The sequence below is a fragment of the Peromyscus eremicus genome, chromosome 2 (genome assembly GCF_949786415.1).
Source record: "Peromyscus eremicus chromosome 2, PerEre_H2_v1, whole genome shotgun sequence".
NCBI classification, from domain to species: domain Eukaryota; kingdom Metazoa; phylum Chordata; class Mammalia; order Rodentia; family Cricetidae; genus Peromyscus; species Peromyscus eremicus.
Genome location: NC_081417.1, coordinates 111,063,588 through 111,171,831, shown reverse-complemented (window position 1 = coordinate 111,171,831; position 108,244 = coordinate 111,063,588). Strand labels below are relative to the sequence as shown.

The 108,244-nt window shown below is 39.7% G+C and overlaps 1 protein-coding gene and 2 pseudogenes across 1 annotated transcript; 2 read left to right on the top strand and 1 right to left on the bottom strand.

Moving 5' to 3' along the window:
* Nucleotides 1-47,544: 47,544 nt before the first annotated feature.
* LOC131903787 (cytochrome P450 2J4-like) lies at nt 47,545-76,676 on the bottom strand. Its single transcript, XM_059254550.1, is given in 9 exon segments — nt 47,545-49,385; nt 54,054-54,192; nt 54,286-54,473; nt 59,195-59,336; nt 61,205-61,381; nt 67,494-67,654; nt 68,020-68,169; nt 70,948-71,110; nt 76,305-76,676. Coding segments are annotated over 9 exon segments (1,509 nt in total). The 5' UTR covers nt 76,515-76,676; the 3' UTR covers nt 47,545-49,206.
* A 10,455-nt stretch (nt 76,677-87,131) lies between these two features.
* On the top strand, nt 87,132-87,875 carry LOC131905039 (small ribosomal subunit protein eS6-like; annotated as a pseudogene).
* Nucleotides 87,876-94,931: 7,056 nt separating this feature from the next.
* On the top strand, nt 94,932-107,731 carry LOC131904828 (cytochrome P450 2J6-like; annotated as a pseudogene).
* Nucleotides 107,732-108,244: the final 513 nt, after the last annotated feature.

The window sequence follows — 108,244 nt, the reverse complement described above, 5'->3', positions numbered from 1 at the left end:
AGTTGAAACACTAGAACAGATTGTTCCCATCTACAAATTATTTCCATTTTGTAATGTGTAATGTAGCTGTTTTTAAGGTGAAAGGCTTGGTCTTGGAGAGTCAAGAGGGAGAAGGAAAGGAAAGGAAGAGGAAAGGAGGAATAGGAGGGGACACAGAGAGTGGAAGGGAAGGAGAAGGACTTCATTTGTGTCCATGACTCTGGGAAACTCTTCTCAGATTCAGAGGTAGACAATCAGCCTTTCTACCTAGGTGGGCCTCATAGACTGAGTAAAATGGCTTCATTTCCCAAGAAAAGAAGTAGAGTTCGTTGAAAACCTATGAAGCCAGAGTACAGGGGTGTGGTGGGGTAGGCAGAATAAGCTGTCAGGTTCCTCAGCAACTGTGACTGAGCTGTACATACACTGTACATTGAAGGCAGAGAGTAGAGAGAACTTTGAAGGTGCCCTCACAAAGACATAATAAATGTTCAAGGTGACAGATATACTGTTTTCTGATTCAGTCACTATACAATTGTGTAGGCAAATTTTTAAAAATAGATAGATAGGTAAATATATAGATGATAGACAGAATTATAGATAGGTAGGTAAGTGGGTGGGTAGGTAGGTAGGTAGATAGATAGGTAGATGATAGATGAATAGATAGAGAGATAGATGATAGATAGATAGATAGATAGATAGATAGATAGATAGATAGATAGATGATAGATAAATAGATAGGTAGATATATAGATGATAGAATTATAGATAGGTAGGTAGGTGGGTAGGTAGGTAGGTAGGTAGGTAGGTAGATAGATAGGTAAATGATAGATAAATAGATAGATGATAGATAGGTAGATAGATAGATAGATAGATAGATAGATAGATAGATAGATAGATAGATATACAATTATTGAGTCTACCAAAAAATTCTAAAATTACTTCTTACTATGTTGTTAGATATCTTGGAAGTAACCTCTCATTCCATCCTTGTACCACAGTGAGATAAAGTTCCTATGCCTAGATACAGAAGTAACTAGTGAGACTTTAGAGTTTCAAGACTGATGGCTAAAACCCAAGCCTCCTACCATACTCTCTCCAAAGACAGACTCCATTTGGAGAAACAGGAAAATGGTGGCCTGAAATTGTAAGGAGAACATCAGGAGTGATCAGATAAATGGTGCCTCAAGAGAATAGGACCCTCTGAGCTGCACTGTTGCCATGGCGGTTCTCAAGGACCAGGGGTGGGTCATCCTTCCCTCCCTTCTCAGGAGGAAACTTTAGTCATCCCAAAAAGACTCTCTGTCATCTGGGGTTCCCTGGAACATGAAAAACTTTCAAAATGATGCAGTCTACTGGAAAGGTCTAACAAACATTCAAGAAAAAAAAATCAATTCTATACAGGTTTTTCTAGTATACAGAACAGGGAGTAGCATAGACAACACATATTTTTCATGAATACCAAAGCCAAAAAATTACAATGAAATTTGCATTCTCTTACCTCTTATGACTAAGCACTCAAAATCCTTAGCAAAATATCAAATCCAATCCAACCATGTATAATACTAAGTGAGACTGTGCTAGGGATGCAAGGCTGGTTCAACCTCAAAAGTTAACAAATGAAAATTACAATGCTAATAAAGTAATGAAAAGAAGCCACCACTTAAACATAAATGGTTGAGTCTAACACTAGAGTTCTTCAAATGATAAGATGAAGGACCAGATGTCCTCAGTAAAGTAGAAATAATCTAGAATCCACCTCTTTGAACCACAGAACTGTGTGGACTTCCATTCTTGTGGAAAGCCACAGAAGTTCTTAAGTATAGAAAGGCAATAGTACAGGTACTCTACTCACAGGTCTCTATACTTCTGTTCTTATTCCATTCTAGTCATGTAGTACCAAAGTGATAATTTATTAATAGTCTTAATTGTGACTGTTGAAAAATATCACCAAAACCTAAGTGTCTCTCTTTTTTGTCTTCAGGTAAATTTCATTGGTTCCATCTCTGGAAAATCCCACAGCTTCATATCTTCCAGTAAACACACACACACACACACACACACACACACACACACACACACTGGGGTGGAGAGAGAGACTATCTTCCTTTACTGAATTCAGAATTCTTTCTCTTGTGTCTTTATGACAATCATCAACTGCAAACTATTCTTAGCCTCAGCAATTTCAAAGTGAAGTAGAAATTGGTGAAGAAACTTCTCTGTGTATGTCTTCTTATATTGTGCCTTTTAAGTGGGCTTTGTTGTAAGATTTATTGTTTTAAAAGTACTCAAAAATTTAATGCTCCATCTCATATATCTAATTTACAGGCAAGGTAGTAGATATAAATGGATGGTGAAAGATTCTGCCACTCACTCAGTTATACATGACTGGAGATTTGGATTTATACCATGCTATAGGGTATGCAGGGGCATTATAGCATCCAACCCAAAGAGAATGTTGTCACTGGTGGCATTAAGCAGCTATGTAAACAATCACTTATTAATGGCAACCATTCAATCAGATCTTACAATGCTCACCCTCATCATCTATATTAGTCATATTGTTGTTGCTGCTGCTGTGACAAATTTTGAAGGAAACAATTTAATTGAGAAAATATTGTTTTTTGTCTGGCAGTCTCTGATGTTTCAATTCCTTATGGTGCAAGAGAATATGACAGAGCAAAGCAGTTGACATCGTGGCAGCCAGGAAGCAGCGAGGAATAACGGCTGTGCCATTGGATTCCACCATCTTTTCTTTGTGTTCTGGTGGATACTCCAGCTTAGGAAATTGTGCCACCCATACTCAGACTGACATTTTTCCTCATCCTCTCAGGAAACATGCTCATTTATAAAGAGTGTTCTAGCATTTCTTTGATCTAATCAACTGGGCAATCAAGTTTAACTATCACAATCTCACTTAATCCACCCAGTCATCTCTTGGAGTATAATCTTCCCCACTTCATTAAAATATGAAGGGCTAGAACAGCTGTTAAAAGCATTCTTGCAGAGGACCTAAGTTCAGTTCTCAGTACCCATAACAGATAGCACACAACCAACTATAACTCCAGCTCCAAGGGATCCAACACTCTCCTCTTGTCTCCTCTTACACATACATTATATATATACAGGATTAAAATTTTTTTAAACAAGCAAATAAAAACTGAAACTGAGATAGGTCATTTAACAAAACAAAAGTAATAAATAAGCAGTCACTGGCAGAGAAAGGACATGTAGCCAAACTCTGGGCTCATAATAGAAGACTTTCCTGCATCTTGGAAATTAAAGGTCCTGAAAGAAATATATTCCTAATGTCACGGAAGTGGTGTGTAGTGTGAGTGTGTATTAGGAATCTCTAAGTGAAGAAGACTCATATATATTTAAAATGCAATGTATTAGACTGGATAATACAACAATGGCTTTCTTCACACTATGGATGTTGAGAACCCAATAGTTGCTCGTTCTGGTAGGCTGGATGCCTCGGTAGCCTCAGTCTGGTACTGAAGGCCTCAGGGATTCACAGGGAGCCTCTGGTCTCCCATCCACATTGGAAGCCTGAAGAAGTTGGGTTCTGATATCAGAAAACGAATGTCACAGCAGTGGCAGCAGCAACAGTGGTGGCAGCAAGAGAGTACATGAACTTGCAAACAGACATATGAACTCTCCAGCAAGACACGAAGGCAAGGGAGCAAAATGGCAGCAAAGTCCTTCCTGTAAAGAATGCTTAGTCTTTCAGTGTCCCTTAACTCAAATATGATAATATACACCTATACTACTGACATTATCTGACTACCAATGCTATATTACTTGATAAAGAAACAAAGGAAAGAATACACAAATATCTGCTTAATATATGTATAGATATGCACAAACATGTTCATAACAAAATAGGATGGAAATACTCATGGCAATTGCAGCCCTCATTTCTGTAGCTAACCAAGTGGTCTTGGCTAGTATTGACAGCTGTGTTCCTCTACTCTCTACTTCTACTGCGTGTTTCCTCCACTCTCAGCAAGCCTCTCAGCACATGTTGGTTCTTTACTCAGAGAGACCTAAACTTTCATTGATGAAGTATTTGGACCATTTATCATCCCATCTGCATTAGGCTGTTGTAGTTTCCCATTGAACTTAATCATAGGACATGATAACACCAAGATGTGCCCTAAAGGGTCTACTGCACACTTGAAGCACTCCTCTTCTTCCCTTCCATTACAAAGAAGCATGTGAAATTTCCACCCAAATAGCGTGGATCAATTATCCCACCTAGCACTATTATTCCCCTCTTAGCCTGTTGAATTAAGTGGTCAAGGGAAGTCTGAGCTACCAGTTCAATGGAACGTCTGTTGTGACCTTCTAGCAGAAGCATTTCCCCTTCTGGAAATAAAACTTCTGGCCAACAGAGCATAAGGTTGTGGGTATAGGAAACAAATTTTTTCTAATGGGTCTAGGAATAATGGAGAGCGATACTATTCCCATTTTTACTTCCTAATTGCTAGACCTGTGAATCCTGTCCACAGAAGAAACAGTGGATACTGATTTGGAGCTCATAAAGCCTTTTAGACAAACCCCAACTGAGTCCTTCAAGGTATTAATACCTAATTGCCATGTAACTGCATCTTCAAAGGGCCATTCCACTGTTCTATCAAGCCAGATACTTCAGGGTGGTGGGGGACATAGAAATCATGAACTCACTGTCAAACTTCTTTGGCTATGAAATGAGTTCCTCAGTCAGAAGTGATACTCTCTGGAATATCATTATGGTGGGTAAGACAGTCTGTAAGTCCATGAATGGTTTTGGAAAAGGTATTATGTGAAAGAAAGGCAAATAAATAAGCAGAATAAGTTTTTATTCTATTAAGGACAAGTGCTGCCTTTTAACTGATAGAACTGGTACAATGTAGCTTACATACCATCAAATTCCTGGCTTGATCATCCCTAGGAAATCATACCACATCAGGGACTCTGATGCTGGCATATTTGACACTCAGAAGCAGCTGTATCTAGGTCACCTTTGGTGTGTGGAAGTCCATGGTGTTGAACCAAGCAAAACCTCCATTTCTAACACCACAGCTATGCTTCTCTATGTCTGGCTGGCTGGTATCTGCCTGGCTTCTGGCCCCAGGCATCTCCCTCATTCTCTCCTCTATCTTCTCTCTTCTTCTTCTCCTCTTCCTTCTCTCAAACTTAAATTTCTCCTCCTGTTTATTGTCTCTGTCTGCCATTCCCACCTATTTTTTTCTCCTGCCTAGTTATTGGCCATTCAGTTCTTCATTAGACCAATCAGGTGCCTTAGGCAGGCAAGGTGAAACAGATGCAACATATCTTTACGTCATTAAACAAATGCAGCATAAACAAAAGTAACACACCTTTACACAGTTAAAGTAATATTCTGCAGCATAAACAAATATAACACATCTTTGCCTAGTTGAAATAATATTCTACAACACAGGTGCAACAATTTATCTTTCATCTTAGAAGAGATATCTCTGCAGGCCACTAAGGTGATTCCAAATGCTGGATATAGAACTGTAACATTTAATGTTTTCCCTGCTGGGTTTTGGTCTTGCTTTGGTTGCTATACATAACTTTCCTTGCTATATCTCATTTCTTCCTTTTGGAGTGGGAACATATACTCTGCTATTGTATGTTGGAAGCATGTAATTTTTATAACTTGTACAGGGTTCAATTAGTTAAGAGACTGCCTTGAGTTTTGGAAGAAATTTTGAACTTCCAAACAGTGCTGGGATTGTTAGAGTATAGCGACCTTTGAAGTTGGACAGGAGTCAGGGTGGAACTTATGATTCGATTGTGAAATGTCTCCTATAGGCCCATGTTTTGAATATTTGGTCCTCAGCTGGTGGTGCTGTTAGAAAAGGTTGTAGAGCATTGCTGCAGGGAGTGGGTCACTGGAGTGGGACTTACGACTGGCCCCACTTTCCTGTTTTCTCTGTTTCCTAAGCCTGAATGCAGTGTGACCAGCCATCCTCTGCTCCTGCCACCATGCCTTCTCTGTCTACTACCATGTCTTCTTGTAGCTGGAGTTCCCTCTAGTCCTGCCTGGCCCATGGTCAGGACAAATCTCTCTCACCCGCCAGTCCCATAGCCGCTCAGACTCAACCGAGTAAACACACAGAGACTTATATTGCTTACAAACTGTATGGCCGTGGCAGGCTTCTCGCTATCTAATTCTTCTATCTTAAAGTAACCCATGTCTATTAGTCTATAAGTTGCCACATGGCTCGTGGCCTTCCGGTACCTTACTTCTTGCTTGTCATGGCGACGGCTGGCAGCATCTCTCTTACTCAGCCTTCCACTTCCTCTCCGCTTGTCCCACCTATACTTCCTGCCTGGCTACTGGCCAATCAGTTTTTTATTTATTAACCAATAAGAGCAACACATTTAACATACAGAACATCCCACAGCATCTCCTCCTGCACTGTATCCTGCTTGGACTTCGAGCAAAAATAAGCCCTTTCTCCTTTAAGTTGCTTTTGTCACGGTATTTCGTCACACCAAGGAGAAAATAATTAGCACGGAGTGCTAGGGAAGCAATAGCAAGAAATGATCGCATATGTTTGGGACAGTAGGCCAGAGAAACTGCATAGCAATTGAGAAGCATCTTGATTGGCACACAGGATTTGAAAAAGTAGAGAAAAATGAGAGGACTGCAGATTTCTAGAGGAAGGCTGAGGTATAGGAAAGGGTTCTGCATATACAGACAGCCATCCTGTGTGGAGGGAGGGTGTGGCCACTTGGTGTTGCTACTGGTTATCTAGTGTTTTGCAAGAAATGTGTTCCTGATTGTAAGGAATGAAAGTTTGATTTATTTAGTGTAATTTCCCCTATCAATTAAGTCGGTTTTTCTTATAGATAGCAGGGTTCCTGCACTCAGGACACTATCGTTCTGTAGAGAGAAGTCAAGCAAGCTACAGCACAAGAGTAAGTTTTATCAAGAGAGTAAGCAGAGCTTCAGTAATTCAGACACAATCAAGGAACACGGAGGATCGAGTTGAGAACTGGAGGCTGCATGGGTGTTGCTCACCAGACAAAGGAACCTAGTCTTGAGTTGTAGGAACAGCTTGTGCCAAGCCCAGACGGGAGACAGACCAGACGCAGCTTGTTTGGGAGGCTGCAGGTGTTAAGTACTGCAGAAGACAAGCGAGCAGGTGGGAATTGATAGTATGGAAAGCCAGAGGCCTACCAGAGGTCAGCTGCTGATGAGACTGTGTGGTGTTAAAGTGAGGATGTGGTAGGGTGCCCTGGCCCTGAGCAAGCGTGGGCTGGCTTCCCAGGGCAGTCAGCAAATCAATTACGCCCTCCACCGACTTTCGCCTTGTGTATTTAGAATGCATGGTGTTCCCCTGCCAAACATCTGCTCTCGCTATTAAGCATGCCATGGTAACCATTGCACTCAGTGCGTCAGCGCCACCAGGATTGGTAATAATCACAAGTGTCAAAACCGAGAAAGAATGGGGAAGGAAAGCTGTGCAAAAATCCAGCGGCAAGATGATTGGACTGGAGCACCAGTCTGCAGCTTGCCAGCTGCGCCTTCTGCTGCCCTGCTGGGGGCAGGGGAGCTGATATGGCTCTGGTCTCCTTTTGCCCCTTCTGTTGATCCCTCTCCCTGTATTATTCATTCATCCACTGCTTCCCCCGACATTGGAAAATATGCCCGGCCTTGCCAGCGCAACATATGTGCCCCTGCGCCATTGTGTATGATGAATACACCCGCCAAAAGCTCACCAGACCTAAGGGCCTCTGGGTGCAGACCCAGCATTGACACAGGCAGGCAGTGGCGTGTCCTGGCGGGAGGCCACAGGAAGACACAAACCAGGCTTGGGCTTTCAGCATGACTACCTCAGAGCCTGGAGACCTTGGCAAATCTCTTAGACTCTCTGAGCCCAGCTTTTGCCCCTTTTGAAAAAAAAAAAAATACAGGAGTTAGGAGCGCTTATCAACAACAGCCGCTTGGATGCTTAAAGGGAACCAGCTGCCTTTCAGAGAGCCCAATGTAGGCCTTCAGGGTCAGCTATATGATTTTCTTTTTAATTGTGCTCTCAAAAATAGAAATAAATAAAATTGCTAGGCACTATGCCCAACTCTTTATTCAAATTCTTGGATCTCCACAGTCATACCCAGGAAATGCAGTTGAAGACTGAGTTTAGCAGACAGTTAAAGGTTAAGTGGCTTGTCAAGCCCTAAGGTAGTGACATTAGCAGGCCATAGGGTGAGCTGGGAACTCAGTCTCAGCCCGGCTTGCTGCTTCAGCCACGCCGCGCTGCTGGCTCTCTTGCCTTGCTCTTCACTACTGAGAAGGAAATACTATTTATAGGCCCCAGTTTGGCTACAGGAGCCATAAAATGAAGTTATTTCCTCTTCCAAACAAAAGCCCTTCGGAAAGGCAGAGCCAGCTCCCACTGCCTCAAATTTGTGTTCGTTCTGACCAACCAGTGCCAAGTCCCTGGACAGATACCCCCTTCTCCAATTATTTCCTACTGCCACCTCCCCCCCTCCACCGCGGTGAATGCCTCTCTCAAAATGGGCTCAAGCCTGTGCTGTGGGATTCCTGTATGGGAGTTAGGGCTTCCCTTTCCTCGAGTCAGCACATTTAGGGGTTCACAGATAGTCAGGCTGGCAAAGTTGGTGCCACCATCTGGAGCATGCCCCTTTGGATGGCTTCTGAGCTTCCCTGGATACTATTTCCAGCAAGGCTCGGAAACGTGGGTTCCAGCGCCCTCAAGTGGACAGGGAGAGAAATCCATGAAAAGTCCTTTTCATTGTTTCTATTAACAAAGCAAGATGACCATAAAAAGCACTCCCCCACGGCACAGCTAGCCTTTGAATTTCTTTCCTGCTTGGGATGAAATGGGCGACCACCCTGCAAAGGTCCCGAAGCAAGCAGGAACCTCCTGACCACCGCTGCTATTTCTTGTGCCAATCAATGAAAATACATGTCACTCAACCTCCTGCCCTGCCCTGCTGCTGGTGAGTCCTCACTGACAGCCCACTCCAGACCCAGGGTCCTTCCAACTGGGTTAAGGATGTAAGGAGAAGGCAAGTGTGAACACCCGGGTCCAAGATTCTAACCAAAGAGATGCTTCCTTCCATCTCTGCCCCGTAGAATCTGCAGACTGAATCGGTGAGCAACCACATGAGAGAAAGGAAAGACATACGTGAGGCGCTACACATAGCCCAAGTCCAGAAAGCAACTTGAGTCACCTCATGGTTGGATATATTTATAAGTGCATACAGTGACCCCGCACTCCTATCTAGGCAAATGTTGTCTGGGAGTGGTTTTTTTTTTTTTTTTTTTTTTTTTTTTTTTTTTTTTTTTTTTTTTTTGGTTTTTGTTTTGTTTTGTTTTTTTCTTGAAAAACTCACTGGGAATCCCTGGGCAAGATACTATAAGAGTGTCCCTCTTCAGTGAGTGCTAACATAAAATTGTCACCAGGTGCATTCCAGCTGGATCCAAATCCTGTGAGACTCGAGACTGCTAAACTTTTATAGCAGAGTTGGAAAGCATCCAATGCTTGTTCAACACCTACCATCCCCCATACACTTGGTATTGACACCATGGCTTTCTTCCTTCGTGGTAACAGGCCAGTCTTCAGTGTACCAAGATTGGGTAAACCATGGAGCTGGTTCTGTTGCCATCACTTCGTCAGAAGAACCAAGGGATCCTATGGGTAGGAATCACACTCCGAAGTGACAGCTGATTTACCCCTCATATACAGGGTTATAAGACAACAGCTTTCCCTGATGAAACCTCTTCAGCAGTTTAAAACCTTTCTAAGCATGCTGTTGAGCCGCTGAGATGCAGCCATGATTGGAGCATCTGCAGCCACATGCTCATCACGAAGAAAGGTAGAATGGTTGTCTCAGTAATCCTCCGTCTCCCTAGTCAGGCCTTTCACACCCACTTGATGTCACTGTTGGAGGAGCCATGTGAATCACATGACACCACACCGAAATGACAGTGAGCTAGGATGCCAGTGCCTCTGCTAAGACTCCCCATGGAGGAAAGCCTTGGAATCAAAGCTAACAAGCTTCTCTTCTATTCAGGCTGTGGCCCTTCCCTGTCTCTCCTCCCTGGAACCCTATCTCTTACAAGTACTCTAGTAGCCTGCCTCTCCTAGGAGGATCCAGTTACTTGTAGTGAGGGAAAATAGACCAAGAAGGGATAAAATAGGTAAAGTGGGGGTCAACAAACAGATAAGAGACGAGAAATGAAGACCAATATCAGGGAAGAGGAGGAAAGAGGGGGGATGAAGAAAACACAATAGTAATTCTAAATAGTTTCATTTGTTTTAATTAAGATAATTTCATCTTACATTTGGTAACTTGGAAATCTTCATTGACCAAACACGTTTTTGAGGAATAAAATGTTCAGGCAGTACAAACTTTCTATTGAGAGGTGAAATATCATTTCAGGTAAGCGACTTCTATTTCATCTCTGGCACCTTTAACACTATTATCAGTACATGGAGATCCAGTATGGAATGGCCTGCATGCCTTTCATATCCCATTTGTTCAGGAAAAAAAATGAATAACTATCTTGTACAAGAAACTAAGAAAACACAACCCAGGGACTTACTAGGAGCTCAAAACAGACTTGACTAGACCGGTGGAGTGCCTAGTACCTTGGCATTTCATATATTGAGTATGTTGTATATTTTTGTATACTGACTTTTTGTATATAGACTATTTTGTTCATATTTACCTCAAGACAAAATGACTAAATCATGGATGTATAGAAATACTTTCCAGTTTTAGTTAAAAGATCACCATTTGTTGCTTAAAATCCCCTCATCACCCTCTTCTCACGTGATGGAAATGTGAAAGGAACTTTTCCAAGACTCAGACACGGGAGGCAGGTACTTTAGTGAGTATGCTGTCCATCCCATTCAAATTCAGATCCCAGATGGCCCAGAATTGCCCACAGATACATACTCAGAGACATCAAACACAAAGCAAGAGTCATCTGCAGGGGCTGTGTCCCCAGCCCATCTGAATGCCCTGGGTCACAGAATCCCTTTCCCTGCTGCTCGAGGGCAGGCCATTTTAATTCATCTTATGGGTTATTTTCTTTTTTTTTAAGGAAGAGGCTGGTTGTTAAAACCCCATCTTCTTTCAGCCTTCAGCTTATATTCAACTAAACTCTGCTAAACACTGACTCATTGGATAGAAACAGCTCCTTTCCGAAGAGGAAATTTTATGTGTGTCTGTGTAAACCTCCTTTGAGAGGTTTGCATAAACTGCTTGTGATTACATGGCTCATGCCTGGCTTTGTGGTACCTCCAGCCAGAGCTTTCTTTCATGGTTAGCTCAGCTTAAAACTCCTGTAGGCTTTTGAATCTGGATTTCTCACCCTGAACCATAAACTGTAGCTTCTCAAAGGCTAGCTGGTTCAGAGAAACCAGCCAAGGTCATGTTTCAAGGGACTAATAAAAGGGGGAAGATTTTTGACTGGTGTGTGGAACAATTTCACCCAAAGACCTAAGAGTTCCAAAATCTACATAGTTTGAGACATAAAGGCTATGACATGATAAATAGACAACCACCCACAGGATAAAAATAAAGCAATCAAAGGTGCTTGGTTTGGTGATATGGATGGAAATGTATGTTTTGTACCTTCTTCCATCTAATCTGAATTTATACAAACTCATTGATAGGTGAAGACGGTGAGAGAGGGCCTTCATCTTCTCTTACCAGTCACCTTCTTGTAAAGATGTTTCTACTAAAGATGTTCAGCCCATCTGGAATCTCGGTCAGCCCCATCTGCATTGTTTCTAGTGGAACCTATTAGAACACACCTAGCAGTTTTGTTACTTTTCCAGCTAATGCGTTAAATTCCATATGACATTTGACCAAAGCAGTGTACTAAAACAGAAGGAAAAAAAAAATCAGCTTTGGAGTTAAATTGATCTGTTCCTAGTTCTGCCACTAACAACTACACATCTCCTTGATCTTCAGTTTCTACATCTGCAAACCAGGAATAGTAAAGTAAGAAATATCTACAGCACAGGGCTGTGATGATAATTCAGTTAAATGGGGCAATAAACAAGTTTAGACTGCCTGGAATAGATCAAGTTTTTCTTATGTGTTTCCAGAAAAGTATATAAGTAAGGAATTCTCAGGCCTGAGGAATGAGGTAAGCTGAGGCTTCCCTCTCCCTCCCTCCCTCTGTGTCTGTCTTTCTCTCTGTCTCTGTCTCTGTCTGTCTTTGTCTCTCTGTCTCTGTCTCTCTCTCTGTCTCTTTCTCTCTCTCTCTCTCTCTCTCTCTCTCTCTCTCTCTCTCTCTCTCTCTCTCTCTGTGTGTGTGTGTGTGTGTGTGTGTGTGTGTTCTGACAGTGTTTCCTGTATTGTAAGCTGGCCTTGGATTTGGTAGGCAGTTAAGGGTGACCTTGAATTTCACCATCTTAGCTATATTGCCCCAAATAGAATGATTTTTAAAACTATGAAATGTAGACTAAGACATAAATTTTACCAGTTCTCACTCACTGGAGTTATTTACCTGTTGTGGAGAAAACCAGTTATGCTAAGAAACAGAATGGCTGCAAAGGATTGGAACACACTGGTCTCAGAGAACTGAGCTAAGCGGTTTATCTAACACAGTGCAGCCAAATGGCATGGAGTTTTAAACTCAAAAGATTTGGTAACCAACTTGGGTGCCTTTGTGTTTGGGATTGAAATGTTTAGAATTGAAATGTCATCTTGATGACTTCTTCCTTTAATGAGTATGTAGTGTCCTTCCCTTTCTCTTTTGATTAGTTTTGGATCAAAGTCTATTTTCTTAGATATTAAAGTGGCTATTCCAGCTTGTTTTTTATGACCATTAACTTGGAATATCTTTTTTCAATCCTTTACCCTCACTACAGCAATGTTTAGAGAGGAAAATATTTCCTTGGGGCTGGCTTACGGTTGCAGAGGTTTGGTCCATTTTCATCACGGTGGGAAGCGTGGTGGCATGTAGAAAGACATGGGGCTAGGGAGGAGATGAGAGTTCTACATTTGGATCCACAGGCAGCAGGAATAGATTGTGAGCCACTATGCCTGGCTTGAGTGTTTGAGACCTCAAAGCCTGTCCCCAGTGACACACCTCCTCCAGCAAAGCCACACCTACTCCAATAAGGGCATGTCCTCTAATAGTGCCACTCTGTTTGTGCCTGTGGGGACCAATTTATTCAAACCACCAGATCTTAGTTTTTTTCATCTATGGTGATTGAAAGTTTTGCTGGGTATAGTAGTCTGGACTGGCTTCTGTGCGCTTTAAGATTCTGTAGCACAATACTCCCGGCCTTCCTGGCTTTTAGAGTCTCAATTGAGAAGTTGGGTACAATTTAATGGGTCTGCTTTTATATGTTATTTGGTCTTTTTCTCTTGCTGCTTTTAATATTTTTTGTTCTATATGTTTAGTGTTTTCATTGTTATAAGATAAGTGGACTTTGTTTTCTTGTCCAGTCTATTTGGTGTTCTGTATGCTTCTTATACCTTGATAGGCATCTCCTTCTTTAGGTTAGGAAATTTTTCTTCTACAATTTTGTTGAAAATATTTTCCAGGCCTTTGAGCTGGGATTCTTCTCCTCCTTCTATTCCTATTATTCTTAGGTTTGGTGTTTTGATGGTGTCTCAGATTTCCTGGGTGTTTTGTGTCAGGAGATTTTAAGATTTAACATTTTCTTTGACCAATGTATCCATTTCCTCTATTGCATTTTAAATGCCTGAGATTTCTCTCTTCATCTCTTGTATTCTATTGGTGAAGCTTTGCTTTGTAGTTCCTGTTCATATTACCAAATTTTCTATTTCCAGAATTCCCTCAGTTTGTATTTTTCTTTATTTATTCTATTTTTATGTCTTAAATAGTTTTATTCATTTTCTTCAATTGTTTGTGTTTGATTTCTTTAAGGGATTTATTCATTTTCTCCAATTTTTTGTTTGTTTTTTACTGGATTTTGTTAAGAGACTTCTTTATTTCCTCTTTGAAGACCTCTATCATCTTCATATAGTTGGTTTTAAGGTCTTTTTATTGTGCTATATCTATGCTGGAATATACAGGGCCCACTGTGGTAGGATAGCTGGGTTTTAGTGGGCATATATTGTCCTGGCTTTTATTGATTTTATTTTTATGCTGGTGTCTAGGCATCTGGGTTTGGGATGATTATAGATCTAGGTACTGATTTTGGGATTTGTCTTTGTTGGGTGGGTAATTTTTTCCTTGGTTTCCTGTTTCCTTTCTGGATGTTTGGGCAGCTTGATAACTGTGGGTTGCCTGTTTTCCTGTCCTGTTCAGCTGATATGTTCACAGGGAATGCCTGCTGGTGTTGGAGATTGAGATACTGGGATGAGTTGGGGGAGCAAAGGTTGGAGGAGAGGATACTTGTGATCTCTTGAGGATAGGGTCAGAGAGGAAAGGGAGACCACAGCAGCTTTCCTGCTATAGAGCTGGGAATGAGATTTGTCATCTTAATGAGACTCCTAGTGATAGCGGATATGGAGTCTCAAGAGGCCATTATTTGTTACCAACTGAGGCTTGCTGTAGCAGGGCTGGGTTACACTTAATTGAGTTTTTGTCCAAGGAGGCCCCATAGAAGTCCCCAAACAACCCAGAATGTTGCTAAGACAAAGGGTTGCTCTCCATAAACTGACAGTGAGTCGCCATTGCTGAGGACAAAATCCACACAACTCACTGAACATGGAAAAGTTGATTTGGTGCCTACATGGAGCTTTCATCCCTACATTCTAGTCTATTTGGCGAGGAGAGGTACTCTTCAGGCTACCAAAATAGAAATGTGGAAACCAACCCAGCCACAAAACTTTTGACCTACAGTGTGCCCTGCCTGCAAGATATTCTAGGGAGATGGTAGCACAAACTTGTGGGAGTAACCAAACAATGTCAATATATTTGACTTAAAGCCCACTCCACATGAAGGAACCCATACCTGATACTGCTTGGGTAACCAAGAACCAGAGACTAGATAACCCAGAGACATAGGGCAAAACCAAACACTACTGGTCTAAGAAAAAAATTCAATAAAATGACTCCTAATGATATTCTGCTGTACTTGTAGAGCCATGCCTTATCCAGTCATCATCAGAGAGGCTTCCTCTGGTAGCATATGGAAACAGATGCAGAGACCCACCATCATTTGCTTTGCCTGACTGTGACTAGGAAATTATTCCTTCATGCCGACTTTCAAGAGGACCATTCAGGCAGAGAAGATGAGGCAGCTACAGACCTTCCAGTTGGGAAAGCCTTTATGGTGAACCATTGTGGCTTTCCCAGGGGCTAGTTCTAACACTTCTTGACTCTTTTTGCCTTATTCAAATGAACTACTTGACCAGCCCAGAAGCAAATACATACCTATGACAGGATGAGAAAAAGATGGAAATTGCAGGTATAACTACTATGATGTTATTTATGATTTAGGTAATTTTTTATTCCACCATTTCCCCTGATTCTGACTCTTTTTTATTTTTTAAATTTTATATCACTATTGCAGCCACCCCTCTCTACTCTCCTCCCACTTCCCTCTCCCACCTCTCCCCCTCCCCCTCATCCACCTCTCCTCCATATTTGCAGGCCTCTCTTCAAGGGGCATGCCTCTCATGGGCATCAGCAAAGCATAGATTATCAAGCTGCCTTAAGACCAAGTCCCTCCCCCTGTTTTCTGGCTGGGCAAGGCAATCCAGCATGAGGATAGGTTCCCAAGAGCCAATCAAAGTGCCAGGGACATCCCCTGCTCCCATTTCCAGGAGTCCCACAAACACTCTGACTCTTATAAGTAGTTTGTTTATTAAAAGAATCATCAATCTCTGCCACTTTTAGATGAAAAGATGTGTCACTGAGCACAAAAATGATTTGCCCAGAGATAGCATGGCGATAATAGTTTTCTGGGAACTGTATTCAATTTCATTTGTCTACAACTTTCCATCTTTCCTCTGTTGCCCCACCCCTCCACATGAGCAGGCCCTAGTAGCTTAAGAGCACATGTCAGTTCTTCTTGAACTCCTTTCTCTTTCTTTCTTGGACATCACAGTCTAGAGTAGCACAGATGCAGTAGCAGACTGGTGTAGATGAATTTCTAAACAGTCTTATTAAATAAGAAACACAGAGCCAAATTCAGAGGTAATAGCCAAAGAGATCAGAGCAATAGCCATGACTAACTTTAGCTTACCATCAGCAGTAGCTTCCCCACATAGAGCTTCTTCCTGCCTGACTTGTGTTTTTATTGCCTTTCTGTTCTTCCTTCTCATTGACTCTAAGCCCAGCCACATAACCTCCTTGTCACTGCCTGTCTATACAGACCTCCAGGTCTCTATGGTTGGTACTAGCATTAAAGGCTCATGTCACCATGCTTGGCTGTGTCCTTGACCACACAGAGACTCTGCCTGCCATGTGATTGGATTAAGGGCATATGCTACCACCACTTGACTTCTGCTTTTGGCTCACTATGTGACCTCTGATCTCTAGGCAAACTTTATTTATTAACATACAAATAAATCACATTTCAGTATAAATAAAATATCACCACAGACTGGGGAAAGGGTGAGGCCCACTCTGAACTTCATATTCTGATTCTCATTGATTGGGGGCTTGAAGGTAAAATTTCACACAAAAGCAGTGAAGAAAATGAACATTTGGGGCTGGAGAGATGACTCAGCAGTTAAGAGCACTGTCCTCCAAACAGGCTAGAGAATGCAGGTGAGAATAGGAACAACCCTACCCAAAGGATTGCCTGAATATGCTGAAGTGAAAGGGCTGATATTTCAGTCATAGCCAGAACTTTCAACCTCTCCATGTGGCTACAGTACTTCTTACTGCATATTTACATCTGAATTTACCTTGAATTTATGGCCATTCTATAGCACACACCCACCAAAAAAAGAGGATGAAGAGCTCATAAAATTGTTCTCCTCTTTGCTCTCCTGTTTGGGGTATTAATTGTTGGTTTTAATTGTTTGTCAGAGTTATGAGAGTTAGCTCCAGTCATCCACAGTAATGGCTGGCTTTGCTAGTACTACAACCTTTATTGGCCTTTTCCCTTCCATCACTTTGCACCTCTATGGCATTGCTCTCTGAAATTTCTAAATGTACTATTTCCCTCAAATCACCTTCTGGAGGCTCCTTATCTCCAGGTTTGTTTTAGGAGATATCTGAAACAAAGTATTTTTTACTTCAATGGATGTATACTGTTGGAGAAGGTAAGACTATAAAGTGTAATCCTTTGGAGAGTTTTCCTAAATGGGTAGAATAACAGAGAAGCATGGAGTTAAGTTTTTCCATGTTTGATAATATTAGGCATTCTGCAGATTTGTAAAAATGTTTCAACAATTTCATAGATATCAATGATACAAATGCGGAGATCCCTAACTGCAGAGAGAAATTTGTGAGAAGGCATGAGAGATGTATGCATACAGAAAGCAATCTCTTTAAGAACGGGACCCAGTGGGTAGGAGGAAAACCCGCTATCATAATAAGGTTTATGAAATCAATACTGGTAAAAAGTGAGCCTGTAAGGAAGTGAATGAACTTGAAAAGCATATTGGGGTGAGACAGGAAAGAAGTTTAAAGGAAACATTAGATAGCCATGGTAGAAATAGAGGTTGTTGAAGGGAAGAAGACCAAGCAAATAAATGTTACATGGGAAAGTTATGATGTTTGTAATGTTGAGGGGAACGAAAGGAATAGATATGGAAATAAAGAAAGGAAACAAGATGTCAATGTACAAGGGTGACAAGCACTAACTGGATTGACAATGGGTTAGAAAGAACTGTGCTTCACATCTACTTTGGTCCTATAAGAGAGAGAAATCAAAGAGCAAAGAGCCATAGACCAGTTGCTGTTTTGATTCTGGAGATGCACACTGTAGTGGTATGAAAGAAAATGCCCCTCAAAGGGAGTGGCACTATTAAGAGCTGTGGCTTTGTGGGAGTAGGTATGGCCTTGTTGGAAGAAGTGTGTCACCATGGAGGTGTGCTTTGAGGTCTCTTTTGCTCAAGCTTCACTCAGTGTGACACTTAGGCCATTTCCTGTTGCCTGCAAGAGGTAGGACTCTCAGATACTGATCCAGCACCATGTCTGCCTGCATACTGCCATGCTCTAAACCATCATAATAGATTGAACCTCTGAAACTGAAAATTGGGGTGAGTCATGCCAGTTAAACATTTTCCTTATAACAGTTGCCATGGTCATGATGTCTCTTCACAGCAACAGAAACCCTAACTAAGACAGAAGTTGGTACCAGGGACTAGGGTATTGTTGTGATAGGCTTGACTATGTTTTTGTTTGGAGGAATTTGGACTTTGGTACTTTGGGTTAGGAAAGCAGTGGAATGCTTAAAGCACTGCTTAATGGGCCATCCTAGTAGGAGCATGGAAGACAGCGGTGCTGAGAATGATTTGAACTGTGGAGGTCAAGAGGTTTCAGAGAAGAATTTCAGTGTGCTGCCTAGAGATCATTCTTGTGACATTTTAATGAAGAAAGTGACTGTTTTGTGCCCTTGTCTGAAAAGTTTGCTTAAGGCTGAAATGAAGAACCTTCGATTAATTCTGTTGGCAGAAGAAATCTCAAAACAGCCTAGTATAGACTATCTTGTAGTTATTAGTGGTAAATCTAATAAAGATTTATAATGAAAAGGAGCAAGCTGAGCAGGGTAAATTACAAAATGTAAAATTTGAGGAAAGAAATGCCAGGAAGCAAAATAGAGCTAAATTCTGTGTTCAAGGAGATCAACAGATTAAGAATTGGAATGAAAGTACTGGTGACCTCAGGGCAAGATTCCACCCAGGTAAGTTTCCCACTTGTGAAAAGGAATTAAAGAAAAGCTTAGAGCCAGGTGTGGGTGCACTCCTTTCATCCCAGCACTCAGGAGGCAGAGTCTTGCAGATCTCTGAGCTTGAGGCTAGCCTGGTCTACAGAGCAAATTCAAGGACAGCCAAGCTTAGCCAGTAAAGGTAACTATCAAAACCAGAAAGCTGGTGAAGATGTAATTGAATGGGGGTGGGGGGAATGTTCGAGCCCCAGAAAGCGGCAGAATTTGGCAGCTTTGGTGATGTGGTTTGGCTTTAGAGTTAAAGATAGAAGAATCAGGTATGGAATTTGCCTCTATGCCTAAGGGAAGCTACTGAGGCCAGACATGTGTCAGGTGTGTCCCCAAATGGAGGCCTAGAGAGGCCATTGCTTGAAGCTGTTAAATAGAGGCCTGGATTACCTTTGAGATACCAAGATGTTAGAGATTCCAGAGTCGTGGGAGACTTGCTTAGGAAAGCTGCTAACAAGGAGTGGAACCAGCCCAAAAGAAAGAAGTGTGTTGCAGTCAACAAAGCTTAACAGAGTTGGACGTCTGAAGAGCATTTTGACATCAGACATGGAGATGCAGAGTTTGGAGTTTGCCCAACTGGGTTCAGATCTTGCTTTGGTCCAGTATTTTCTCACTGTGCTCCCTTCACTGTATTTTGAAATGGTAATGTATATCCTGTGGGAAAATATGTTGGAAGTGTGTGATCTGCTTTTTAATTTTGATTTTATAGGGGATTACAGTTAAGAGATTGCAGGAATCTCAAAATAGACTTTGAACTTTAGACTTTTAAATAAGTTTGGGACTGTTATAGACTATGGGACTTTTGAAATTGGACTGAATGCATTTTTGCATTATGATATTGTTAATGTTGTGGTTTGGAAGAAAATGGCCCCCAAAGGGAGTGGCACTATTAGAAGGTGTGGCTTTGTTGGAGTAGGTATGGCCTTGTTGGAGGAAGTGTGTCACTGTGGGGGTGGGCTTTGAAGTCTCTTTTGCTCAAACGTCACTCAGTGTGACACTTTGACCATTTCCTGTTGCCTGCAAGATGTAGGACTCTCAGATATTTCTCCAGCACCATGTCTGCTTGTGTGTCACTATGCCCCCTACTATGATGCTAATGGACTGAAGCTCTGAAGTTACAAGTGAGCCACCCCAATTAAAGGATTGCCTTATAAGAATTTCTGTGGTCATGGTATCTCTTCTCAGCAATAGAAACCCTAACTAAGATACCCAGGGTACAGAAAGAAATAACAGAAATATGTGAAATGACCGTGGAGGGGAGGATGTGGTATCCCTGAGTGAATCTTGTTCCAGGTAGAACAAGAAAGTATAATAATCATTCATACAAGAGGCTAGGGACCTGAAGACTGTTGATGACAAATTAAGGATTGTGTAACTAGGTGGAGTTAGTTTTGTCAAATCAATAAATACACAAACATGTCTAAAAACAGATACAAGTAATGTGGGAAGATCTTAAGTAAGGACCCCCAGCAGCTATCAGGATAGAGGAACAGCATAGAAACAGCATATAACCCTGATGGTCTGGTAGGAGAAATTGAGGTAGCAGTTCTAATTTTAGCACCCTTCATATTGGTGTTTTTTGTTTTTTTGTTTTTTTGTTTTGTTTTGTTTTGTTTTGTTTTGTTTTGTTTTGTGTGTGTGTGTGTGTGTGTGTGTGTGTGTGTGTGTGTGTGTGTGTGTTTCTAATAAAGGGATTTTCCTTCCTTGTCCATCATGTTAAGAAGGGTACATTAAAAATTAACTGGAACTTGTGTACATAAGTAGGATAAAACAGAAGGCTTTACTCAACTTACTAACTCCTAGTTTTAGTGTGGAGACTTTTCCTCAAATTCTACTCTACCTGATATTGCTCAACTTGAAGCATTTATGCTTTAGTTTCTCCACAGAGATGTATTTTACATTTTGCCAAAGTAAAGTGAGATTACCTACCTGGCAGCAAAGGATAATGCAAAGACTTGGCTGTGTGAAAACTGAAAAAATAACAACAACAACACAGCATTCATTCCAGATCCAAGTCCCACCTTCACCTCTCTTGGTAGGAGTTCCCCCAAAGCTCTTTCCAAGTTTCTGTAGTGTAAACTCAATTTTTCTTTGCTACCATCTCCCTTCTGCAAGCCCTAGAAACTCCTTCCTTCTCTGTTAATACATCCTCCTTTTCTTTCATGAGACAGTTATCTATCCCAGAACAGCGATTTAAGACAAAAACAACCATTTATGTTCTCCACAGTTGCTGGGCACCCTAAATACTAGAAGAATCCAGGTGAATGAACACTATGGGCTAGTGTGCTTTTGCAATTTTAGTCAACTAGTGCTAGAGCAGGACTATAAGGGAGACCAAATGTCTCTCTTCATGAGTCTTAGGCTCCTTCTTGTGGCTTCTCCATATGGGTCACTTGGAGGCTTAAAAGTAGAACTTCATTCACCAGTAAATCAGGGATATAATTTCAGTGTTCTAGGAACCAGGCAGATGTTACAGTCTCCTCATGACCCCACTTCATACAGCGGCACTAAGTGCTGCTTCAACTAGTTCTTCAACTCTTTTATCCATTTCCCAGTTCCGGAGAAGGTAGTATAGACTTAGTTGAAGGAGAGGTACACAACCCAAAGAATGCTACATATTTTATTTTAGAATTAGTTTTTACTTACTAATTTTTTTCAAATATAGGTTAAAATAGTCATCATTCAGATGTCCAGCCTTTGACACAGCCAGTCAGGTTGGAATTAGCTTGCATTTAGAAAGCCAGCACATTATATTCCAACAATGTGAGGCCTTTCGTGCCTTGAAAATTACTTCAGCTATTAAAGTCAGTTTGGGTCGAAAGATGAACTTTTAGCCAGATATTGAAAAGTCAGTCCTCTCTTTCTAAAATACTGTAAAAATAAGCTTAGCTATGTAACATCTGACCTAAAACATACTCTTTGCATCTCATTTAGCAGCACAAGATGATTTTGAGTTTAGATGGAGCATTATCTACAAACTTTATCATGTCTTCCTCCAACAGATCCATGCAATGACTTTGTAGAATTTCTTTTCTTACTTTTCTTAGAAAAGAACTTCAAGCTTACAGTAAAGTTGTAAGAACAGACAACATACATAGATCACTCTTTGTTTTCTCAGGTAGCAATATTTGTGCCAATTTGTTGTTTGTTTGAGTGTTTTCTTTCCCTTTCCTTTCATGTGTGTAGATAGATTATATATATATATATATATATATATATATATATATATATATATATATATGTGTGTGTGTGTGTGTGTGTGTGTGTGTGTGTGTGTGTGCTATCTCTATGCATCATACACCTAGTGATATGCATATTTTTCTAAATCATATGAGAATAAAGTTGCACAAAATTATGGTGAGTGACCCTTTATGAACAAATGCTTCAGAAAACATACTTGATTTCAGTTCTTCAAGAATTTTGTACAATGAGTTTTGGGCATATTTACTATGCTGGATGAAACCCTTCCCAGATCCACCTTTCTTTTCCTTCTCTTCCCAGTCAACTTTGTATATTTTTTTTGTTCCCATTAAGGTTAATTTATACTGGCCAAAGAGTCTTGCATATGTGGCCTTCCACTAAAGCAAGGTTGACTTATTAGGCTCTATACTCTGAGATAAAATTGATCCATCCTTTCACAGCACCTAACAAATACCAGTAGCTCCTCAGGCAGGGGTGAAACTTCATGCCCCATTGTTCTCTCCACTCTTGGACTTGGTCTGCTTTGGGCTTCCCCATGTCTTATGCATGCTTTCACGATTGGTGTGAGTTCAGATGTACTGTTTCCTGGCTATATCCAGAAGACATTATCCTTGTAGTCATCCTCTGTCTCTTGTTCTTACATGTTTTCTATGCCCTCTTCTTCAATGATCCCTGAGCTTTGGAGTAGATGGTTCAGTATATATGCTCCCTTTAGGGCTGAACATCATGGCTCCTTTTGTTCTCTGTACCTTGGCTAGTTGAAGGTTCTGTGTGGATCATCATCTACTACAAACATAAGTTTCTCACATGAGATCTGAAAGATGCATTGATCTATGGATATTCTAATAAGCTGTTAAGTGTGGATTTAATATTATGAGCATTTAGTAAAATAATAGTAGTATGTCCTCCCTTGGGCCTGCCTATAGCCTATCTAACCATGGGTTCTCTGTCTTATAAAAATACAGATATTTCATTTTTAGAGCATTCCTTGAATTCAATTAAAAGTGGTTGACTGTTATCATGATGTTCAGGCCCCTATTGCACCATTGGTTATATCTTCCAGCAGACATTGTAGATTGCAGGGTTCACAACTGGGTATGACTGATAATTAATGTCCTCCTCAAATAGATTGAATATCACCTTCCAGCACTATGAAAGCTAACTGCTGTGGAATGGTCTGTATGTCAAATGTGTTGCTGATTGGTCAATAAATAAATCACTGATTGGCCAGTGGCCAGGCAGGAAGTATAGGTGGGACTAACAGAAAGGAGAATTGAGAGAACAGGAAGCTGAGTGAGGGAGACACTGCCAGCAGCCACCATGACAAGCCGCATGCGAAGATCCCGGTAAGCCACGAGCCATGTGGCAAGGTATAGATTAATGGAAATGGATTAATTTAAGATATAAGAACAGTTAGCAAGAAGCCTGCCACGGCCATACAGTTTGTAACCAATATAAGTCTCTGTGTTTACTTGGTTGGGTCTGAGTAGCTGTAGGACTGGCGGGTGAGAGAGATTTGCCCTGATCGTGGGCCAAGCAGGAAAACTCTAGCTACAAATGGCGCCCAACGTGTTGGCAAGAGTTTCCACCTAAAACCTGAGTAAAAAGATTCTAAAATGGAGCTAAAAACAGCTCCTAGTTGTCTCTTTCAAGCTAGTGGCAGCCTGCATGTTTGAGCTACTATGGCGGGTTCCTGGCGTGCATGCTCGACCTGCAGTATGGCGGGAATGAGGCCTCTGCAAGTGGCACATTAAGCTGTGTGGTGGATTTAGCCTTTGCTAGTACAAAACAAAACAAAACAAAAAAAAGAGGTTTCTGGCCTACACGCTGCTTTGATAGAAGCATAGACCCACTATTTCTGAGAGTTGATGGTTCCCAGAGCTGGTGGAAAACGTACCACCGCCATGTTGGAAAGCTAAAGTGGGCGGAGCCAGCAGCCATAGCACCAGCGCAGTTTCAGGCTTAGAAGGCTGCAGTTTAAAGCAATAAGCTCAAGCTAATATAAAAAAATAAGCCACGTAAAGATGGCTACCACACAGAGAATCTGGATTATGTTCTCTTTGATATTCGTAACTGAAGAAAAACATTTGATTACAAAAGCTGTTGAGTTATGCCAAAATGTATATTTTAAAGGTACCTTGACTTCAAAATTTGGATGTAAGGATATGTTGCTTTGGAAAGGAGGCTCTGCTTTTGTTTCCACAGAAAGCCAGAGGCTATGGATTTGTTCCAGATTAAGATACATCAGGTTTGACCAGCCAAGACCACCTGAAAGGTCTCCGATGACACCATGGCCCAGATGATCCAACATCCAGAACCATTTCAAGGCAACTGGCTCAGACGATACACCCTCATGGACTACTCCATAATCCTAAAATATTCTTTGTGTCCCCATAAGATACAGCACCCCCCTCCAGCAGGAAGTAGTAAGAGAAGCTACGCCCAAATTCCCAAATATACCAAATTGACTTTGGAGATGTATAAAGGTTAAAACGTTCCTTTTTAAGAAAAGAAAAGGGGAAGTGCTGTGGGATGGTCTGTATGTCAAATGTGTTGCTGATTGGTCAATAAATAAATCACTGATTGGCCAGTGGCCAGGCAGGAAGTATAGGTGGGACTAACAGAAAGGAGAATTGAGAGAACAGGAAGCTGAGTGAGGGAGACACTGCCAGCAGCCACCATGACAAGCCGCATGCGAAGATCCCGGTAAGCCACGAGCCATGTGGCAAGGTATAGATTAATGGAAATGGATTAATTTAAGATATAAGAACAGTTAGCAAGAAGCCTGCCATGGCCATACAGTTTGTAACCAATATAAGTCTCTGTGTTTACTTGGTTGGGTCTGAGGACTGGCGGGTGAGAGAGATTTGCCCTGACCATGGGCCAGGCAGGAAAACTCTAGCTACAGCTAACTAGTATGAATGAAGCATCCAGGTCAGTACCAGCTTGGTTCCTCTATGTTCTATAGCTCAAGTATGTTGTATCATTGACAATAGAGTCTTGCCATTAAGTTTATAGGCAACCATGAACACTGGCAATGAACAATGATGATTAGGTGTCTATTGTACCTCACTGGCCAACAATCCCAAAAGAAGTAACCCATCGATGGCACAAGGCTATTTTTGTTGGTGTTGTTAGCCTGTGTAGTCCAGTAGGGACATTGTGGCCCCATTATAGGATAAACCTATTTTGACTGTTTATATATGTATCTATGTATCTAGATGTACTTTAGGAATATTCCTCAGTAGTAGGTTTCCATATGATTTCTTGGGAAAGTCTTTTGATTTGATGTTTTTAATAATATTTCCATGTGATACCTTTTTAATTTTATTTAAACTATAGTATGTTATCAGTATTTCTTTTACTTTCAAGGCATGAAAAACTTCAATGAATGTGGCCAACCCTCCTCTAGGCTTCATTTATTATGATGTTATTCATATTAATTGAATCTGTTATATCCTCAAACATAATTAAGTTTTTGTGCTCTGGCCCAGTCTCCAACATGGATGCTATTATGTCATTGCCTGAGCACCAAAGTCAGAGGCTTAGATGTGCCTTAGTAGTGGTGTTTATTTTTTATTCCTAGGTAAAGTGTTGTCAATGTCCACTATATGGTTGCTGTTTCATTTCCTTTGCAGTCAATCAGTGGGGAGATATTTTGAAGGCATAAAAATATCCAACTCTTCTTTAAAATGTCTTCTTAGATTTGGTACCTGTTGGTAACTCTAACCTGGACTGTTGATGACTCAACCATTATTATGCTGACCTTACAAAATTATGGTTTTTCAAACCATCACTCCCCTGAATCTACCATTTAGCACATAGCATTACATTCTATGTCTTTTGTTATCCTTACATCTATGTTTGAGTTTCTGCCCACATACACTATATATTCACATACACATGTGCAAATATGTCTGTTTACATGGAGACATGCAGATATATACATTCTATACATATACACATACACCCAATATAATGTATATACATATACATATACATATACATAATACAGCATATATGTGTATGTATATTTATTAGAAAATATGGTCAAGCTAATTGCTCCAGTATTAATCTATTCCATGAATTCTGTCAAGCCTTCTCTCAGTATATATTCCCTTGTCTCCTCTGGCATAATGAGTCTTGCCACTCTAAAGCATACATTCATGAGCTTGATTCTTTTTTTTTAAGTGGTTTTCAACACAGGTTTTTGCTGTTGGATAATGCTTTTGTACAATGGTTTAACAAAACACTGATTGACCATTAGCCAGGCAGGATGTATAGGTGGGATAAGCAGACAAGAAGAATTCTGGGAAGAGGAAGGAAGGCTGAGTGAGGAGATACAAGCCTGCCGTCAAGGGAGCAGCATGTAATGGCACACAGGTAAAGCCATGGAAAATGTGGCAACATATAGATTAACAGAATGGGCTGAGTTTAAATGTAAGAGCTAGTCAGTGGTAGGCCTGAGCTAATGGCTGAGCAGTTTCAATTACTATAAGCCTCTGTGTGTTTACTTGGTTCTGAGCAGCTGTGGAGTGGGCAGGACACAGGAAAACTTTCAGTTACAGGTTTTCTCTGTTTAACAACCTTGGCTGTCCTGGAATTCACTTTATAGACCAGGCTGACCTCAAACTCACAGAGATCATCTGCATCTGCCTCCTGAGTGTTGAGATTAAAGGTGTGAGCCACTATGCCTGGTGAGCTTGATTCCTTAATTTCTTTAAAGTACTTCAAAAATTGCTCTGTCCATATTCTTCAAAAAAACAAAACAAAACTACAAAAGCACTAGTAGTGACTTGTGTTGCTTTTCTCCTGCTCACATAAGATGAAGTATACATTGTTAGATATATCTTTGTATCACTTGAATGTGTTATTTTCATATTTGCTGTGCTTATTTTCCCTATGAAATAAAGTAGGTCCTATTGTCTGTTTATTGTTCTTCTTTATGTCTGTTCTATTTTATGTCTATAAAATGTTACTTATTTTCTTCTGCTCTTGTTTTCTCTTTTCATCTTCATTCATATAACTTTGGGTTTAGAAGATGTTTATATAATTTGATATATGATTGTTAGATACATAGAGGGTAAATATTATCTGCCATGTTAACTGAACTAAAATAATCCTTAAGCATGAAAGAAAATGAATTATGTACTTGTCAGAATATATTTCTTTGTGCTGTATGATCTCAAAATTTCCTATTTTCCCCCTTTATTCACTATACATGTAATGTATGATTCAGATGGATCATCAAAGTCACCCTGAGACTTTTGCTGAGAAGCAAATATGACACCCACACCCACAGGGAGAAAATATGATAACTTAGATTCCAATGCTCAAGAGTGACATATAACTGTCCACATGTACTAACCAAGTTTACTTCATAGTGAATGTGGTGTGCAATCCTGCTATGTGACTACAAAAAGATAACTATTAATTACAGCAATACTCCTTGTTCCAAGTCCTCTCCTGCCTTTCTGCCATCTCTGAAATAAATTGACCCACTTCTTAAAGATCTCTGTATAATATAACCTGGACTATGATTACAGGTTCAACATCTACCATTCTGTTTTTGACTATAGTCTGACCACACTGGCATCCTTGCTATTTTTCTAATTTACTATATGCTTTCATATCCAAACTACTTTGCAGTGCTTTTCTCTACCTACAGTGCTTTCTTCAAGATCACTTCATGATCTACTATCTGACTCAGTGTACACAAGCTACTACATTTGAAGTAGATGCCACTTCTTCAAAAAGACTATTCCTGCTACACACACACACACACACACACACACACACATACCTGTTTTCATCCCTTACTCTACTCAATTATCTTTTGAGGCAGTTATCCCTGCCTGAAATAATATCATCATGTATGCAGTTTTTACATTTCTTCTCTGTGTTTCCCTCCAGCATGGGAGCAGTCTGTCCTGTCATTGTCTGCAGTTTGTCAAGGAGACCCAGCCTGTAGAACAGCATCTAGCAAAAGGGAGGGGCTCAAGAACTATCTGTTGGCTGCATACTTGGCGCTTCCCACACTCAACACTTGACAATGAAGCCCCTTTGGAGAGAGGCTATAGATAAGAGGTAGATTATTGAATCAACTCAAAAAAAGATATAGAAATGATAGAATAATGGGTAGATTATTAAATCTACTCTGAAAAGAAAAAAAGAGAGAATATAGATATGGTATTATTGAATCTACTTTAAAAAGGCAATTACTAATTTTATATATTTTATATTGGATTGGATTTTTGTATATTATATAAAAATTAGGTATATTGCTACAAATTTGAGACTGATTTATATAGATATGATAAGATTAAAAAGATAGATTATTGAATATGCTTTTAGAAGATTCAATATTAGTTTTAAACTACTAGTTTTAAATATTTTACATTGATTGGATTTTTGTATACTGTATACAAATTTTGTATATTGATACAAATTTGAGATTGATTTTGTTAGAATATACTCTACACATGTTTCTTTTTTTTTTAATTTTTATTTTGCAATACAATTCAGTTCTACATATCAGCCACAGATTCCCTTGTTCTCCCCCCTCCTGCCCCCCTCACCTTCCCCCCAGCCCGCCCCCCATTCCAATCTCCTCCAGGGCAAAGCCTTCCCCACAGACTGAGATCAACCTGGTGGACTCAGTCCAGGTAGGTCCAGTCCCCTCCTCCCAGGCCGAGCCAAGGGACCCTGCATAGGCCCCAGGTTTCAAACAGCTGACTCATGCAATGAGCACAGGACCCGATGCCACTGCCTGGATGCCTCCCAAACAGATCAGGCCAATCAACTGTCTCACCCACTGGGAGGGCCTGATCCAGTTGGTGACCCCTCAGACATTGGTTCATATTTCATGTGTTTCCGTTTGTTTGGCTATTTGTCTCTGTGCTTTATCCGACCTTGGTCTCAACAATTCTCGCTCATATAAACCCTCCTCATTCTCGCTAATTGGACTCCCAGAGATCCACCTGGGGCCTAGTCATGGATCTCTGCATCCAGATCCCTCAGTAGTTGGATGAGGTTTCTAGCACGACAATTAGGGTGTTTGGCCATCCCATCACCAGAGTAGGTCAGTTCGGACTGTCTCTCGACCATTGCCAGCAGTCTGTTGTGGGGGTATCTTTGTGGATTTCTGTGGGCCTCTCTAGCACTTTTTTTCTTCCTATTCTCATGTGGTCTTCAGAACATGGAAACAACCTAGATGCCCTTCAACTGAAGAATGGATAAACAAAATGTGGTACATATACACAATGGAATACTACTCAGCAGAGAAAAACAATGACATCATGAGGTTTGCAGACAAATGGATGGATCTAGAAAAAATCATCCTGAGTGAGGTATCCCAGACTCAGAAAGACAAACATGGTATGTACTCACTCATAACAGGATACTAGATGTGGAACAAGGATGACTGGACTGCTACTCACATCACCAGGCAGGCTACCTGGAAAACAGGACCCCAAGAAAGACACAGAGATCGCCCAATGACAGAGAAATGGAATGAGATCTACATGAACAGCCTGGACATGAGTGGGGGTAGTGAAGGGCGAGGGTCGAGGGAAAGAGAGCTTGGGTGAGTGGGAGATCCCAGCTGGATCAACAACAGAGAGGGAGAACAAGGAATAGGAGACCATGGTAAATGAAGTCTACACCTGTTTCTAACCTTGTTCAAGGTATTGTACCTATACAGTCCATTTAACAATGTAATGCAAATTGCTAGTCCTTGAAAGTTATTATTACCAACTAATTAGGATATAAAGAAATGAAAGTTAGTAGTTAGTCATTACTCAAACTTGTAGTCATATTAGGTATGTTTTCAAGGTCAAGCAGGAATATATTTTAGATAGACAAGTTATCTTCAAACACTTCAGAGATCTGCAGAATATGGCATTTAAGATGTTTTAATAACATAAATTTGGGGGGAGCATGAAAGCTGGAAGATCAGAGAAGCAGAAAGAAGCCAGTCACATTCTCACCACTGGGAAATCCTCAGCCCAAGAGAGCTACTTCTTATATACTCATGCCTTACATGCCTTTCTGTGCTCTGACATCTTACTTCCTTTCTCTGCCCAGCTTCATCATTTCCTCTTTCTGCCCAGCTCTATCATTTCCTGTCTGTCTGTACAAACCTCTAGACCTCTATGATTGAAGAGTGCTGAGATTAAAGATGTGTGCCACCATGCCTGGCTCTGTTCCCAGTGTGGCCTTGAACTCACAGAGATCCAGGTGAATCTCTGTCTCCCAAATGCTAGGATTAAAGGTGTGTGCTACCACTGCCTGACCTCTATGTTTAATATAGTGGCTGGCTTTGTCCTCTGATCCCCAGATAAGCTTTATTGGGGTGCATAAATAAAATATCACCACAGGGCTAACTGAGCATTCATGTGAAGAACTCACCCATACAGGATACTCTTTCATCTTTTGTGATATCTTGCAATCCTACACAGAAAGTACAACTGGGAAGGCCAGAGAACAGTGTTCATGGATTGTCCCAGGTTTGCATTGACACTACTCTTTTTTATTTTCTTCATTCCTCTGCAGCATCAACTTGAGTTCTCCTGTCTTCCAGATGCTCAACATCTACTTTATTCAAGGTCTACCTAAGTCACTCCCATTCAAGCTAAGTGAGCTAGTTATCTGCCATTTCTACTTCACAGATGCACTAACTCATATTTATGTAATGTCACAATATGTACATATATAAAAACATCAACTTGTACCCAATAACTCTATACAATTACAATTTGTCAATCAAATATATTAATAATACAAATCTTAAAATGCAATGACAATTAATGATTAAACATCATTCTTCACTGTTTGATCCTAAGTGCAGTATACACTAGATCTAGCCTGATGTACTTCAAGGCCATACTGAAACTTTTGTGTATTCGAATAAATGACTAATGATGGCTCTGAGTTTATATTCACTCTACCTTAATGCAAATCCCATATACCTATGACATCATATGTGTTTCTGAGGACTCACAAAATAACCAGTCTCTAGTCTACAGTAGTTCCTGAGTACCACAAACTTTATGTTTGCTTGTTTGCACACATTGCTGAGCAATAGTCACCCCTTCCAGGAAGGAGTCCTCCTAATACCCCTCTCAGCTGTCCTCACTGTCTCTGACACCAATTAGATGGTGCCTGATAATTTCACCTGGCATTCTGCATGTCAGCATCTGGATCCCCACCCCTAACAAGCCCCATGCCTCCTCTTGAATGTGCTATTGCTAAGCACCAGCTGATGACTGCCCAGACAGAAGCCATCTGCTGGTTATTAAGGAAAGTTAAACAAGCAGAGGAGCTCTAGGGAAGTTTAGCAAGAAAGAGCACCATATGCACAGAGAATTGGCAATCAGTTGGTCCCTGTGACTCAGGGTTCATTATGACGATGTTAGGCAGTCTTCCTTTGGGATTGCTTAGTTGATTGGCTCAGAGGGAGCCCCTCTGAGACAGCCTGCCCTTGTGCTCCTCAAAGGCACAGAGACAGCCCCACAGAAGTTCATTATATTTCTCTGTCAGTCAATCTGTCAGAGTCTTGTTAGCTCCCACGGTGATCCTAGAGAATGGGATTAGTTAGTTCAAGCTGCATGATAGTTCATGGGCCTTATCATGCACAGTCAATGGTGAGCACAACAGACAAGGTTTCTCTTCCCACTGTAAACATAATGGAGTTGTCAGATTCACAGTTTAGATGGCAGTGCAGGGAAGTAGAGGAGGAAGGAGACAGGTCCAAGATGTTTCTTAGAGAGCTAAGCTATTGTATTAAGTTAATGAATGGAAGTTAACCAATGTGGACAGAGTCAAGACTAAGGATATGGGAGATGCCCCCCTGGGGTGGTGTGATGATGACCAGTAAGAGCAAGGCTGAGACTCTGGATCACTCCCATGATAACTGTATTTGCCTTGGTTCACATGGTGGGGTCAACAAGATTTTGTCAGAAATAAACTGGAGTCAGCCCACTGAGATGGCTCAGAGGGTAAAAGAGCTTTTGTTGCAAGACTAAAAATCTGAGTTTGATCCATGGAATCCATGATGGAAAGAAAGAACTTTCAAATGTGTGATCTGACTTCTGTATACATGACGTGGTACATGTGCATGGTGGGAGGTGGGGGCAATAAAAATAATTTAATTTTTTAAAAAAGAAATACAGTTGGAGACTCATTTATGAGTACATGGCAGGCAAAGGTGTACAAGAACATTCCATGCATATGCAAGGGCACAGAAATGGGTAGGCGAGTGTGCCTCCATAGATCCACAATTCATCCTAGAGGCCTAAGACCAAGTGTATCAATAGCAGGGACACAGTGCTCAGTGGTAGGGTATAAAGGCATATTTGGTCAATCTTTGTAGAATGGAAAGTTTTGTTTCTGTTCTTTAAATCAATAATTCCCAAGGTAGATTTATATTCACTCCAATGGCCTACAAGACTCTCCATTAGGATATTGAAAAGTGTTTGAAAAATAACAGTATTTTAAGCCTGGAGATGTGGCTCAGTTGGCAAAGTGCATACTACAAAACATGGGGACAAGAGTTTGGATCTCTAGCACCCACATGAAAGTCAGATGTGGCAGCGTATACCTGTTACCCTAGTGTTGGGAAAATGGAGACAGGGGAATCCCTGAAGCTTCCTGGCCAGCTGGTTGGGCCAAATCAATAAACTTCAGGTTCAGTGGCAGATCCTGCTTCAAGAATTAGGTGGAAAGTGATAGAGTAACTTCCACAAACTCACTCACATGCCTAAATATGTACACAACATACACCAAACATAATAATATAACAATAATAATGGTGATGATATCGCTACAACAATCATTCAAGTGGGGTACCCAAACAAGCTGAGAGTAGAAGAGTGTTGACCTACAAGTTTCAAAAATATCAAATACATTCAATAACTTTCCTCTCATCAAAAATATGACAGCATGAGGTCTACTTTAGATTGTACATAGAATATTTAAGTACTGTTTGTGCATTCTGTACCATACACAGCTTATGAGTATCATAGTTTGAAGTCACTGTGGCAAGAGGACATTGTGGTCTACTGAAACTAGGTTTGGAAATTGTATTCTAACACCTGCTTGGAAGCTGACTGAACAAGGAAAGGATGGAACTGGAAAGTTGTCACAAAGAGTTTAAGTACCCCAAGTGGGAAGCAGGGGCCTCTGCTAGTTAGTTGTTTTCAAATATATAAAGTTTTCGGGATAAATCAAAAGTAGGAATATTTTAGGCCCTGAGTGGTGGTACATGCAGATAGTAACAACTTGTGGGATGTGGGAGCTGGAGTTTTAAGAGTTCAATATCAATTTTGGCTACACAGAAATTTCAAGGCTAGACAAGACCCTGCTTGAGACCTTGTCTTCAAAAGAAATATTTTGTATGGCTGGGGATAGACCTAGGTGATAGAAGTGGCAGAGTGCTTGCTTAGCATGCCCAAGGTCTTGGGTTCAAAAACCACCACTCTCTTCCAAAGAGAATATTTTAAATCACAAAATTTAAATCACAGTCACCCCTTTCCGGAGGTCATGTGGTCTTAGGTTCCGGGAGACACAAAAGCCAAATCAAATGTTGTCTGACTCTGGAAAAGTAGACTTAGCAGCAGGAGCTTGGGGTCTTACAGCTGCCTTAGTTGGCTTTCCAGATATAAAGACATCTTTTAAGAAAAGTGGTTGCATAAGACATAGATACCACCACTTCGTACATTCAGAAGCTTTGTGGGCAGGAAACAGGTGGCTTTATTTGGAACATAGGACAGGAAGGAAGCTGACCCCCAGATCACAAAGGGCTAGGAATGCTGCACTATCTAATGAACCCGTACCTTATGCTGAAGTCATTTAAGATCGTGAATTTTTCAATAAATACATTGGTATGGGTATGGGCATACTCTTGCCAATGCCTGAGGTCTGTCTGGATCATAGTGTTTGGAAGGGCCTATTTCCAGTAACGAAGTGATAAGGCTTGCTTTGTAGTTTCACGTTGTTACCACTAGAGGGTGACGTGAAGCCATCACATCTCAGATGTGGTCCTGCTCAGCTCAAAATTTCAATTAGATTTCCCATGAATTTTCCAAATCACTGCTCTGGGTGTTGTTCTGTGTTGTCCCAAAGCATATTGAGGAATAACAGCAGTACTTTTCGAGTTTTCACTGTGCCTTGATATTCTCCAGGTCGAATTCGAATGTGTTCTTTTAGTTTGCCGCTACACAGATAACTTAAACAGATGACGTTGCTCTGGGCTAACAGGAGCCACTGATAATCGTCTTTACAGAATTCAGCACATCATGCAGTCTAACCCTATGCCCTCTTTTGTACAGATAAGAAAAATTATCCCCAAGAGGGGCTGTGGCCAGAAGAAACACAGTTGTGAAATAAAAATAGCTAGAAAGCACCATTTCATAGCCAAGGGGACCACCTGGGTCAAGATCTTGTCTTTGCCACTGAATGGGTGGATAACTTGAGGAAATCCCTTTAACCCCATGCCTCAATTTGCCAATGTCACCTTCTTTACACTAAATTCATTTCTAAAATTTATTTTAAAACCCTTCAATGACTGCCAGCAGTAAATAAAAACCACATGTCTCAGATAGCATCGTTGTAATTTTAAAGGTTAAATTTTCATAGTTCGGAATTTTGTTTGTGCTATTGGGACTTTAAAGGACAATTTTGTTACTGTGAACTTTTCTATTTTTTCCTTATGAAGTCTAATCTTTTCAAGTCTTTGACATAGTCTTTCAGATTTTTGTTTTTTGTGTACATTCTTCTTAGAGAGTTTTTTGGTTTTTTTTGTTTGGTTTTTCATCTATGGGCTTGGTCAGCAAAAATGGCTCTTGAGCATTTACTGTGTCTAATCACTAGCCATATCATCACGACCCAAACAGACTGAATGTTGTCCATGGGGAGCATTGGGTTTCACTGAGCTGGGTGAAGCCAAAAAGAGGAAGTGAGGTTTGTACAGGCAATTGGAAAAACCCTGTTGAGGTGGTTTCTGAGCAAAGCCCCTAAGGAGAACACATACAAAGCCACGCAGTTGTCCAGTTCTATAAGTGGAGAAGGGATTATGAGACAGGCACATGCCTCCTGTCTTTGCTGCGGAAAAGTGACTACAGAAGAATGAACAGGAAGGGGTAGTGGGCAAGGTCTGGGGGATTACAAAGGCCAATTATTATTGGGACCATTCAGGGCATGGTAAGAACTTTTTTTTTTTTTTTTTTTTTTTTTTCCGAGACAAGGTTTTTCTATGTAACAGCTCTGGCTGTCCTGGAACTAGCTCTGTATACCAGGCTGGCCTTGAACTCACAGAGATCTGCCTGCCTCTGCCTCCCGAGTGCTGGGATTAAAGGCCTGCGTGTGCTACCACCACTCGGCACATGGTAAAAACTTTAAGTGAGATGAGAAGTCAGTAGACAGCTGTTTGAGAAGCTGTCTGATATGATGTGATTTTGTTTTCAATGTGTTACTCTAGCAAGAATGGGCATGAATGTTCCCAGGATATGCACAGAGGAGAAAGGAGGTGAGGGCATTAGCACTGGAGATGGTGAGAAGGGACTGGAAGACTGATCTATTTTGAGAGTAGATTGAGCTAGATTTTCTGATTTACATTTGAAGTATGAGAATCACAAAAACACACACAAGAAGTCTTTGTCCGAGAACCAGAAGATTCTCTTCCCTGAAAGTAAAACCTGAGAGGGGAGCAGACTTGGTAGTAACTAATGAAGTTACTGTGAGAACTTCTTATTGGACAAGCCATAGGATTCCTAAGTTGAAAATGAAAATTATAATTAAAGAATGTCAAGGAAACTTGGCCTGGTGGTACATACTTGTAACCTCAACCCTTAAGAGGCTGATACAAGAGAATATCCATAAGTCTGAAGTTGGCTTGTTATAGAGCAAGTTCCAGGCCAGTCAGGTCTATATAACAAAACTCTGTCTCAAAAACAAACAAATCAAAAGATTGCCAGAAAAACTAAAACAAAGGAAAATTGTGAAGTGGGACAACTAACATTAAAATTTACTTTACTTACAATAATAACTACACTTCTGTAGTTTCAAAAATGTCAATAGTAATAAAAAACAATGGAAAGCCCACATAGCCTCAATGATAGATAAGCAGGTATATATATATATATATAGATAGATAGATAGATAGATAGATAGATAGATATAGATATAGATATAGATATAGATAGATATAGACATGTAGATAGATAGATATAGATATAGATAGATAGATAGATATAGATAGATAGATAGATAGATAGATAGATAGATAGATAGACAGACATTTATTGATAGATTGATAGATGATGGATAGATTGGTAAATAGGTAGAAACATCCTGTTTGTAAGACATAACAACAGATGTCCTTTTCATAGGTTCTAGTTTCAGCACAGACACAAAGACATAGGAAGCACTGGAGCCCTGCACATGCCTGCTAGTCTACCTAGGCCCTCACCGACTCTATAAGCTATCCCCTCCCACACCCAAAGTGGTTTAGAGTAGAAAATTCTACCAGCTGAGCTTACCTAAAAGGTCATGTGTCAGAAAAGCTTTATAATAAACAAGATATAAGATATGGAGTTGAACTGACGTGGGGTGTTGGTAAGGGACAGAGAGGAAGGTAGGATTAAACGACATGTGAGATGCACCTCTCTGATTATACAGGCAATGAGGAAATGGAGGAAGCTCTGTGAGTTCAGGGCTGTAAAGATTGTTCTCTACATTCAGTGCTCCTGCAATTCTGGACTGACACTGGACTTTGAAAAGTCATAAAGTAATGTGTCTGGCTTTCACTACTCTGAGTCTCTGGAACTCTTATGAAGTGAAGATCTTTGTTTCCCACACTTTCTGGAAAAGGGAATATTTAAAACAGGTGGTAGAAACCAGTTAAGTGGATAACAATGGGAGGTGATGGTGAAGTTATATCTCCATCTACTTCTTACAACAAAAATATCAGATGGTCAACAACAAAGAAAAAGTAAATCCAGGAAATAAATCTGAAATGTGGGAGAATTACATTATACTTTTGAAGTGGGAAAGTTATATCTAAGCATGGTACAAGGCTTTGAAGCCCTGCTGAAAAGAGACTGAGAATTTTGACATTAAACACACACACACACACACACACACACACACACACACACACACACACTTGTTTGCAATAACATTACTGTATGCAAATGACCAGGAGAATTATTTGAGAAATATTAACAACATATAATTGATGAACACCTAGTTCCTTTGAAATATGTCAGCATGTATTCTTTAGTTTCTTTTCTATTATTTTGTTAACACACCATGATCAAGATAACTTAGCAAGTGTTTATTTGTCTTGAAGTTTCAGAGGATGAATCCATGACCATCAGGGCAAGGAGCATGGCAGTGGGTGGGCAATCTGGGCACTGGCGAAGTAGCTGAGAGCTTACATCCTGATACACAGACACACAGGGACACAGAGAAAGAGCTAACTGGGAATGGTATGGAGGTTTGAAACTTCAAGCCCTCCGACAGTGACACACTTTCTTCAATGTGGCTACACCTTCTCATCCTTCCCAAAAAGTTCCAACAAGCATCAGATATATGAGCCTTTGAAGGCCATTCTTATTAAAACCATCATAGAGTACAGATCAATGAGAAAAGGATCAGCTACCCAGAAGAAGAAAACTGGATAGAAGATATGCTTTGTAACAAATAATGAATAAAAAATTGCAGCAAGCTTTTTAAAAAGAGTTGCAATACTATGGAGTTTTAAAATAGCACAATTAAAAGATAGCAAAAATTAAAGACAATGCAATCACTCTTCTCTAATTCACTTAAAAATAATGTCAGGTTCTGAACATCCTTGTACATGGTGGTAGGGACTCTAGTCTCAGGATCAAGTTATATTTATGAATACTTAAGTATATATGCTCTGTAACTTAGTTGTTCTACTTTCATAAAAATAAGAATTTTAAAATTTTAAATACAAACAATATTGTAGCTTAGATCTATACTATTCCTTTAAAGTTCATTCTTCTGCTGGAGGCTTATTTCCCCAACTGATGTCACCGTTAGAAGGTAGGGGACTCTTTGGAAGGCGTAGCATTGTTGAGGTTGGAATTGGAACACAAATCTTTGAGAGTTATATCCCTTTCCCCACTGAATACCACATTATCCTCAACATGGGCTTCAGGGCAATGGAATCAGATGACTGTGCACCAAGATCTCAGAAACCACAAGACAACAGGAGTGTCCCCTCTTTTAAGTTAACACTGTTGTTTAATCACAGCAATACCAAACTAATTAGCACAGAAAATTGTTACCAAGAAATTAGGCTGTTGCTATGACCATCCCAACCATGTGATTCTGAAATCTTTAGCCCTGAACTGTGGAAGGAGTTTGGAAAACTTTAAAAACTCAAAATATTGTAAGTAGTGCTCAGGGGTGATTCTTGTAGGAACTCAGGAAACCAGGCTGCTGATAAGAATGTGGGTAGTAAAGACTGTGCTCAAGGGGTTCCAGGTAGGAAGGAAGACTACTTGATATTGAACTAGAGGCCATCATGGTATGCAGAGAATGTGTCTTCATGTTTCCCATGCTCTGAGAGTTCCTCAAGGCTGAGTTTACAGGTGGTGGACTAATGGATGAGATGGAGGAGAATGTCAAGGCAGCACATCACTCATGCATCAGCATGAGTATTTCTAGATGATTTTAGCCAGATTTACAGGTGACTAAGGAGAAAATCTACATGTAAACTTAAGGTAAGGCAAGGAGCTGTAGTAGCTAAAGAGATTGGTGCCATTTAAAAGAAGCTACACACTTTTACCTGAGACAATAGGAAAGGTGTTGCTGGAGAATTTCTCTCCAGCTCCCGCCACCAAGTCCCGCCAGTCCCAGAGCCCACTTATAAAATAAACACACAGACTCTTACATTATTTAAACTGCTTGGCCATTAGCTCAGGCCTGTCATTGTCTAGCTCTTACTCTTATATTTAGCCCATTTCTATTAATCTTTACTTTGCCACATGGCTCATGGCTTATTGGTACCTTACATCTTCCTTGTCCTGATGGCGGCTGCAGTGTCTCCCTCTCCCCTTCCACTTCCCAGAATTCTTTTCCTTGTCCCGCCTATACTTCCTGCCTAGCCAATGGCCAATCAGTGATTTATTTACTGACCAATCAGCAACACACTTGACATACAGACCATCCCACAGCACTTCCCCTTTTCTTTTCTTAAAAAGGAAGGTTTTAACTTTAACATAGTAAAATTACATATAACAAAACAATTATCAAGCAAGAATTACAGTTACAATATTAAAGAAGAGATCCTATCTATCTTCTATTTGTAAGTTTAAGGTTTTATATCTAACTTATCTTTTATTATAACTAAGGAAAATTGTAAGTATCTAGTCTTTAACCACATCAAAGACCTCAGAAGGATATACTACTACCTGAGAAATGGGAGAAGGATGCAAGCAACTTTTGGGAGTCTTGCAGGGTAGACAGAGACAGCTGAGCCTGGACAGTCATCCAAAGTTTTCTTGTAAAGTTGGGGCATCTGTCTTCAGCCCACAGGCCTAGAGTCTCTTATTTACTTTTCTCTGTGTCTTGTAGAATGTCTGGCAGTTTTCTCTGCAAAGCAGGAACCTGAAGGACCATTTTGTCAAGCAAAGTTCAGTGGTCACCTTTCTATGGGTCCTGCATGTCCAGTTGATCAAGCAGTCCAGGCAAGAACAGTTTCTTGCCCAAATGGCTATTTTTGTCAAGGTGAAGATAAACTCCATATGGAGTGTCTTCGATGCCCATCCTCCTCTCTGAAGTAAATCGGTGCTGTCAGGAGCAGACATGTCTCACTGTCCAAAAAGTCTAAACTTTTAAAACATTTTAAATGCCATATTCTGTAGGTCTTTGAAGTGTTTGAAGACTACCTATCTATCTGAAATATATCTATGTATACCTAGAAGACTTAACTAACATGGCTACAAATATTATCATAGATGACTAACTATTAATCTATTTTTTAATTATCCATTACAATTTTAAATGAGTTACATAAACATAATACCTCAAACAAGAATAGAAATATATATACAGTATAACAAAATTAAGTTTAAATTTGTATCAATAAACTAAAATCTATAGCAATGTAAAACATTTTTAAACAAGTTGTTACTCTTTAAAAGTAGGTTCATTAATCTACCCTTTCATCCTATCATATCTAAACTATCCCCCTTTTTGTTTTAGAAAGAGATTGTATTTATAATCAACCTGATTTAAATAAAAATATTGTTTTTTCTCTGTCCCACACCAGAGGGCTCTTCTGATTTGGGACACAAGAATCTCTTAACCATTTTTTTTTTTTTGAGCAATATGTCTGGGTTTAGAGGGGGAGTGAGCCAATTCCATCTCTAAAGCCAGCTTGGTATATTTGGGAATTTGGGCGTAGCTTCTCTTACTACTTCCTGCTGGAGGGGGGCGCTGTATCTTCTGGAGACAGAAAGAAAATTTTAGGATCATGGAGTAGTCCGTGAGGCTGTATATCTGAGCCAGTTGCCTTGAAACCATTCTGGATGTTGAATCATCTGGGCCATGGTGTCATTGGAGACCTTTCAGGGGGTCTTGGCTGGTCAAACCTGATGTATCTTAATCTGGAACAAATCCATAGTCTCTGGCTTTCTGTGGAAACAAGAGCAGAGACTCTTTTCCAAAGCAACATATCCTTATATCCAAATTTTGAAGTCAAGGTACCTTTAAAATATACATTTTGGCATAACTCAACAGCTTTTACAATCAAATGTTTTTCTGTAGTTACGAATATCAAAGAGAACATAATCCAGATTCTCTGTGTGGTAGTCATCTTTACGTGGCTTATTTTTTATACTACCTTTACTGTCTCTTTAAAGACTTTATTTTTTAAAACTATGTATTTGTTTCTATAACTCTATATATCACTTTTTTTGTCTCTTTCAAGCCTACGTATCTTTTACATACATTGTAAACTATTACATCTGAATCTGTCTTATTGTGAATCTCTTGCCTTAAACTGCAGCAGCTGTGGCTGCTGGCTCCGCCCACCTCAGCTTCCCAACATGGCTACGTTTACCGCCAGCTCTGGGAGCTATCGTGGGTCTATGCTTTTATCCAAGCAGCGTGTAGCCCAGAAACCTCTTTTTTTTGTTTTGTACTAGCAAAGGCTAAATCCACCACATAGCTTAATGTGTTACTTGCAGAGGCCTCATTCCTACCATACTGCAGGTCGAGAGTGCACACTAGGAACCCGCCAGTAGCTCAAACCGGCAGCTGCCGCTCATTTGAGAGAGACAATTAGGAAGCTGTTTTTAGGTCTGTTTTAGAATCTTTTTTCTAAGTTTTTAGGTGGAAACTCTTGCCACCACGTTGGACGCCTTGAGGTCACGCCAGGAGTCAGCAAAAACCTATTCTCCAGAGGATCAAGGATGTAAAGACAGATATTTGAGAAATTTTGCTTGGAAAATGAACACTGGGCAGCATACAGTGCTGCGTCACCTTGTTGTACTAGGGTGCCAAAGGGCATGGCTCCCAGGGATTCACTTCCTTACGTTTATCTGTCCAAGACCTCAGATGCTGCTGTAACACATTCCAAGGGCCTAACTATTGTTCCCACTACACTGACAATGCCCTTCACCATGTCTCTATGAGGTATCACTTTTGCAAGTAGGCAGAATACAAGAACTGTCAGGCCATCGAAGCTTCTGCTGAATCTTCAAAGCCTGGAAGACCAGTGTCCTAGTGAGCAAGCAGTCCCTGAGAAGGCACTGCACGGAGCTGCATGAGTGAAGCCAGAGCTACAAAGGAGGTTCAAGAAAGTTGGAGATTCCAGGAATGTAGAACCCTTCCCAAGGAAAGCTGTAGGCACTAAGGAAAGCCCAGCCCAGACAGTTGCCATATGATGGCCTGCAGTTAGCAAGGCCAGAGGCATTGGGCATCCAAGCCCCTTGGAGCTTATAGAAGGCCATTCCGTGACTAAGATGTGAGACATGGAGACAAAGGTCTAATTCATGTCCTGCTGGATTGGGGTGTTGCTTTGGCCTATTTTTTCTTCTTTTCATTTACAATGAGAATGGTCAGTTTACTTCAGTATTTTTTTGGAAGTGTGTAGTTCTTTTTTATTTTGTATGGGCTCATAGCTCAGTTTACCTTGACTGTCAGAGGACACTTTAGATCTGAACTTGTGAGTGATACTGAACATGTTCAGACTATGGGAAGTCTTGGAGATACACTGAATGCATTTTGTACTCAGAAATTGCTATGTGGATCATGAGCCTTTAGGGGGTTAGTACTGAAATGTTTCATTTGGCTCTTAAATGTTCTCTGGACCAATTGCTTTGTCCCCAACAAAGCATAGCTTAGAGGCAGAGCCTGTAGGGAGTGATTTTGTTGTGAGATATCTGCCCTGCTCTGCTCTAATAGTAAGGTGGTACTTTACTGAGTTCCAGGGAAGGACTTTATTACAAAAGTGAGCTATTGCTCTGCTTTACAACCAGCAACGGCAAGCTGCTTTAGTCTGTGATGTGAGTCCACTATACTATTATATATTATTTTAGTCCCAGAGCAAAAATGGCAAGCAACCATTGACAGCTAACCAAATCCACTGAAGCTCTGAGCCAGAGTATTTTCTGCTGCTCATCTTCTGCACTTTACTCCAGTGACACAGAGCAGGCTAGCACAATGACTCTGTTTACCCAGGTGAATATACTGCATTTCTCCTGTTAGAGTCTCCATACTACCCAGTTTTTTGAGGAGTCCTTCTCCTTCCCTTAGAGGCAGCTAGCACCTCTGGATCCTTAACACTCAAATATGAACTGCAGATCCCTCTCAGAAAGACCTGTCTTGGCCACCAAACCTCTAGAGGTCGCCAGTAGCATTTGTTTGTCAAAACTTGCTTTATTTTCCTCAATAATACTTGGGGTTATTTAATCTTTCGGGTCTCATTTATTAGTTTACTATGAGCTACCTTCAACCTGGATGTACGTTTGATAAGAACCAGTACACTGTTCTCTTCTCTGTTGTATCTATAACCAAGAGAATAAGGGTAAGACAGCCTCACCCTTTATAAAGCCTCAATAAATGTCTGTGACAGAGGAAGGAACATTCTCATAAGCTACAATAAATACATTTATGGTCTTGCCACTTACACTGACCTAGGACAAAGTTAACCTGGCTTACATACCTGGTCACATGGACTGTCCATGCTGTGACAACCCCCTTTATTGAGCTGAATTGTTGAATTCTTTGGTTTCGTATCTTTATTTGGATAAACACTGAGGTAAAATGCACCAAAACCTGCTGTTAGTCTTCCCAATATGCCCACCCACTAACATTTTCTCCATTCTGTTTCCACAGCTCTTATCAGCTGTATGCTGGGATTTGTGTCCATAACAATATGTGTATGTTCATGTAAGTATATATTTGTGTGTTCATAGTAAGTTTGTGTGTGTGTGTGTGAGTGTGTGTGTGTGTGTGTGTGTGTGTGTGTGTGTGTGTGTGTATTTCATATATTAGTCTATGTTCTGTTTGGTGGGATCCCTATGTGGAACACGGGAGAGGATTCAATGGGACCCCAATATTCTCCCATCCAGGGCAAAAAGCGAGATGTCACACTGCCCACCAGAAGTTCTTGGTCTGGTTTTGTGTCCTGTTTGTCTTGTCTTTGTACCTCTAGTCTTGTCTTTGGCTTCATTTTTCTGCCTTTTGTACTTTCTGTGTTAATTGGTTTATTTTGTACTTGGACAACTGAACTGATGGACAGTATGGGTATAAGACTAGCAAGCCTATCAGCCCTCTAGAAACCTATGTTCTAAAGAATTTTGATAAACGTCACCCGTTAAGAGTTAAGAAGAATTATGATTATCCTATCACCAAAGGTCACCTCTGAACATTCTGTGAAATGAAAGGGTCCACACTTGGGGTTGAATGACCCTCCCAGGGTACTTTTAATTCTCAGATACCCTAGGCAGTGGTGAATGCCACCCTTGTTTAAGCCCAGCCACCCAGATCAAATTGGATACATCCTGTCTTGGGCTGAAGCAACTTCCAACCCACCCTCCTGGATGAAAGTCTGTGTGGTCCACAATGGGCAAGGAGGCCAAGTTCTGGTTGTCAGCAGATGGACCTTTTAAGGGCCAGTAGCAGAGACCAATGATCTCCCTCTGAAGACCATTCTGCAGGACTCACAGGAGGAAGAACCCTTCCTCCCTCCTTATAACCATATTTACCGTCTTCGCCTCCTCACCTTAACCTCAACCTTTGCTATCCAAGTCCCCACCACCAAGGTCTCACTCTGCCCCCTCCCATCTGTACATACCCCTACCTCCCCCCCCAAGTTCTTCCCCACCTCCACCTATTCCCCCCTACATGCACCAGGGAGTCCCATATGGCCCTCCTGACATTTCCTCCAATTCTGGTTCTGGGGCGGCACCTCCTTCAGTCCTCACTCCACTACAGTCATTTCATTCCCTGTATGTCCCTTTCTCCACCACAGATCTCTATACCTGGAAGAACTAGAACCCCATTTCAGCACTAGCTCTGATTACTTAACTTCTCTAATTGATTCTATCTTTTTCAATCATCATGTGGGACAACTATCAGAAGATTCTCTGTACCCTCTTCACTACTGAAGAAGAATGGATTCTCAGGAAAGCAACTAAAGCACTCCCCAGAATAGCTTCAAATGGCTGATGACCAGAGGGCAGAGGCAATTGACCGTGCTCTTCCAAGAAGAAGACCCCAATGGGATTATAACACAGAGAGAGGTAGGAGGTCACTCAGTGAATACCACCAGGTGTAGTAACATATTGTGTGCCCTCATAAAGCTTGCCGAGGATCAGAGAATAGAGCCAGTCACTAGATTAGAGATAGAGGCCAGACAGTGGTGGCATACACCTTTAATCTTATCACTCAGGAGGCAGAAATCCATCTGGATCTCTGTGAGTTCAAGGCCACACTGGGCTATGTGAGAGAAACAGAACCAGACAGTGGTGACACATGTCTTTAACCCCAGGAAGTAATATGGCAGGGCAGAGAAAAGCATATAAGGAACTCACTCTCTTTAGGCTGAGGATTTCGTAGAGGTAAGAACTAGTGGCTGGCTGCTCTGCTGCCCTGATCTTCAGCTTTCATCCTGATATCAGGCTCTGGGTGTTTTATTAAAAGACCATCTAAGATTCAAACAACAAGGATCTCAGGGCTATGTCTTCCTTATTTCTTAATAAAATTTCATGCAAGATCTACCAGTTTTCTGATTGTTTTAGCATAAAACCAGATCATCTTTTTAATATTCCTATATAACAGATAACTCAGACATTATAATTTACAGTTTAATCTGTGTACCATTGCATGATTCCATTAGATAGCTCCTCTCAGTATAGTTTTATAAAAGGTAGGTTCCCAGGTGGGGTGGTCATGTCTTCAGCTTTCTGTGTCCACCATATATACTCACTGACTCATGACGACCTACCCATTCTAGCTTCTCTGACCGACCAACTCACCCTTGACCTTTTCTTTTTCACCTGCAGCACTTTTCCTTCGGTGTAAATTTTGTGTCCCATTCTCGGCAGAGTTAGCAAGATACTAAGCAGCAATTATTCATGACCTTTGCATAAGTTCCTGCCTCCAGATTCGTGCCTGGTTTGAGTTGCTGCCTTGGTTTCCCTCACTGGACTGTGGCTCAGGAAATGTAAGCCAAATAAACCCTTTCCTCCCCATGTTGCCTTTGGTCATGGTATTTCATCATAGAAATAGTAACCCTGAGACGAAAATTGATACCAGGAGGCGGGTATTGCTGTGACAGACCTAACTTTGTTGTTTTGGGGAGGATTATGAAAGAATTTTGGAAGTTTGGAATAGAAAATCCATTGACAGCTCAGTGGGATATTCAGTAAGAGCTTGGATGCTGCTGCTGAGAGCAGTTAAGATGATGGAGGCCTGGCTTGTGAAGTTTTGTGGGAAGTTTAAAATTTTTATTAGGCTATTGGTATTTTGAATTAACAATCTGTGGTTTCTTGTAATCTGGGGCTGAAGAATCGCCTTCACTGGTCAAGAGACTAGTACAACTGAAAAGAAACCTATGTTTTGCTGGGACAATTTATGCTGGTCAGCTAGAGCTGAGAAACTAGCAGTGATGAGAAAGAGACCAGCACCATTGAGGTGAAATCTTCTGGGGGATGTTCCCTTAGAGTCCGTACACAGAAGCTCTGCTCCAGAGGTGGTCCATGTTGTACCTCGTGTTGGTAGCCATACTTGGTCATGTGTAAGACTCTCCCAGATGATACAGGTTTTGAAGTCATAAAGGAATCACGGAGAGCAGCTGAGCCTTAAAACTGTAAGTTGTCAGGAGAGGCCATTGGTGAAAGTGCAGCCTCAGTAGCAGTTGAAGGCCCAGGACTGAAGGGGTCATGCAGAGAAGATGAAGCTCGGCACCATGAAGAAAGTCCAGGAGAGGTATTGGTCAAAGTGCAGCTCAGTTACACCAAGGTCCAGCCTTGGCTCAAGTTCAAGTCTTGACATAAGGAAGGGGCATTGGTGCAAAGAAAACTTCTGACCACCAAGTGGGTGGCACTCAAGTGGCCCTGAATAGCTCAGCCGTCTTTATTTATACTTAAACAGAGTTTTTTGTTTTTTGTTTTTTGTTTTCTAACCAGGGTTATACGAACAGCTTTATTATTGGCTTATATTTTTGACTTTAAGAAATAAATCATAATTTAAGAAATACATTGTGATCATTATGAAAGCCCCAACTGTTCCCCTTTTTACTTCCCCAAATACACCTTCCCATCTCCTACATAACCATATTCTAGACAGAGTTCAGCATTTTGCAGGCTTAACTAAATAGTTAGTCAGACACCTTCTGATGTCACAGTACTTATGTCGGCTTGCAGCTACTTGTGGTTTCAAAGTTAAAAAGTAATTGACACGGGCACAATATTCAAACCCAGACAGTTCTTTTGTGTCTATAAGATATATTTCTATACAGTTCCCTTTTCTACAAGAGGGCCCCATGTCTCATTCTCTCTGTAAAAGGCAGACCTCGATAAAGCACCCTTCCCATCCCACTATACCATACTTCTTCTACCAATATGAGCTCCTACGTATGGTAAAGATGGATTTATCCATTCCACATTTTTACACTGTACTTTTTTCCTCTTGGAGCATACCAGATTCTACCAATGATTTTATGCTTGGTGTCTAGGGAACTTATTCTCAACAGCTGGCACTATGTGTATTCCTGAGGCTTTTCTCCTTTTCTATGTATGCATGCCTTACTCTCTTTTCCAGAATTGTGAGATATGGTTAATGTTTCAAGTGTCATTTTCTCATATGTACCTAACTATCTCTATTGAGTCAGAAAAGTTCCCAGGATTAGGAATTGTACTTAGTAATTCCAGATGGGAGATTTCAGAAGCATTAGCCCCCTGTCAAATCTTAGGGGAAAATATTTGAGCAACAGCAGAATTTCCAGGAAAAACTACAGCTATCACATGTGTGACTGACAAAGTAAAACTAAAAACTAAAAAAAAAATAAATAACCAATATAATGAGAGGAAAAAGCCTGCAAGCTGCACAAGTTTTGCGAATTCTTATGCTGTCCCATGGACTACTGGTCCTTGCCAAGTAAGAATCCATTTTTTTTTCCCCACAGGTGCCTTGCCCTGTGGAAACCCATTGGACAGGTAGTCATATGCTGATATAAGACTAGGCTGTATTACAAGTTATAGAAGGAGACCCCAGCATTTTGGAGATGCCAATGCCATAGGATGACTTCCAGGGACAGCAGCAGCTGTGGACTGGAGCCATCCTAAGCCTAAAAGATACATTTACTGTGCTATTATTAGGTGTGCAAGCCCTTTGGAGAACCCCAGAATGGGGAATGGGGAAGAGACTCTTCAGTTGCGTAGTTGCCTGTCAATTAAGCAGGGTACTGTTTGGTTCAGATACCTTTGAATCATCCATGCTGCTTTCATAGCAACCCCCTGCCCCCAAACATTACTGACTCACCAAGCTGTACTCTCTGTGGTCGATTGGTGCGCTGTCTAACTGGGATGAATAGACACAGATGTTTAAAAAAATGTCATGGGACAGGTAGAGTGGGACTAGAGCAACCTTGTCTTATTTCCTTATGCAGTCCTAAGACAGAAAGTGCATTACCTTGTAAGATTTCTCAGTTTGGAATTTTATCCTTTCCATCAGATGGCAAGATTTCTTCTCTTATACCTATTTTATTTTTTTAACTAAAAAAATGTATATTGATGTTTTGTCTGAATATCTGTGTACCTTGTATGTGAATGATACCTGTGGAGACCAGAAGAGTGAATCAGAGTCCCTGGAACCAGTGTTTACAAATGGTTGTAGTTGGTTGCTGGGACTCAGACCTGGATTGCCAGAAGGAGTAGCAAGTGCCTTTTACCTCTGAACCATCTCTTCAGCCCCTTGTACCCCATTTTAAAGGAAGAAAACACAAGATTACAGGTTTAAATGGCTTCATGAAATCACATGACCCATTTTGCTGTCCTCAAGCCCTTGTTCCTAATATTTTTCCAATTTTTCCTTTGACAGCACAGTAGTGGGATCAGCAGGCTTGGGTTGGACAAGGGGACAAAGACTGGACATTCTGTTCCATTCTGTTCTGACTAAGCTGCTTCCTATCCCAGGAAGCCACCTTTGCTACTTAGTTATTAAGCCAGATATTGCCTCATATATATCTTGAGCATCTCTCCTCCACACCTGCTCCAGTACAAGCAGTCCAGCTTTTTCCAGCCAGATCTCCTTAAGACTCAGGGTATTTTGCGTCCTTCTTTTTCTCTGCTTAAATCACTCAAAGTCCTGTCTGATTTTCATTGTTCACTATAGCACACCCACATGTCTCTTTGTAGCAGAGTGTTGAAGGAAGATTCACTTTTTGAGATGCTGTTACTAATATGACTTCCTTTCCTGCCATATGGCACTTTCTTTACAGAAGGAACCATCATTCTCAATGCAACTCATAGATGAAAAGATTTGTAAGTGATTTACCTACCATCAATTTGGAGGTCACAGCAGTCTAGGATATGGATCCAATAATTTTAGTCTAATTCCTCCCATCTTTCCCCAATCACCTTCCTTCTCTCTCTTTACATATGAGTGGCCCCAGTGGCTCAAAACATTCCTCAGTTCTTCCTGCTCTTCTTTCTTTTTTCTGTGTCTGATATCACAGTCTGGGGACAGCACAGAGGCGGTAGCTCTCTGGGGAAATGGTGATACCCACTCTGAACTTCAAGGTCAGCTTCTCATTGACTGGTGGCTTGAAGGTAAACTTTTGCACAAGAGCAGTGAAGAAAATAAAGAGCTCAGACCTGGCCAGTTGTTCTCCGGGGCAAGCTCGCTTTCCTGCAGGAAATAAAACAAGATGAGATACTTTCTCAGCTGCCATTGATGCATGCAGGGACTGGTGTTTCCATTTTCCTCCTGCAAATTCTGAATTGTCCCTGGGCTTTGTGTCCAGCTGTTTATTTATGTCCCATATGTGTCTGAATGTGGAATGTTCCACCGAATGTGGGACACCAGGATCACAGTCTTCATGTGGGACAATAGAAATGAGAGTCCTGAGCTGGCTGAGAGAATGTATGACTAGTCTCAAGGCTTTTCTAATTCACTTACAAACATCTATGATATACCACACAATGGCTGAACAGCAAAATTATGGACTGCTGTAGAACCCTTTCGAGGAAGAGATAGCTTAATGATTAAGGTTATTTACTACTCTATCAGAGGACTGGAGTTCAGATCTCAGCACCCACATCAGGAGATGCACAAACCCCTGTAACTCAAAATCCAAGAGATTCAATGCCCCTTTCTGGCCTCCATGGGCACCATCACATACATACATGTGTATATGTACACAAAGACATATTCCCACATATGTAAGTAAAATAAAAAAAAAAGATTCCAAAATATAATCAGGTGTCAGAGCTGAATCCCTAACATGAAAGGCAGGGACATACAGAATGCCCTTGCAAAGGCTCTAGCTTGTAAATTGCGTCTGTTCATCCATGGCAGGCAACTAGAAACAGATGAAGTGTGGGGCAACTAGAAACAGATGAAGCCTGGGGCAACTAGAAACAGATCAAGGCTTGACATCTCTGCATTCATTTTATACCTGTCTCCTGTCTCAAACATTGAGTCAGATTCCTGCTCAACTCTACAGACAGGCATGTCCATCATTTAGTAAGTGCACATGCAAACTTGGCCATCATCCCTTTCAAGGATGAAAATACTGAGACAGGAGAATCTGAAGTATGGCTATCAAACTGACAACAGCCAGCAATCCTGCAGAGCCTTGGAGTGGCACCTAGAAGTCTTCACTCATTCTCTTAATATCATTCAGGAGTAGTAGAGCCTTGTTTGGTGAGACTGTCCCCTAAGCGGGACCTGTCATCTTGTAGAAGACAACTGCTCAGCTTCCCTTAAGAACCTCTGCTCTGACAGGACCACATCCTGCAAAGAAAATGAAGAATGCTGCTCATTGTCTGCATGGGCAGTGGCGATTTGCTCAGCACCAAATACAAATTGTTCCTAGAAGTGGCTGCTTTCTGAAGGCTAATGTCCTGTGTGACCAGAACTGAGGTAATAATCAGCGAGATTCAATGTGACACAGACTGATGTGACCTGAGAGTACATATGCTTCTTCCCACCCTTCTGGTATAATCTGAGCACTTATGTCCACAAACCTGATGACATGTTAGGCAGCTCTATGTCCCTCTACATCCCTGTGTCAGCATAGAAAATATAAAATTAATTGTCTTTCTTCATTACATTTTGCTTAATTTCCGAAAAAACATTGGTGGGACTATCTCATGTACCAAATAATTTTCTGGCTTAGGATTCTGATTATGCTGTCCTTCATTTTAGGGACCTCTATTGTGTGGATGGTTAATCCATTCCATTAGGCTTGCCAGCTGTGTCCATGATTTCACATGGTAGGCTTAGCTGTGGTGTCTCTCTTGTTCTCTTCACATGGGGCATGCGTCCCCAACCTCTGCATAACGTTCAAGTGTTTGTTCTCTTAAAGACAATAGAAATTGTTTTTCTAAGTATCTCCTTATCTACCTAAAGGGCAGACTGAGACCAGGAGCATCTGCCCTGTTGGGAAGATGTCGTTCATGTTACATGGTGTTCTCATCTAACCTCTGCTGGCAATTGGTTTTGAGATTCTATTGTTGGAATATTTGTTGATGGTGGTGTCTACCATGTTCTTCCTTAAACGGCGTTTAATTTTGTAAGTGAACATATTTTGTGACTGTTAATAAACAAATCCTCATCTGCATGTTTCTATTGGCATTACTCTTCTTCCAAATTTTGCATGTGGCTGCCAAATTCTGACATTAGAAATTTTATCACATTGCATATATATATTTGTGTGTGGATTGCCATTCTTTAAAAAACTAATCTTTATTTTTATTTTATGTATGTTGGTGTATATATTTGCTCCACATGTGTATAGTGCCCATTGTAGCCAGAAGAAGGGGTCAGATCCCCTGAGACTGGGACTACAGATGGCTGTGAGCTGCCATGTAGGTACTGAGAATCAAATTTGGGCCGTCTGGAAGAGCAAACAGTGCTCTTAACTACTGAGACACCTACCTTTCCAGGCCCTGTGTTAACATTCTAATATTCCTCGCCCCCTCTATATTTAATCACTCATGAATATCAGTAAGTATTACAACCCATTGCTAACCAGTACTTGTTTTAAAACCTCAAACATTCCCAACTTGGCCATTCAAGCTGGCATTTCCTGATTTTTGGATAGCAGTGTATCTCAAACTTATAGTTTTCCTTCTCCTGCATTAAATTTTGTCATTTTCTAGAAGTCCTGGTTCTTTTTATCAAACAATAATACGTAGAATATAATATGAAAGACCTGGTTATGAAGTTTACAGTGTCAGTCATGGAGTAACAGTTCCCAACTTGGACTCAACAGGCCTTTGTGCTTCTGTTTTGTCTCTAGAGCTATTTATCAAAACTATATGAGCATTCCAGATAAGATGTAAAGCAACAGAACCAAGATTATCTAAGCTACTGACCCCATGTAGGAAGTTATGAGCAGTAACAGGTTCTTACTAAGTAATACAACTTGTGAATGGTTATTATACAGAAAGATGCTGATGAATACACAGGACATGAACTCGGCAAATCTTAAAATAGATGGGCCCATAACTAAGGTGGCAAGTTACAGTCTGGATATAATATAAAGAGAACTAAACTTCAAGTTAAAACATTTATACCCTGCTCTTTCAATTCTTTGGGCATGTGATCTTGAATAAGAAAGAACCCTCTTCTTATCTCTCCTTGTTTGGAGTTTGCTTATGGGGTGACAGTAAACATTTATTCCTTTCCTACCTGATTATTAATAACTATGCTGCTGTGGTGACACAATTGGCTTGTGTCAAATGAAGTGTGTAATTTAGAGTAACTGATAACATTCTTAATAAGAGCACCAGTGTCTCTGCATGTTGCCATGTTCTGGTGGAGATGGTATAACTGTTTAAACTGGGTGAGGCCTGAGACCCTTATTGGAAGAGGATTTTTATAGTGAGGAGAAGGCATGTTCATGGGCAGCAATGGGCCTGGAGGAACATCTTCCTGCGGAAGCCATGATGGGGATATACTCACATTCTTCTCACCATAGTTCTCGATATTATAACACAAAGCATTTATTTGGAAAAAAATCATATTCCTAGACTTTCCATATTTCAAGGATCTGATTCATTAGCTTGAAATAGTTGAATAAGTGAAATATGTAGCTGAGGTTTTGTACTCTAATTGAAAACTTTAAAAATTTTAATAAACAGGAAGACTGGAAAGAGTCCCTGTATCTCATCAGTTTTCCTATTAAAGTGAAGAACAGTGAAGAAAAGGCCAGACAGTTTCAGATGGAAAGACAAAGAGGTCAGAAGCAGCCCCGGAAAGACATACCCAGGGCAGCCCAGTCCCAAGCAACACTGGCTCTGGATCTGCATGCAAACATTAGCAAGCAGGCCAATGCAGGCTCCTCTCGGCCAGAGCCTCAGTGTCATGGGAAGTGACACTGCCTCAAACAATCTCACAAACTCAACAACATGTCAAGCATTCCAGTGTGGCTTCTGGGCAGCATTTAGTCACCTTCCGCAGACAGTGTTTGGAAACACAAGCTTCAGTGGGAGAAAATCTGGTGGATATTGAGCTCTAGCTGCAGCACACTTGGCTAGATATGTGTCCTTACCTCTGCAGTGATGACTAATTTCAACTGGAAAGGCTGCAGAGGGACACATGCTCCAAGGGGCAGCTCTGCTTCATCTTCTATCCCACTACTTTCCTGCTCTCAGTGTGGATGTTTGACAGGTAATAAATGCTTAGAACATATTTATAGAATTAAAGAACTGCAAAATTACTTGTAAAAACATAATCAACATATATAAGCCAATATCTGGAATGTATTAGAACATTTGGTTGTGGATTTAGCAACACTACTACTACAATCGTTAGTAACTTGCCTGGCAGAAAACACAAAGGAGAGAGTCATCACTGCATTTCCTTTCTTGCTTATCAGGTAGTGTAGCAGATGCATGTACTAACTATATTTAATAAAGGGATTGTAATTTATAAAGATAAGATCTATTCAAGGAATGTTTATGGGATAGAAGCCAATTCACTTGGGCAAATGCCAGTTATAACTATTTAACAAGTTAAAAACATTAAAACTCAGCCCTCTTTCTTCTAAGGAGGCATTCCCTTAAAAAGAACTTGTGACACTCAAACTGACTACACAATGGAGGTATCCAACTTTGCTGCTTAGCAAGAGGCAGAGATTAGGTCTCTGCTGTCAGTGCTGTAGAAAACAGAACAAAGGAAGTTGAAATCTCCATCAGAAGCAAGAATTGGTAGTGTATGTGTGGAGGTACCAGACTGAAATCAATTGCAAAATAGAGATCTACTGGGAAGGCTCATCTGTAAGGATCCCAGAAAGAAGGGAATGGATGAGGTAGAGCTCTGAACTCTCTCCTGTGCATCACAACTCACCCATTGAGAAAGGCAGGAAAGATTCTCTCTTCTTAAACTGTCCATTCTCCAAAAAATGCTCTGGATTGAAGATGTCTGGGGTGGCCCATTCTTTGGGGTCCATGTGCAGTGCAATCAAGTTGGTTTGGACTAAGGTACCCTAGGAAAGGTAGTAAAGACTCAAGACAATGTATGGACAAGACAAAGACTGATGGCTGGTGGTTATCAAACTTCCATGCCTTAGCCTACTTACCTTTGGCAGATGGAATCCAGCCAATGTAGTGTCAACTGTCACTTCCCTGGGAACATTTAGAGGGACGATATTTCCCATTCTCAGCACCTCATGGACAACAGCATTGGTGTAGGGCATGGAATCTCGGTCAGCCAGGCTGGGCTGCTTCTCCTGGCCAATCACTCTGTCAATTTCAGCCTGTACTTTTTCTTCAAGGAAACATGAGGCTCCATTAAGTTTTAAACTTCAATGCTTTCTTCTAAAGATAGAGAAAGCTGTCTTCCAAAACTTATTTGCTTTTATTTCATCTAGTGTCCTGATTTTGAGGAAATAAAAGTTCTCTACCCCTTAAAAATCCTGATTTAGAAAACTGCAAACTCTATACCTTTCTTCAAGTCTACAGCATAACTATGATTTTCCATATATCCTGAAGTTAATAATCAGGATGGCCATGGCTGAGCTCATATCAGTGTCTATTCAGATGTCAATAAATAAATACTTTTTACTGAAAAGATTATCATCAGTACACTTTTGCTTTTTTTATTTGTAGAGTCTGTGAATTCTAAGATCAGAACATCGACAGATTTCTTGTCTGGTAAGGACCAATTTCCTTCGTCATAGCTGAGAAATCCTTGTTGCATCATCATGCCATAAGGTAGAAAGAACCCATCTACTTCCTCTTCCTAAAGCACAAACTCCCTTCATAACAGCAAATCACCTCCTCACACCATCACATTGATAATTAAGTTTCAGTGAGTTTATAGGGAAGCCATAAACATTGAGACCATAGCATATCCACCGACTAATTTTTAAAGGATATATGTCATCATGGGCAGTGAATTGTAATGTGTTTCTAGGCAACGTTGATAGTGAAACTAGTAATATTTTATGAGCTTCAATTTCTTCATCTGATTATTAAGACTAAATTAGCCTTTTCATAGGACATTTTGAGATTTACATGAATCAGTATATGCATTATGACAAATGGTAGCTATTTCCTCTCAATATCTTCACAATTTTAGTGCAGTAGAGATTTAGCTGTTTACCTGCTCCTCTAGCTAAAGATGACATTTCCCAGATTCCTTAAAGAGGAAATGTAACTGAATTTTGCAAGTAAAACATAAGTAGACATAATGTTTTATCCTTGGGACAAGGCTTATGGAGACAATGTCCCCTTCCTTCCCTGGGTTGCAAAGGCAGTCCTCATGGGAGCCTCTGCAGAGTCTTGGAGCCACAGCTGAGCTCACCACTGCCATAAGGTGAAAGTTTTAAGTGTACAGTGATAGGATATTAGGATATTTGATCATACTGTGAACACCAAGTTTGCATTTGCATTCATTTATTAAAATTAACCTTGGGTCAGGTGGCTGAGTTAGCAACTAGTTGACAGAAAGTAATAATAGATCATCAGAGGGCATCTCAAAGAGATAGAGAGATGCTTTGGAAGTAGTAGAGAGGAGTTTGAATGGTATGGCTTTTTTGTGTGAGTGCTTTAGGTAGATATCAGTTATGAGAGATGGTTAGCTAGTTACTACTCAGCCTCTCTAAGCTAGCAGGTTTTCACCTCAGCCTTTGACCCTCTAGTTTTACTTCTAAATAGAATGATACTGGTTTAGTTAAAGCTACCTTTAGCAGCAGTGGCAGAGGCAATGCCAGAGGGAACAGAATTCCTGCCCAGCTACTGCTAGAGAAGCAGGCAGGTAACTGTGGGATTGCAATTGCTGACTGAAAAGGCAGTAGATTAAGGTGCAGCCACTGTGCAAAACTTGAACCAACAAATATATCTATATTGTTGGAAAAGGAAGATACCATCGCCCTCTGAACAGCAGGAAGCAATTCTAAGAAAACAACACCACTTTCTCCCAAAGGTTTCATGTTTGTGAGGGATATGGATAATGGTTATAGGGTTGGGGATGGAAGAAAACATTGGACTTGGTATTCCCCTTAAAAAAAGAAAAAAACGGAAAAGTAAAACAAAAACAAAAGGCCAGGTGGTGGTGGTGGTGCATGCCTTTAATGCCTCAGGAGGCAGAGGCAGGTGGATCTCTGTGAGTTTGAGGCCAGCCTGGGCTACAGAGTGAGTTCCAGGAAAGGTGCCAAAGCTACACATAGAAACCCTGTCTCAAAAAACAAAACAAAACAAACAAAAAACAAAAAGAAAAGAAAAATGGGGAATGGATAGATATAGAATATTAAGGTAGATTATTGTACATACTAGTAAACTAATTTATTAAAATATCAGCCTTAGATAAATTGCACTGTTATGGATTCTTGTATATTGATACAAATATAAAGTATTTTTATATTCTTATTCCAGATAATTTGTATATTGATACAAATACAGAACCATATTTGTTGTAATGTACATATATTTGTACATATATTTCTACTCTTATTTGAAATGTTTTGTATATTGATACGAATGTAAAATATTTGTCATACTGTATGTATATTCTACCTCTGTTTAGGATACTTGGTATATTAATATATATTTAGGATTATTGTCATATTGCATATTGTACTATATATTCCTACCTCTGCTTTAGCTATTATGTGTATTGTCACAATTTTGAAGTCATTGTTCTTTTACTGTACATTTGCTTACAGACTGTTTACCCTGTTTACATGAAGCCTTAGTCCTTAGGTTATCTAGGTAGGTAAGACTAACAGATTTATAATCACCTATGCTTGTCATCTCTATAGTTATGTTAGGTTCTCCAGACTTACAGAAGCATATGTCAGATGGATAGGTAATCTTCATACACTTTGTAGACCTATAGAATATGGCATTTAAATGTTTTGATAACTTGTAATTCTGTTGACAAGAGACGCAATTGCTCCTGGCAGCACCAATCTGATCCTGAGAGAATGTTGTGCTTCTGAGACATTTCTGTTTGGAAGTTTATCTTCACCTTAGCACAAAATGGCCTACTGGGCAAAGAACTGCCCTTGCCTCGACTTCTGACAGTAAAATGGTCTGACAGACAGTCTAAGCCTGTAGCCAATTTGAATGCACCAAGGATGCTGAGAAACTTAAATGACTGTCCAGGCTGCCAGCTGTCTGTCTACTCTTGCAAGACTCCCAAAAGTTGCTTGCATCCTTCTCCCATTTCTCCAGTATTATTATATTCCTTCTCAGGCCTTTGATGGGACTGAAGGCTAACAGTTATAGATACAATCTTCTTGTATCTTAGCTAGAATATATTAAGTATTAGATTTAGGTTCTTTAGGATAGGACACCTTTTGGAATAGTCTTTGTAATATACCATTTACCTATGCTCCAGACTTCTCTGTATTTTAGTATGTGCCTATTGTTTGATACTGTTCATGTTGGTGGTAGTTCCATTTTGTCTAGGTCATTATCCCTTATTCCTCCTGGACAATATTTGATAATTATTCCTATTGTATATAGTTTTGTATTAGGTTAGAACTTTCTTATTTAGACAAAAATGGGGAGATGTAGTAGGTAGCTGTTCCAGCTTTGATCTGGAAGTACTACCCTCAGTGAGGCTTCTGGTAACTGTCACGCCTACCTATGACCTGCCCCTGAGGCAGGGCCAAGATGGGAGCCCTTAAGACCCAAGATCTGGATGTGTCAGCTCTCTTGGTTCCTAGTGATCCTGGATGCTGGATGGTAGACTGAGCAGAGTTCTCCAGAGAACATCGCTGGACCGCACTTCACCTCTCCCGGATCCTGTAACCAATCCCTTTACTTGCTGTGAGTTACCCCAAAATAAACCTCAATTTTAACTACGTGGAGTTGCCTTAATAAATCCCCGAATAAATAATGACAGAACCAGTTTATCTTGCAAAATAACTAGTTCTTCACAATTCTTGGTTTATCTCTCTTGTATTCTACCTTCTGTGTTTACAAATTTAACTATTCTAGAGATTTTGTATAGTTAAATATACAAGATATTTGTCTTCCATATTCATGCATACATCAAGATGTTTTTCCTTAGGGGCTGAACTTCTGTATTGAACTTTACTCGTGGTCAATGAATATCCTGGATGCCTCCAACTGTTGACTACTACAAAATGAACACAAATTAACTTCGATCCAATAATATACTGGATGGTGAGATGACTGAGCACTTATTGCCAAACCTGATGATATTTGATTAAGGTCAGGAACCCACATGATAGAAAAGACCAACTTCCTTAAGTTGTTATTTGATCTCCACATGTGCATGGGGAAAGAGAGTGTGCAAGTGTGCACATACGCATGCAAAATAAACAATATATTTTAAAAGCTTTCAAAAATATGCTGATATCCTAGAATCTTTGTTTCAGAAAGCAAGCCTAAACTGTAACTCAATATGCTTTAAGCTTTCTTCAAAATGGAACCTTCATCAAGAAAGACATTTTAGATAGTAGTCCAGATATGCATAATATAGATACATATAAATGTATTAATAACATTTGTGTGGATAACTTAGAGTAAATTGCCATACAAACATGAGAACGTGAGTTGGAATTACAGAATAAAGGCAAGAAAGGCAAGAAAACCAGATGTGGAAGTCTGCACTTGTTTGTCATCCTATCACTTGTGAGGCAGAGATAGGCAGATCCCTGAGCAGGCAGAGAGGTGCATATCACAAGACATCAAATACCAGAATAAAGAATTAGGTCAGTACTCAAACTGGGAAGGATTGTTAAAAATGAAGGAGGGTGTGTGGTAAATCCACTCTTTGCTGGAACATACCACAATTTAAACTGACTTCTTTCTTTACTCCTGAACTCCAAGATTGCTGATGGTACAGACTGTAATATCTGCGCTCCTGGAACAATTATAGTCCTAAGAGATCAGTTCAGGATGTGCCTTTTCCCAAGTGCACAGTGCTGCACAGCTGCTCCACCTCTTCTCACTCCACCATGCTGTCTTCTTAACCCATTCTGCCTGAGTTAGATGCAGTCACCATGTGCTCACCTTGGACTTCTGGGTTGAGAGCCATGTAGAGCAGAGCCCAGCGCAGTGCCGTGGATGTTGTCTCTGTTCCAGCGAGGAAGAGGTCCAGAGTGCTGCAGATGAGGTTTTCTTCATTGAAACTTGTAGTAGTCTTGTCTGGGTACTAGAAAAGACAGTGTAAATTTGTTTATTCAGATTATTTGTGATTGTCTCATAACACCGGTCCTCACCCTGAGGAATGAATTGCATTAAGTCATTCAGAGTGATGCTCCCTTTGATATTCAACAGGTGACTTTGCTGATACCAGAAAGATTAATATGAATTTTCTGTATTCAATGATTCTCCAATCTGCATCATCTTGCAAAGTCAAAACTTCACTGATTTCTTCAATAGCTCTTCATGGCAAAACATCACCTTTGCTCACTTCCTCTAGAAGCATCAGTTTGCTAATACTGCTCTTAATGTTGTTGTTCTCATATCTATACTTCATATGGTAAATGATTTGTCTCCTCTTCTTGGCATAAATATTACTCCAATGAATACTATGCCAGGAAGATGAAATAAGAGACAAGATAAGAGAGAAGATAATTCTCTCTCTCTCTCTCTCTCTCTCTCTCTCTCTCTCTCTCTCTCTCTCTCTCTCTTCTCTCTCTCTCTCTTTCTCTTTCTCTCTCTCATCTACCATTGTGCTCCAGGCAGAGGAGTCCATAATCCAGTGAGCTGAAACTTCTTTGACAAATTCAGTGAGTCGTATTTGCCAGACGTCTACTAGGATCAAAGCCTTACATTTTACAGCATGGATTGAATCCAAGATGTTCCCCTACAGACTCATGTATTAAATACTTGGTTCCTTACACTGATAGCATTTGGGGAAGTTCCTAGAAATAGGGATATAGCATCTAGCTGAAGGAACTTGATGCCTGTAGGGAAGGAGGGTACCTCTTAGAGTCACACCAAACCCATGGTACCTTCCTTGCTTGCTGCTTCCTGCTGCACGGTGAAGTGAAAGCCTCCACCATACTGTTCTGCCCCATGAGCTGAGCTGCTTTATTATTCACCATGATGAAATGAAAATGAAACGTCCTAAAACTTGACCAGAATATATTTTTGCTTTATTCAGTTGTTGCTGCCACATATTGTTATCACAATGATGCAAAGTTAACTAATATGTTCCCTCATTGTCTTTTTGCCTTGATCTATTATTGAGTAGTGCTGATGTGGAGTCCAGGGAAAGGTAAGTGCCCCACCTTCATATGAAAGTTAAACTCTACCATTTACTTATCTGAAGTTTGTCTGTTGCAGTGGGGTCTGAGTTGGGAAGGGTAACCATCTCTGGACCAACTCATAACAAAATAAAGCTCTGAAATTTAACCACTATTTTTATTTTGTGTGTATCTCCTTCATATATGGGAAAAGGAACAAGGAGAGAAATAATAAGAAAGAATCTGGGAATCACCAGGACCTCAAGCCAAATGGTAGTAAACCTTTTATTTCTAAAGACCTCAACAACACAAGGTTATGTTACCATGCATTTACAAATTATCACTCCTATGTTTTACTTCTAAGGGTGTGTTAAGTGATGATCTACAAAGGTCTTCATATTTTCATCTTGCAACCATGGCCTGTTACCCAATGTCCAAAAAATAGATCATGTAGATATGACTAATTTCAGGAGGAAAAGTTATCCTGAGCTATCCTTATGAGAGGGGCCTCTTGGGTTAGAACAGGAGAAATGAGATGTAAAGGGATCAGAAAGGACAGAGATATTGCAATATTGGCATTAAAGATGAAGCAGGGAGCCACAGAAACAAACATCAATGTTCCCTAGAAGATTGGAGACACAGGCAATGAATTTTCTAACATCTCCCAAAGTAGCTTGCCTGGATAGCAGGATTACAGAGATGATCTAGAACTATGAGAAGATAAATCTCTGCTATGCTAAACCCTCCTTTGTGGTAGCCTGCTGCTGACTCAATGGAAGCTATTCTACACCACTCTTTCTGAAAGAAGACACAGACACATATTCCCCACCTTTGTCATTTCCTTGAGGAAAGCATCAATGAAGTCTCTCGGCTCATCAGGGTTCCAGTCTTTGCGGTGATTGTCAACTACATCAGAAACACGTGATTTCAGTTTTCCCCAGGTAGCTATTATTCTTTGGTGTCGTCCAGGAAGATGTTTCATTATCCATGGGAAGATGTTATAGAACTAATTAGGGAGAAGAAGGAGATCATGGAGACAACATAAAGTCACTTTCTGTTTCAAGACAGTCTTGACTTTCCCTCTTTATCCCCTACACTGGAACTGTGGGAACATCTGGAATGCTGTTTTTCCTTATAACCACTGGCAGGCATTTCAATACTCCATGCAAAACACACCAGCTTCAGACTACTTTGCACTGGTCCAACTGTTTCCACTCTAGGACACACATTGGCATAGCATTTAGTAGTCCTAATTCTGTTCCTCGTGTCATCAAGACACTGAAGGGCCAAAGGACGAAGGTGGCAGGAAGTGAGATCAGCTGGGAAGCATATAAGGGGAGATAGGCACACCTGCAGTGGCTACAAATTGAGCTTATCAACTGAAATTAACACTGGAATTTGATATTTCTGAGTCTGAGATCATGGGCTAGGTCAAATTATGGAGGTAACCTCCTGTGGTTCATTGCTGTAGAATCCAGGAACTCCAACATTCCAGGGGTTTGTGTGATATGTAGAAGGGCATTCCTGCAGCACGGTGATCAGTACTCAGGGGCCCTGAATATGTGAAGGCAGTTCTTCTTTATTCCCACACTCCCAACACACTTGGGATACACCTCCACCTGTGAGTCTCACCAGGGGTTTTAATGTAGGAAGTCTTGATGGTATAAGATGTTCCCTGATCACAAAATGCAAAGTTAATTACAGTCTGCAGAGGCCACAGAAGGAAAAGAGCATCTGTGAAGACAATTCTGAATACAGGAGATGCTTGCTCCAGTACAGACTCAGGAACAGCATAAGCCAAAGGCAAGACAGGAGTCCATAGACTCACCTCATCTCCTCCATGCATGTAACCAGTAGCCTCCAATTTTTGATGCATCAGAACACACCTGAGTCAGTTGCTTTTTCTTTATTGCTCTCTTTTGCCTCCATTTTTTCTTTATATTTGCAAGATTTTTAAGTGGACACTTTTATTATCATTATCATTATTATTACTATTATTATTACTACTTTTTTTTAGATTTCATTTCCCTTCATGAATTCATCTAATGCTATTTATCTTGTTTTCATTTGTAGACAATAAGAGTTCTCTTCCATAAACTATTTTCTATAACCCTGTGCATTTGTATAAACCCCTTGCATTTAGTAATATTTTGACTTTATTGACTTTTAAAAATAATATTTTTATATTTTACTTATTTTCTTACATTTGATTTTATTTCAACTACTGAGCAATATTTTTGATTGCCCCCCCCAAATCTCTCATATTTTTTTCTCTTCTCCTTTATAACACTTCTCTCCACTCACTTGTTATTGAACCTTGCTTTTCTTCTTTTTCTCCCTTTTCTGGTCTCCTCCTTTTATCTCACTTATTTATGTTTCCACACGTACCTTAAATAATTTTGTTTTCATAGCAAATTGCACAGCACCCTTCACATTATCATTTCAACAGACACATGTTGGTGACCAATCAATAATTTTAAGTGTGTTTTTATATCTGTATAGTTCAACATTGCTGCTAGAGCAGTTTCTTTCCACTTGCAAAGTAATACTAGCCTTCAAGAACAGGCTGCCCTATATGAAGATCATTTCAAAGAATCCAGAACAGATATCCTGATCAATAGATGCATACAGTAAAACAAATGCAAGAAACGAAAAGGGTGAGATGATGCCTCTAAAAATCATAACTCAATTCAAAGACCTTGAACTATGTCAAATATTGGGTGTCCAAGTAGTTTCTGGTCAAAATGATCAGAGACTGATGGAGATGCAAACAGGCGGAGGAATCCAGTATGGGCTCTAGAGGTGAAGGTTAGCCGAGTGGAGAAAACAGGGAAAAGGAGGAGAGAGGTAGGATAAAGATGAAAACTGGGCAGAATAGGAGAAAATACAGCAAGGAAATGGAGAGTTTATAAAAACAAACAACAAACAAATAGAAATGTTGGAATTTTAAAGTTGAATAAAAAACAAGACAAAACAAAACAGAAAATAAAAACAAAAAAACCTCATCAGAAAACATCAACAGTCTCCACCAAAGAGAAAATCCAGAAGGGAGAACACTGCTGAGGAAAAGCTACATTCCCACAGCAGTAACTAACAATGTAAATAATGACCACAGCCAGAATGTAGAAGAACCATGATATGATCAAGAGACTAAGCCCAAGAATGTGCAGGACTTTATTCAGAAGCTGAGATAAAAAGTAAAGGGATGGAGGGTGAATTCAATGATATTACAGCAGAACGTTTCCCAAGTCAAAGAAACAGACATTCAAATACAAGAGTCATTGAGATCCCAAAATAAACACGACCAAATAAAAATATCTCCATGGTAAATCCAAACTGTAAAGGAAAGAAGCAATATTTAAAGTTTTAAAGGGTCCATCCCAGGGGATGACTCGGTTAGTAAAGGTGTTGGCTGCACAAGCCTGGCACACACACCCACATGCACACCTCCCGACACACACGTAATTAAATTAAAAACTTCCCACGGACATCCAATAACCAAAATGACCACCAAGGCAACACTGAAGAAGATGCTTAATTGAGTGCTACACACAGAGAAGGAAGGAAGATGAGGCTCAATCATGAGAACACGGGAAAGAGTAAATTTAATGAGAACAGCTGAATAAAGAAGAGCTAGGAAGGAATCCATCATGTCTAACATAGTAAACAAGCAAATCCTTAATACTAATCAAGGAAGAGAAAAAACCAAATAATCCAAGCAACCAGGAAAAAAAAAAAAAAACCTGACAGAATTACTGTAACTAGTTAACCTCTCTCCATGATAACCTTATCCATGAAGCAAACAGAAACTGGAAACAAGCTGGACTAGCTATTCTGATGTTAAATCAAAATTAGCTAGAAGAGATAAAGAAGGCCACTACACATCCATAAAGGGAACAATTCGTCAATTAGAACAATTTGTAAATATATATGCACCAAAATTTGGGACTCTCAATTTCATAAAACAAACAACAATGAATATGAAGTCCAGACAGATTCTCATGCAATAACTGTGGTAATGTCAGCACTCCACTCCCATTCCTGCATAGGACATCCCAAGTGAAAAACCAACAGAGAAATCTCAGAGCTAAACTGCACCATAGATCTAATGGACTTAACAGACATCTGGAGAGGATTCTTTCCATCCAAATGAAACAAAATACTTTCTTCCTAGCTGCACCTGAAATTTTCTCTAAAATAAAGACTCAAGTCTTGCTAAATACAAAAGAATGAAATATTGTTATATCCAAATAGACCATAGTGTAATGAAACTTAAAATCAATAGCAAGAAACACTACAGAAACTACATTGCTGAGGGCCGTGGTAATATACAGCAGGTAACAACTAGTATTTAACATGTTGACCCACCAGATGGGAATCCCCACTTGACAAAGCCCTGGAGTTACTGATTGTAAATGACCAGTTGCTCCTGTCTGTAATTTCTCTCATGTGCCAATACATTTCTTTCCTAAGAACTTCTATGGGTGTTTTTCCACTGCTTGTGTGTTTATTTGACGAAAATATTCCATCTTTGGACACACTTATAGTGGTGGATGGCCTGGAAGATGATTTCTGCTTAAGTTGTATAACTCTGATGAATAGAAATAATACTAGAGTATTTCTTAACTGACACAGGAAAGTAACAGTATTCTCAGTCACAAAGACAGCTAATTTTAGACTTCAGATCAAATTCAAAGCAGACTAAGCTGCCCCGGCAGAAAATACACAAGGACAAGTTCCCTAGTGCCTGTTAAACCAATGTCAGACACAAAGCAACTTCAGTAGATATAATTCTATCAGTAGTTGGCTTTCTGCACATACTCCCACTTTACATTACAGGGTCAAGGTTCAGCCAATTGTTATTGTTAAGTCCTGAATTTCAAGTCACTTTTGTTCTGTCTGTGAAAGAATTACATGTACAGCCAAGTGTTACTCACTGGCCAGTCAATGTGACCTACCTAGCCTGCGAGAAACTGTGTGACTTATCATGTTTTATGAGAATGGGTCGAACCCTGAAAATGTAACATATATTTGTCCAGAGTTTGGCTGTTGAAAAGTAGTGAATGGGAAAGTGGTGTGTGTGTGTGTGTGTGTGTGTGTGTGTGTGTGTGTGTGTGTGTACTGAAAAGGAGATGTAGCTGAGTATGCAGAAGGAGTAATGTGAGAGAGTGAATGAATGAGAGAATGAATGAGTAAAGAACGAATAAATGATGTAGTAATATGGAGAGGAATGTAGCAGAGTAGAGAGAAGTAATGTGTATAGAAGACAGATGTGAAGCTATATAAAAAAGAGATGTCATGGAAAATGAAGCTGTACAGAAAAGTGATGTAAATATGCAAAATAGGTATGTGGGCTGTGTGGAGAATGTTTGGAGAATGTAACAATGTGGAATTATCTATGTAGAAAAAGAGAGATTTTTCAGAGAGGATTTTTTCAAGATATAGTAAAAGAGAAAAGTTACCATCAGAAAGCATGTGTTTCCTTATGTTTCCCCTCAGATAGAAAAAGTCTAGCCTTCACTGCATTCATGATTTTATTTTTTTTTTATTTTGCATACCCTGGTGATGACTGGAGGCTGGTCCCTCCAGTTACTGAGAATACACAAATATATAGAGACTGAAAAATAAATTCTTGAATAACAGTGGCTCATTGAAAAAACATGGAGAAAAATGCCAAGCTCCTAGAACCAAATAAAGATGAAAGCTCAATCTATCAGACATTTCAGAGATAGCTAAGGCCAATTCTAAGACAAACGTTTATATAGGGATAAGCATAGGGACATAGAGCACAGCAACATGGGGGTAAAGATTGGATCCCAAAGGGCTACATCTAAGGCATTACAATATTGACAGCTTCAAGTGAATGGACATCTAAATAGTGGAACCAGTTTTTAATGTTTACTTACCTTTTATGTCTAAATGAAAATATAAGAAAAATGAGTGGATACGGCAACATGAACACAAAATATTCACAACAATGTTATTAATAAAAACTTTAACTTAGAAACAACTAAATTTCTAACCATTGAGAAAAGATTTAATGAACAATGACAAAGGGTTAATAAAGAGGAGCATTGTACACAGGAGGAGAGCTAGAAAGTATACTTGGGGTATGCATGTAAGATATAAGGAGAGAGGTATGGGAGAGAGAGGGGCAAAATCAACAATAATATCTCCATACTTTAAAAAGAGCAGCATTTGGACATACATAAATATCACATAAATGTTGGTACTTCATTAAAATATTAGAAACACTTTGTATACTGTAAGTTTTCTTATCAAAAACTTCCAAATCAACAGATCAGTTTGTATCAAACTCAACTTGAAGACATTATATTTATCTTCAAAAAGTTCTGAGAACAAAAAGAAAGAACCAATCAACTGTCTCACCCATTCAGAGGGCCTGATCCAGTTGGGAACCCCTCAGCCATTGGTTCATAGTTCATGTGTTTCCATTCGTTTGGCTATTTGTCCCTGTGCTTTATCCAACCTTGGTCTCAACAATTCTTGATCTGTTTAGGAGGCATCCAGGCAGTGGGACCGGGTCCTGTGCTCATTGCATGAGTTGGCTGTTTGAAACCTGGGGCTTATGCAGGGTCGCTTGGCTCGGCCTGGGAGGAGGGGACTGGACCTGCCTGGACTGAGTCTACCAGGTTGATCTCAGTCCGTGGGGGAGGCTTTGCCCTGGAGGAGGTGGGAATAGGGGATGGGCTGGGGAGAAGGTGAGGGGGGCGGAAGGGAGGAGAACAAGGGAATCCGTGGCTGATATGTAGAACTGAACTGTATTGCAAAATTAAATATATATATATATATATAAATTAAATTGAACTATATTGCAAAATTATATATATATATATATAAAAAGAATGACCATCTAAGAGGTGGGAATGGGGGATGAGCTGGGGGGAAGGGGAGAGGGGCGGGAGGGGGGAGAACAAGGGAATTCGTGGCTGATATGTAGAACTGAATTGTATTGTAAGATAAAATAAAAAATTTAAAAATTTAAAAAATAAATAAAAAAATAAAAAATAAAAAAAAAAAGAAAGAAAGAACCTACCTGTACTTGAATTAGCCCCAGCCCAACTTTCTCCCAAAATAAAGGAAGCCAGAATGCTTACATGGACCATCAGTGAGGTACCCAAATACATGGCCTCATCCAGTAACCTCAGCAGCTCCTGAAACTGACTGTCATGCTACTCAAAACGTTCGCCAAAAGTGATGGAGCAAATGATATTGGAAACAGCATTGTTGATCTTAAAGTGAGGGTCAAAAGGTTGTCCTGGAGGTGGATAAAGAAAAAGATGCATCTTTCAAAGATACTGGTTTCTTCATTCCATATAACAGAGAACCATGTAAGAGGCTCTGGGTATAGCTTGCTGTGAGGTTTAACGCACACCAAAGAATCTGTCAGTATCTGGGAAGTCAGACTGATGACCAGGCCTTAAGTGCAACAGTGTGTCTAAAGACCATTTGTGCGTCTAGCTGCAGATCACCTGTGGCAGGGTCATGGCTACATGTTCACTAGCTCAATCTTCAGTGCTCAGCACAGTACAGGCCCAGGACAAGCACTTAGACACTTAGTTAGAATCTGTTCAGTGAATGAAAGGGCCACAGCCTCCAGCACCTGCCCCATGAAATGCCCACCTCTCTCCTCTTTTATGGCCTCCACAAGATGTCGGGCCTCCTCCTGCATGCGCTGTTCTAAGCTCTTCTTCCCCAATCCAAAGTTCCTCAGTGTCATCAGGGCGAACCTTCTTTGTTCCTTCCATGTCTGGCCTCTGGAGAAGATCAACCCTGGAAGAAAGAGATTCAGCATTATGACATTGTGATTCTGATCTAAAATTACTGAAACTGAGAAACTGGCTGGGCATGTGTATGATGGAAGGAGAAGGGCCAATAAGGGCTTGACAGCTGTCTAGGCAGAATATCACAAAGCAAGGAGCATAATGACGAGCATTTCCTGCTGGTTTGCAACATCACACAGTTTTGTCAGTATTTCTAATATGTACTTTAATTTAGTACTCTTAGAAAATACAAAGGCTTATTACCAGAACGTTCCAGATCTATTACAATGGATAGAAAAATGAGATACAAGGATAAAGTAAAATTTGTAAGGGAACATAGTTATTATGTAGCCAATGAGGTGATCAAATTCAAGTCTTCCCAGAACCAATGCATCTATACTGTGTTCAATATGTCCACATTTTTTATTAATATATGTGTATATATTAATATGTATAAGTCTTCTTATCTATGTCAAGCTAAATGCGAGGAACCACTCCTGGTACCACAGTCTGTACTAGTTCAGATTCTCTAAAGCAGTGGTTATCAATCTTCCTAATGCTGCAACCCTTTAATATAGTTGCTCATGTTGTAATGACCCCCAACTATATAATTATTATTGTTGCTAGTTCACAACTATAGTTTAGATACTGTTATGAATAATAATGTAAATATCTGATATTTCCAATGGTCTTAGGTGACCCCTGTGAAAAGGTCGTTCCATCCCCCAAGAGGGTCGTGACCCACAGGTTGAGAACCTTTTCTCTAAAGAACTAGCAATGATAGAATGAATCTAGAGATATTAAAGGGGTATTTATTAGAATGTGTTTTAAGCTAGTCCAAAAGTGACTGTTTCCTAATAGAAAGGCCAATAATGCTATGATTGTTCAACCCATGAGGCTGGATGTCTCAGTTAGTCTTCCGTATTCATTGGAATCCTAAAGTAGTAGATTCTAATACCCGTGAAGAAATTCTTCATCAGCAGGATAGTTGAACTTGCCAGTGAGAGTGAAAGCAAGAAAGCAAAAGGCAAAAGTTTCCTTTCTCCATGTCCTTTTATGTGGGCTGCCACAGAAGGTGTGGCTAAAATTTAGAGTGGGTCTTGTGATCTCAAATGATCCAGATTTAGGGTGGGTCTTCTCACCTCAAATAACCCAATAAAGCAAAATTCTTCATTTGTGTACCAAGTTGCTAGGACTTTAGTTGATTCCAAATGCAGTTAAGTTGACAACCAAGGTTAGTCATCAAACTCCTGGTGGAATTCTCTCAGCATCCTGGCATCTAGATCATGGAGTCATGTTGGTTTCCCTCTGGCATGCCTGGATTTGTGTTTATAAGGCTTCAATGCCATCACCCTGGTTTAATTCACAGTCTAGTGTTACAACTGGAGTGTGTAAGCTCCCACCCTTCATATTGAAAACAGGTCTCCTAATGCCTTTTCTCTAGTCTCTACCTGATATCCTAAGATCTCCTCTGCTCAAAACCACTCAGAAGTTTTCCCGGCTGTTAGAATAAAAATCAACATTTAGCAAACATTGCTTGTGCTCTTGTGATCAAGGTCAGAAGTATCAAGTGCACTTAATTATGTTCTCTAAATACCATGCTTGCAACACTGGATGTCTTTCAGTTCCTCAACACCTTGCTCCTTCTTGTCCTTTCAAGGATATTATATTCCCTTGACGATTTTTTAGGTGTCATTTATTCAGAGAAGCTTTTCCAGAATCCTTAGACAATGTTAGACATCTCTGATAAAAGCTTTCTTTATTGATACCACTTTACTATTTAAATCCCTGTTATTAACTTATACTGTCCTGACTGGTTTTATGTCAATGTGACACAAGCTAAATTCATTCTACAGAGGGAGCCTCAATTGAGAAAATGCCTCCATAATATAGGGCTATAGACACATCTGTAGGGCATTTTCTTAATTAGTGTTTGGTGTGGAAGGGTCCACCCCATGTGGGTAGTGCCAACCCTGGGCTTTTAGTCCTGGATTCTGTAAGAAAGCAGGCTGAATAAGTCATGAGGAACAAGATAGTAAGTATTCCTCCCTGGCCTCTGCATCAGCTCCTGCCTCCAAATTCCTGACTTCCTTTGATGATGAACAGTGATATGGAAGCATAAGCCAAATAAACCTTCTCTTCTCCAAGTTTTTTTAGTCATCGTATGTCATCACAGCAGCAGTAACTCTAAGACCTATGTCTAGCACTTAGCTTCTTATAGCACACAACACAGTGAATTGATGTAGAATTATTTCAAAGAGTAATTAGAAAGCATCTAAAATGCTGTTTTGTTGGATTAATAGATTTTAGATTCTGTTTTCAACTTATAACTTTATTTGATGATAATATAAAGTATTCATACTAATAAATTATAGCATTAGCTAGGAGCTTAGAAATCCTCATGATTTTAATGATAGAGTACAAGCAGCTATAAGCAAGATGTAGTAGAAAGAGAAGCTGACTTACATCCATTTTCCTAGAGTTGGAGTGGGAAAATGGTTGTGTTTGAGGCTGTGTGTCTGGCTGTGTTTGGTGCTGTGGTTACTTCCTATCAAAGCATCTATAGTTAGTTTTACTAAACATGTGGTTTCACTCAGTCTCTACTAGGACACACTAAAAATCATCTTATGGGTGCTTTCATTCAAGAAATGTGGTACCCAGCTCCAGTTAATGATGGCATTTCATGAAGGGATTGGCTTATGGGAGTGTTGGGTAAATAAGGCATATAGGTGCCTTTTATATAGCATAAAAATTACAATACATATCTTACAACACATAAAAGACTTACCATTTTCATTAAAGATATGTTTTTGTATAGGAAATATAGGGCGACTCATAAAGTTTTCATCCAGGTTAGTAAAGGCTTCTTTGATTAAGGGCAGGCTGCTTATAATCACTGAAGACATGATTCCAAAATCCAGACTGATAACATTCCCATACTTCTTCACAAGCTGAAAGATATTTCAATGGTTAGAGGTGAGTGTGCTCATACATGTGTGTCCAGGGATGGTAATCATATGTGCAGCAAATGGTAATCATATTGACAAGTCCTCATTTCCTTGTGAATGATAACCTCGGTTTGTGGAAATGGTTTTGATTTTCTTTTCTTTGCTACTGCACTAAACTCAAATTCATAGCAAGAATGGAATTTACCTATACAAATTCATTAACATAAATCAGTGAGTGGATGGTGTTATAGTATGTATCTTCAGAAGAAGGCTTGAGGACATAAATTTGAATAAATAAGCAAATTCTATAACATCCAGCATTCTGCAGTCTAGGGAAGGCAGAGAACACAGTATATGCCAACTGCCAAAGACCAAGGTATGTCTGCGCAAGTCTGCTGTAGCAAGCACAGAATAAGAAAAAATATTTTTACATTGATTGATTGATTGATTGACTGACTGACTCTGTGTGTGTGTGATTGTGTGTATGTGTGTGCGTCTTGTGTGTGTCTTGTGTGTGTGTGTGTGTGTCTTGTGTGTGTGTGTGTGTGTGTGTGTGTGTGTATATAATGGGTAGTGTTGCACATGTGGAGGTCAGTGCACAATTTTCTGGAGTCTGTTCTCTCCTCTCGTTGTGTGAGTCCAGGTGATCGAATTCAGATACCAAGTTTTGCAGCAAGTGCCCTTAACCCACTGAGCTATCTCTCTGGCTTGCAAGCACGGAATTCACTGTAAATAAAAATACCTTTTAATGGTTTGCTTGCATAAATAACTGTGATAGCAGAAGCAATAGCAAAGTAACTGTGGCTATTTAAATAACTGAATGTGATTTAGAGGAGGGCTCTGGTAATAGAAGCAACAGAAAGACAGAGAAGCAGAGCCCAGAGACAGCACAGATGGGTCATGCAGCATTCAGGTCACAAAATTCTTGCCTAATATGCAAAAATCCAAGTGTGTTCTCAGGAGTCTGATCTGATAAGATGTTAAAGATGAATAAAAGGAAAAGAAAGAGAATGGAATGAGCATCAACTCATATAAGACATCCTAACAGTGACTTGGAATTTATTAAGTAATTTTCTACATACAACGATCATATAAGGTATACTTAGGACCATTGTATGTTGGGGTCCCATTGTTACAGCTAGCTTGAAGTACATGCTAATATCTAACTTATGTATCACATGCCCACTTCAGTCTGCTAAGACTTTCTCTTGTTTGAGTAACATTCCTATAATAATTCTGTGAACTACTACAGAGAAAGCTAAGAAACTATGAGTTGGAGGGAAGTACAGTTCACACATGCTCAACAAGCAGCCCAGCTTCTTCACTGACCTCATCCTGTTTGAAATGATGTCATTTTAATTGATTTAAAATATCTCATCCCTTTACTACACTAGACATTTGTTAAACATTCCTTCGAAATACCACACAATTGATGCCATCATTCTATCAAAGGCTAGGCCTAGAGCTGCCTGTCCATCTAGATTTCATATGATATTACAATTGATTACCAGAATCCATAGGACTCATTTGACCATAGACTGTTCTGTGTTGTGCCTGTCATGCTAAGTCTGGGAATAAATATTTCTAGTTATCAAATGCCATTTTTCTTCTACTTAGGGTTTGTGGAGACAGTAAGTGTTGAGTCAAATCATGTAGGGTTCAAGCCCTTGTTTTGTTATTAGCTCACTAAACAACATGGGGGCATCAGATCACCCCTTTCCTCAACAGGTTTACTCAGTGGAAAATGGAATGCTAGTAGATGACTGCTAACATGACTCCATGTGTGCTTATCACAGAGTCTGAATGAAGGGGAGCATAAAACCCAAAGGGAAGGCCATGGGTCAGCTTGTGAGGATTGTTTCCTAATAGCAAGAATTAAAATTTAATTTGCCTAAATTGTATCATTTAACTCTATTTGTTTACACTCAGATATCAAAATGTAAACCCATAGAAAATACAAAACAAAGGAATGAAATATTACTGGGCTAGCATGATATTCCCAGCCTCAGTGTCATCATTTCCTATTGCTGCACCAAGGGACACATCACCCAACCTCATATGACAGTGTAGCAAGACATAGATCGAATATTTTAACGCTGACAAGATAAAATAAAAGCGTGTCTTTTTATTCTTACAACTTAAAACAGCATTTGCCAGAAGCAAAACTCCAGAGTTTACTCTCTTTTGCCAAAATACTACAAAACTGAGGTTCAACAGGCGGGAGATCTCTTTAGCTTTCTGCTTCTAGGTCCTGGAATCGAACACTATCCACATGGGACCCTACAAGGGGCTGCCGTGGTAGGGTTCACGGATGCCATCTTGTCACTTGCTGTACCTATGTGTCTGTCCTGGGTTGAGTCTATGAGCTGAACTGTGACTTTTTTTTTTTTTTTGGTTTTTCGAGACAGGGTTTCTCTGTGTAGCTTTGCGCCTTTCCTGGAACTCGCTTTGGAGACCAGGCTGGCCTCGAACTCACAGAGATCCGCCTGCCTCTGCCTCCCGAGTGCTGGGATTAAAGGCGTGCGCCACCACCGCCCGGCTGAACTGTGACTTCTACAGCTGAACTGCTATAAAGAGAATTCCCACAGAAGCCCGAGAGAGAATTCTGGCTCACACCCTTCTTTTGCAGTAATAAGGACATCCCTTTCCCATGGGACACTTATGGGATGATCACTGGCATTTATCCTCCCATAGTGAGGTGCAGCTGCATTATTCTGATGGGGCCATGCAGTTTGCAGCTATCTTCCTTCTTACCAGCCCGTGCTGCTGAGACTGAGGAGTCAGCAGTGCTGAACACAAACTGGGCCTATTCAGATCAATATACAAAGTCTTAAATTTCCATTTGAATCGCCACTCACAAAAGTGAGTTCTCAGAGCTTCAAAAGCTTGGCAAGTAAAATATGGCCCTAGTGTGTGCATCAGTCTTACAGTACACCACACCAAACGTCCGTCTGACATTACTTAGTTCATTCACTAAGACTCAAGAGAACCTCAATTTTATTGAGATGGCACATGCGTTGGAAAGAAGGGAGAAATAAATATTTCAGAATAGTTATTACCAAATTATTCCAAATAGCGGGAAATCTTAACAGGGAAATGAAAGATACAGGTAAGAGAAGCAAAGGGGTAAATTCGAGGACAGACAGCTGCAGTGGTCCAAGTGGAGATCTTGTGGTCCAAGTGGAGAGAAGTAATGTAAGAGCAAGCCTGGGCAGTGCAGAGAAGAGAAGCAGGTCTACCGTGCACAGCAAAGAGAAAGCAGACGGCAAACAGCAAGACCCAGCAGCACAGATGTCACAGCTGCGCACCAGTGTCCTGAAAAGCAGGATAAAGAAAATGTAGACGAGAGCATACTTGAAGAATGGTGGAAACTTCCTAGTCTGGCAAAATACAAACCTTCCATGAAGACCCCACCAGCATAAAGCCACAAGTAAAGCAAAACCACCACAATCAATATGGAAACGGAAAACAGAATCTCTTCAAAGCAGAGAGACAAAACAACAACAAACTTCAATATTTATGGTGAAACCACCAAGGCCAGCAAGGGAACAGTAGAAGAACATTAAGTGCAGCAGATTGTCAACCTAGTGTCCTAAATCAGGGGAAAGACAGTGTGGGAATGGAGGGGAAAGGCATTCTAGGGTGGGCAAAGCTAAGACATTTCCTTCTGCTATAGCCTCCTCTGGAGGAATGGAAAAAGAAAGTGCTTGAGGTCAGAAAGAAAACCATGAACTCAAAAGGTCAGATAAAAAAGACAGTAATGGAGAAGGAGTAAGGGGCAAAGACAACAGACTCCTCTGCTTTTGAGTTCCAGCTGCACTGGACACTGAAGAGCAGGTCAGTGTCTGATGTGGGTCTCAGTGTGTGGGGACAACATCTCAGCAGCGTATCCTAGACAGGAGAAAGCTCCTCCCTGTTTGCAGTCACTTCACTTCACATGGAAAAGGCTGGGAGGATGATAAAAGAGAGAGAAGGTGAATAAAAAAGCATCTACTCGGAAAGTGTCCAAGAAGCCCATGGGAAGATAGGAAACCAAGAATGAAAACAGAGCAAATAGACAAACCACAAAGCAATGGAAGACTGGATTTAAATGCTTACATATAAACTGTAAACAGAGGTGCTCTATCTTCCCCAATTAATGATGAGACTTGAATAATAAAAAAAAAATGCTCAAGTATATGTTGTCCAGATGAATGCATTCCAGTATTATAAGTAGTTAAAAATAAAAGGACTAAAAAGCATATGCCTTTCACATACTGACCAAAAGGGAGCTTGCAGGGTGTAAGAGATCAGAGAAAAATCGGACAAAACAAATTTACTCTGGATAAAGAGGGTCATTACATGGTCACATGGTTAAGTCATCAAACGACCTGCCAATCTTAAATGTGTACTGTGTATGCAGAACAGACTTTCCAATTTAATGAAGGAGAGCTCCAGAACTGAGTGGAGAAGGGGACACTCTCCCAGTGGAGCTGGAGACTCGATTGTGGCCTTCTTACATCAGTAGGTGAGCAGTCAGTAATGATGTAGAAAAAGTAAGGCTCAGTAAGAGAGAGCTAACATCTATACAAAACTCTAGTCAAGAGGAGTAGAATACACACACACGCACACACACACTTTTATTTTAACTGCAGAGTCGCAGGGGTTTCACACACATTTCTTAAAGTGTCAGGGCATATGTCTCTATCATAATTTACTATTAGGTCATCAAACAGAACTTGGCATATTTAAAGAATTCAGAGCATACAGTGTGTTCTCTGACCACAATGGAATCACCCTCTGGAAGTATGTCAAGAAATCCTCCAATTATTTGGAAATTGAGCTGCGGGGTTTTGTTGTGGTGGTGGTGGTGGTAGGGGTGGCTTGGTTGGTTGATTTTGGTGTTTGGAGACAGGGTTTCAGTCTGTAGGCATAGCTGTCTCAGCACTGGCTCTGTACACCAGGCTGGCCTCGAACTAACAGACATCCACCTGCCTCTGCCTCCTGAGTGGTGGGATTAAGGCCTGCACCACCACTGCCCTGCTGAGCTGGGGATTTCTTAAAGGAGCACTCACAGAAGCTAACTCTTTGGCCTGGGGTTAGCCACTGTGAGCATGAGTCTTAGAGCCCCGCCCACCTCCACGCAGTCCCGGAAGTCACAGATCCAGCAGTTCAGGATTAGGTCAGGGCAGAGCCAGGCACCCTCGTCCCTTCCTACCTGTTGGACCGCCAGGTGGGGCTGCTTAAAGTCCAATTGGAATATGTTGCCCACGACGGGCAGGCGTCGCGGCCCTGGAGGGAAGTTCTTGGGGCGCCTTCTTCTGAAGTAGTCAGCCAGAAACAGGAAGATGACAGCAGCCAGCAGCAGAGTCCGGAGATGGAGCGCTGCCCAGATGGCGGCCACCAGGGAGCCCGCGGCGGCGAGCATGGCTGGTATTCGAGCAGACTCCAGAGGACTGAGGGTCTGAGCTGAGGCTCAGGGCTCCTAGCCTTACAGGGCTCTCGTCTAATATATTCCTGTCCCCTCTCCACCACAACCTTCCGTTTCCCTGTGATGCCCTTTGACCCAGACAGCACAGACACTTTGTCCACACAGCCCCACCCCTCCTTCTCTAAACAGAGGTCTTAGCCACTCCTTCCTGGTACCCGAGGACCCAACCCCCAAGAGGAAGCTCAGAGCTCTCTGCCCTGCCCCTTCATAAGCTTAACTACATAAACCTTCAAACTTCAGTTACATTATGAAGATTTAATTTGGATTTAATTTGGTAATCATAACTTACACTTACTTATAAACTACTTTGACACTATGTACATGATAGAAAACCTAAGCACCTGTAGACAGTACATAGATACACTCAGCTGTAAGTGAAGGTGAGTTCTTGGTTGTCAAATCTGATTTTGTAGCTTCTGTTTACATCTGTAACTTCCCAGTTTTAAAGTTGCACCATTTAGCCTGTTGTTGTTTTCTTTTTCTTTTCTTTTTGAGCTTTAAGCAATTACTAATTGCAGGTTTATACTCAAAGTTGTGAGGGAATATTAAGCAGAAACTTGATTTTTAAAAACCCAGAACTCAGCCTGAGCAGTGATGAGGCTTTAAGCAGTTTGAGCAGTCAGTAACAGCTTGATTTTAAAATAGTGTTTTTTCCTTTACTTTAAATGGGATGAGATAAGGACTTTGAAATACTTAGGTTTTGAATGGGACCATTTGTTGGGATTCTATCTCCCTTGTGAAATCCTCATCGTGAAAAGAAAAAATTTAAAATCAAAAGATTTTTGAAAAGAAATGTCCTTTTTTACATGTATTACAGCTCAGTAAGAGTCTTATCATTTTCATTTCTATATTAAGAATATTTTTGGAAACAATTCATTTTAAGAAAAATTTTAAAAATACATTTCTAAGAGGCATTTTAATTAACATAAAGCATTTTATGCCATATAATTCTTATTTTTCCCAGACTATTACCTAACTGAAATAAAATTTTAATTAATTTTTTTTCATTAAAATCTGTTTGGAAGAAAATATTTGTCAAAATCTATGTGTATAAGGAAACATTAGTCCTATAATCCCGATGAATAGTGTTTTATACAAACAATATTTTAGGGTTTTTATAAAACACTTACTAGACCCCCAAATACCATTTTAATAAGTTTTAAGAACTTTAGCCTAGCTGTATAAGGCAGTATATATTTATAAAGCCTTTTAATAAATAATCAAAACATTCACATTTATAAATATATACTTGTGAATTTTAATTTAGCATCCTACATATATGCATGTATATGTATATATACATATATATTGTATATGTGATTATATATACACACAAATATCTATCAGTACACAATGCAAATAAATAAAAAAATTAAAGTCGTCACAAGATTTATCAATTGGTTTTTATGTGGGACACAAAACAGCATGTGGAAATAATTATCAGAGACAACCTAGACACAGTTACATGCAATCCAGCTGTGCCCAGTATAATAACTAAGTAGAAAACTTATATATCCCTATCTCTTTATGATATGAAGAAGGCTGAGGAAAATAATCAAAAGGTGAAGTTTATCATGTGGACTTAAGACAACATCCTTTTCTATTAGAGCTAACTATCTGAGGATGAAATGTCATTACAGATAAAGCTACCATACTCAGTTTTATTTAGGTTTAAAAAATTCTCTTTTAATTTGCAGTGGGACTAAACTACATTTCCCATGCCTGCTTACATATCTAAATGAAAGAAGGGGAACTATATGAAAGTATAGCATCCTGGACTGGTTATCAGCTACTTGCTTAGTACCAATCTTGCCTGTATTTTATCCTGGTCTACATAAAGATGATCTGTCCCATATTTACCTGACATTTGCTCATCACCAATGTTTAGGTGGCTACTTTTCCTTCTAGACATCCCTAGTGTCCTTATAGATCAGAAATGATTTCATCCATATGATTTCATCTGGGGGACACATGCTAAGTTCCCCACCATGATAAGATCCTAATGCACATCTGGTACAAAGTCTAAAGACAACTGGAGTTTTAGCCTCTTAAGAAATCAAAAGGCATTGAGTCTGATTTCACCTGTTTGGGACTTAAAAGTTATAGAAGTCAGCCCCTTGTCAGAAAATCATGGGGGTGGGGAAGCAGGAAGAGTCTCCCTTGTCTAAGCAATTAATCTTCCATAAAACAGAGAACATGAAGATAAGGGAAGGAGCAGAAAGTTCCTTGAGTAGTTTGGGGGAGATGACACCATCCTAATGTGATTTGAATCCAGAATGTGCTGCTTTCTCAAGCAGCCCCCATTGTGTCTCAGGATTCTCTCTTGTAGGCCATAGAGTGGCTCAGGACATTTGGGAGCATAACCTTTATGAAGACGTCTCCTAGCCAAGTCACATATTATTCATCTAGGGTTTGGATGGGTCTAGATTTCTATCTTTGGTGCCAGTGATACCTTTCAACACTAAGTGGGAACTCTTAGTGTTGCGAGCCATGCTTAGCAAGAAAAATATGGTGAGCGATGGTCAGACAAACTCACCAACCGTGCTTCAAGATGGATTCTGGCATGAGCACCTACAAACCTTAGTTGGGACAGAGATATAGATGTACATTGTCATCTACGGCAGCCTGGAGAGTTCTCCTAGACTTTCTAGGACCCAACTCACACCAAATCAGGATTTTTGGCTTGTGGTATAGTAAAAAAAAATCTTTTAATGAAAGCTTAAGCATGAGGATTAAGAGAAAGAAAGCTCCTCAAAGGGAGACTAAGACATCCACATGGAGGTGAGAGAGAGTTTCCAGTGGGAAGTAGCCTTTATGATTTTTAAGCATAGCATGGGATGTCCTCTGTTTTTGTTTTTTTCTTAAACTAGGCCATAAGCCTCTTCTCTTTGGAAAAGAAATTTTGCTCCACTTGAAGATAAAGAATGATGAGACAAAGTCAGAGGACGATAGATGAGGTATGAGTGTGAAAATAGTTACATTTCTTTGACTGTTGACCAAATCAAGGGAGATTGGAGCCTCAGAAAGCATTCACCGAAATCTACCTTGAAGCAGTTTGGATAGAGGAAATCCATATTGCTACCTGTCTCATCCAGTAAAAAGTGGTTTATTTTGAAGGGTTCCACATTTGGGCACCATAACTGTTGACACAAAACACAAATTTCACCTCAAAGAATAAGATCTAGTGTAGTTGGAAGTTTCTCCGGTTCCACCTGGCCCCACAGTCCCACAGCTGCTTACAAAATAATCACTCAGAGGCTTATATTAATTACAAATTATATGGTCTATGGCTTCAGCTTCTTGCTAGCTAGCTCTTTCATCTAAATTAACTCATTCCTGTTAATCTGTATGTTGCCACGTGGCTGTAGCATTACTGGCCTGCTGGCATCTTATTGCTCCTTTGGTGGTGGGCTGGTGGCTCCTCAACTCTGCCCTTCTTCTCTCACTATCTCTTTTGGATTTTCCTGCCTGGCTCCATCCTGCCCTGCAATAGGCCAATGCAGCTTTATTTATTGTCCAATGGGAGCCACACATATTCACAGCATACAGAAAGACATCCCACAGCAATCTAGTTTATTCTGGACATAAGTGTAAGTAACCATGACCTAAGAACACAGATTGTTAACCCTAAATTCCATGTTCCAATATGGTAACAATTTCATGATGTGTTATAGTAAGAGACAAAGGAAGTCAAAAATCATGGGACTCTTCACATACATAGATGGACCCCCTCAGAAATCTCTGAGGCTGTTATCCTCTGATGATAATCTCAGTCTTTTTGTTGGTGCAAGTCAGTCCTCTGCTCAATTAATATATCCCAAAGTTTACACTTTGGATCATATACAAAGGTCGATTAGTGACTAATAAGGGCATTAAAGATAATCTTCATCTGGCCCTGGGCCTGCAGCACTTCAACCTCTGCACAGTCATTACAGTTCTAATCAGTTAATCAGCCTTGCAGAAGATGTTGAGGAAAGTTCTTTATAGGAACATCCATTCATGAGCACGTTGAGGAAATCAAAATTGATGTTTGTGTAACATAGAAAATATTGTTTTTTTCTGTTTTTGTACCCCCTGAATTATAGCAGATTAGATTTTGCAAACTCAAGTTGATTTCTAAGATCGTTTGGGTGAAAACAATCCTCCCCCAGAGTTCCTGAAAAAAACAAACAACACTCTAGTCACTTCATTTCTGCATTTAGTTTAGAAAATACTGTTACATTTGCTATTTTTTGGTTATTTAAAGTGTGTGTGTGTGTGTCTGTGTGTGTCTGTGTGTCTGTGTGTCTGTGTGTCTGTGTCTGAATACTTTGGAGTCCTTTAGGAGGTAGAGGCTTCTAGAAGAAGTAAGTCACTCTAGGTGGATTTGAGTTAGTTTAGCTTGACCCCCACTTCCTGTTTTCTCTCTCAGCTTCCTGTGTGAATACTAAATATGGTCTGGCTGCCTCCCCATTGCCTGGTGGGTGAGCCTCATACTACTGGTGCAATGCCTTCACCATTATGACAAACTCTGTCCTCTGAAAGTATAAGACAAAGCAAACATTTTTCTTCTCTAAGTCAATGTTTCGGAGGGTCAGAGTATTCTATCTCGGCAAAAGAAATGGAAGAAATGTAATTGCTAAAATGCTTTCTGCTCGGCAAACTTAATAAGTAAATTTGAAAGATTAATTTTAGAATCAGCCTGTGTGTATAGCTCCCTTTGTATAATTTCTGGGCTTTTTTCTATATGAGGTAGACATATGTTTTTTCTGTATTATATGTATTTTTATCCTGTATTATATGAGGTAATTGTTAATTGATGATATATTTTTGTTGTAAATAAAGTTATGAGTCAACATTTTAATATCTAACTTGGTATACAAATTATAAGATTATCAACATAAAACTAGTGTCACAAAAAGGCAGTATTAGGTTTTAGGGTCTCTGTTTCATTGTATCAATAATAAGAATATTTGTGTTTGGAACAGAAAATGTTCTTATAATATCTGTAGATATATATAAAATCTATGTAATGATGACAGATATAACATGACAAAATGTAGAAAGTTTGTTTACTTTTCAGTTTTCAAATAAGTTTCTATGAATGTATAATGTCTACGTCTATAAATGTCATTCACTATTTGTTTGGAATATAGAAAGAAATTGATAAGGCTTGTAGAAAAATAAATCGTAAAGGAAAAGAACTCTATGTTTTTAGCTTGATCATAATAAAAGTACTATTTATAAGGAGCTTTCTCTCCTTTATAGTTAAAGCAATTAGACTTAAAATATTCATTTTACTTTAATGAGATAGGAAGAGGGTTATCCTTAAAGGAGAATTTAGAGGCTAGAAAGTTGGTTCATTGGTAAAGGCACTTGCTTCCAAGCTTGGCAACCTGAATTGGATACCTGAGACCTAAGTGGTAGAAATTATTCACATACACGGGTGTACACACACACACACACACACACACACACACACACACACTATTCAATAAATTAAAAATAATAAAAACTATTTAGTACTTTATGTGTACTGTTAATTTTGTCAGACATTTGGCAAAGTTAAAGTTTATTTAAGTATTAGCTTATGTTAAAGTATTATAAATGACCACTTTTTTTAGGTTCTTGTTGAAATATATGAAACATGAAGTAAACCCTCTTAAGCACTTCAGAGCATACAGATCAGTAATTTTCAATCCATTCACACTTTTTATATTGAAAATTCATACAATGTATGCTGGTGGCAGTTTCCCCTCTCCATCTCCTCCCAGATCCTCCCCACATCCCACCCATCTGACTCCACACCTTTTTGTTTTTTAATCTTTAGAAAACAAACAGGCAAATATAAAAAGAAAACAAACTGTAATTTTTTTAAAAAAAAATAAAAAATCACAAGAAATACACACACACTCCATAAAAACACAAAATTAGAGACCATAATATACAAACAAAATACAAGTAACATTAAAAAAAAATTATAAGACAAAAAGTTCTACAAAAACATCATGGAGCTCTTTTTGTGTTGGCCATCTACTACTGGGTGGGGGCCTGTCCTTAAGTGTGATATTTATACCCAGTGAGGCACCATTGAAGAAAGGTGACTTTTCCTTTGCAAGTGGTTGAAATGATGATTTATAAGCAAGTATTTTTAAGTGATTTGAGGGATGGAAGGTGACTCAGTGGTTAAGATCAGTGATTATTTTTACAGAGGACTAGACTTTTGTTCTGATCACCCATATCAAGTGGCTAACAACCATCTGTACCTCCAGCAGCAAGAGATATGATGCTTTGGCCTCTTAATTTCCTGTACTCATATGCACATACCCATAAATAAGCAAATACACATGATTAAAAAAACAAATGTTTTGTTTTAAAAATTGATTCAATGCATTTAACTATCTATGTAACTTCATATCTCTATAGACATATATAGAGCTGTGTGTCTAAACTTTATGTAGTATGTAAAAATTATCAGAATTAAAGACATGTGAGTTTTGTACATGAAAATCTAACACTAACTGAATGTGCTCTACCTGTGTCCTTCCTTGTATTATTCATGATATTTGTTGATGAGGCATAGTTCACCACAAGACTTAATGAGAAAAACTGAGTAGGGAAATGTAACCATCTTGGCAAGAATGAAGATATTCAGGAGACATTTGGGCACCTCTTTTCATTATTAAACTACTGAGACTTTGCATTGTAAGGAACTGAACCTTCTTTGGAAATGAAAAGACTAGGAGCTAAATGCCAGAGAGAGAAGGGGTTTGTCTCCCAGAAAGGGATTTCACTTGGTACCGACAACTTGTCAAGCCACCTTAGAGTAGAGACTAGATCCAAGACAATGACCATGAGTGGAATCCCATCATTACCTAGCTATGCATATCTCTGGGCCTATATTTAATTCAAACCCCATGTTAGAACTCTAAAGGTGGATTTGGAGCTGGGGACACTGGACCTCTTTGATCTTCTTCTCGATATGTCTATATTGAATAAACCTATTCTTTTTATTCATGAAGTCTTGTTTATGTGACCAGCTGAGCAAGATAGACAAGCTGGACTTGTTAGGAGTTGCTGAGGTCCATCTTCTGACTCTCCCAATTCTGGGACCAATCTAAACTTCAATTCAGAAGTATCAGGATCGGGGTATGTTAAGTTCCATAAATGGATCCACAGGCTGACGGCTAAATTTGTCTATCAGAGATCAGCATCACCAACCTGACCAGCAACAGTGGCTAAGACAACCTGAATTGAGGGTTGTAAGATGGTATAGACACCTAGATGGTTGGGCAAGGCAGAGCCCACTCCCCAGCTTTCTTGGCTCCCTTACTACTCAATTCTAGGATTCCATGCAGATCAGGAGTCCCAAAGGATATTCTCAGTCATCTGGCATATGAAGAAACATGCAGAGCAGAAATACTACTAGAAGATAGCAGACCAGGAATACTTGGGCACTATTGGTATCTGTGGTGGTTTAAATGAGAAATATCCCTCGTAGGCTTGCGTATTTGAACACTTGGTCTCTGGTTGATGGTGGTGATTGGGAGAGTTATGGAACGTTTAGGAGGTAGAGGCTTGCTGGGAGAAGAACGTCTCTGGGGATGGGCTTTGAGTGTTTATAGCCTTGGCTCACTCCAGTTTGCTCCCTTTGCTTCCTTCATGTTCACGGAACTATGACTTCTCAGTTTCTTGCTCTGGTCCCTGCTGTCATGTCTTCTCTGCAATATTGGAGTCTCCCTCTGGAAACACAGCCAAAATAAATTCTTTAATTCTTAAGTTGTCTTTGGTCACGTAGTTCTGTTACAACAAGGGAACGTTACTAACATTGATACTAGAACTGGCCTTTTGATAAGAAGAACGTACATTTCTTTTGGGGGAAGTGGGGAAGATAATGGATTTTGCAACTAGAAAAATGATTCATTACTGTAATCAGAGCTTAAGAAGCTATTCTAGTAGGATCCCAGAAGACAGTAGTAATGAGTATGATATGAAGTTGGAGTACAGCTCATGAGGTTTCAAACAGAAGCAAGGTCTGCAACTACAGCTAGGCTAGAGGCCCTTTGTATGATATTTTGTCAGAGTCTGGCTGCCATCTATCTTTGTCATCAGAACTTATGTGAAGCTAGATTTAAAAGCAATGGATTCACTACTATGACAGAGAAGATTTCAAAACAGCATGATATTGAGTCTGTGGTTATTAAAAATAACTCTTCTGCAGGTCTACCATGAAAAGGATGAAGTAGCCCAGAAATAAGTACAAAGCATAGTTTGGAGAGCAAAAGAACATTAGGAGGCTTAATGGTAGAGTCTAGGTATATGCTGAAAGAGAGGCTGTCATAGTTATGAAGGTTAGCACTCTTAAACAAAGGCTTGTTGCTCTGTACAGAAACGAAGGCAAGGGTGCCCAAGAGCAACATACCACCTAGTAAGCTGCCAACCTATGAAAGGAGAAAGCCTAAGGGGTTGCTTGTCCCCAAAAGGCAATTGCTTAAACTAGGAAGGCTGGTGCTGATTAATTCCAACCACGATTAACATCAGAAACAGTTAGACCTGTCCCTAGGAATAACCCCATCAAGGAATGGGAGTGAAGATGTTGCAAAGCCAAGAAGAAAGAAATTAAGAAATTAAGAAGATGCTGGACAATGTAAGGACCCTTCATGTTCATGGACTAGAATAATCAGTATTTTGAAATTTGTTGTATTACCAAAATCAATCTGTGTGCTCTCCTTGACAATGCCAATAATACCTATATGGATATAGGGGAAAAAATCATAAAATTCTATGGAAGCACAAAAGGCCAGTAAGTCAAAGCAATCCTGAACAGAGAGCACTTGCTGAAGGTACCATAGTACAATTATACTACTGAGCCATAGTAACAAAATAAGCATGGTATTGACACAAAATATATGTGTAGAACATATAATAGAATAGACGACCCAGACTTAAATCCACACTGCTACAGACAAATGATAACATGTGCATCAACATGCTAGGGTTGGCTACATGTCCTAGATAAACCAGTTAAACAAACCAATTAATAGTAAAAAGCAAGCTAGGCTTGGTGGCCCATGCCTCCCAGCACTTGGGAGACAGAGACAGGTGGATCTATGTAAATTCAAGGCCAGTCTGATCTAAAAAGTGAGTTCCAGGACAGTCAAGGATGTCACACAGAGAAACCATGTCTCAAAAAACCAAAACCACAACACACAAACAAATCCAAACAAACATAAAAAAATGTGTAAAAGGCAGAAAATAGATTTATTTAATTTGGTCACAACGAAAAAAGGGACAGAGAGATCTAGGTAATTCCTATCCCACACCCATTATTGAGGTCCTGAAACGAAGCTAACATCTAAATATGAGGCAAGAGATATGGCTAGCTAAGCGTCTAGCCAAGATGTGGTTCCACCCATCATTGTCTCAGATCAAAGTCTCTTAGTAAGTTCAAATGAGAAGTTGTACATCTTTCTCCAGGAGACAAGATCCTTTTCTGGAAGGAAATTTTCTTCTCTGGCCAGACACTAGGTCTTCAGATCTGTCTTCTCTAGTAGGAGATTTCTGGGTTAATTCTAATGTCTTGGGGTCCATGGTTTTAATAATTTGATATCCAAGGAGAGAGGCACAAGTGTTTATTTTGAATATACTTATTGCTGTCAGACATACTGGTGGAATGTACAACAAAAGAGATAAGTAACCAGTGAAGGGACTGGAAAAAAAATTGTCTGCTATTCACTTAGCAGGTGGTTAATGACTAGACTATATATAAAGTACTAACAAACAATCCAATAAATTGCACAATAAGCTGAACAGATGTGTCTCAAAAGAAGAAATACAAATGCTTAAATAATAAAAAAGTTTTCCACATGTTTAGCCCCTGAAAATACAAATGACAATTCCACTGAGATACCATGTTACCCAAGTCAGAATGTCTACCATCTCTGAAACAAAAGCAACCTATGCTGGTAATGAACTGTTACTGGGTTTGTAAGCACTGGAGCTTCAGGCTCTGGCAGCCTTAACACTCTAGACGGGGTCATCTCTCCTCAATAGGACAACTGAACAGACACACAGAAAAAGGAGTTTCATTCAATGTGGCCATGCTAGAAGAGTAAAGAGGTCTAGTGATGCCCAACCCCATCTTTGTTCCTATCATCAGGTTGAGGTTTAAGTGTAAGACAAGAAATGCTCACAACTAGGCAAGACTGGCCAAGGCTTAATACCCCCCATCATTAAGTATAGTTGTCTGGGGATCAGTGTCTCCTACGAAGAAGTCTGTCAAGTTGTCAGAATATAAGTTCCTCTTCATCCTTCTCCCAGCATGACTTTTCTGGAGAAATGCTAATCCCTTAGGGACAATTCTTTCAATATTTTAATAGGCAATTTGAGGTGGGTGCACATTTGACCTTTTAGATGATCTTCATGTCACCACAGCTATAGAAACTTTAATGATTGTTGGTGATAATGAATGTAAATAATTCATCCACCCCATATGGACATAAATACAGAAGATCCTTAAAAAACTAAAAATAGGCTCTTTTTCATGGCACCTCCTAGGCAGTTGGCTGTGTCAAGATGAAGCTGAATATCTCCTTCCCTGCCACCGGCTGTCAGAAACTCATCGAACTGGATGATGAGCGCAAGCTTCATACGTTCTGCAAGAAGCTCATGGCCACAGAAGAGGCTGCTGATGCTCTGGGTGAAGAGTGGAAGGGTTATGTGGTCCGAATCAGTGGTGGGAATGACAAACAAGGTTTTCCCATGAAGTAAGGCATGTTGACCCATGGCAGAGTGTGCCTGCTGTTGAGTAAGAGGCATTCTTGTTATAGACCAAGGAGAACTGGAGAAAGGAAGCACAAGTTTATTCGAGGGTGCATCCTTGATGCAATTCTCAGTGTTCTCAACTTGGTTATTGTAAAGAAAGGAGAGAAGGATATTCCTGGACTGACAGATACTACTGTGCCTCGTCCATTGGGACCTAAAGGAGCTAGCAGAATCCGAAAGCTTTTTAATCTCTCTAAAGAAGATGATGTCTGACAATACGTGGTCAGAAAGCAGTTAAAAAAAGAAGGTAAGAAGTCCAGGACCAAAGCACCCAAGATTCAGCATCTTGTTACTCCACGTGTCCTGCGACACAAACACTGTTGTATTGCTCTAAAGAAACAACGAACAAAGAAAAACAAGGAGGAGGCTGCAGAATATGCTAAACTTTTGGCCAAGAGAATGAAGGAAGCCAAAGAAAAGCACCAGGAACAGATCGCCAAGAGACATAGGCTGTCCTCTCTGAGAGCTTTTACTTCTGAGTCCAGTCAAAAATAAGTCTCTAAGGGTAACAAATAAATGATCATACCGCAAAAAAAAAAAAAAAAAACTAAAAATAGAACTTAGGTATAATCTAGCTACTCCACTCCTGAGCATACACCTAGAGGAGTGAAAGTCAGGATGCAATAAAGATAACTGTAAGCCGGGCGGTGGTGGCACACACCTTTAATCCCAGCACTTGGGAGGCAGAGCCAGGCGGATTTCTGTGAGTTCGAGGCCAGCCTGGGCTACCAAGTGAGTTCCAGGAAAGGCGCAAAGCTACACAGAGAAACCCTGTCTCGAAAAACCAAAAAAAAAAAAAAAAAAAAAAAAAGAGAGATAACTGTATATCCATTTTTCATGTAAGCATGATATAATAAAGATATTACATTAATTTTTCCTGGAAAGATATAGACAAATAACCATTCACCTCAGACAGGACAGCAATGAAAGAACAAAGTACTGCTCCACCAATGCCCAACTTGTCCAATCAATGTGTTTATTGGACTTAGTCACAGAGCATAGGTGAACCAAACCTTTTATTGAACTGTCTACAAGGCTGATCATCTGATAAGGTTGGCAGTGAATCTGGAGAGGTTAGAATATTGCAAGTCTAAATTACAATTTGTATCGTGCTTTCCAATTTATATCATGTCCTTCTATAACCAATATAGGTTTGTCTAGATGGATAGTACCATCTGCCTGGTTATGCACTGGGAACAGAGGCTAACAAGATATAGAAAGCATTTTTTTTAAGTGTTTTAGAGATAGAACAATTGATTTTGACAGATCACCTTTTGTGGTTTCTAAATGTTATAGGCTCACGAATATGTGGTATTTGGCACTCACAATCAAGGAGAAACAAAATGATAGAAGTGTTTTCTTTTATCCAGGTCTAACTTGAGATCAACTCTGACTAATGTGGGCCTGAGGACCAACTTTTGAAAGTCTAATCCCACAGTCAGCCTATCTGCAGGGGGACGCACACAACCTGTAACCTTAATGAGTGAGTGCCTCCCCTCACTCATGAAGACAGATAATACTGATTAATATTTTCCATTAGAGGGCACTGTTTATTCTCCAGTATGAGATTAGGCCAGACTCTAGTGCAGACAAAAAGCATGTATTTCCTTTTTAAGGCTTGGGTCAAACTGATGCAGTCTAAGGGTATCTTGTTTACTGTCTGTATGACTAAAGGGACATATATTGGAATATTTTCCACATCTCCTTCTATAATAGACTTGGCAAAAATGAAGATAGTAGGTGGGGCCACACCTTGACTGAGACTACTTGCTTTCGCATATCTTAGGCTCTCTAGTTAAACTTTCATCTCACTACAGGACCCTGAGGACGACTCGGGCAGGGGGTTTCTGGATCTCTTTGTTCCTCTTTCTAATATGGCCAAATCTAATAAATATCTGTTTTATGTTTCCTACATTTAATTTAGCTCTTATTATTGGCTCATTTAGGTAGGGTAGTGAGGCCTGGCTTGGAGCACAGGAAAAAGCCTTTTAGACTAACCCCTCTTATTGATGGCGAACTGATTTCCTCCACGTTTCTTAACCTCCCTCAGTAGTGGCAAAGACTGTAATATCCTGTAACATTGATGGATCTTCCTGCATTTTGTGTGGTTAATTATTGCTAACTGGAGGGCCAGCTTCCAGGCAGGACTAGGGCATGCAAAAAATAAAAAATAAAAATCCGTAAATATGGCAAGGACTAGACATTTTCCATCTGGGGGGAAAATAAGGAAACACCCACTTTCTGATGGTAACTTTCTCTTGTACTTCATCTTGAAAAAATCCTCTCTGAAAATCTCTCTTGTTCTCTCTCCTACTTAGCTACTCATCCTCTCTCCTCAGCTCTATCTACACACCCAGCTACATACCCCTTTCAGCACACACACACACACAGACACAAAGACACAGACACACACACACACACACACACACACACACACACACACACACACACACCTCCAGTCAAACTCCAGATAACTATATGTTATATTTTCAGGGGTGGATCCATTCTCATAACACATGATAAGTCATACAGTTTCTCTCAGACTAGGGAGGTCATGCTGACCAGCCAGTGAGCAATGCTTGGCCATGCATATAGTTCTGAGTTAGTTAGGGCTCCCATACAGAGAATGACAGTGAAATTCAGGACTGAAACAATAAACAGTTTGTTGGCTAAACCTTGAGTGGTAGTGATACATGCAGAAAGTCAGTTCCTGCAGACAACTATGTCTACCAAAGTTGCTTACGTCTGACCTTGATTCAGCAATAAACACCTGGGAATTTGTCCTTGTGTATTCATCTCCAGGGATAGTTCATTTGTTTTGAATTTATTCTGAAACCTAAAATTAGCTGTCTTTGTGACTGAGAATTCAATTACTTTCCTATATCAGTCTGAATAATGAAAATATCCTAGTATTATTTCTATTCATCAGAATTATGCAGCTAAAACAGAAATTATCTTCCTGACCATCTACAGCTATATGTGTGCCCAATATATGGAATATTTACATGAGAATAACACACAAGCAGTGAGAAAACACCCATAGCAATTTTTTAGGGAAGAAAAGTGGTGGCATATGAGAAAAATTACAGACAGAAACAAACCAACTCAGAGTCAGTGACTTCCATGGTCTTTGCTAAGTGGGGGCCTCCCATCAGAGAATTATTCGTCTGATAGATCGATTTGTTGAGCATCAGTTGTCATCTGCTGTATGTTCCCATTGCCTCTGGTAAAGCCATTGCTATCAGCAGCTCTCAGCATCTAATCTTAGCCTGTTGTGCAGGGCCTACCATTCAGAAAACTCTCTGAAGTAAATGTTGACCCTCATGTATCGGAGGTCGGCCAGCTTCTAGTGATTATAGGAGTTTGGGAGGGTCCTGGCTCTCTTGTGGGTCATGCCTCTGATAACTGCTTTAAATGACAGGAGGTAAATTTTTACCTCCCAATTCATATGTAGAGTAGGATAGGTACAAAGTAGGGGCATGGATCCTTTCACCAGATGAGAGACTTCCATGGGCTTTGTAGCATCTCTAGAATGCCAAGATTTAAGATCATATAGAGAATTAAAGCTGCATGTTGGGAGAAGTCTGTGAAACTCTTGGAGTAGGTGGCTACAGTATGATTTCTAAAAGATGCTGCACTGATTTTGCTTATGTGACAAAGATGTGAGATTCTTGAGCATGCCATGATAAGATTCCTCTCCTTTCTCTTTTGGTGCTCAGCTCATGAGTTGACCCTTCAGGGTTGAATGAGCTCAAGGGAACAAAGCCTTACTATGAGGAGAAGACCTCTGGAGCACCTTTCTACAATTGCCCAGCTTTTCCTCTCAGGAAGCCTTCTTTGTTACAGAGTTACCGAGACAGCTTTGCCTCAAGCCTGTGCTTTCCTAGGCCTCTGCTTTGTACAAGCAACCAATCCATATCTAGCTAGACTGATTTCCTTCTCTATTCTAAGATCTTCAAGGTTCTGCCTTATTTGAAATATTCACTGCAGCATGGTTGGTCTATGTCACTTTGTAAGAGGGTAGTGGTGAGAAGATTCACTTCCTGAGACAACTTTGTACACTAGGGTTAGGCATAAAGGTGCTAACTACATTGTCCAAAACTAAGTGAGGAATGATGGTTATATATTACATCACAAAGTGTTTGTATAATTCTTGAGTGGGAAAGAGACTTATTCTTTATAGCATATTCAGTGAACTTAGAAAAAAAAAAAAGATGTGTTTAATGAGTGGAAATTTCCACTAGGAGTCAGAGTGAGTGTTTTTCCAAAGGTCCTGGTTCATTCCAGTTACATGATACTTGGTTGTGGGTCCCACTGCTTTCAGGCCTCAGGCTAAGGCCCCCAGCATGTTTATACTTACTACATTTAGTGTGTTGTAATTAGGTTGTATTCAGATCTCATACTCCATACCTTGTAAAATAATGGGTTAGAAGTTATTGTCATCATGGGGATACCTGTACAAATTAAGACTGACAGTACTCCAGCGTATGTATCTAGTAAAATGAAACCGTTTTTTTCATATTATTACATAAAGCATATTACAGATACACCACACAACCATACAGGGCAAGCAGTAGCAGGATCTAATCAAACTCTAAAAGATATGCTTAATAAACAGGAATGGATAATAAAGAGCTCCAGAGATAGATTGCACAATGCTTTATTAACTTAAAATGTTTAAATGTGAATGAGAAAGGAAGGACAGCTGCAGAGAGACAATGGATAATAGAAAAATCTCCTGAATTAAATCAGCCTGTATACTTCAAAGATATGTTGACCTACAAATGGAAACTAGGATATGTGTTACGTTGGGGAGAAAGGTTTTGCTTTTGTTTCCACAGGAGAAGAAAAGCTAAGGATACCATCAAAAATAATAAAGATTAGATTTGAACAGGAGGGACCTCTTGATTAGAAAAGGAACTAGCTAATCTAAACTAACATGTAAGACTAACAAATGCCTTCCACATGATCAGATATAACCCGTGAAAAAGGAAACTCTCCAGAGTTAGGGTTGGGACAGGGTTTTGGTTTTGTCTTTTCAGAAGAATGAAGGCATTCAACTAAGGCATCTGAAGACCACTGGAAAAATGAGACATCTGAAAGAAAATGATAAATCATTCCAGAGAAAATATCCCAAGGAAAAGAATAAATTGGCCTATTGGTACATCATATTTCCAACAGAATAAAATTTCATAAATCTTTCCAAATGTTTCTTTCTTCTGTTCTCTACAAATATATAAGACAAATGGCTTTTTGTTGTCCCAGTTCATTTAAAATTAAAGCTGGCTTTGGAGTTGGGGTGTGGCTCTCTTCTTCTCTCAACCCAAGCATTCTTGCTAAAGAAAATTCAAAATCTCTGTCCCAAGCCAGAACAGCTACACAATGTGGGACAGAAGAAAAACTGAACTTAAGGGACTTTTTTATTGTCACTAATCTCATAATTCTTTGGTTTTAGTTTTTGACTCTTTAAAACATTTCTTAAGGTATAAATACTATGTCAAAATTTATAAGATATATATATATATATATATATATATATATATATATATATATATATTAAACTTTCTATCATGATATTAATGGCCATACAGAGTACTAACTAATTGTAGAAAAAGGCTTAATCTAGTTCCCAATACATGACTTTGGGTTTCAGTCTGTATCAGGTAACTATAAGTTAAGTTTTTGTATTCCGGATGTACTTAACAAATTGTAGTCCTTAAACATCTTTGAGATTTGTTGCATATGACATTTAAGTTTTTAGGTTTTTCCACAGTGAACTGCAACCATTCCTAACAGTGACCTTTGAAGTCTCCAAAAGGAGGATGGGGCCCTGCAATAATGATTCTACTTGGATTGTGGTATCACCACTAAGCTGACAAACATCACCCAAGGATCAGCTTTGGACTACAAATTGCCCAGGACAATTTCAAGGAAGCTAGCTGAGATGGTCCAGCCTCATGCTCTATACCAGCCAGGACTTCAGATAAGTCCTACACTTGCCCTTTACATGGAGACTGGCAACAAATGATACAGCTAGGTCTCCCAGGACTTGACTATTATTTTAATTTTAACAGAATTCTATAAAGATGCTGTTGTCCCCCAGACAACAAGAAGCAATCTAGAGAACACAAAGCCCACATTCCCAAGAGGTGGATGGTTTTTGGTCATTCAGTAGATTACAGACATTTGTCATTGTTTAGGGGGGTTTGTTACAAGTTGTTATTGGGAATGGTCAGGGAAAACTTAACACAGGAGATTAGATTTAGGGATCTCATTCTGGAAGGAAAAAAGCGGGAGGGGGGATATAGAAATGATAGGAAAATAGGGTAGATTATTGAATCTACTTTAATCTCTCCCCCAAGCAATTATTAATATCCAAATATTTTACATTGGTATGGATTTTGGTTTAATGATACAAATTTAAGGTTAATTTTGTTATGATGTATGTTTCTACTCCTCTTTATGGTATTGTGTTTATGCAGCTCATTTGAAAATTTAAAGTATAATTAAGAAGTAATGATTAATAGTCATCTATTATAGTCAAACTTGTAGTTATTTTAGGTATATTTTCAAGGACAGATATATTTTAGATATAGACAGGTGGTATTCAAACACTTCAGAGATCTACAGAATACGGCATATAAGATGTTTTAATAACTTTTTTTTTTTTGAAATTTTTGAGACAGGGTTTCTCTGTGTTGTTTTGGTGCCTGTCCTGGATCTCAATCTGTAGACCAGGCTGGCCTCGAACTCACAGAGATCTGCCTGGCTCTGCCTCCCAAGTGCTGGGATTAAAGGCATGTGCCACCACTGCTTGGCTTACATATGTTATTTTTGACAATGAGACATGTCTGATTCTGACAGTACCAATCTACCTCAGAGAAGATGATGGGCATCAAAGAACCTCCTTATGGAGTTTGTTTTCTTTGTGGCAAAAGTTAACCACTGGGCAAGAAACAATCCTTGCCTCGACTGCTGAAAGTTGCTGCCCAAATTGGACAAGCAGGACACAAAGAAAGTAGCTACTGAAACTTGTCAAGACAAGGAAGGACAGTCCTTAAGAATTCTTGTTTCTCAGAAATGTCTGTCAGATATATGAGGCCTGTGAGCCAAAGTCGGGTGCCCCAATGTTATAGAAAAACTTTGGATGACTCTCCAGGCAGCTAGGTGTCCCTGTCATTAGGTAACACAGGGTCTTTGTTGGAATTAAAGTCTAAATATTTAGACTTAAAAATTTTCTTAGTTGGGATAGAAAGTGAATTAGGTACAAAACTTTAGACTCATCAAGATAGGATAAATAATTGAGTATTTTCTGAAAATTGACTAAATACAAATAGACTGGATATTCTAGCTGTAATTCTTACTTAATAACTTAGATAAGAAACATGGGTTAATTTAGGTTGTAAAAGCTAATTAATAACAATCCTAAACTATTGGCTAAGGATTTATAATTAATATAAGCCTTGGAGTGTTTATTTGGGAGCTGCTGGAGAGACAGAAACTTTCACCTACAGGTATGTTTCTATGGTGATTCTAAATCCAGTCAAGGTGATGAGGAAGATGAACCATTGTGGTGTTCGTCCCAGGACTTGCACTGTGCTAGGATCAAATGGTAAATATCTTGACCCAGAGTGATGTAGCTAATCAACAAAACAGATCATTAAGCATAGTATTGAATTTAAAGCTTGTCCAGCTATCTGGCTTCCCGGCCATTGACAGAGTCCTTGATGAATCCCAGCCCCACGTAAGGTTCTTCATATACAGCCTCTCATATGCTTCTCTGTTATGTATGTTTTACGTCATATGGAGTTAAATCTCTATAGAAAATTGAAATCAATAACTATGAAAGGCCCATCTTTTCCTCTCCACACCTCCAGAACAGCCTTTTAATCCTCACTTGTAGATCAACAATGCAGTTTCCAATATCATTTGCTCTGTCACATTTCGGCAACGCTTTGAGTATGAGAATGGTCAGTTTCAGGAGCTGCTAAAGTTACTGGATGAGGCCATGTACTTGCAGGCTTCAATTATTGGCCAGGTAAGTAGGACTACCACTTCCCCTGTTTTGGTCAGGAACCTTGAGATTGCTACTTCTCATAGTCTTTTTTTTTTCTTTTAACTTTTTAAAAATCTGAGATATAATTCTTAAAATATGAAGTCAATACAAATTCTTGAAATCAGTCTGTTGACTTTAGAGTTTTTAATCATAGGAAATAGTATAACAAGTGCTTCTTTTTTCACTTTGTAAATTATTTATTTTAAATGTGCATTCTTCTCTGTCACCTTTATGCCTACAAGGCATCAGTAACACTTGCTTAAGTGTGCACACTACACTCTATCTGCTAAGAAAAACTCAGGTTAAAATACGTTTATAATGAGGTAAGTTAAACTTTCCCTTTTAAGATTAATTAAAATCTAACATGTTCAAGGGTGAAATCACTTAATCATATCAGTATTCAAATTAAATACAAAGCAAACATAAATGATGTGCATTTTATACTTAAAACTGTTACAGATGGCATCATTTGACATATGTTGATCCACTACTGGTTGCAATTTGGTTTATTTTTGACTGCTACTGTTTGACAAAGGAGGACCACTCATACATAGCCCTTATTTGTATTTACATAGGGTTATTTCACCTACTATATGTGATTGTTGTAAAAATTAACCAGGAATATTATTAAAGATGGGACTATTATTGCTTGGCATAGCATAAATTAGCCAGGATAGAACAGTTTTGTTACTATGATTCAGTAGATAAAAAATCAATACATTGATGTGGGCAGGAAAGGGTTCCTGGGTTTCTTTCACACAGTGCCCCTCAATCTTCTTTTCATGCAGATCACTACTCAGAACTGCATGAGAAGGACTTTAGATTATAGTGCCCAGGGGTGAGATCCATAGAAGCTCAGTCAGAAGCTCCAGGGATGGAAACTGAGCCTAGAATTTCACAGTAAGATTACCATTTTAAACCATCTTGTAATAATGCTTGACATAGCAAAAGCATCTATGACATACTGTTTCTTGGCCCCACACTTTATCACAACAATTGAGATCTTGGACCACATGTTGGTGTGTCTACTTTCTCATATTAGTGTATGAAATATAACATATTGTCTAAATTCCTTCCAGCTCTAAAATTTTTGTTGCAATAGCATTTTGAAGCCCATAAAGAAATGCAGATCAAAGAAACTATCAAGATAGGAAAACTAAGTAGACAAAAAACACGTTTCATAAAAGACACAGAGCTGAGAGATGCACTAATTTCTGAATCTGTGTCACATGGGCAGCAACTGTATATTTTAAATGCTTCTGTTTGAAACACTATAAGACTCCATGTCAATTTTTTATCCAGTCAGATCATCATTGTATTTTTACTGACACAATTATTTGTTTGCTTTTATTAAAATCTTGGGCAAATGAGAACTAACTCACAAGTTTTTTTTATTTATTTTTTCTCCCTTTATGACTTATTGTTAGTCAATATTTTCCTCATTTTAACTTTCTATGCTTATCTAGATGATGGATATTTTTATTAATTTAACTCTACCTTAATATTTTAAACATTACTGTCGAAGCCCATAAAGGTTTCCTAGTGAGATCTGAGCTTCCTTCACCAGCAGGGCTACATTAGAGGATTGTTTAACTACTAGTGTGGTTACCAGGTGACTGGAAAGGGTCTGCACTTGGCTGTGCTAGGGGGAGGTATTTTGCTCCACTCCTTGGCATTTTTATAAATAGCCCTTTAGAAGAGAAAGAACAGGCTAGTGGATAAAGATCCAGGCCCTCCTGAGGCTATCCTCTGTTTCTGTTTCTCTCCCCTCTATCCTTCTATCTAAATATCTTATCCTTCTATCCTTCTATCTAAATCTCTTATTCCTCACTCCTCCAGAGTACCCTGGGGTAAAATGTGGGAGCTGGTCTCCCAGTTGGCCTCCCACACATTACTAAATTAGTCTTTACCTTTATAATTTCAAAATGCAAAATTAAGCTTTCAGCATCTAAGATTAATGATTTTATTCTTCCTTATACCATATAAGATTTTTAGAACACCAACTCTAAGCATTTAGGTTCTTCATTTCTGAAACAGAAAAGACAACAATCACAGTTGCTTTGTACACTGTCAGTTTATGTTTGACTAGGTATTTGATGGCTGCTGTTACCATCACCCCATGTTATACGTTAGTATACTATCTTGAATTTCACCTGAGTGACGGAGGTATCAGTTGGAAGTAAATACTTTTAATGAAAGCTATTGAAAATATTTACATATGGGGATTTCCTCTAATTTAATCTTGAAGTGTTGCTAAAGAGTGACTGTATACAGGATACCCATTTACCAGAAGAATCTAGACAAAGAAGGATGTTAGGTTTGGGTGCATATGGCAGGTGAGACACAGTACAATAAAGTAGGACTAACAAAACAACAAAAAATTATTAATCAAATCAACAAGAGAGGGGAGGTGCCTGTGAGAGCCAATGGAGAAGCTGGAGTTGTCAAGGGCTTAACTCCTGAGAGGAGAAATTGAAACAGGGATCAAGCTAGTAAGACCAGGCTTTCCCATAGGCTTCTCCTTAGGCTGGCGATTGGCTAGCTTAAGGAAAATACTCTCTAGACTAGAAAAAGAAACCTGATTCTAATATGGACTGGGAAGATATTTTTCATGGCCAGTCACTATGGCTGTGATAGTTTTGGGGCCAACTGGATAAGGAGTAAGCAGTCTGTATTACAATCACATGAAGGGGATGGTTAACTAGGACCAACGTGATGTGTCTCTAATAAATTACATCAGGTCATGGCAGGAATTGGCCAAAGGAACTTAAATACTTGTTTTTGCTCAACTTCTTAAAGAACAAACAAACTGTGATTTTTTTTTTCTCGCTATACATTGGAACTGTTCACCTACAACTTTCTGGAGCCACAGTCATTCATGGAGAGTCAGCTAGAAGAACAATGTTGACTTCCCACAGGATTTTTTCCTTTTAATGGCTGCATTTTAGATCTCAACATTTTCTCTGATTTTAGTCTTCTTGATAATGCATGCAGTTGTCAAGTACTATCACTTGGTTCTCATCTGTTCTTGCAGCTTTGTGTTACTTATTACAGAAAAGTCATCAATTGTTCAGCATTAATTCAAGAAAAGAAAAAGATCATAAATTATTATTATTGTTGTTGTTGTTGTTGTCAAAGTTATTCTTTATTTTCACTCTTCCCCGTGGTAGCTCCCAGTGCAGCAATTCAATTTGCTTTCCTCCAGTATAGTCAGAGCCTGGGGACTTAAAAGAGTTCAGTGGGTGCTCAGCTGATCTGTGAGTATGTGTCTCAAGGAAAGAAATTCTAGAAAAGAAACAAAGGCCAGAAGGCGAGGACAGTAAATACTTCTTGACATGTTCAAGAATACCAGGCATTTTCATGGAGAACTAAACATTTTATTTCTGTAAATTTTCATAGCAATTTTAAGAAGGTGAAATAAATAATATCATATATGTGTGCTGGTGGGAAAGTATAAAAACAATTACAGACAACAGTCTACTATCTTTATGTGGCTTGAGTTTCTCAGTCCCCATTACCCTCCAGGAAATCCACTGAAAATTAGATTAATAAGATAAATTATCATCATCATCACCATCATCATTACTACTATCATAGTATTATTATGCTAGTATACCTAGAAAGAACCAGAACTAATAGTCACACCATGTCTTTGCCATTTATATCATACTATTAATTTTCCACACAGTAATAATAAGAATTCACTCAATGACCACATTATTTCAAATAAAAATACTGACTTACTCATGTGGAAATTATATAAATTATTAAGGGACACGGTGGTATAGAATTATCTTCAAACACACATGTTCCTGATGACTTCCCTGGGGAAAATAATTCATAGCAGGGGAATAAAGAGAGGATGAAGAGACAGCTGTGGGTTTGAGATCATCAGTATGAGAGTTCAAAGGAAGTGACACTTAACAGGGGCTTTGTGAAAGTGGGAGCAGGGGGAGAGCTTTCTGGGTATCATGAGTTACAACCGCCAATGTTTAAAATCAGAGGCAGGCACAGAAGGCACTGAATCCTAAAGAACAACACCGACGGAGAGAAGGAAATGGGTACTTAAGGACCAGCTCAGCAGAAACTACAGTGAAAAGTCACTGGACTTGGTGTGAGTATAGTGGAGGATTGAGTCCAGGGCTAACTTAAGCCATGTGTTTAAACTGTTAGATAATTTCTCTAGAAGTCCTGTAGATTACAGACTGGATGTGGACTTAGACTAGAAAAACTACTGCGGGGGATGACAGCCTCCAGGTATGATAGGTGGTGGCACGAACCAGGCAGGGAGTAATCAGGATGACAAGAAGGGACTTGAGACTCAGTATATTTTCCATAGTAGAACTAAAATGCTAGGGGGCTGAGAGAAATAAAACCCTTCATTTCTTCACTGTAAGAAACAAAGAGGGAAAGACAAGACTGTCTCAATTAAAGCATGTCATGCTGTATCCATGATGGTTTAATTTTTTCAATCGGCTCTACAATATTTTTCCATAGATAATGAAATATCTTCCTGGACTACATCAAAAAAATTTTAGAAACTAGGAAGAACTGAAATTATTTCTCGTATAATCAACAAACACAGGAAAGACTAGGATCCTGATGAGCTGAGAGACTTCATTGATACTTTTCTAAAGGAAAAGGGAAAGGCGAAAAGGTGTTGCCTGTATCATCTCATGGGAGAATTAGAGGTTTAAGTTTGATGCTACAAGCTTATTGGTTTAAAATGGTAGACTTTGTTTTCCAGTTACAGTTCTACAAAACAAGAGTACACAATAAGATCCCTGTATTTACAGTGTGCTAACAGTGTATATGTATGCTATATACTCTATAAGACTCTCTGGGGAATCAGTTTTGAGGGCTCCCTCAGCTTCTAGAGGACCTCTAAGTGCCTAAGTGTGCAGGGTTTGGGACAATCATTATTCTATTCATTATTTCCCTCATTCTCTATAAGCAGTCTCTGGAACTGTGACAGCATAGACTGAATTTCTGATTGGGTTGATGAGAACAAATAAGTGTTACACATGGATATATCTGTGGTGTTTGAAAGGGGAGGCAGCATATCTAAATTAGTCTCCTTAAATATGGGAGCATTAGCCCCCTGCTGAGATATGTCTGGAAGATCTTCCTCTTTATGGTCCTCCTGGGGTGGATCTAAGCAGTATATTACTTGCAGTCCAGATTGCAAAATAATTGACAGGGATTTTTTTCTCCTTTTCCTTGCGCTGTTCGTTTTTTACATTGGCTCTTATATGTTTCCGATTGTTAACATCAATGGATTTTTTTGTTTAGGAAACCACAAGATTAGGCTTTACAATTTCTTGTGTAAACTTACATAGTTGTTGCTCTGAATATTTTGCTCCTTTGGGTCTTAAAATTTTTCAATAATTATATAAAATTCTTTCAGAGAACTGAAAGGCACCCATATTACTTACACTGTCTTTCTTATGGTCATGACCCCCTTGGGTGATTGGCCCGATTTCTTAAACCCCTAATTTCGATTTAAGGAAATATTTCTTACCTTTTCTGATAGTCATGTACCCCATGTTGGGTGCCAGCTGCAGTCTTCCCTTTATAAGTCCCTTTATAGCCTGCATGAGAACAATCTGGGTGAGATAAAAATGAAACTTGCTTCAACTTGATTTTAATAGATGGTTCAAACTTCTTGAGTCTGACACCAGGTCATTTATTTCAGCCATATTTAAGCACAGCACAATTTTGAAAACAATGTTTTCTGATAAAAATTAATTGAGCCCTGTGAACATAACAAAGCTTAAGACACATTTATAATGAAATTCTTTACAAAGTACATCTGGCTTCTTTCACAAAGATGGGTACTGTTGACTCAGAGATAGTACTCAAGATTTAGGGACTAAGGAGATGATTGAGGTAAACATAATGCCTGTAGAAGTCAGGATTGCCTGGTCTAAGATAACATACAAATCACTTACACTATTGTAAAGTACAAATGACATCTCTCATAAGGATGGGCTTTAATGGACTTAAAAGCAATGCTCAAGATTTCGGGGAAAGGGTCTGAGATAAACAAAACATAAATTCAGGGGAATTTGGGTGAAGCCTAGCCCTACAGAAAGCAAAGATTTCACCAGGTTGTAAATTGCATCCATTCCCAGCATTCTTGGAGCAAGACAGGTAAGCATCTCCTTCCTTTGAAGAGACAAGTATGATTGTTTAATTTTTCTGGCTTCTCCAGTGCTTATCTGTGTGCACAAGGACCTCTTGCCGACTAAACCTAAACTTGTAGGTGCTTCCTCAAACTCCATGCTAGAACAGATCCCTCTTTTCAACTTTCCATCACTTCTCTCCTACTCTGATCCTATGCCCCTTCTCCTACACTCTTTTGATTACATTTGGGGATACTTAGATAAATTATGTCTTCTAATTTCAAAATTTTATATTAATCACATCTAAAAATATCTTCTTTGACAAATTAAGTAATGTGCACACATTCTAGGGATATGGACTTAAGTGTTTCAATTTTATTTACTTAGTCTTATTTCATCTACCTGAGATGAATAAACATTGTGCCAATATTTTACTTGTGTTGAGTGGCAGAAACTCAAGAAATAGGGGCATTGAAGAAATAGTATTTGGCTTATATCCCTGAAAATGACAAAATATTATTTTACATTCTGCATCCCCCATATCTCTCCATATCTGAAGAACTGTTAAAAGGGCAAAAGTAGCAATAACCTGGAGAACTCTATTTTATTTAAAGTCAGACCCAAAACCAGTTATCTAGACCATCTCAGTCCCTGCTGCAGAACACAAGAAACATAGAATTGAATGTTAGAATTTACCCTTAAGGTCTAGATGAGAATTTTACCTCCTTCTTTCTCCCTTATCATCATTATCCATCCTTCTAGACAGAACTCAGTAATATAGCCAAAATGGATGTAGTTTTGAGTTCAGTGGGCTTCTGGCTAAAGACACGGTTGAATCAACATTGTCATCTCTGATTCATGGAGTTTGGACACCTCTTTTGCAATGGGGCAGAGGGTGAATTTCTTTTACCTCATGTTATTTTGTCTTACTGGAATAGTAATCATTAAACACATTGTCTTCTCTAGGAAGATGATGCTGGCCATATGGTGTTCAGGTATGGGCTATTAACATGAGAACCAATATTGACAAATTAAAGTTTCCAAAGGAGGGGTAAAGACAATGGGATTTGATAATAAATACATTTTGGAAACAGAGGCTTCAACTATAAATGTGTAAGAGTTAGAGTAGCAATGGCTTTGTTGTACATAATGGAATTAACTTTATTATTTCAGGTATTCAGAAAATAGTTAAATTGCTGACTATTTGCTATGTGTTTTTTAAACTTTACAAAATTAAAAGTGTCCTTTCAAGGAATGTGTCATATTCCCACTTTTATAAAACATGTATCTGAAGAATGAAAATGTAAAGTGACTTTCCTTAGGTCATGCAGCTAATATGTGATACCATTGATATTTGTCTTAGTTGGGGTTTTTATTGTTGTGAAGAGACACCATGACCACAGCAACTCTTATGAAGGAAAACATTTAATTGAGGGTGTTTTGCTTACAGTTTTAGAGGTTCAGGTTCAGTCCATTATCATCATAACAGGGATCATGGTGGAGTACAGGCAGACATGGTGCTAGAGTAGGTGAGAGCCCTATATCTTGCAGGCAACACAAAGTTGACTGAAACTCTGGGTGCTATCCTGACCGTTTGAAACCTCAGAGCCTACCCCCGCAGTGACACACTTCCTCCGACAAGGCCACACCCACTCCAACAAAGCCACATCTCCTAATAGTGTCACTCCTGATGAGATTATGGGGGCCAATTACTTTCAAAGTACTACAATATTGAAAGTTAAGTCTGTCAAAGGCACATTCTCTTGCCACTCTAATGGCTTCTCAGAATTTCCAAGCATGAGAATGTGGTTCCATTAACCCAAGTGATAGAAGCTTTCTGTTAGCACTTGGGGAGGAGGACATTTGTGGTACCTCTGCTTCCTTGTGAAGTCATACAGAGAATCATTTTTCCTGTGGTTGTTTCATTTAAGTTCACTTCTCAGGATAAAGACTTTGTGTTTAGAGGCAAACAAATCCCTCTAGATAAATGAATATACACTGTATTTTCCCGTATCCAGACAAGACTACAGTTTCAACAAAGAAAACTTCATCTACAGCACTCTGGACCTCTTCTTTGCTAGAACAGAGATAACATTCATGACACTCCCTTGGGATCTCCTCTACATGGCTCCCTACCCAGAAGTCCAAGGTGAGCATGTGATTTGTACCTAGACAAGGTACAATGATACTTTTAGAAATTGTGTCTCAAACAGGACAAGAAGATTCCAATGGTGGATTGGGAAATGTTGGAACAGCTATGATGCAATGTGAACTTAAGAATAGACCGGTCCTGAAGATGTTTTGTCAGGACCTTGACTGCTATGGCATAGACATTACAGAGACTGTTCCCCTAAAAAACCTTGAAGTCTAGGTGAAAACAGAGAAGTCAAGTGGCACAGTAGTAGGTCCCAGGTAAGAGTGGCATTACTACATGAGCACCCACTGATGTGATAATTTTAAGTTATGCATTGTCATTTTTTCCTGGATACTGTACAAACTCTTTAGTTTGGTATCTGACATCCTATGATGTCATCCCTCTGACTTCCAGCCTCAGCCTCACCATGCTTCACATGGTCTTACTCCATTACATGTCTTCTCTTTGCATTGCCCTTATTCTTGCCTCAAATTCAAAACGTTTTGTCTTCCCTCAACCAAGAATGCACTGTCTTAATTTCTCCTTCATCTAGAAGAATCATCTCAGGTAATACCCCCTTAAGATGTTTCAGATTCCTCCAGGAATTTTCTGACTGGGAAATTGCTGTCATTGTCTTCCTCCAGAGATGATCTGGAAGGAAGGATGTAGGTCCTTTTGCTGACAGATAAGCACTAGTGGCACCAGTAATGTTAAACACAGTGTTGCCTCTTCAAAGTGAGATATATACAACCTGTTTTCTATCTAGAACATTGAAAGCTGACATGATTTATATCCCAGTAACATTTACCCTATCTGGGTGGCCAAGCTACACACAATCCTCCCTTAGACACTTATTTTATACATGTTTTCTTAATTAATATATAGAAACTGTCTTCATGGAAGGTATCACTTGTACTTTACAGAGAGTTTCCATATAGTCATGTCTTAAGGTTTTTTTTTAAATGCACATGGGATTGAGTTTAAGATCTCCAAGAAACTTTGTCCAAATTACACTGTGCTTAAACATCTCTAAAACAAATTATTTTAGGTCAGAGTCTTAATGTTTGAACCAACACTAGCTACTGAGTCATACTGAACCAAACTACTTTTTTTTTAATCTTCTACAAATCTATACTCTGCTGGCCATGGTCTATGCAGAGATCCACCCCCTCCACTCCCTCCACTGCCACTGCCAATGTCCCAGTATGCCTCTACTGCTATGCCTTTCATATTTTTTTTTGTCTCTCTACTGATTGAGGGAGAGTGGCCCATTCCATTTTTCTTCCTCCTAGTTCTATATTTAGCAGATGAGTGTAGGAATACTTTTCATTTCATGAAACTTTTTATTTTCTAAATTGTGACTAAGAATTCATTAATGCTCCATAAGGCCTATTTAGTAATTTTAGAACATACTTGAGGAAACAACAAGATGAAATATAAAACTTAATGGAGGCTCCTATTTTCTCCTAGAAAAAGTACAGACATTGACAGAGTGATTGACTATGAGAGGCAGGTGAGCTTGGCTGAATGAAAGTTCATGCTCTATACTAATGCTGTCATCCATGATGTATAGAGGATGGGCAACATTACCCCCTTGAGTATTTCCAGGGAAGTGAGAGTTGACACCAAGTTGGCTGAACTCCACTTACTGAATGCAACCTTCAGCCTCAGATACCCAAGTCCACTGTGGATATCAACTACAGAACCTAAGCTTCAAAGGTGATAGGTATTCATGTCCTAAGAAATTATTTAAATGAGGAAGTAGACATCAGATGAAACACTCCATGTATATAAATGGATATTCACAGATATTGTTGGGAGTAGTATTGGAATGGGTTTGGATCAAACATATTTAGGCAAAAAAATAGCTTCATTTTCTTGGAAAATCTCACCATCTTCCTGTATTAATGTGAGCATGTAGGTGGAATAAGCTTTCCATCAGACATTGTCTACTTGGGCAGGTCTCAGGACTAGGGACCTGTCATGCTGAGTTTAGGAAATGCTTCACGATCCTGAAAAGATGGGTTATTAAGATGTAAAATACACTTGAGGCACATGGACCAATACCAGAGTGAAGCTAATGTTTCTAACAGTGTCCTCATAGGCATATTTCCGGCTTTTCCTTATAGCCTCAAAGTATCACAAAGAAAGATAGAACATAGTGAAATCTCAAATATCAGTTTTAAGAATGAGAGGGATGGAAGCAATACTTACAAGGCAATCATGATGTTCTGTAGACTTTTTTTTCTTCCAAAATATCATCCTGATTTCTAGATTGGAAAGTTAAGTCTCAGGGAAACTGAATTTACATAAGAGATCTTTTCTACAAAGTAACAGAACCAATACTGTCCTGAGGATTCATACTGACTCATGATCCATCCACAGGACTTACCATATTTGACATTAAAGAATATCCTTTCCTTTTTACTCATTAAGTCCCTGTTCAACTCCCTGTCTTCACAGACTTTATGCTGATCACACTACTACCCATCTCTCCTGGCCACTAATATTCCCTCTCTATAATGTACAACTGAAACTCCCTCCTTGCTGTCTAATGGCCAGTCTCTGAGGATCTAGGCTGATTATCTAAGACTCTTTAATATAATGTTCTTGGAGGTGCTCTCCAGAATGAGATCCAGAAAAGCTTGTCCACCCATTACTGCACAGCCACCTTCTCCTTAGAATCAGTGGAACAGCCACTATATTTATTGTTCTCTTTGTCATTGAAAATCTCATGGCTGGAAATTGAGTTCTCAATTACCCAGGTGCTGTGTGCATTTTTCCTATTCATTTACTGGATTCCTAGGCACCCATTGAAACTCCTCCCAAAGACTTTTAATATAAACTCTAACTCTTGTCATAAGTATTGAGAAATCTAAATAGCTATGTGCAGCAGAGACTGGAAGTTATGGCCTTGCCAGCAGAATGACCTGGTTACAATAATGGCTCCATTTCCTGTAACTATGTGAGCATATTATGTAATTATTAATAGCTTCAGTTTCTTTACTCAAACCGCTTCATAAGCTCCAAATAGAAATAAAATAAAGTTAGGTTTGCAGGGTATAATACTCAGAATTGAAGCTATTTTTTTATTACTAAAGCCAATATTTATTAATTACCTCCAAACCTTGATTTGAGGTTGGAGGAGACTAAGAACATGGATACCTACTTGGAAGCCATGAGGACTTCCCAGAAGAAAGCACTCTGCCTCTCTGTGAATGAAGGGAAGCTGGAGTGAGGAGCAAGGCAACCCTAGTAGGTCACTATATAAGTATAGGAAAACAGATTAAATAATGCAGTAAGATGGTAGTGAGAAATTAGAAAGGAGGTAATAGAATCCAGAGAGATTTAAAGAATGGCCCAAACTTTACAGTGAAAGAACAGGATGGGGGAAAGGCTCATAACAGGGATCGTACATGTACCTGCTTAGACAGGAATTCTTTCTTATACATCAGTACGTCTTTGACAACTATGGTGTGACTATGTGTTATCTCCTTAACACTCTATGAAAGAGAACAGAGAAGTAGAGGCTATACTACTATGGACCTGACCATTGTGAGCAGTAAGGTTCAATATCTTCCTTTGGATGCTTACAGGACCTACCTTTCCCTAGAAACGTACATCCTAACCTATTCCTATTAAGCAGATGTACTTTGTAACAAAGAGTATTATAAATATGCTGACAAAAATTCCTATAAGGCAATTACAATCTATGACTAAATAGTGCTATATATATAAGGGAAATAATGGATGTATAGTTCAAATGAAAGTAGAGAAGTAGATTGGTGAGGATGAAAAAGTTTAGGACATCAAGAGTTGTGGGTATATGAGGCCAAGAGCCACTCTTCCTATCTATTTGCCTGAGTATGTGTGCCATATTTCAAGCTATGACACTTTGCTGCCTTCTGTGGGGAACCATGACTCTGACCAATTTCACTGGGCTACGCAGGGACCCAAAGATTGGGCCACTTCAGATGCATTAAATCCAGAGCAATTTTTGGACAATGGACAGTTTAAGAAGAGAGAATCTTGCTGAGGCCCAGCCCAGTGTTGGGGTTCAGCCCCAACCTATCAAAGGGTCCCTTGGATAGCAGAGTGAAGAATTGAGAAATGCTAGATGGAAATACATTTGAAAAAAAAAAAAAACAGAGACACAGGATAGCTTCAGAGGGGCCCTGAGTCAATACTCAGCAGCCTTGAGTTTATTTCTAATGGGCTTTTTATACACTAGCAAGGGGAGAGGCAAAAGACCTCCCCTTTCAAAATCAAAGCACAAAGTACAACCAAGTGTACACCCTTCAAAACACCTGGTAACCATGCCCCACAGCAAAGTATCTTATGATTAGGCCTTGAACTATAAGACACCTGGTAACCATGCCTTTGCACCCTATTATGGAGAGCAACATAAACTCTGACTCTGACCTTGAGTCAAACCACAAGTTGGAATCTTTGTGGGCTTCCATAGAATATTTTCTGCCATGCTCAATAGGTGAGTTGTGATGAGCAGGAGAGGGTTCAGAGCTCCAGTTTAGTTTTTCTGCCCTCTTAT